At 46.1% G+C, this 144179-nt stretch overlaps 1 protein-coding gene and 1 pseudogene across 2 annotated transcripts; both read left to right on the top strand.

The window, feature by feature from the left end:
- Window positions 1-50062: 50062 nt before the first annotated feature.
- On the top strand, window positions 50063-114403 carry LOC140467492 (monocarboxylate transporter 1-like). 2 transcript variants are annotated; one of them, XM_072563908.1, is made up of 5 exons: window positions 50063-50176; window positions 89707-89958; window positions 100806-100949; window positions 107131-107961; window positions 110864-114403. In XM_072563908.1, the coding sequence occupies exons 2-5, from the start codon at window positions 89742-89744 to the stop codon at window positions 111112-111114; spliced, it is 1443 nt and encodes a 480-aa protein (XP_072420009.1). In that variant the 5' UTR covers window positions 50063-50176; window positions 89707-89741; the 3' UTR covers window positions 111115-114403. The 2 variants fall into 2 exon arrangements, with proteins under 2 accessions (XP_072420009.1, XP_072420008.1); XM_072563907.1 differs by lacking the exon at window positions 50063-50176 and adding an exon at window positions 74806-74968.
- A 16341-nt stretch (window positions 114404-130744) lies between these two features.
- LOC140467527 (U4 spliceosomal RNA) lies at window positions 130745-130868 on the top strand (annotated as a pseudogene).
- The last annotated feature ends 13311 nt before the right edge of the window (window positions 130869-144179 follow it).

The following is a 144179-nucleotide window of genomic DNA, read 5'->3' as shown; positions in this document are numbered from 1 at the left end:
TATTAGACAGGGTGGAGTGAGTGTGTTGTTGGAGTATTAGACAGGGTAGTGTCAGTGTGTTGGAGTATTAGACAGGGTGGTGTGAGTGTGTTGTTGGAGTATTAGACAGGGTGGAGTGAGTGTGTTGTTGGGATGTATGTTGTGGTCCAGCGAGTGTTCTTGGGACAGTGAGTGTTGTTGGGATGGTGTGCAGTGTGTATTAAGGTTAGGGTACAGTGTATTGTTGTTGGTGTACGGTCAGTGCTGTTGGGGTGGGGTACAGTGTATATGTCACGCTGTTGTGTCTTGCTTTGTTTCTGTGAAGATGTTTCTGGTGACATGCTGCACTTTCAATAAAACAGCCCAAGAGAATTCGGACGACCACCATGAGAAATAATTAGAAACTGAGCCGCTAAATGAGAAATGTGGAACTGTGAATGTAGTTGTTAATTTGTCTCTGAATGATGGTGAGCGAAGGCGGGAGGGAGGGAGGGAGGGTGGTTCGTGAGTGCTGGGGGTAAAATGTCCTTGTTAGAGTGAAGAGAGAGGGCAGGGCGAGAGCAGAGTGTTGGTGCTCTGGACCTGGAAACCATAGTGGGGGTAATGGGAGTGGTGCTGCGGGGGGGGGGGGGGGGGGGGGGGGGCTTACTGGAGGCTCCCTTTGTTTTTTTAATTGTGATTTGGTTTAAATTCTGGTAGATGCCCCACCCCTCCCCCACAACCTGCTCATTATTTTTGTGTCAGGAATATGGGAGGTGCAGAGTTCGAAGATAGTCTCTGAACTTGGCACTGTGATGCTGTTCCCTGATTACTGTCCTGCTTTCGACAAGTTTATGAGGGAGCTGGAAAGCCAAGCCTGTGCAGTTGAAACACAACGCAGATGCTGCCGTGTCATTATGGTGACATTAACTGTTTAATTGTCAATGCTGGGATTCAGTCTCTCGTCTTTCACGGATTTAATGCTAGAATCCCCAGGAGAGGGAGCTGTTAATGCAACAAACAGAACAATTTGGAAAGGCAAGAGTTTCTGCAGCCATTTCACATCGTCCTGAAATACTTTTCCATTAGTGAGGTACTTACAGGGTTGGTTAGCTCAGTTGGCTGGATGGCTGGTTTGCATTGCAGAGTAAAGTTAACAGTGTGGATTCAAATTGTGCACCAGCTGAGGTTATCATGAAAGACTCTCCTTCTCAACCTCTCCCACTCGCCTTTGCTTTGGTCACGCTCAGGTTAAACCATTTCTTTCTGTGGTCCAAAGTTAAAAATCACACACCAGGTTACAGTCCAACAGGTTAAATTGGAAGCACTAGCTTTCGGAGCGTCGCTCCTTCATCAGGGGGTTGTCATCAGGTGTTTGTGTGATTTTTAACTTTGTACACCCCAGTCCAACATCGGCACCTCCACATCCCCTCTGTGGTCCACTTTGACTCTGGTGACTATGTGTATTTACTGTTGTGCTGTAGGGAAAAAAAATGTCAGGCACTTTGCACACAGCAAGATCCCAGAGACAGTGATCAGATTAACAAAAACAGCAAATGCTGCAGAAACCCTGCAGACAGAGAAAACTGGGAGATAGTGAGGACTGCAGGTGCTGGAGATCAGAGTTGAAGAGTGTGGTATTGGAAAAGCACAGCTGGTCAGGCAGCATCTGAGAAACAGGAAAAGCGACATTTCGGGCCTAAGCTCCTCATCAGAAATGAAGGGCTTATGCCTGAAATGTTGACTCTCCTGCGCCTCAGATGCTGCCTGACCAGGTGCTTTTCCAACACCACACACTTCGAGAGAGAGAGGAAACAGCAGAGTTACTGTTTTGAATCCAGTGTTTCGGTGATGTTGAATGAGGATTGGATATTTGGTCCAGGCACCAGGGAGAATTCACCAACTCTCTCTGTCACAGTGCTACAGGCGGTCTACTGGGCATCTCTACTCACCCATCTCACAAATCTCAAAATAAAATCCATTTTCTCCCCAGTTTAAACCTGCCTGGGCAATGTCTCACTCATGAGGTAAGTGGCAGACACTGGAACCCTTCCAGGGCTCAGGAACAAAACAATAAAGACTGCACAGCTCTTCACTGGGTAACTCAATGTTGTTATCCTGCAGGGAAAGGGTACAGTTCCCTTATGATTGCAATCCTGACCCAGCCAGTCAACACATCTCGGGCTCAAAACCCAGGTAGAACTTGTGAACTACAACATTGGCAAGGAATAGACGCGGGGGAAAGGAAATCACAAGTTGTCAAGTCTCTGGTTACTCAGAGAGGAATCTCTCACCTGCTTTGGGACAACACTTCCTTATGGCCTCAGTGCTAACGATTTGTTCTTCATGCTGAGGGATGGCGGATAAATGCGTTCTCAGTTGGATTCCACAGCAATCAATTTGTGCACAGTATGATTCCATAAGCAGGCGTGAGAGAAATGGTGGGTTAATTGTGTTTGCTGTCAGATCGGATAAATGTTGTCCCAGGAACCCAGGGCAGATTACCTGCTCTTACAACAGTGCCATAGATTTTTATACATTCTGTCACAGGACATGGGCATTGTCAGCTCGGCCAGAATTTATTGAGCTTCCCCAGTTGCCCCTTGAGAAGATGGTAATGATCTGCCTTCTTGAACTGAGAAGTCTTGTATATTTACTTGATGTTTGGTTCAGCATCTCAAACGACGCAGTCCTCACTCTGTGACTGACAGACAATTACATGCTTAAATACAGGGCTCGAGGTTATGACCTTTGTTTGTATTTTGTACACACACAGCCCAGAAACAGACCATGCAGATTTACAAATATTGTGAGGATTAAATCAGCAAACTATTTTTAAAAATTAAATCAACTAAATTAAATAATTAACCAGCTGACAGTCCTTGCAGTGACACTGTCACAAAACAAAACCAGAGTAAACTTAACAGAATTGAATTAAAAAGATCTCCACCAGTCACAGAGAGCCTCAGGTCTTGCAGTAAGCACTGCACACTCACTGTCCTTCAATTCGGAAGGATGTTGTGAAACTTGAAAGGATTCAGAACAGATTTTCAAGGATCTTGCAGGGGTTGGAGGGTTTGAGCTATAGGGAGCCTTAATGTTCTGACTCACTTCATAGAATAGAATCCCTACATTGTGGAAACAGGCCATTTGGCCCAACAAGTCCACACCAACCCTCTGAAGAGTAACCCATCCAGACCCATTCCCCTTTTACTCTACATTTACCCCTGACTAATACACCTAACTTACACATCCCTGAACACTATGTGCAATTTAGCATGGCCAATTCACCTGACCTGCACGTCTTTGGACTGTGGGAGGTAACTGGAGCACCCGGAGGAAACCCACGCAGTCACGGGGAGAATGTACAAACTCTGCCCAGATAAGTTGCCTGAGGCTGGAATCAATCCTGGGTCCCTGGTGCAGTTAGACAGCAGTGCACACGCCATCCCAGCACATCAGGTGCTGACTTTAATGTTTCTTTTTACCCTATCTGTTGCCACCATGTTTTGTTGTGTGTTGGAATATTGTCAATATTATTAAACTAGAAGGCAGCTGATTGTTCTGGGAATGTGGGTTCAAATCTCATGAGGCAGCTGGTGGAATTTAAGTTCAGTTAATCATTCTGGTCCATAAAGCTAGTCTCAGTGATGGTAACCAAAACAATTATCATTGTTGTGAAAGTCAGATGGTTCATTCCTATCCTTCAGGAGAGGAAATCTGCCAACCTTAACCAGTGTGGCCTGCCTTTGATTCAGATTCTCAGTAAAGTTGTGGAGGCTGAACAGGCTGGGTTTTCCCTGGAGTATCAGAGGCTGAGGGGTGACCCTATCGAGGTTTATAAAATCATGAGGGGCATGGATAGGGTGAATAGACAAGTCTACATTAGAGTGGTGCTGGAAAAGCATAGCTGGTCAGGCAGCATCCGAGGAGCAGGAAAATCAACGTTTCGGGCAAAAGCCCTTCATCAGGGCAAGGTCTTTTTCCCAGGGTATGGGAGTCCAAAACTCGAGGGCATAGGTTTGGGGTGAGAGGGGAAAGATTTAAAAGGGATGTAAGGGGCGACTTATTCATGCAGAGGGTGGTGGGTGTATGGAATGAGCTGCCAGAGGAAGTGGTGGAGGCTGGTACAAAAAGCATCTGGATGGGTATATGAATAGGAAGGGTTTGGAGGGATATGGGCCGGGTGCTGGCAGGTGGGACTAGGCCAGAACAGGATGTCTGGTCAGAGCAGACAAGTTGAACTGAAGGGTCTGTTTCCGTGCTGTACAGTGTGACTCTATGACTCTGTGACTCGATGACACATGCATGTGGATGTAACTAGGGAAGAGAGTCAGACAGTCAGGTCTAAAGACTGTCAATCTGCTGAAACCAACCCTTCAGACGAAGGGTCATCGGATCCAAAGCATTAACTCTGTTCCTCTCTCCACAGACGCTGCCAGATCTGTCGAGATTTTCCAGCAATGAATGTGTTTGTTTCAGATCTCCAGCATCTGCAGTTTGTCGTTTCATTGCTCAGCCTGCTGCCTGGCCCCTGCTGGGGGAATGGAATGTCAAAGCTTCAGTTGTGTTTAAGAGGGGCTGATACTAATTAGGAAATGGTTCAGGCAAGTATGTGCAGGTCAGTTCCCCAGCTATGTACAGGTCTAGGCAGCGTGCTGTGGAGGGGGTTGTAGTTCCTATCTACTTGTCCCCTCTTCCACAGCTTCCTTTGTGCCCTGGTGGAACGTGGTGTCCAACAACACACTCAGTACCCTCCCCTTTAACTCCGTTCGAATTTAGCCCTCTCCGTCTCTTCCTCCCCTGTCCTTTTTTTCTTCTTGCAGTCTCTCTACTGCTCCCTGGGGCATCAGTGCTTGTAAATGGTTACCTGTTGAGAGATTTACTTGAGTGATTTAATGGTGGGCCGTCAAAATAAAAAATAACCAGTGCACTGCCATGCCCCCATCCCCTCGGCAGCCCCTTCCCCACTCCCCTCCCCAATTTACCCCTCCCCCCCCACGCCTGGCTGTGACTCATCAGGGGGGAGGGGAATAGAGCTGTGTGGAGTGTGATGTACAAATCCATGTGAAAAAAAGACAAGCTTCCCAGTCTTTGAAAGGAGAGTTCTAACAGGCTTGAAATGTTAACTCTGCTTCTCTGCTGCCAGACCTGCTGAGTTTCTCCAGCATTAAGTTGTTTTCATTACTACAGCAATCTGGTTGCCCTCTGAAGGAGCAAGCCTCTCAGTTGTAACAATTGCTCCAAAGTCTGAACAGCACATGGACTGCAGCGATTCAGGAAGGCAGCTCCTGCCATCAGCTCCAATCTGCACCCACCCCCCATGAGAGAATATACAAAGCAGTCAGCATTGATCTAGCCTCCCCCTACAACACTGCTACAACACTGGAAGAGAATTAGAAATTGACTTTCCTTCCTGATAGACCTTGTTATATCCAGCAAAGATTACAAATCAAATTATCAGGTAACTTGATTTTGATAATTATATTTCTGTATCACAGCTAATCATTAATCATTCTGTATCCTTTGGTGAAATGCAGTGAAAGGCAGAGTGGACTGCGTGCATGAGGGAAATTTCAATAAAATACTGAAAGACCGTTTAGAAGACAGATTTATGAAATAGGAGAAAGTGAGGACTGCAGATGCTGGAGATCAGAGCTGGAAAAGCGCTTGGTCAGGCAGCATCCAAGGAGCAGGAGAATCGACGTTTCGGGCATGAGCCCTTCTTCAAGAATGAGGAAGGTGTGTCAAGCAGGCTAAGATAAAAGGTAGGGAGGAGGGACTTGGGGGAGGGGCGTTGGAAATGCGATAGGTGGAAGGAGGTAAAGGTGAGGGTGATAGGCCGGAGTAGGGGTGGGGGCGGAGAGGTCAGGAAGGAGGTTGCAGGTTAGGAAGGTGGTGCTGAGTTTGAGGGTTGGGACTGAGACAAGGTGGGGGGAGGGGAAATGAGGAAACTGGAGAAATCTGAGTTCATCCCTTGTGGTTGGAGGGTTCCTAGGCGGAAGATGAGGCACTTTTCCTCCAGCCGTTGTGTTGCTATGGTCTGGCGATGAAGGAGTCCAAGGACCTGCATGTTCTTGGTGGAGTGGGAGGGGGAGTTGAAGTGTTGGGCCACGGGGTGGTTGGGTTGGTTGGTCGGCCATGGTGTGGTTGGGTTGGTTGGTCGGCCACGGGGTGGTTGGATTGGTTGGTCGGCCATGGGGTGGTTGGGTTGGTTGGTCAGCATCACTGGTTATAGAGTCTTAGAGATGTACAGCACAGAAAGAGCCCCTTTAGTCTAACTCTTCCATGCTGACCAGATATCCTAAATTAATCTAGTCCCAATTGTAAGTACTTTGCCCATATCCCTCCAAACCCTACCGATTCATATATCCTACCAGATGTCTTTTAAGTGTTGCAATTGTACCAGCCTCCACCACTTCTTCTGGCAGCTCATTCCATACACTCACTACCCTCTGTGTGAAAAAGTTGCCCTTTGGGTCCTTTTTAAATCTTTTCCCTCTCACCTCAAATGTATGCCTCTAGTTCTGGGCTCCCCTACCCTGGGGAAAAAGACCTCGACTATTCACCCTATCCATGTCCCTCATGAATTTATAAATTTCTATACGGGTCACCCCTCAGCCTCAAATGCTCCAGGGAAAATACCCCCACCTAATCAGGCTCTCCCTATAGCTCAAACTCTCCAACTCTGACAATATCCTTGTACATCTTTTCTGAACCCTTTCAAGTTTAACAACATCTTTCCTATGGGGAGAAAGTGAGGACTGCAGATGCTGGAGACCAGAGCTGAAAATGTGTTGCTGGAAAAGCGCAGCAGGTCAGGCAGCATCCAAGGAGCAGGAGAATCGACGTTTCGGGCATAAGCCCTTCTTCAGGAATGAGGGGGTGGCCCAAGGAGGCTGAAAGGTAAATGGGAGGGGCATGGGGCTGGGGGAAAGGTAGCTGAGAATATGATGGAGATAGATGGAGGTGGGGGGAGAAGGTGATAGGTCAGAGAGGAAGGTGGAGGGGATAGATGGGAAGGAAGACGGACAGGTAGGGACAGGTCATGAGGGCGGTGCCGAGTTGGAAGGTTGGATATGGGATAAGTTGGGTGGGAGGGGAAATAGGGAAACTGGTGAAATCCGCATTGATCCCGTATGGTTGGAGGGTTCCAAGGTGGAAGGTGAGGCGTTCTTCCTCCGTGTGTTGGGTGGTTAGAGTTTGGCGGTGGAGGAGGCCCAGGACTTGCATGTCCATGGCGGTTTGGGAGGGGGAGTTGAAGTGGTCAGCCACAGGGTGGTGGGGTTGTTAGTGCAGGTGTCCCAGAGATGTTCCCTGAAAGGTTCCACAAGTTAGCGTCCTGTCTCCCGACTGTAGAGGAGGTCACATCAAGAGCAATGGATACAGTAGATGAGGTGTGTGGAAGTACAGGTAAGTCTCTGTTGGATGTGAAATGCTCCTTTGGGGCCTTGGACGGAGGTGAGGGGTGGGGGGGGGGGGGAGGATGTTTGGGCGGAGAAATTACACCTGTTGCGGTGGCAGGGGAAGGTGCTGGGAGTGGAGGGTGGGGGGTGAGGACCTGACGAGGGAATCATGGAGGAAATGGTCTTTACGGAAAGCGGATGGGGTGGGGAGGGAAATATATCTCTGATGGTGGTGTCTGTTTGTAGGTGGTTGAAATAGCGGAGGATGATGCGATGTATCCGGAGGTTAGTCAGTGGAAGGTGAAGACTGGGGGGTGTTTTGTCCTTGTTGGAGGGGTGGGGTTCAAGGGCGGAGGTGCAGGATGAGATGCAGTGTAGGGCATCATCAATCATGTAGGAACGGAAATTGCGATCTCTAAAGAAGGAAGCCATCTGGTGTTTTCTGTGATGGAATTGGTCCTCCTGGGAGCAGTTGCGATCGAGGCGGAGGAATTGGGAATAAGGGATGGCATTTTTACAGGAGGCAGGGTAGAAGGAGGTGTAATCCAGGTAGCTGTAGGAGTCAGTGGGTTGTAGTAGATGTCTATGTTACGTTGGTCACTGGAAATGACGATGGAGAGGTCCAGGCAGGGGAGGGAGGTGTCTGAGATGGTCCTGGTGAACTTGAGGTCAGGGTGGAAGGTGTTTGTGAAATTGATGAACTGTTCAACCACCTTGTGGGACCTTGTGCTGATACAGCCATCAATGTAGCGGTGAAAAAGTGGGGAATGGTGTTGGTGTGACTGTGGAAGATGGACTGTTCCATGTACCCGAAGAAGAGGCAGGTGTAGATGGGCTGATGCAGGTGCCCATGGCTACCCCTTTGGTTTGGAGGAAGTGGGAGGATTCGAAGGAAAATCCACCCCCCTCCCATTTATGTCTCAGCCCCCTTGGGCCATCCCCTCATTCCTGATGAAGGGCTTATGCTCGAAACGCCGATCCTCCTGCTCCTCGGATGCTTCCTGACCAGCTGTGCTTTTCCAGCACCACACTCTTCAACTCTGTTAAACCAACTGTCCCAACTGGAGGGCTAAAGGTTCCATGACAACTCTTCAAAGGAGATCAAGAGTATTTGACCAGTATTTATTAATTAGCATCACAAAGTTACTGTGCAGTTCTAATGGGCACTTGTTATGCATGGTTTGGCTGCCTCATTGCCAAACTCACAGCACTTCCCAAACCCGTAATTGGCTGTAATGTGCTTTCTCAGTGTCTTGTGTGATTGAAAAGCACAATGTAAATTGAAGCCTTTCCTTTGATGTGTTGGTTCTCAACATGAGCTGATGTGAGTGAACACTGGACAGGGAGGGACTCATTAACTGGACAGGCTCATTAAACACAGTCTGATCTCAGCTGTCCAAGAAAGTCTTCATGTCAGAAGTGGATTTATTAAATTTACAATCAAGTAAATGTTGTAAATATCCCAGCTTGTTTTCCCTCTGTAGCTTCTTCCCAGTCAGGGAAAGCATCTGCTACAAACATCGCGCCAGCAGGAAACAAATATTTGAATGACGACACTGATGTGGATTGTCCCTGATCTATACAATGTTCCCCTGGAGTGCAATAAATTCCACAATATCAGACACTGCTGTCTCCTCAAGACCAACAATAAAAGCTCAGCTGTTCCTGTCCATCCACTGCTCACACTTCAGAATCTAACACTGATTCAACAAGCTGCTGATCGTGGCCAACACACTGTACAGTGCTCTGCATCTACTCAGTCAGTGTGTGGCAGTGGGGGTGGGGGGGAAATTTGGGGGTGGGGTGCGGGATTGGGATGGGTTGGGAAGAGGGGTGCAAGAGGGGAAAAAAGAATTGAGGTAGGAGGGGGGGATTGAGTGAGTAAACCTTGGGGATACTCAAGTAGCCAGAACTGGCCAAGCGTAGAGATCTGAGACGCGGGATCAGAGATTACAGATATAGGAAGGACAAGATGATGCAGGAAATGGAAAACAAGTACAAGCCGTTTCCAATCGAGGCTATTGCAGATCAGGAGTGGATGTAAGTCACTCAACTCAGGGATCAACTTAAGGCACAAGCTGCAGATCGGTGGATGAACTTAAGTCTAACCTCGAATAAAAGCAAATTACTGCAGATGCTGAAAATTTGAAACTAACAGAGAATGCTGGAGATACTCAGCAGGTCTGCCTTCATCTGTGGTGACAGACACAGCATTAATGTTTCACATCTAATAGTTCTGAGAAGAGTCATACAAGGCTGTTACTGTGATTACTACTGTTACTGTGATTACTGCTGTTACTTTGATTATTGCTGTTGCTGTGATTACTGATGTTACTGTGATTACTGCTGTTACTGTGATTACTGCTGTTACTTTGATTATTGCTGTTGCTGTGATTACTGATGTTACTGTGATTACTGCTGTTACTGTGATTACTGCTGTAACTGTGATTACTCCTGTTGCTGTGATTACTGATGTTACTGTGATTACTGCTGTTACTGTGATTACTGCTATTACTGTACTTACTGCTGTTGCTGTGATTACTGATGTTACTGTGATTACTGTAGTTCTGTGATTACTGCTATTACTATACTTACTGCTGATGCTGTGATTACTGTTGTTACTGTGATTACTGCTGTTACTGTGATTACTGTCGTTACTGTGATTACTGCTGTTACTGTGATTACTGATATTACTGTGATTACTGCTGTTGCTGTGATTACTGATGTTACTGTGATTACTGTGATTACTGCTATTACTGTGATTACTGCTGATACTGTGATTACTGATGTTACTGTGATTACTGCTGTTACTGTGATTACTGTTGTTACTGTGATTACTGATGTTGCTTGGATTACTGCCATTACTGTGATTACTACTGTTGCTGTGATTACTGATGTTACTGTGATTACTGCCGTTACTGTGATTACTGCTGTTACTGTTATTACTCCTGTTGCTGTGATTACTGATGTTACTGTGATTACTGCTGTTACTGTGATTACTGCTATTACTGTACTTACTGCTGTTGCTGTGATTACTGTTGTTACTGTGATTACTGCTGTTACTGTGATTACTGTCGTTACTGTGATTACTGCTGTTACTGTGATTACTGATGTTACTGTGATTACTGCTGTTGCTGTGATTACTGATGTTACTGTGATTACTGTGATTACTGCTATTACAGTGATTACTGCTGATACTGTGATTACTGTTGTTACTGTGATTACTGCTATTACTGTGATTACTGCTGATACTGTGATTACTGATGTTACTGTGATTACTGCTGTTACTGTGATTACTGTTGTTACTGTGATTACTGCTATTACTGTGATTACTGCTGATACTGTGATTACTGATGTTACTGTGATTACTGCTGTTACTGTGATTACTGTTGTTACTGTGATTACTGCTGTTGCTGTGATTACTGCCATTACTGTGATTACTACTGTTGCTGTGATTACTGATGTTACTGTGATTACTGCTGTTACTGTGATTACTGCTATTACTGTACTTACTGCTGTTGCTGTGATTAATGATGTTACTGTGATTACTGTTGTTACTGTGATTACTGCTATTACTGTACTTACTGCTGTTGCTGTGATTACTGTTGTTACTGTGATTACTGCTGTTACTGTGATTACTGTTGTTACTGTGATTACTGCTGTTACTGTGATTACTGATGTTACTGTGATTACTGCTGTTACTGAGATTACTGCTGTTGCTGTGATTACTGCTAAAACCGTGATTACTGCTGTTGCTGTCATTGCTGATGTTACTGTCATTACTGCTGTTACTGTGATTACTGCTATTACTGTACTTACTGCTGTTGCTGTGATTACTGATGTTACTGTGATTACTGCTGTTGCTGTGATTACTGCTATTACTGTACTTACTGCTGTTGCTGTGATTACTGATGTTACTGTGATTACTGCTGTTACTGTGATTACTGATGTTAGTGTGATTACTGCTGTTACTGTGATTACTGCTGTTGCTGTGATTACTGATGTTACTGTGATTACTGATGTTGCTGTGATTATTGCTATTACTGTACTTACTGCTGTTGCTGTGATTACTGTTGTTACTGTGATTACTGCTGTTGCTGTGATTACTGCCGTTACTGTGATTACTGCTGTTACTGTGATTACTGATGTTACTGTGATTACTGCTGTTACTGAGATAACTGCTGTTGCTGTGATTACTGCTAAAACTATGATTACTGCTGTTACTGCACTTACTGATGTTACTATGATTACTGCTGTTACTGTGATTACTGCCATTACTGTACTTACTGCTGTTGCTGTGATTACTGATGTTACTGTGATTACTGCTGTTACTGTGATTACTGTTGTTACTGTGATTACTGCTGATACTGTGATTACTGATGTTACTGTGATTACTGCTGTTACTGTGATTACTGCTGATACTGTGATTACTGATGTTACTGTGATTACTGCTGTTACTGTGATTACTGTTGTTACTGTGATTACTACTGTTACTGTGATTACTGCTGTTACTGTGATTACTGCTGATACTGTGATTACTGATGTTACTGTGATTACTGTTGTTACTGTGATTACTGATGTTACTGTGATTACTGCTATTACTGTTCTTACTGATGTTACTGTGATTGCTGCTGTTACTGAGAATACTGCTGTTGTGATCACTGCTGTTACTGTGATTACTGATGTTACTGCACTTACTGCTTTTACTGTGATTACTGCTAATAATGTGATTACTGATGTTACTGTGATTACTGATGTTACTGTGATTACTGCTGATACTGTGATTACTGATGTTACTGTGATTACTGCTGTTACTGTGATTACTGCTGATACTGCGATTACGGATGTTACTGTGATTACTGCTGATACTGTGATTACTGCTGATACTGTGATTACTGCTGTTACTGTGATTACTGGTGTTACTGTGATTACTGCTGTTACTGAGATAACTGCTGTTACTGTGATTACTGATGTTACTGTGATTACTGCTGTTACTGAGATAACTGCAGTTGCTGTGATTACTGCTAAAACTGTGATTACTGCTGTTACTGCACTTACTGATGTTACTGTGATTACTACTGTTACTGTGATTACTGCTATTACTGTACTTACTGCTGTTACCTTGATTACTGTTGTTACTGTGATTACTGTTGTTACTGTGATTACTGATGTTACTGTGATTATTGCTGTTACTGTGATTACTGCTGTTGCTGTGATTACTGCTATTACAGTACTTACTGCTGTTACTTTGATCACTGTTGTTACTGTGATTACTGATGTTACTGTGATTACTGATGTTACTGTGATTACTGCTGTTGTTGTGATTACTGCTGTTACTGTGATTACTGTTGTTACTGTGATTACTGCTGTTGCTGTGATTACTGATGTTACTGTGATTACTGCTGTTACTGTGATTACTGCTGTTGCTTTGATTACTGCTGTTACTGTGATTACTGATGTTACTGTGATTACTGCTGTTACTGTGATCACTGCTGTTACTGTGATTACTGCTGTTACTGTGATTACTGTTGTTAATGTGATTACTGCTGTTACTGTGATTATAGCTGATACTGTGATTACTGTTGTTGCTGTGATTACTGCTGATACTGCGATTACGGATGTTACTGTGATTACTGCTGATACTGTGATTACTGCTGTTGCTGTAATTACTGCTGTTACTGTGATTACTTATGTTACTGAGATAACTGCTGTTGCTGTGATTACTGCTAAAACTGTGATTACTTATGTTACTGAGATAACTGCTGTTACTGTGATTACTGCTGTTACTGCACTTACTGAAGTTACATTACTACTGTTACTGTGATTACTGCTATTACTGTACTTACTGCTGTTACCTTGATTACTGTTGTTACTGTGATTACTGCTGTTACTGTGATTACTGATGTTACTGTGATTACTGCTATTACTGTACTTACTGCTGTTACTGTGATTACTGCTGTTGCTGTGATTACTGATGTTACTGTGATTACTGCTGTTACTGTGATTACTGCTATTACAGTACTTACTGCTGTTACTTTGATTACTGTTGTTACTGTGATTACTGATGTTACTGTGATTACTGTTGTTACTGTGATTACTGATGTTACTGTGATTACTGCTGTTGTTGTGATTACTGCTGTTACTGTGATTACTGTTGTTACTGTGATTACTGCTGTTACTGTGATTACTGCTGTTGCTTTGATTACTGTTGTTACTGTGATTACTGTTGTTACTGAGATTACTGCTGTTGTGATTACTGCTGTTACTGTGATTATAGCTGATACTGTGATTACTGATGTTGCTGTGATTACTGCTGTTACTGTGATTACTGCTGTTGCTCTGATTACTGCTATTACTGTGATTACTGCTGTTGCTGTGATTACTGTTGTTAATGTGATTACTGCTGTTGCTGTGATTACTGCTATTACTGTACTTACTGCTATTACTGTACTTACTGATGTTACTGTGATTACTGCTGTTACTGAGATTACTGCTGTTGCTGTGATTACTGCTAAAACCGTGATTACTGCTGTTGCTGTGATTACTGTTGTTACTGTGATTACTGCTGTTACTGTGATTACTGTTGTTACTGTGATTACTGCTGTTACTGTGATTACTGCTGTTACTGTGATTACTGCTGTTACTTTGATTACTGTTGTTACTGTGATTACTGATGTTACTGTGATTACTGTTGTTACTGTGATTACTGATGTTACTGTGATTACTGCTGTTGTTGTGATTACTGCTGTTACTGTGATTACTGTTGTTACTGTGATTACTGCTGTTACTGTGATTACTGCTGTTGCTTTGATTACTGTTGTTACTGTGATTACTGTTGTTACTGAGATTACTGCTGTTGTGATTACTGCTGTTACTGTGATTATAGCTGATACTGTGATTACTGATGTTGCTGTGATTACTGCTGTTACTGTGATTACTGCTGTTGCTCTGATTACTGCTATTACTGTGATTACTGCTGTTGCTGTGATTACTGTTGTTAATGTGATTACTGCTGTTGCTGTGATTACTGCTATTACTGTACTTACTGCTATTACTGTACTTACTGATGTTACTGTGATTACTGCTGTTACTGAGATTACTGCTGTTGCTGTGATTACTGCTAAAACCGTGATTACTGCTGTGGCTGTGATTACTGTTGTTACTGTGATTACTGCTGTTACTGTGATTACTGTTGTTACTGTGATTACTGCTGTTACTGTGATTACTGATGTTACTGTGATTACTGCTGTTACTGTGATTGCTGTTGTTACTGTGATTACTGCTGTTACTGTGATTACTGATGTTACTGTGATTACTGCTGTTACTGTGATTACTGATGTTGCTGTGATTACTGCTGTTGCTGTGATTACTGTTGTTACTGTGAGTACTGCTGTTGCTGTGATTACTGTTGTTACTGTGATTACTGATGTTAGTGTGATTACTGCTGTTACTGTGATTACTGCTGTTGCTGTGATTACTGATGTTACTGTGATTACTGATGTTGCTGTGATTATTGCTATTACTGTACTTACTGCTGTTGCTGTGATTACTGTTGTTACTGTGATTACTGCTGTTGCTGTGATTACTGCCGTTACTGTGATTACTGCTGATACTGTGATTACTGATGTTACTGTGATTACTGCTGATACTGCGATTACTGATGTTACTGTGATTACTGCTGTTACTGTGATTACTGATGTTACTGTGATTACTGCTATTACTGTTCTTACTGATGTTACTGTGATTGCTGCTGTTACTGAGAATACTGCTGTTGTGATCACTGCTGTTACTGTGATTACTGATGTTACTGCACTTACTGCTTTTACTGTGATTACTGCTAATAATGTGATTACTGATGTTACTGTGATTACTGATGTTACTGTGATTACTGCTGATACTGTGATTACTGATGTTACTGTGATTACTGCTGTTACTGTGATTACTGCTGATACTGCGATTACGGATGTTACTGTGATTACTGCTGATACTGTGATTACTGCTGTTACTGTGATTACTGGTGTTACTGTGATTACTGCTGTTACTGTGATTACTGCTGTTACTGAGATAACTGCTGTTACTGTAATTACTGATGTTACTGTGATTACTGCTGATACTGCGATTACTGATGTTACTGTGATTACTGCTGTTACTGTGATTACTGATGTTACTGTGATTACTGCTATTACTGTTCTTACTGATGTTACTGTGATTGCTGCTGTTACTGAGAATACTGCTGTTGTGATCACTGCTGTTACTGTGATTACTGATGTTACTGCACTTACTGCTTTTACTGTGATTACTGCTAATAATGTGATTACTGATGTTACTGTGATTACTGCTGATACTGTGATTACTGATGTTACTGTGATTACTGCTGTTACTGTGATTACTGCTGATACTGCGATTACGGATGTTACTGTGATTACTGCTGATACTGTGATTACTGCTGTTACTGTGATTACTGCTGTTACTGTGATTACTGATGTTACTGTGATTACTGCTGTTACTGAGATAACTGCTGTTACTGTGATTACTGATGTTACTGTGATTACTGCTGTTACTGAGATAACTGCAGTTGCTGTGATTACTGCTAAAACTGTGATTACTGCTGTTACTGCACTTACTGATGTTACTGTGATTACTACTGTTACTGTGATTACTGCTATTACTGTACTTACTGCTGTTACCTTGATTACTGTTGTTACTGTGATTACTGTTGTTACTGTGATTACTGATGTTACTGTGATTATTGCTGTTACTGTGATTACTGCTGTTGCTGTGATTACTGCTATTACAGTACTTACTGCTGTTACTTTGATCACTGTTGTTACTGTGATTACTGATGTTACTGTGATTACTGATGTTACTGTGATTACTGCTGTTGTTGTGATTACTGCTGTTACTGTGATTACTGTTGTTACTGTGATTACTGCTGTTACTGTGATTACTGCTGTTGCTTTGATTACTGCTGTTACTGTGATTACTGTTGTTACTGTGATTACTGCTGTTGCTGTGATTACTGATGTTACTGTGATTACTGCTGTTACTGAGATTACTGCTGTTGTGATTACTGCTGTTACCGTGATTACTGCTGTTACCGTGATCACTGCTGTTACTGTGATTACTGCTGTTACTGTGATTACTGTTGTTAATGTGATTACTGCTGTTACTGTGATTATAGCTGATACTGTGATTACTGTTGTTGCTGTGATTACTGCTGATACTGCGATTATGGATGTTACTGTGATTACTGCTGATACTGTGATTACTGCTGTTGCTGTAATTACTGCTGTTACTGTGATTACTTATGTTACTGAGATAACTGCTGTTGCTGTGATTACTGCTAAAACTGTGATTACTGCTGTTACTGCACTTACTGAAGTTACATTACTACTGTTACTGTGATTACTGCTATTACTGTACTTACTGCTGTTACCTTGATTACTGTTGTTACTGTGATTACTGCTGTTACTGTGATTACTGATGTTACTGTGATTACTGCTATTACTGTACTTACTGCTGTTACTGTGATTACTGCTGTTGCTGTGATTACTGATGTTACTGTGATTACTGCTGTTACTGTGATTACTGCTATTACAGTACTTACTGCTGTTACTTTGATTACTGTTGTTACTGTGATTACTGATGTTACTGTGATTACTGTTGTTACTGTGATTACTGATGTTACTGTGATTACTGCTGTTGTTGTGATTACTGCTGTTACTGTGATTACTGTTGTTACTGTGATTACTGCTGTTACTGTGATTACTGCTGTTGCTTTGATTACTGTTGTTACTGTGATTACTGTTGTTACTGAGATTACTGCTGTTGTGATTACTGCTGTTACTGTGATTATAGCTGATACTGTGATTACTGTTGTTGCTGTGATTACTGCTGTTACTGTGTTTACTGTTGTTACTGTGATTACGGATGTTACTGTGATTACTGCTGATACTGTGATTACGGATGTTACTGTGATTACGGCTGTTACAGTGATTACTGTTGTTACTGTGATTACTACTGTTACTGTGATTACTGCTGTTACTGTGATTACTGCTGATACTGTGATTACTGATGTTACTGTGATTACTGCTGATACTGCGATTACTGATGTTACTGTGATTACTGCTGTTACTGTGATTACTGATGTTGCTGTAATTACTGCTATTACTGTTCTTACTGATGCTACTGTGATTGCTGCTGTTACTGAGATTACTGCTGTTGTGATTACTGCTGTTACTGTGATTACTGATGTTACTGCACTTACTGCTGTTACTGTGATTACTGCTGATACTGTGATTACTGATGTTACTGTGATTACTGCTGTTACTGTGATTACTACTGTTACTGTGATTACTGCTGTTACTGTGATTACTGTTGTTACTGTGATTACTGCTGTTACTGTGATTACTGCTGATACTGCGATTACTGATGTTACTGTGATTACTGCTGATACTGTGATTACTGCTGTTACTGTGATTACTGCTGTTGCTGTGATTACTGTTGATCCTGCGATTACTGATGTTACTGTGATTACTGCTGATACTGTGATTACTGCTGTTACTTTAATTACTGCTGTTACTGTGATTACTGCTGTTGCTGTGATTACTGTTGATCCTGCGTTTACTGATGTTACTGTGATTACTGCTGATACTGTGATTACTGCTGTTACTGTGATTACTGCTGTTGCTGTGATTACTGCTGATACTGTGATTACTGCTGATACTGTGATTACTGATGTTACTGTGATTACTGCTGATACTGTGATTACTGATGTTGCTGTGATTACTGCTATTACTGTTCTTACTGATGTTACTGTGATTGCTGCTGTTACTGTGATTACTGATGTTACTGCACTTACTGCTGATACTGTGATTACTGCTGTTACTGTGATTACTGTTGTTACTGCACTTACTGCTGTTTCTGTGATTACTGCTGTTATTGTGATTACTGTTGTTACTGCACTTACTGCTGTTTCTGTGATTACTGCTGTTGTTGTGATTACTGCTTTTACTGTGATTACTGATGTTACTGTTATTACTGTTGTTACTGTGATTACTGATGTCACTGTGATTACTGCTGTTGTTGTGATTACTGATGTTACTGCACTTACTGCTGTTACTGTGATTACTGCTGTTGCTGTGATTGCTGATGTTACTGTGATTACTGATGTTACTGTGATTACTGCTGTTGCTGTGATCACTGCTGTTACTGAGATTACTGCTGTTGTTGTGATTACTGATGTTACTGTGATTACTGGTGTTACTGTGATTACTGTTGTTGCTGTGATTACTGATGTTACTGTGATTACTGCTGCTACTGTGATTACTGCTGATACCGTGATTACTGATGTTACTGTGATTACTGCTGTTACTGTGATTACTGTTGTTACTGTGATTACTACTGTTACTGCGATTACTGCTGTTACTGAGATTACTACTGATACTGTGATTACTGATGTTACTGTGATTACTGCTGATACTGCGATTACTGCTGTTACTGTGATTACTGATGTTACTGTGATTGCTGCTGTTACTGAGATTACTGCTGTTGTGATTACTGCTGCTACTGTGATTACTGATGTTACTGCACTTACTGCTGTTACTGTGATTACTGCTGATACTGTGATTACTGCTGTTACTGTGATTACTGCTGTTGCTGTGATTACTGCTGATACTGTGATTACTGATGTTACTGTGATTACTGCTGATACTGTGATTACTGCTGTTGTTGTGATTACTGCTGTTACTGTGATTACTGTTGTTACTGTGATTACTGCTGATACTGTGATTACTGATGTTACTGTGATTACTGCTGATACTGTGATTACTGATGTTGCTGTGATTACTGCTATTACTGTTCTTACTGATGTTACTGTGATTGCTGCTGTTACTGTGATTACTGATGTTACTGCACTTACTGCTGATACTGTGATTACTGCTGTTACTGTGATTACTGTTGTTACTGCACTTACTGCTGTTTCTGTGATTACTGCTGTTATTGTGATTACTGTTGTTACTGCACTTACTGCTGTTTCTGTGATTACTGCTGTTGTTGTGATTACTGCTTTTACTGTGATTACTGATGTTACTGTCATTACTGCTGTTACTGAGGTTACTGCTGTTGTGATTACTGCTGTTACTGTGATTACTGATGTTACTGTGATTACTGCTGTTACTGTGATTACTGCTATTACTGTTCTTACTGATGTTACTGTGATTGCTGCTGTTACTGAGATTACTGCTGTTGTGATTACTGCTGCTACTGTGATTACTGATGTTACTGTGATTACTGTTGTTACTGTGATTACTGCTGATACTGTGATTACTGATGTTACTGCACTTACTGCTGTTACTGTGATTACTGCTGATACTGTGATTACTGATGTCACTGTGATTACTGCTGTTGTTGTGATTACTGATGTTACTGCACTTACTGCTGTTACTGTGATTACTGCTATACTGTGATTACTGCTGTTGTTGTGATTACTGCTGATACTGTGATTACTGATGTTACTGTGATTACTGTTGTTACTGTGATTACTGCTGTTACTGTGATTACTGCTGATACTGCGATTACGGATGTTACTGTGATTACTGCTGATACTGTGATTACTGCTGTTACTGTGATTACTGCTGTTGCTGTGATTACTGCTGATACTGTGATTACTGCTGTTACTGTGATTACTGCTGTTGCTGTGATTACTGCTGTTGCTGTGATTACTGATGTTACTGTGATTACTGCTGTTACTGTGATTACTGCTGTTGCTGTGATTACTGCTGTTGCTGTGATTACTGATGTTACTGTGATTACTGCTGATACTGTGATTACTGCTGTTACTGTGATTACTGCTGTTGCTGTGATTACTGCTGTTGCTGTGATTACTGATGTTACTGTGATTACTGATGTTACTGCACTTACTGCTGTTACTGTGATTACTGCTGATATTGTGATTACTGATGTTGCTGTGATTACTGCTATTACTGTTCTTACTGATGTTACTGTGATTGCTGCTGTTACTGAGATTACTGCTGTTACTGCACTTACTGCTGTTACTGTGATTACTGCTGATACTGTGATTACTGATATTACTGTGATTACTGCTGTTACTGTGATTACTGTTGTTACTGCACTTACTGCTGTTTCTGTGATTACTGCTGTTGTTGTGATTACTGATGTTACTGTGATTACTGGTGTTACTGTGATTACTGCTGTTGCTGTGATTACTGATGTTACTGGATTACTGCTGTTACTGTGATTACTGCTGTTGCTGTGATTACTGATATTACTGTGATTACTGCTGTTTCTGTGTAAGGTCTTATTTAATGTCAGGCGGATTGTGGAGGTCTCTGGCTGGTGCAGGTTTTATTGCCCATCCCTCGTTGCCCTTGAATAGGTGTTGAAGGTCTGCCTCCTTGAACCACTGCAGTCCATGTGGTTTGGGTAGATCCACAACGTTGTAAAGGAGGGAACTCTAGGATTTTGACCTAGCGATAGTTAAGGAACAGTGATTCATTTCCGAGTCAGACTGGTGTGTGGCTTGGAGAGGAACCTGCAGGGTGTGGTGTTCCCCTGTGTCTGCTGCCCTTGTCCTTCTAGATGGAAATGTTTGAGGGTTCGAAGATGCTATTTAAGGAGCTTTGCTCCCGTGCTTCTTGTAACATCCAGGATGTTGATAGTGGGATTTACAGAATGACAAAGGGAATATTTTTTATTGGAAGTGGTCATTGCTTCCTATTTGTGTGGCATGAATGTTACTTGCCATGTTTCAGCACTAGCCTGGAGATTGTCCATGTCTGGCTGTATAAGGACATGAATTGTTGCAGTAACTGAGAAGTGGGAAGTAGAGCTGAACATTGTTCCAATCTATCAAACATCTCTACATATGAGTTTATGGTGGAGGGGAGGCCATTGGTGAAGCAGCTGGAGATGGTTGGGCCTGGGACAGTAACTTATCTACTTGTCTAGATTTAATCTGTCCTTGGCGGCTGAAAGTCCCTTACAGATCCTAAGTGGAATTTAAAGCCTAATTAGGGAATTCTTGACTGGTGTTGGAGAGACTTTGAGATCAGGAATTCAGCTCCAATGCTGGGGACATCACTTGACCCAATGGTAGGATGGGATCATTCTGTGCATGGGAGGATGCTTGTGTGTTGAGTGCTGGAAAGCGTGGGCCTGGCAGTGGGGAGGGGCCAGCAACAAGGTAGGAGTGGGCATTCAGTCGACATCAGCTTAAAGCTTTCCTATGGGAGACTTTGTACATTAACTAAAATTCCAAATGGCAGAGTGCGTGAACTCCCTCACTCCCTGACAGGCAATTACGCACTCTCTGCTGGGCAATTACTCACCCCCTGCTGGACAATTACTCACTCCCTGTAGGGCAATTACTCACTCTCTGCTGGGCAATTACTCACTCTTTGCTGGGCAATTACTCACTCCTTGCTGGAATTACTCACTCTCTACTGGGCAATTACTCATTCCCTGCTGGACAATTACTCACTCTTTGCTGGATAATTACTCCCTCCCCGCTGGGCAATTACTCACTCCTCATTGGACAAATATTCACTCCCTCCCCGCTGGGCAATTACTCACTCCTCATTGGACAAATATTCACTCACTCCCTGCTGGGCAATTACTCGCCCCCTGCTGGGCAATTACTCCCTGCTAGTTAATTATTCACCCCCTGCTGGGCAATTATCCCTTCCCTGTTGAGCAATTACTCACTCCCTGCTGGTGAATTACTTCCTGCTGGACAATTACTCACTCTCTGCTGGTCAGGTCCTCACTCTCAGCTTCTCAGTTACTGACTTTCTGCTGGTCGGTTCCACAGTATCTGCTGGTCAGTTCCACACTCTCTGCTGGTCAGTTCCACACTCTCTACTGGTCAGTTCCACACTCGCTGGTGGTCAGTTCCACACTCGTTGCTGGTCAGTTCCACACTCGCTGCTGGTCAGTTCCACATTCCCTGCTGGTCAGTTCCACACTCCCTGCTGATCAATTACTCACTCTCTGTTGGCCAATTACTCACTCCTTCCTGGTCAGTTACTGACTCTCTGCTAGGACTCTGCATGAACTAACAGTTCAGTAACTGGACCATTTCCAACTGGGGCCATTTCAAAAACTGCACAGGTTCGAATTGTTAGAAAGGTTTCAGCATAATCTGCAGTTATTTGTATTGTAGGTGTAAAGCTGTCACCAGGTTAGATCAAGTGCAGCCTGTATACTGAGATCATGGGGATGGATACGGCTGTTGTGGGAATGGCGGTTGGCGGAGTATATGTTACAATCGGCTGTATGTTTCAGCCTCTTGTTTATTGCGGTCAGCAGAATATTATTCAGCTGTTCTTGAATATAAATTCACTTAGTTATTTATAAACTGGAACCATCTCCAAAGAGCATGTTTTGAATATGCAACTTAACCACTAACCTCGTTGACGCACTGAATACTGCACTAACTGAACACAGATGTACAGTATCAGTGGGACATTTATGTCACTGTATACTATTGGGGTGCAGTACTGATGGGGACAGGTCTGTCACTGTATAACACTGGGGTACAGTACTGGTGGGGACAGGTCTGTCACTGTATAACAGTGGGGTACAGTACTGGTGGGGACAGGTCTGTCACTGTATAACACTGGGGTACAGTACCAGTGGGTTCAGGTCTGTCTTTGTATAACACTGGGGTACAGTACTGGTGGGGACAGGTCTGTCCCTGTATAACACTGGGGTACAGTACTGGTGGGGACAGGTCTGTCCCTGTATAACACTGGGGGACAGTACTGGTGGGGACAGGTCTGTCACTGTATTACACTGGGGTACAGTACTGATGGGGACAGGTCTGTCACTGTATTACACTGGGGTACAGTACTGGTGGGGACAGGTCTGTTACTGTATTACACTGGGGTACAGTGCTGGTGGGGTCAGGTCTGTAGCTATATAACATTGGGGTAGAGTACTGATGGGGACAGGTCTGTCACTATATAACACTGGGGTACAGTACTGGTGGGGACAGGTCTGTCAGTGTATAACACTGGGGTACAGTACTAGTGGGGACAGGTCTGTCCCTGTATAACACTGGGGTACAGTACTGGTGGGGACAGGTCTGTCACTGTATAACACTGGGGTACAGTACTGGTGGGGACAGGTCTGTCACTGTATAATACTGGGGTACAGTACTGGTGGGGACAGGTCTGTCACCGTATTACACTGGGGTACAGTACTGGTGGGGACAGGTCTGTCATTGTATAACACTGGGGTACAGTACTGGTGCGGACAGGTCTGTCACTGTATTACACTGGGGTACAGTACTAGTGGGGACAGGTCTGTCACTGTATTACACTTGGGTACATACTGGTGGGGACAGGTCTGTCACTGTATAACATAGGGGTACAGTACTGAAGGGGACAGGTCTGTTACTGAATTAGACTGGGGTACAGTACTGATGGTGACAGGTCTGTCCCTGTATAACACTGGGGTACAGTACTGGTGGGGACAGGTCTGTCCCTGTATAACACTGGGGTACAGTACTGGTGGGGACAGGTCTGTCAATGTATAACCCTGGGGTACAGTACTGATGGGGACAGGTCAGTCAATGTATAACACTGGGGTACAGTACTGGTGGGGACAGGTCTGTTGGTGTATAACACTTGGGTACAGTACTGGTGGGGCCAGGTCTGTCACTGTATAACACTGGGGTACAGTACTGGTGGGGACAGGTCTGTCGGTGTATAACACTGGGGTACCGTACTGGTGGGGACAGGTCTGTCACTGTACAACATTTGGGTACAGTACTGATGGGGACAGGTCTGTCACTGTATAACACTGGGGTACAGTACTGGTGGGGTCAGGTCTGTAGCTATATAACATTGGGGTAGAGTACTGGTGGGGACAGGTCTGACCCTGTATAACACTGGGGTACAGTACTGGTGGGGACAGGTCTGTCACTGTATAACACTGGGGTACAGTACTAGTGGGGACAGGTCTGTCAGTGTATAACACTGGGGTACAGTACTGGTGGGGACAGGTCTGTCACTGGAAAACACTGTGGTACAGTACTGGTGGGGACAGGTCTGTCACTGTATTACACTGGGGTACAGTACTGGTGGGGACAGGTCTGTCAGTGTATAATACTGGGGTACAGTACTAGTGGGGACTGGTCTGTCACTGTATTACACTTGGGTACATACTGGTGGGGACAGGTCTGTCACTGTATAACATAGGGGTACTGTACTGGTGGGGACAGGTCTGTTACTGAATTACACTGGGGTACAGTACTGGTGGGGACAGGTCTGTCACTGTATAACACTGGGGAACACTACTGGTGGGCACAGGTCTGTCACTGTATTACACTGGGGTACAGTACTGGTGGGGACAGGTCTGTCACCGTATAACACTGGGGTACAGTACTGGTGGGGACAGGTCTGTCCCTGTATAACACTGGGGTACAGTACTGGTGGGGACTGGTCTGTCACTGTACAACACTTGGGTACAGTACTGGTGGGGCCAGGTCTGTCACTGTATAACACTTGGGTACAGGACTGGTGGGGCCAGGTCTGTCACTGTATAACACTTGGGTATAGTGCTGGTGGGGTCAGGTCTGTAGCTATATAACATTGGGGTAGAGTACTGATGGGGACTGGTCTGTCCCTGTATAACACTGGGGTACAGTACTGGTGGGGACAGGTCTGTCCCTGTATAACACTGGGGTACAGTACTGGTGGGGACAGGTCTGTCACTGTATAACACTTAGGTACAGGACTGGTGGGGCCAGGTCTGTCACTGTATAACACTGGGGTATAGTGCTGGTGGGGTCAGGTCTGTAGCTATATAACATTGGGGTAGAGTACTGATGGGGACTGGTCTGTCCCTGTATAACACTGGGGTACAGTACTGGTGGGGACTGGTCTGTCACTGTACAACACTTGGGTACAGTACTGGTGGGGCCAGGTCTGTCACTGTATAACACTTGGGTACAGGACTGGTGGGGCCAGGTCTGTCACTGTATAACACTGGGGTATAGTGCTGGTGGGGTCAGGTCTGTAGCTATATAACATTGGGGTAGAGTACTGATGGGGACTGGTCTGTCCCTGTATAACACTGGGGTACAGTACTGGTGGGGACAGGTCTGTCACTGTATAACACTGGGGTACAGTACTGGTGGGGACAGGTCTGTCAATGTATAACCCTGGGGTACAGTACTGGTGGGGACAGGTCTGTCAATGTATAACCCTGGGGTACAGTAGTGGTGGGGACAGCTCTGTCAATGTATAACACTGGGGTACAGTACTGATGGGGACAGGTCTGTCACTGTATAACACTGGGGTACAGTACTGGTGGGGCCAGGTCTGTCACTGAATAACACTTGGGTACAGGACTGGTGGGGCCAGGTCTGTCACTGTATAACACTGAGATACAGTACTGGTGGGGACTGGTCTGTCACTGTACAACACTTGGGTACAGTACTGGTGGGGCCAGGTCTGTCACTGTATAACACTTGGGTACAGGACTGGTGGGGCCAGGTCTGTCACTGTATAACACTTGGGTACAGTACTGGTGGGGACAGGTCTGTCACTGTATAACAATGGGGTACAGTACTGGTGGGGACTGGTCTGTCACTGTACAACACTTGGGTACAGTACTGGTGGGGCCAGGTCTGTCACTGTATAACACTTGGGTACAGGACTGGTGGGGACAGGTCTGTCACTGTATAACACTGAGATACAGTACTGGTGGGGACTGGTCTGTCACTGTACAACACTTGGGTACAGTACTGGTGGGGCCAGGTCTGTCACTGTATAACACTGGGGTACAGTAGTGGCGGGGACAGGTCAGTCAATGTATAACACTGGGGTACAGTACTGGTGGGGACAGGTCTGTCGGTGTATAACACTGGGGTACAGTACTGGTGGGGCCAGGTCTGTTACTGTATAACACTGGGGTACAGTGCTGGTGGGGACAGGTCTGTCGGTGTATAACACTGGGGTACAGTACTGGTGGGGACAGGTCAGTCATTTTATAACACTTGGGTACAGTACTGGTGGGGACAGGTCTGTCACTGTATAACACTTGGGTACAGGACTGGTGGGGCCAGGTCTGTCACTGTATAACACTGGGGTACAGTACTGGTGGGGACAGGTCTGTCACTGTATAACTCTGAGATACAGTACTGGTGGGGACTGGTCTGTCACTGTACAACACTTGGGTACAGTACTGGTGGGGCCAGGTCTGTCACTGTATAACACTGGGGTACAGTACTGGTGGGGCCAGGTCTGTCACTGTATAACACTTGGGTACAGGACTGGTGGGGACAGGTCTGTCACTGTATAACACTTGGGTACAGTACTGGTGGGGACAGATCTGTCACTGTATAACACTGGGGTACAGTACTGGTGGGGACTGGTCTGTCACTGTACAACACTTGGGTACAGTACTGGTGGGGACAGGTCTGTCACTGTATTACACTGGGGTACAGTACTGGTCGGGACAGGTCTATCACCGTATAACACTGGGGTACAGTACTGGTGGGGACAGGTCTGTCAGTGTATAACACTGGGGTACAGTACTGGTGGGGACAGGTCTGTCCCTGTATAACACTGGGGTACAGTAGTGGTGGGGACATGTCTGTCACTGTATTACACTGGGGTACAGTACTGGTCGGGACAGGTCTATCACCGTATAACACTGGGGTACAGTACTGGTGGGGCCAGGTCTGTCAGTGTATAACACTGGGGTACAGTACTGGTGGGGACAGGTCTGTCCCAGTATAACACTGGGGTACAGTACTGGTGGGGACAGGTCTGTCCCAGTATAACACTGGGGTACAGTACTGGTGGGGACAGGTCTGTCAGTGTATAACACTGGGGTACAGTACTGGTGGGGACAGGTCTGTCCCAGTATAACACTGGGGTACAGTACTGGTGGGGACAGGTCTGTCAGTGTATAACACTGGGGTACAGTACTGGTGGGGACAGGTCTGTCCCAGTATAACACTGGGGTACAGTACTGGTGGGGACAGATCTGTCACTGTATAACACTGGGGTATAGTGCTGGTGGGGTCAGGTCTGTAGCTATATAACATTGGGGTAGAGTACTGATGGGGACTGGTCTGTCCCTGTATAACACTGGGGTACAGTACTGGTGGGGACAGGTCTGTCCCTGTATAACACTGGGGTACAGTACTGGTGGGGACAGGTCTGTCAATGTATAACCCTGGGGTACAGTACTGGTGGGGACAGGTCTGTCCCTGTATAACACTGGGGTACAGTACTGGTGGGGACAGGTCTGTCAATGTATAACCCTGGGGTACAGTACTGGTGGGGACAGCTCTGTCAATGTATAACACTGGGGTACAGTACTGATGGGGACAGGTCAGTCAATGTATAACACTGGGGTACAGTACTGGTGGGGACAGGTCTGTCGGTGTATAACACTGGGGTACAGTACTGGTGGGGACAGGTCTGTTACTGTATAACACTGGGGTACAGTGCTGGTGGGGACAGGTCTGTCGGTGTATAACACTGGGGTACAGTACTGGTGGGGACAGGTCTGTCATTTTATCACACTGGGGTACAGTACTGGTGGGGACTGGTCTGTCACTGTACAACACTTGGGTACAGTACTGGTGGGGACAGGTCTGTCACTGTATAACACTGGGGTACAGTACTGGTGGGGCCAGGTCTGTCACTGTATAACACTGAGATACAGTGCTGGTGGGGACTGGTCTGTCACTGTACAACACTTGGGTACAGTACTGGTGGGGCCAGGTCTGTTACTGTATAACACTGGGGTACAGTACTGGTGGGGCCATGTCTGTCACTGTATAACACTTGGGTACAGGACTGGTGGGGCCAGGTCTGTCACTGTATAACACTTGGGTACAGTACTGGTGGGGACAGGTCTGTCAGTGTATAACACTGGGGTACAGTACTGGTGGGGACTGGTCTGTCACTGTACAACACTTGGGTACAGTACTGGTGGGGCCAGGTCTGTCACTGTATAACACTGGGGTACAGTAGTGGTGGGGACAGCTCTGTCAATGTATAACACTGGGGTACAGTACTGATGGGGACAGGTCAGTCAATGTATAACAGTGGGGTACAGTACTGGTGGGGACAGGTCTGTCGGTGTATAACACTGGGGTACAGTACTGGTGGGGACAGGTCTGTTACTGTATAACACTGGGGTACAGTGCTGGTGGGGACAGGTCTGTCGGTGTATAACACTGGGGTACAGTACTGGTGGGGACAGGTCTGTCATTTTATCACACTGGGGTACAGTACTGGTGGGGACTGGTCTGTCACTGTACAACACTTGGGTACAGTACTGGTGGGGACAGGTCTGTCACTGTATAACACTGGGGTACAGTACTGGTGGGGCCAGGTCTGTCACTGTATAACACTGAGATACAGTGCTGGTGGGGACTGGTCTGTCACTGTACAACACTTGGGTACAGTACTGGTGGGGCCAGGTCTGTTACTGTATAACACTGGGGTACAGTACTGGTGGGGCCATGTCTGTCACTGTATAACACTTGGGTACAGGACTGGTGGGGCCAGGTCTGTCACTGTATAACACTTGGGTACAGTACTGGTGGGGACAGGTCTGTCAGTGTATAACACTGGGGTACAGTACTGGTGGGGACTGGTCTGTCACTGTACAACACTTGGGTACAGTACTGGTGGGGCCAGGTCTGTCACTGTATAACACTGGGGTACAGTAGTGGTGGGGACAGCTCTGTCAATGTATAACACTGGGGTACAGTACTGATGGGGACAGGTCAGTCAATGTATAACAGTGGGGTACAGTACTGGTGGGGACAGGTCTGTCGGTGTATAACACTGGGGTACAGTACTGGTGGGGACAGGTCTGTTACTGTATAACACTGGGGTACAGTGCTGGTGGGGACAGGTCTGTCGGTGTATAACACTGGGGTACAGTACTGGTGGGGACAGGTCTGTCATTTTATAACACTGGGTACAGTACTGGTGGGGACTGGTCTGTCACTGTACAACACTTGGGTACAGTACTGGTGGGGACAGGTCTGTCACTGTATAACACTGGGGTACAGTACTGGTGGGGCCAGGTCTGTCACTGTATAACACTTGGGTACAGGACTGGTGGGGCCAGGTCTGTCACTGTATAACACTGGGGTACAGTACTGGTGGGGACAGGTCTGTCACTGTATAACACTGAGATACAGTACTGGTGGGGACTGGTCTGTCACTGTACAACACTTGGGTACAGTACTGGTGGGGCCAGGTCTGTCACTGTATAACACTGAGATACAGTACTGGTGGGGACTGGTCTGTCACTGTACAACACTTGGGTACAGGACTGGTGGGGCCAGGTCTGTCACTGTATAACACTGAGATACAGTACTGGTGGGGACTGGTCTGTCACTGTACAACACTTGGGTACAGTACTGGTGGGGCCAGGTCTGTCCCTGTATAACACTGGGGTACAGTAGTGGTGGGGACATGTCTGTCACTGTATAACACTGAGATACAGTACTGGTGGGGACTGGTCTGTCACTGTACAACACTTGGGTACAGGACTGGTGGGGCCAGGTCTGTCACTGTATAACACTGAGATACAGTACTGGTGGGGACTGGTCTGTCACTGTACAACACTTGGGTACAGTACTGGTGGGGCCAGGTCTGTCCCTGTATAACACTGGGGTACAGTACTGGTGGGGACTGGTCTGTCACTGTACAACACTTGGGTACAGGACTGGTGGGGACAGGTCTGTCACTGTATAACTGGTGGGGCCAGGTCTGTCACTGTATTACTCTTGGGTACAGGACTGGTGGGGACAGGTCTATCACTGTATAACACTGGGGTACAGTACTATTGGGGACAGGTCTGTCATTTTATAACACTGGGGTACAGTACTGGTGGGGCCAGGTCTGTCACTGTATTACTCTTGGGTACAGGACTGTTGGGGACAGGTCTGTCACTGTATAACACTGGGGTACAGTACTGGTGGGGACAGCTCTGTCAATGTATAACACTGGGGTACAGTACTGGTGGGGACAGGTCTGTCACTGTATAACACTGGGGTACAGTACTGGTGGGGACAGCTCTGTTAATGTATAACACTGGGGTACAGTACTGGTGGGGACAGGTCTCACATTCACTCACACAAACACACACTTGATCTCACATTCACTCACACTAACACACACTCGATCTCACATTCACTCACACAAACACACACTTGATCTCATATTCACTCACACTAACACACACTTGATCTCACATACATACACAAACACACACTTGATCTCGCATTCACTCCTACAAACACACACTTGATTTCACATTCACTCTCACAAACACACACTTGATCTCACACTCACTCACACAAATACACACCTGATCTCACATTCACTCACACAAACATGCTCTTGATCTCACACTCACTCACACTAACACACACTTGATCTCATATTCACTCTCACAAACACACACTTGATCTCACATTCACTCTCAAACACATGCTTGATCTCATATTCACTCTCACAAACACACACTTGATCTCACACTCACTCACAAACACACTTGATCTCACATTCACTCTCACAAACACACACTTGATCTCACACTCACTCACACAAACACACACTTGATCTCACATTCTCTCACACAAACACACACTTCATATCACATTCACTCTCACAAACACACGCTTGATCTCATATTCACTCCCACAAACACACACCTGATCTCACATTCACTCACACAAACACACACTTGATCTCATAATCACTCACCAAAAACACACTTGATTTCACATTCACTCTCACAAACACATACCTGATCTCACATTCACTCTCACAAACACCCACTTGATCTCACATTCACTCTCAAACACACGCTTGATCTCATATTCACTCTCACAAACACACACTTGATCTCACACTCACTCTCACAAACACACACTTGATCTCACATTCACTCACACAAACACACTCTTGATCTCACATTCACTCATACTAACACGCGCTTGATCTCACATTCACTCTCACAAACACCCACATGATCTCACACTCACTCACACAAACACACACTTGATCTCACATTCACTCACACTAACACACACTTGATCTCACATTCACTCATACTAACACTCGCTTGATCTCACATTCACTCACACAAACACACACCTGATCTCACATTAACTCACACTAACACGCGCTTGATATCACATTCACTCTCACAAACACACACTTGATCTCACATTCACTCTCACAAACACGCACTTGATCTCACATTCACTCACACAAACACACACTTGATCTCACATTAACTCACACTAACACGCGCTTGATCTCACATTCACTCACACTAACACACACTTGATCTCACACTCACTCACACAAACACACACTTGATCTCACACTCACTCACACAAACACACACTTGATCTTACATTCACTCACACAAACATGCACTTGATCTCACATTCACTCTCACACACACTTGATCTCACATTAACTCACACTAACACACGCTTGATCTCACATTCACTCACACTAACACATACTTATCTCACACTCTCTCACACAAACACACACTTGATCTCACATTCACTCACAAACACACACTTGATCTCACATTCACTCACACTAACACGCGCTTGATCTCACATTCACTCACACTAACACACACTTGATCTCACACTCACTCACAAACACACACTTGATCTTACATTCACTCACACAAACATGCACTTGATCTCACATTCACTCTCACACACACTTGATCTCACATTAACTCACACTAACACACGCTTGATCTCACATTCACTCACACTAACACATACTTATCTCACACTCTCTCACACAAACACACACTTGATCTCACATTCACTCACAAACACACACTTGATCTCACATTCACTCACACTAACACGCGCTTGATCTCACATTCACTCACACTAACACACACTTGATCTCACACTCACTCACAAACACACACTTGATCTTACATTCACTCACACAAACATGCACTTGATCTCACATTCACTCTCACACACACTTGATCTCACATTAACTCACACTAACACACGCTTGATCTCACATTCACTCACACTAACACATACTTATCTCACACTCTCTCACACAAACACACACTTGATCTCACATTCACTCACAAACACACACTTGATCTCACATTCACTCACACTAACACGCACTTGATCTCATATTCACTCACACAAACACACACTTGATCTCACACTCACTCACACAAACACACACCTGATCTCATATTCACTCACACTAACACGCACTTGATCTCACATTCACTCTCACAAACACACACTTGATCTCACACTCATTCTCACAAACACACACTTGATCTCACATTCACTCTCACTAGCACATACTTGATCTCACATTCACTCACATTCACTCACACAAACACACAATCGATCTCACATATGAGCCCTGACAGCAATCTAGCAATAGTACTGAAGACTTGTGCTCCTGAACTTGCCATGCCTCTAGCCAAGCTGTTCCAGTACAGTTACAACACTGACAGCTACCCGACAATGTGGAAAACTGCCCAGGTATCTCCTGTACATAAAAAGCAGGACAAATCCAACCCAGCCAAATACTGCCCCATCAGTCTAATCTCGATCATCAGTAAAGTGATGGACGGTGTCAGTAACAGAACTATCAAGCAGCACCTGTTCAGCAATAACCCACTCAATGACGCCCAGCTTGGGATCCCCCAGGGCCCCTCAGCTCCTGGCCTCATTACAGCCTTGGGTCAAACATGGACAAAAGAGCTGAATTCCAGAGAGGAGGGGAGAGGGACAGCCCTTAACATCAAAGCTGCATTCGACTGAGTGTGGCATCAAGGAGACCTAGAAAAAGGAATCAATGGGTATCGGGGACAAATTCTCTGATGGTTGGAGTCATACCTGACACATCGGAAAATGGTCATCGTTGATAGAGCCATCTCAGCTCCAGGCCATCTCTGCAGGAGTTCTTCAGGGTAGTGTCTGAGGTCCAACCATCTTCGGCTGTTTCATCGATGACCTTCTCTCCATTATAAGGTCAGAAGTGGGGATGATCACCAATAATTCCACAATGTTCACCATTCGTGTCTCCTCAGTTTCTGAAGTAGTCCATATTCAAATCAACACGATCTGGATAATATCCAGGCTTGGGCTGGCAGGTTGCAAGTAACATTCAGACCGCACAAATGCCAGGCTATGACCATCACCAGTAAGAGACAATCTAACCACCCCCCCTTGACATTCAATGGTGTTACCATCCCTGAATCCACCACCATCAACATCCTGGAGGTTACCATTCACCAGAAATTCGACTCACCACATAAACCCAGTGGCTACAAGAACAGTTCAGAGGTTAGAAATACTGTAGCAATTAACTCACGTCTTACTCCCCACAGCCTCCATCAACAAGGTACAAGTCAGGAGTGGGATGGAATACTCCCCACTTGCGCGGATCGGTGAAGCCCCAACAACTCTCTAGAAGCTCAATACGTTCCAAGACAAACAGCTGCTTGATTGGCACCACATCCACAAGCATCCACTCCCTCCACCAAGGACACTCAGTAGCAGCAGTGTGTACTACCTACAAGATGCTCTTGAGAAATTCACCAAAGATCCTCAGAGAGCACCTTCCAAACCCAGAACCACATCCATCTGGAAGGACAAGGGCAGTAAATACATGGGAACATCACCCCCTGCAAGTTCCCTCCAAGCCATCCAACACCTAATTGGAAATATATCACTGTTCCTTCACAGTTGCTGTGTCAAAATGTTGGAATTCCCTCAGGGCATCGTGGTCTACAGGTGGACAGCAACAGTTCAAGAAGGTAGCTCACCCCATCCTCTCAAGGGCAACTAGAGATGGACGATAAATCCCACAAATGATGTTTTTAAAGTGCAGCGCTGAGCGGGTGTGGCACTGTCAGACATGCGATCTTTCAAATGAAACGAAAGCTCGGTCTACTCTTTCAGATTCTATGACAGGATGTGAAATTGTTGACTTAGAGTCAGAGAGTCATAGAGATGTACAGCATGGAAACAGACCCTTTGGTCCAACCTGTCCATGGCGACCAGTTATCCCAACCTAATCTAGTCCCACCTGCCAGCACCCGGCCCATTTCCCTCCAAACCCTTCCTATTCATATACCCATCCAGATGCCTTTTAAATGTTGCAATTGTACCAGCCTCCACCACTTCCTCTGGCAGCTCATTCTAGGTCCCTTTTATATCTTTCCCCTCTCACCCTAAACCTATGCCCTCTAGTTTTTGACTCCCTGGTCCCAGGGAAAAGACTTTGTCTATTTATCCTATCCATGCCCCTCATGATTTTATAAACCTCTGTAAGGTCACCCCTCAGCCTCTGATGCTCCAGGGAAAATAGTCCCAGCCTGTTCAGCCTCTCCCTATAGCTCAAATTCTCCAACCCTGGCAACATCCTTGTAAATCTTTTCTGAACCCTTTCAAGTTTCAGAACATCTTTCTGATAAAAAGGAGACCAGAATTACATGCGATATTCCAACAGTGGCCTAACCAATGTCCTGTACAGCCGCAACATGACCTCCCAACTCCTGTACTCAATATTCTGACCAATAAAGGAAAGCATACCAAACGCCTTCTTCACTATCCTATTTAACTGCGACTCCACTTTCAAGGAGCTATGAACCTGCACTCCAAGGTCTCTTTGTTCAGCAACACTCCCCAGGACCTTACCATTAAGTGTATAAGTCCTGCTAAGATTTCCTTTCCCAAAATGCAGCACCTCACATTTATCTAAAGTAAACTCCATCTGCCACTTCTCAGCCCATTGGCCCATCTGATCAAGATCCCGATGTAATCTGAGGTAACCTTCTTCGCTGTCCACTACACCTCCAATTTTGGTGTCATCTGCAAACTTACTAACTATATCTCTTATGCTCACATCCAAATCATTTATATAAATGATGAAAAGTAGTGGACCCAGCACCGATCCTTGTGGCACTCCACTGGTCACAAGCCTCCAGTCTGAAAAGCAACCCTCCACCACCACCCTCTGTCTTCTACCTTTGAGCCAGTTTTGTATCCAAATGGCCAGTTCTCCCTGTATCCCATGAAATCTAACCTTGCTAATCAGTCTCCCATGGGGAACCTTGTCAAACGCCTTACTGAAGTCCATATAGATCACATCTACCACTCTGCCCTCATCACTCCTCTTTGTTACTTCTTCAAAAAACTCAATCAATTTTGTGAGACATGATTTTCCACGCACAAAGCCATGTTGACTATCCCTAATCAGTCCTTGCCTTTCCAAATACGTGTACATCCTGTCCCTCAGGATTCCCTCCAACAACTTGCCCACCGCTGAGGTCAGGCTCACTGGTCTATAGTTCCCTGGTTTGTCTTTACCACCTTTCCCAAACAGTGGCACCACATTATCCAACCTCCAGTCTTCCAGCACCTCACCTGTGATTATCGATGATACAAATATCTCAGCAAGAGGCCCAGCAATTATTTCCCTGGCTTCCCACAGAGTTCTAGGGTACACCTGATCAGGTCCTGGGGATTTATCCATCTTTACCTGTTTCAAGACATCCAGCACTTCCTCCTTTCTAATAAGGACATTTGCAAGATGTCACCATCTATTTCCCTACATTCCATATCGTCTATGTCCTTTCCCACAGTAAATATTGATGCAAAATACTCGTTTAGTATCTCCCCCATCTCATGCGGCTCCACACAAAGGCCATCTTGCTGATCTTGGGGGGGGCCTACTCTCTCCCTAGTTACCCTTTTGTCCTTAATGTATTTGTAAGAAACCTTTGGTTTCTCCTTAACTCTATTTGCCAAAGCTATCTCATGTTCCCTTTTTGCCCTCCTGATTTCTATCTTAAGTATACTCCTACTTCCTTCTAAGGACTCACTCGATCGATCCTGTCTATACCTGACAAATGCTTCTTTCTTTTTCTTAAGCAAACCCTCAATTTCTTTAGTCATTGATAGGAGGGAAAACATGAGTCATAAAATGTTGGCATGTGGGAAGAGCAAGAAATGAATAAGGCTAAGTGTTTGCAGTCTGTTATTACGAGGGGAATCGAACATAAAAATAAGGATATTATGCTTCACATTTACAGGGCATTGACAAGACTACATCGTGAATATTCTGCATAGTTTTTGTCTCCTTACTTAAGGAAGGATGTAGATGCATTGAAGGTGATTCAGAGGCAGTTTATTGGATTGATTGGAGCAAATTGCTGCAGATACTGAAGTCTGAGCTGAAAACAACAAATGCTGAGATCGCAGTGGGTCAGCCAGCATCCATGGAGAGGGAGAGCAAGCAAACATTTTGAGTCGAGATGACTTTTCATCAGCACTGAAGCGAAGTGTGGAGGGACAGTACTTATACAGTAGTGTGTGGGGGGTTGGGGGGAGGTTGGTGTGCTGGGGGAGCAAGGATGTTGGTAGTTACACCAGCAGTGAAATGAAAAGCAACAAAGATGCACACAGTGAAAGAGATAACTGTCAGAAGGAAGAACAAAACTTCTTCAGCGTGGGCATTCCTCAAAGAGATGGGGCAGTCGATTGAAAATGGATACCTGGAATGATTAGGCTATTGGAAGTGGACAGATTGGACAGATCGGGCTTGTTTCTATTGGAGTTCCAAAAAATGAGTTGTGACTTGTTTGAGTTATACATAACCCTGATTGGTCTCGACAAGGGGAATGCCTCCTCTTGTGGGTAACTCCAAACTTGAAGGGGAATGTCCCCCTTTTAGCACAGAGGTGGGGAGGAACGCTTTCAGCTCCTTGGATGCTGCCTGACCTGCTGTGCTTTTCCAGTAACACACTCTCAACATAGGAGAATAAATAGCTGGTAGGGGGTTGGTTGGGGAACTTTGAAACTTTTTAAGGCTGAAGGAGGTAAGTTCTTACTTAAAGAACAGTGGAAATCAAAATCGAAACCAGAAATCACTGGAAAACTCTCAGCACGTCAGAAAGCATCTGTGGAGAGAAATCAGAGTTAATGTTTCCAGCTCAGTGACCTTTCCTCAGAGTTGATTGTAGATAGGAAAATGTTAGATTTTATACGGAAGATCAGGTGGGGGTGGGAGGGGGATGAGGCGTTAATGATAGGTGGAGATAGGGCCGAAAGAAGAACAGTTTAACAGACAAAGGCATGGACAATGGTCAGGCGAGGAGAATAAATAGGAGACAGTGAGGTCTGCAGATGCTGGAGATCAGAGTTATAGATTTATAGAGATGTACAGCATGGAGATAGACCCTTCGGTCCGACTCATCCATGCCGACCAGTTATCCTAAATTAATCTACTCCCATTTGCTAGCATTTGGCCCATATCCCTCCAAACCCTTCCTATTCATATACCCATCCAGATGCCTTTTAAATGTTGTAATTGTACCAGCCTCCACTATTTCCTCTGGCAGCTCATTCCATACACGTCCTGCTGTCTGCATGAAAAACCCCTTAGGTCACTTTTATATCTCTCCCCTCTTACCCTCAACCAATGCCCTCTAGTTCTGGACTCCCTGGTGCAAGGGAAAAGACTTTGTCTATTTATCCTATCCATGCCCCTCATGATTTTATAAACATCTATAAGGTCACCCCGCAGCCTCCGACGCTCCAGGGAAAACAGCCCCAGCCTGTTCAGCCTTGAGAGTGGTGCTGGAAAAGCACAGCAGGTCAGGCAGCATCCAAGGAGCAGGAAAATCAATGTTTCGGGCATAAGCCCTTCATCAGGAATGATGAAGTTCTCCGGCCCAAAACATCGATTTTCCTGCTCCTTGGATGCTGCCTGACCTGCTGTGCTTTTCCAGTAACACACTCTCAACATAGGAGAATAAATAGCTGGTAATGTGAACTATTAGTGACTAACAATAGGCTGCGTGTAATAGCAGACCATGTGATAACAAGGCCTGTGTGTGGGGGTTGGGATAAGGACATAGGAGAAGGTGATTCAAGCCTTAAAATTGTTGAATTTGATGTTGACTCCAGGAGGTTGGAGAGTTCCCAAGTGGAAAATGAGGTGCTGTTCTTCCAGCTTGCGCTGAGCTTCACTGGAGCAATGCAGCAAGACCCAGACAGAGATGTTGGACAGGGAACAGGGTGGGGTGTCAAAGTGGTAGGCAACTGGATGTTCAGGGTCAATTTTACACACAGAATGTAAGTGTTCAGCAAAGCTGTCACCCAGTCTACTTTTTGTTACCTCAGTGAAGAGGAGAGCACATTGTGAGCAGCAGGTGCAGTAGGACAGGTTGTGAGAAGGGCAGGTAAGGTGTTGCTTCACCTGGATGGTGTGTTTGCACCCTTGGAGGGAGGAGGTAAATGGGCAAGTGTTTCATCTTCTACAGTTGCAGGGTTAAGTGCTGTGAGGGTGGTGAAGAATATTGGGAGTGAAGGAAGAATGAACCGGGTATCACAGAGGGAACGATCCCTGCGCAAGACTGACAAGGGAGGTGGGGGAATGGGGGGGAATATGTGTCTGGTAATGGCATCCTATTGGAGGTAGTGGAAATGGTTCCTAATGATTCTCTGGATGTGGATGCTGGTGAGATGGGAGGTGAGGATAAGGGGGACTTTATTGCTACTGAGGGAGGTGAGCAGGGGGGGCAAGGGCTGGAGTGCGGGAAATGGGTCAAACCCGGCTGATGGCCCTTTCAACCACAGTGCTGGGGAATCCTCAGTTGAGGAAGAGGGTGGACATTTTGACAGTTTCTTGTCAGACAATGGAATCAAAAGTTATTGGGGGAAGATGGAAATGTGGAATTCAAAACGTGTACAAGTCAGACATGATCCCATTGAAATAGCAGGACAGAGGCTGAATGGCCTACTCCAATTTCTCATTCACGTGTCAGCATTTCACTTGTTTATAGATGAGCTTGGGAGCTCCCCTCTGCCTCTTGGCCAATATTCATCACTTTATACCACAGTGGCACATTTTCTGACGATCATCACCCTTTCACAGAAGGGGGCAACGTTTTACAGTGAAAGTCAGGAAGTTTGGAGGGGATTTGATGAAAACCTTTATCACCCAGAGGGTGGGGGTCTGCAATGCCTGGCCTGGGAGGGGTCAGGAACCCCACCACCTTTAAAAAGTGCCTGGATAAACATGACATTGAGATGGATTGGATTGAAATGTCATAGCATTCAAGGTTTTGAGCCTAGTTCAGGAAAGAGGAACTGGGGGGTATTTTTGTCAGTACAGACTCAATGGGCTGAAGGGCCTCCTCTCTACTGTAATATTCTATAAATTATTCATGGGAGCTGCTGTGCACGTCGTTTCTTACTTCTCAACAAGTACAATGTTTGAAAAGGGTCTGTCTAGGCAGCAAGAAGAAATCATCTGATTATCCTGGGTCTGACTGCATACTCCCTGCTCCATGTCCCCATTTAAACTCTCTGCAGTAGATTAAGTTTCTTTCTTTGTGAGAGCTGTTGATGTTAAGGACTGTAGGCTCAATGCCAGTTCTCTAGGAACTCCTCTGCTGTTCCCCTCACCAGCTGGGAGAAGAATGCCCAATTCCCACCAGATAATGGCAGGTAAACAGCTTGACAACTTAATAGAGAGCCTTCCAGAGAGTGAAAGGAAGAAAGCAAAAAAAAGAACTTGCATTTAAATAGCACCTTCCATGATCTCAGAACAGCTCAATATATTTTCGAGCCAATTGAACATTGAAGTGTAGTCATTATTGTAGGAGTGAGTTAAGCACATACACTGCACAGAGATGGTAAAGCAGAGATTCTTTACCAATTCTTTCTGTTAGTGGCAATGATTGTTTTCAAACATTAATGGGAAAGAATATCTTAGAGGGACAACTGGTTTACATTGGATATCCTCAACCAATGTTCTGAATGAACGAGGCAGTCCCTAGGCTCTTCTCAGCTATGAAGCAGAGCAGGAATGATGGACCTCCATTTATTATTCATTCAAGGGGTGTGGGTGTCGCTGGCTGGGCCCTAATTGCCCCTTGAGACGGTGGGGGTGAGCTGCCTTCTTGAACCGCTGTGGTCCATATGCTGTGGATTGACCCACAATGTCCTTAGGGAGGGAATTCCAAGGTTTTGACCCAACGACAGTGAAGGAACGGTGATGTATTTCCAAGTCGGGATGATGAGTGTCTTGGAGGGGAACTTGCCGGGTGTGGCACTCTCATGTATTTGCTGCCCTTGTCCTTCTAGATGGAAGTGGTCATGGATTTGGAAGGTGCTGTCTGAGGATCTTTGGTGAATTTCTGAAGTATATCTTGTAGATAGTACACACTGCTGCTACTGAACATCAGTGGGGGAGGGAGGGGATGTTTCTGGATGTGGTGATAATCAAGTGGGCTGCTTTGTCGTGGATGGTGTCAAGCTTCTTCAGTGTTGTTGGAGCTACCCCCATCCAGGCAAGGGGGGAGTATTCCATCACACTCCTGACTTGTGCCTTTTGGATGCACAGCCTTTAACTCTCAGGAGGTGAGTTCCCTGGCACAATATTTCTCGTCTCTGACCTGCTTTTGTAGCCACTGTATTTATGTGGTGAGTCTAGTGAGTTTCTGGTGAATGGTAACCTCCAGGATGATGATAGTGAGAGATTCGGTGAAGGAAACACCATTGAATACCAAGGAATGATGGTTAGAATGTCTCCTTTCAGAGATAATGTGGGGTGACAATATTACCAAGCACTTGTCAGCCCAGCTAAAGACAGCAAAACCTGCACAATATCCCGTGGACATGTTGGGGCTCAATACCTCACTAAAGGCAGCACGGTGGCTCAGTGGTTAGCACTGCTACTTCACAGCACCAGGGTCCTGGGTTCAATTCCAGCCTCGGGTCTCTGTCTGTGTGGAGTTTGCACATTCTCCCAGTTTCTGCATGGGTTTCCTCCCACAATCCAAAGATGTGCATTGGCCATGGTAAATTGCCCATAGTGTTCAGGGATGTGAAGGTTAGGTCCATTAGTCAGGGGTAAATATAGGATAGGGGAATGGGTCTGGGTGGGTTACTCTTCGGAGGGTTGATGTGGACTTGTTGGGCTGAAGGGCCTGTTTCCACACTGTAGGAATTCTATTAATTTTAATTCTATAACTGAGGTCCAGGGTTCTGGGAATGGCAGGAAGTGACAGCGAGCACTGTGCCAGCATTTAAGGCAGGGCTACTGTTTCCAGTTCGGGGCCAGGAAGTTTCTCCTGGTCCCAGCTGATGGTGCAAGGTCAGTCAAGAGGTAGGGAATCCTGTGTGAGACGATCCAATACAGTGGGAGAGATTTGACATGATCGGTTATCCACCAGCTAATGATTTTGAAATGACAAAGATTTCAGAGCTGGATAGAGGAAGTGGGTGGCTGTTTTAGAAAGACTTGTCTTTAGTTACTGCCTGTGTATGAGCTGACAGAGAAATCTCAGTGTGACCAATCTAGACTCACTGACCTCGAGTAACCCCTCAACAGATAAGGCTCAACTTTCAGCACCAGCACAGGAAGGGTTTCCTAAACGGGAAACATTATTTCAGGCTAGAGAGTGTGAATTCTGAAAGCAAACCTATTATTACAGAGACAGCACAAAATCACAACCAGCTCATTGACATCACTTGGTGGACAGTAAGATGTAACTGTCGGTATTACAGTCACACGTAATGTCCTTGGACTGTGTCATCAACACCGAGAATTCACAAACCTGTCATTGCAAAACGGTATGGAGAGAGAACATTCAGCTGGTGGATACAGGTCTGTCATTGTATAACACTGGGTACAGTACTGGGGCGGATAAAGGTCTGTTGGTGTCTAACACTGGGGTACAGTACCAGTGGGGTCAGGTCTGTCGGTGTATAACACCGGGGTATAGTGCTGGTGGGGACAGGTCTGTCACTGTACAACACTGGGGTACAGTACTGGTGGAGACGGGTCTGTCACTGTGTAACACTGGGGTACAGTACTGGAGGGGACAGGTCTGTCATTGTATAACACTGGGGTACAGTACTGGTGGAGACGGATCTGTCACTGTGTAACACTGGGGTACAGTACTGGTGGGGACAGGTCTGTCATTGTGTAACACTGGGGTACAGTACTGGTGGGGACAGGTCTGTCACTGTGTAACACTGGGGTACAGTACTGGAGGGGACAGGTCTGTCATTGTATTACACTGGGGTACAGTACTGGTCGGGACAGGTCTGTCGGTGTATAACACTGGGGTACAGTACTGGTGGGGACAGGTCTGTCATTGTATAACACTGTGGTACAGTCCTCGTGGGGACAGATCTGTCACTGTATAACACTGGGGTACAGTACTGTTGGGGACAGGTCTGTCATTGTATAACACTGGGGTACAGTCCTCGTGGGGACAGGTCTGTCACTGTATAACACTGGGGTACAGTACTGGTTGGGGTCAGGTCTGTCATTGTATAACACTGGGGTATAGTACTGGTTGGGGTCAGGTCTGTCATTGTATAACACTGGGGTATAGTGCTGGTGTTGTAATGTTATATGGTTTTCTCATTAATTTTCCTCCATTCAGTGACTGCTACTGAAAGTAATGAGATCTACATATTTTAGCCTATTGCTGTTTCTGTATATTGTATAGTTTGGAGTTAAAAATCACACAACTCCAGGTTATAGTCCAACAGGTTTATTTGGAAGCACTAGCTTTCGGAGCGCTGCTCCTTCATCAGGTGGTTGTGGGTACTCTACAACCACCTGATGAAGGAGCAGTGCTCTGAAAGCTAGTGCTTCCAAATAAACCTGTTAGACTATAACCTGGTGCTGTGTGATTTTTTAATTTCGCACACCCCAGTCCTACTCTGGCATCTCCAAGTCATATTTTAGAGTGTTTGATTGTCTCATCCACATATTGTAACATGCAATCCAAGTTCCTGTAGCCTCCATTGTATCTCCCACACATCATGCTGTGTCTCCCTTCCTATTATAGAATCTCTCTTGCTTATTGATGACTGTCTTTCATAATCTGAGGAAGTCATATATCTAGATTAGATTCCCTACAGTGTGGAAACAGGCCATTTGGCCCATGGGCCGGGTGCTGGCAGGTGGGACTAGATTGGGTTGGGATATCTGGTCGGCATGGATGGGTTGGACCGAAGAGTCTGTTTCCATGTTGTACATCTCTATGACTCTAAGTCCACACCGACACTCTGAAGAGTAATCCACCCAGACCCGTTCCCCTACCCTATATTTCCCTCTGACTAATGCACCTAACACTTTGGGCAATTTAGTGTGACCAATTCACCTGATTTGCACATCTTTGGATTCTTGCAGCTAATTGAATTGAAGCATAGCCGGTGTTGTAAGAGAGAAATAGGAGCAGCTGATATCTACTCTGAAAGATCCCCAAAAAAGAATATGTTGACTACCACATAATCTGAGTTGGTGATACAACCGGGGGGGGGGGGGGGGGGAGAGGTAAATACTGATCCAGAACACAGAAGAGAACTTGCCTGCTCTTCAGAAATGATCCTTTTCATCTGAGGATGAGACAGCTGGTGGGACATCACACCAGAATCACACCCCCAGCAACCGTACAGCACTTCCTCAGTCCTGAACACATTGTCTCAGCTGAGTTTTTGTGCCTGAGTGTCAGGTATGGCATCTCAAAGATAAGACTTCCACTAAAAAGCTGAGAGTTACACACAACGGTCCCATTCTACCACCCTGCTCCCCACTGTCCACACCATTGTGAGAGCCAACTGAACTCATTAATCATTCTTGTCAATGTTAAGGGGAGATGATGGTCTGGTGGTATTATTATTAGTTTATTAAAGCTCTAGGAACTCAGGTTCAACTCCTGCCATGGGGCAGATGGTGGAATTTGAGTTCAATTTTTTAAAAATCTGGTATTAAGAGTCTAATGATGATAGTGAAACCATTGTTGATTATCCAAAACATCCATCTGGTTCACTAATAACCTTTCAGGAAGAAAACTGCTATCCTTATCTGACATCTGATTCCAGACCTATACCAACTTTCACTGGCTGTCTGATAACACTCTGTGGTAATAATTGCTAGAAACTCTTAACAAAGAAATAAAGCCAGACAAACCACTTGAAAAGACAACAGCAAACACAGCCCTATCAACCTAAAGGGTCCTCCTTACCAATAGATGAGAGCTTGTGCTAACATTGGGAGAGGTCTCTCACAGATCAGTCAAGCAACAGCCTAACAGAGTTATACTCATGGAATCATACGTTAGAGACAATATCCCAGACACCACTGTCACCATCCCGGGATATGTCGTGTCCCACTGGCAGGATTGAGATTGTTGCTGTACAGTGGGATACAGGCAGGAGAGAGCTGCCCGGGGTCTCCTCAATGTTAACACAGGAACCCATGAAGTCTCATGGCTTTCGTGTTAAACATGGGCAAAAAAACCTTCAGGTGATTGCCACGTACTGTCCTCCCGCTGTTGGTGCATCAGTACTCTTCCACATTGAACAACACGTGGAGGAAACACTGAGGGTCACAGAGATGCAGAATGTCCTCTTGAGTGGAAGATTTCAAAGCCTCACACCAAGAGTAGCTCGGCAGCAGTGTTACTGATCGAGCTGGTCAGGTCCTAAATGGGATAGCTGTGAGACTGGGTCTGCAGCAGGTAGTGGGGGAAATATACCTGACCTCATCCTCACCAATCTGCCATCTGCAGATGCATATGTCCTTGGAAGTATCAGTAAGAATGACCACCACATTGTCCCTGTGGAGACAAAGTCCCACCTTCACACCGAGAATAACCTCCACCATGTTGTGTGGCACTATACCGTACTAAATGGGACAGACTTCAAACAGATCTAGAAACTCAAGGCTGGGCATCCATGATACACTGTGGGCCATCAATAGCAGCAGAACTGTACTCCAGCACAATCTGTAACCTCATGGCCCGGCATATTCCCCCACTCAACCATTACCATCAAGCCAGGCGATCAACCCTGGTTCAATGCAGAGTGCAGGAGGACATACCAGTACCAGCACCTGGAATACCTGAAGATGAGGTGTCAACCAGGTGAAGCCACCACACAGGATTATTTGCAAACCAAGTGCAAGTGACAGGCAGAGCTAAGCAATCCCATAACCAACAGATCAGATCAAAGCTCTGCAGTCCTGCCACATCCAGTCATGAATGGTGGAGGATGATTAAATAACTCACTGGAGGAGGAGGCTCCACAGATATCCCATCCTCAATGACAGAAGAGCCCAGCACGTCAGTGCAAATATAAGGCCGAAGCTTTCACAGCAATCTTCAGACAGACGTGCTGAGTGGATGATCCCTCTCAGGCTCCTCCAGTGATCCCCCACATCACAGACACCAGTCTCCAGCCAATTCCATTCACGCCATGTGATATCAAGATACGGTGGGAGACATTGTACACTCCAAAGGCTATGGGCTCTCACAACAGTCCAGCAATATTACTGAAGACTTGTACTCCAGAACTTCCTGCTCCCCTAGCCAAGCTGTTCCAGTACAGTTACAACATTGGCAGCTACCCAACAATGTGGAAAATTGTCCAGGTCTGTCCTGTACACAAAAAACAGGACAAATCCAACCCAGCCAATTACTGTCCAATAAATCTACTCTCAATCATCAAATAAAGTGATGGAAGGGGTCATCAACAGTGCTATCAAGCAGCACCTGCTCAGCACTAGCCTGCTCAGTAACATCCAGTTTGGGTTCCACCAGGGCCACTCAGCTCCTGACTTCAATACAGCCTTGGTTCAAACATGGACAAAAGAGCTGAATTCCAGAGGGGAGGGGAGAGGGACAGACCTTAACATCAAAGCTGCATTTGGCCTTGCCCCAGCAAAATGGAATCAATGGGTATCAGGAACAGACTCTCTGGCTGATCGAGTCATACCTGGCACATAGGAAGATGGTTGTGGTTGTTGGAAATCAGTCATCTCAGCTCCAGGACATCTCTGCAGGAGTCCCTCAGGGTAGTGCTCTTGGCCAAACCATCTTCAGCTGCTTCATCAATGACCTTCCCAGGACCATAAGGTCCCAAGTGGGGATGTTCACTAATGATTGCACAATGTTCAGCACCATTCACAACTCCTCAGATACTGGAACAGTCCATCTCCAGACGCAGCAAGATCTGAACAATATCAAGGCTTGGGCTGACAGTGGCAAGAAACATTTCACGCCACACAAATGCCAGTTTATGATCATCTGTAATAAGAGACAATCTAACACATGCTCATGACATTCAATGTTGTTACCATCAGTATATTGCTCATTATCAACATCCTGGGAGTTACATTGTCCAGAAACTGAACTGCATTCGCCATATAAACCAAGAGCATGTCAGAAGCTAGGAATATTGCAGCAAGTAACTCACCTCCTGACTCCACAGAACCCCACCTCCACAAGGTCCAAGTCAGGAGCAGGATGGAATACTCCCCACTTGCCTGGAAGGGTGCAGCTCCAACAACACTCATGAAGCTCAACACCATCCAGGACAAAGCAGCCGGTTTAATTAGCATCACTTTCACAAATATCCACCCCCTCCCCCACCGACCCTCAGTAGCTGCAGTGTGTACTATCTACTAGATGCCCTGCGGAAACTCACCAAAGATCCTTAGATAGTGCCTTCCAAACCCACGAACATTTCCATCTAAAAGGTCAAGGGCAGCAGATACACTGAAATCTACAAAATTCCCTCCAAACCACTCACCAAATTGACTTGGAAATATATCGCCATTACTTCAGCGTTGCTGGGTCAAAATCCTGGAATTCCCTCCCTAATGGCTTTGTGAGTCTTTCTACAGCACATAGACTGTAGTGATTCAATTTGGCAGCTCACCGTCATCTTCTCAAAGGCAAATACAGACAGGAGATAAATGCCAGCCCATCCAGCAAAACCCACATCCCACAAAGCAGGTGGAGAAATCTTGATTTTAAGAGATTTGTCATAGAGTTATAGAAATGTACAGCATGGAGACAGACCCTTCGGTCCGACTCATCCATGCCGACCAGTTATCCCAAATTAATCTACTCCCATTTGCTAGCATTTGGCCCATATCCCTCCAAACCCTTCCTATTCATATACCCATCCAGATGTCTTTTAGATGTTGTAATTGTACCACCCTCCACTATTTCTTCTGGCAGCTCATTCCATACACACATCACCCTCTGTGTGAAAAAGTTGCCCATAGGTCTCTTTTATATCTTTCCCCTCTCACCCTAAACCCTATGCCCTCTCCTGTCTATTTATCCTATCCATGCCCCTCATGATTTTATAAACCTCTATAAGGTCATCCCTCAGCGTGCGCACTCCAGGGAAAACAGCCCCAGCCTCTCCCTATAGCTCAAATTGTGCAACCATGGCAACATCTTTGTAAATCTTTTCTGAACCGTTTCAACTTTCACAACATCCTTCCAACAGGAAGGAGACCAGATTTGCACGCAATATTCTAAAAGTGGCCTAATCAATGTCCTGTACAGCCGCAACATGACCTCCCAACTCCGGTACTCAATACTCTGACCGATAAAGGAAACCATATCAAACGCCTTCTTCACCATTTGTATGCCCCATGTATTTGTCATAATGCACCTACAGAAACCCAGAACATAGAACTCACTTTCATTTTGTGCACCCCCAGTCCAATACTGGCATCTCCAAACCATGCCTGTTAAACCTAGCAGAGTAATAAACTACTTTGAAACATGCCTCAGGCTTTCGCAGGTAAAATGAGTCATAGGTCTGTCGCCAAGATATCACTGCTCTGACTAGATGGGGGAGTATGAACTGGATCACCTCTGGATTGGCCAGATCAAAGATTTTTAATTGTTTTGGGCACACAGCTACAAGTTGCTTCAAAATTAACAAGTGAATTGCAAGAATGTGTTGAGTGAAAGAAAAGTGAATTTTGTTGCTTATTAATCCTGAAAAAGATAGTAAAATGCAATATTAAATACTCATAAATACAAGCGCAAAATTTGAAAAGGGACACTGCCCAGTACATTCAGGAAGAGAATGTTTGGGCTGTTAGAGTCCTTGAGGTGTTTGGTTTAACCTGAGACCATAATTATTTTATTGATGACTTGCATCTTCAGCAGTGTTAAAATTTGTCAATGTCCTTGATATCCTTGAGTCAATGGATGTTTCTCCAATTAGGAGAAAGTGAGGACTGCAGATACTGGGGATCAGAGCTGAAAAATGTGTTGCTGGAAAAGCGCAGCAGGTCAGGCAGCATCAAAGGAGAAGGAGAATCGACGTTTCGGGCATAAGCCCTTCTTCAGGAATGAGGAAGGTGTGCCAAGCAGGCTAAGATAAAAGGTAGGGAGGAGGGACTTGGGGGAGGGGCGTTGGAAATGCGATAGGTGGAAGGAGGTAAAGGTGGGGGTGATAGGCCGGAGAGGGGGTGGGGGGCAGAGAGGTCAGGAAGAAGTTTGCAGGTCAAGAAGGCGGTGCTGTTTCTCCAATTGCCAAACACTGCCATCTGAGAGGCTGAGGTGAAGTAGAGAGAGAGAGCGAGAGAGAAAATCTGATGGTCCTTGCTTTAACCAATCCATTTTTCTGTTTCACTCCCAGTTGCTCTGCAAAGCAGCTACTCAAATATGGCCCATCTGTGTATTCCCAAGTCAGGCTGCCTCGTCTTTCCAAGCTGGATGGTTAGAGGCAATCCATTCATATTCTGAATGTACAACTTACTACACAAATGTAAAACAGGGGATCTGAATGTCTTGATGCCTGACAGGTTTCAATGTCTTCAGCTAAAAGTTCTATCAGTTTAATCAGTTCTATTTATGCCACATCAGTTTCCTGAACTTGTCTCAGTCTATGATCAAATGATCACATCAGACATTTTAGACCAATGTCTCTTCCTTTTCTAAAAAAAACTGTTTTAGTCCATGGAACATCTTGTCTATTAAAATCAGAAGAGGAAGTTGAAAATTGCTGGTACATATTTTACTATTATTGTGCCATTGTGCTGTAAGAGAAAGTGAGGACTGCAGATGCTGGAGATCAGAGCTGAAAATGTGTTGCTGGAAAAGCACAGCAGGTCAGGCAGCATCCAAGGAGCAGGAGGATCGACGTTTCGGGCATAAACCCTTTATCAGGAATACCGGGCTGCCTGGTGAAGGGCTTTTGCCCGAAACGTCGGTTTCCCCGCCTTTATTACCTGTTTGCACTTCACACATAAGTGGGTAGGAGAGAATATTCCTAGACCTTGCCAAGTCGGACTAACTATATCTCAAATCACCAACACACCCCGTTCACCAAGGTAATTAGACTTGTCTGTTATTACACACACATGACCATATTCAGCTGGGGATCTGAAATAACGTGGGCTGTAGTGACTGGCCCTTTTATGATCTGTCTGGCAGAGCCTTGTTGCTGAGTGAGCAAACAGGCCTGTCATCCTATCAGAGTGCAGAGCCTGTGTTAAACTGCAACTCTTCGAGAGCTTGGGGGGGTGGATCTGTCGTGTGGGGAGTGAATCAGACCCATCCCGGAGTGCAATCCGTGTCTCCCAGTGCTGTTAATGCTGCCTGCGCAAACTTTGGCTACTCCGCAAGATTGCAACACATTTTTGATTTATTTTCCCCTGACTCTCGGGAATGGTGAACCACAGCAGACTCTCCGGGGCGGGGGGGATATGGGCTGCTGCCTTTGGGGGGTGGGATTTTACTGAGTGTCTGCAGTTTAAGCACAGGCTGATTGGTGGGCGGTGGGTTGGAATGAATCTGCGTTTTCTCAAGCAAATAGACTTTCTTGTAGAAAGTTGGATCAGGCTGGGGAAGGAAGTGAGTTGTTTTTAAAGGCAGTTCCAAGCCCGTTAGGAGGACGATAAGGAATCTGCGATTGCTGTACTCTGGAGGTAATTTGCACATTAATCCAACCCATAGCTTAGCCATCCTTATATCTATTGCAAATGAAGGAAAACTTGGAACATTTAAGTCTATTGTTTTGGGCACTGGTCAATTGAGTATCTCTAGGAGCTCAATTTCACAGGTACAGAGATGTGGGGTGTGAGAGTTTGGGTGAGTGGGGTGTGTGAGGTAATCAAACAAATGTCAGGAGATGGTGCAATCCAGACCTCTCCCTGGTTACAGTGATGACTTGAGGCTTAGTGCTGTTCTGCACCCCCTCTCGGGGTTTGTATGAATGAAATTATTGGGCCAGTTCCAGGTTCCAACACCTCCCCACGCTCCCCTGGGTAGGCTCAGAGCCATGGGAGGAGTTGGCAGACACAGTACCAAGAATTGTAAAACGCTGTGTATTGTCACAATATCTCGGTCCTGTTGGATTATAGATAACAGACAGGTCAATGGACGTTGTTGTAAGCAAGTGGTGGATGTAGGTACAGTTATGACATCTAAAATACATTTGAATAAGTACATGAATAGGAAAGGTTTGGAGGGATATGGGCCAAGCGTAGGCAGGTGGCACTAGATTAGTTTGGGATTATGGTCAGCATGGACTGGTTGGGCTGAAGGTTCTGTTTCCATGCTGTATGACTCTATGACTCTGAGTGGTGCCCTGGCTCCAAGTCAGAATCTCGTCAGAAGTGTGATTGAGATTTACAATCATAAAGAGAAATGAGAGGAACAATGTACATTTATGTAGCTCTTTTCGCAACTTCAGGGCACACCAAGACATTTTTAAAGAGAGATTTTCGGAGTGCAGTCACCATTGTAACGGAAGGAAGATGGAAGCCCATTTGTGCACAGCAAGCTCCTACAAAAAGCAATATGAGCATGGTCAGACTGTCTGGTAAAATAGCGATACTGATTGAGGAATAAGTATGTCAGAACACGAGAACTCTCCATTTCTACTCCAAAATAGTGATGGCATGGAATCCTTTATATCTACCTGAGGGGGCAGGTGGGCCTTGGCTTTAATATTTCAAGCAGCTCTCTTTATGTTCTGTGAGACAGTGTGACTGGGTTGGAGCTGCTCTGGGTTTGGATGTGTCTGTGATACGATGTGACTGGGTTGGAGCTGCTCTGGGTCTGGTTGTTGGTGTATTCTGCCAGATGGCCTACTGCTCATTATTAAACACAAAGTCAGCTGCCATGTAATAGGTTCAGAAATAAAGCCCATGCAGCCAGCAAGGAGCTAAGTTCTCCTGGGCTTCGGTTGCCAGTGAAACCATTAGCTTTCAAAATCCCCACCAGACATGACGTGTTGTCACAGAGTACAGAGACCTGCTCTGAAAGGATCTATTTATCTATGTTTGATTGGTATGCTGCTGTTTGCTGTGACTACACACAGGCATGTCTGTCTAGCAGAGTTTATCAACCAAGCCGGCTCAGATGAGAGAGCCTCCCTTTCGGGTGGAAGCTCTGTGCTTTCAGCACAGCGGTGAAGGGGAATTGCAGATAATAATGGTCATGCTAGTTCAGCCAACCACCAACACTCACTGACCTTCTGGTGGAAGTCATGATCCTGACAGCAGTCAGTCCTTTACTACACACCTTCTCACATCAGAAAATAATGCCCAGGAGCAGTTGCAGGCCATTCGGCCCCTCAAGCTTGCCTTGCCATTCATTACAATCATAGTGGATCTACTATCTTGACCATACAATCTCCATATCCAATACTCTCCTTGTTATCCAAAAGTCCTGAATATACATTCCACTGAGACACAGGAACAGGAGGAGGCCATTCAACCCTACGATCCTGTTCTGCCATTCAATTGACTGGCATATTTTTTAACACCATTTACCTGCCTTGGTTTTGTAGGACCTAATTCCCTTGCCCAAGAAAAAAACATCTAATCTCAGTTTGGAAATTTTAAATTGACCCCTGGCTTTGGCAGCTTATTGAGGGAGTGAGTTCCAGAATTCTGGAAGCGTTTTATAATGGAGAGTTTTCTGACACCAGCCTGGAGCAGTACAGCTGTACAGCTGTCATTAGTCCCATAAAATCCTTAGTTAGAATCACCCCTTATTCTCATGCAGCACAACTGACTGTAGATTTTAACAGGGTCTGTAGCAGCAGCCATAATCCGATTGGACCAAAGGGGTACTCACTCTACAGAGAGAGAACTGGTGGTTTAACCTGAGGGTCTCCATTACTCAGGTAAGGGGAAAGGTTGAGAAGGAGGGTCCTTCATAGTCACCTCAGCTGGTGTAGAAATTGAACCCATACTGTTGGCATCATTCTTCATTGCAAACCAGCCATCCAGCCAACTGAGCTCTGTATTAATGTCAATGAATGCTGGCCTAACCAGAGACACCCCCATTCTATGCTTAAATAAAAGAAAGTAATTGGTAGACTCTGTTTTAGGGAAATAACAAAATCTGTGCCAGGTTTTATAGTAGGATCTGTCGAAGGAGTACAAAAGGGAACATAAAACCCAAAGGGAAGTTTGAGTTTGCAATTTTTTCAGCAGGTCTTGACACGTGGTCATTGGAGATGATAGAGCAGGGAACAGTTGCAATAGGGATTGGCAGAATGAGCAAGATCTTTGGGAAATTGTTTTGCAACTCCCATCTTGTGAAATTTCAAATAACCTTGGAGGAGAAGTTTTTCCACTTTAGCATAGAAAGCAGACTGAGACAGACTTTCAAAAGTCAGATAAAAATTGTGAAAAGGCTGCAAACTGTGGCAGGTAATTATCAGTTTTTATGCCTTTTTTCTGTTTCGTTCTTTTTAAATTGAAACACCACTTGGTGACTGAATCTACAGTGAGTGGCCTAAAACTTTGGATCTGTGTCAAACCTTGTTTCATTACTTTCCTGTGAAGCACCTTGAATCATTTGTCTATTAAAGGTGCTATATAAATACAAGCTGTTGGTGTTGTTGTAAACTCCTACTCCATGGATCAGGTTGAGGTAAGGGGAGAGAGCTGTCACTTTATGTTTAACCAAATGTGAAAAGCCTGTAGGGCAGACTCCTAACCTCGGTCTGTTCTCCCTCCTCCTCATAGCCATTTCCCTGAACCTCCCGCTTTCCTCCTCCACTTACTTTCCGTACTACCCCACATTCTCAACCCTCCCTTCCTTATCCTCCTCCTATATACTCTCTCCATTCAGCACCATCAACTCTTTTATTGTTCTGGGTGAAAGTGAGGACTGCAGATGCTGGAGATTAGAGTCGAGAGTGTGGTGCTGGAAAACTTATTCTGACCCATTTACTGAGCTGTTCTACTGAATACTCACTTGTGAATGCATTCACCCACACAGAGACACATTCATACACACAGATGTACTGACACTACACACTTACACACACACAGATGTACAGATATTCACATACACAGACACACACTCACACAGACATATTGACAGAATTCTGCAGACAGACTTACACATATTCTCTCTCACTCTCTCTCTCTCTCTCTCTCTCTCTTTCTCTCCCCCTCTCACACACACACACACACACACCCCTCCGGCACACAGACACAACATAGAATGTTTCCAAGCAAGTGGGGGAGAAGCAGAGTTGATAAGGACTCTTTCAAATGAGAAACAGAGAGGAAGAGAGGGAGCCAACAAAGTCGGGAAGGAAAAGTTCAGAGTGTGAGAACGAAAAGAGTGGAAGAGAGAGTGAGATAAAGAGAAGAAATAAATCAGAGATAGCCCAACTCATTTTTGATGCACTGCCATGTATTGATCACAAAGCTGATTAATGATTTTCCATTCACATGTACAGGGCTGGGGAGGGAAACTGTCTTTCACACAAGCTTCCTGAGTCAACATAAATTACACTTTAATTTAAATTTTGTAAATGTAATTTGAACATTCAAATTTTATTGAAGTGCCCCTGAAAGGCTGTTACCTTTAATTTGAATCAATTTGGTTTAATTTGTTTCAAATGATTTTAAAAGTGTACAGTATGACAGGTTTGGCAGGCTGCTTGCAGGGTGTGTTGGCACTGTCCTGATCACGTGGAAAGTTAGGTTGCTACTGTATACAGTGAGAGTCAGCATCAGGTTTTGCTCTGTGACACTCTGAGATTATACTGGAAGTATTATAACCATCCGATTATTTCACAAATGGGTAAATCAGTGGGTGTTGGTCCATTGGATGAAGATCTGAGAACAACATTGAAAGTTTCCATTAATGTAATTCTGCTCCTTATACTTATCTCCCCTTAAATATCTTCCACACAACGCCTGGTTATAGTCCAACAGGTTTATTTGGATGCACAAGCTTTCGGAGCGCTGTTACCTGATGAAGCTAGTACTTCTAAATAAACCTGTTGGACTACAACCTGGCGTTGTGTGATTCGTAACTTTGTCCACCCCAGTCCAACGTCGGCACCTCCTCATCTGAAATATCTCTGTCATATCCATTGCACCCTATCCACACATGAAGTCATAACAAATAGTGGCAGGTTAGGCTATTCATCCCCTTGAACTTGTTGTGTTATTCATTAAGGTCATGTTATTCTGGTTCTGACCTCGACTCCACTTTCCTGTCTGCCTCCCGTAACCCTTGACTCACTTGCTGATCAAAAATCTATCTAACTCAGCGTTAAATAAATTCACTGACCCGCTCCCATTGCTCTCTGGTGAAAAGAATTCCAAAGGTTAATGATCCTTAGAGAGAGAGAGAGAGAGAGAGAGAGAGAGGAAGTTTCGCCTTCTCCCAGCTTCAGAATCACAGAAAAGGTTCAGCATAAGTGCGGCCAATCAGCCCATCGTGCCTGTGCTGGCTGAATAAACTAGCTGTCTATTCTTTCCAGCCCCTGCTCTGTAGCCTTGCAGGTTTCAGTGCCCAAGGGATAGATCCAGGTTCCTTTTCAATATAGAACATACAACAGTACAGCACAGAACAGGCCCTTCAGCCCGTGATGTTGTGCCGACCACTGATCCTCATGTATGCACCCTCAAATTTCTGTGACCATATGCATGTCCAGCAGTCTCTTAAATGTCCCCAATGACCTCGCTTCCACAACTGCTGCTGGCAATGCATTCCATGCTCTCACAACTCTGTGTAAAGAACCCACCTCTGACATCCCCTCTATACTTTCCTCCAACCAGCTTAAAACTATGACCCCTCATGAGGTAAGGATTCTGCTTCAACCCCCAAACCGGCCAGTGAATTCCATCATGTCCCAGTCCCTCTGTGTAAAATGTCTTTTCTCATGTTCTCTCTAACCTAGTCATTTTAAATGTGTGTCCTGGCAAAGGGGAAGCAGCTGTTCACTGTCCACACTGTCCAAGCTCCTTGTTATTGTGTTACACCTCCATTTTTCACGCCTTGGTCTCCCCGTCCTCAGGAACACAACCCTAGTCTATCCAATCTCTCCTTAAAGCTGCAATGTTCTAGCCCTGGCAATTTTCTTTTGAATCTGTACACTCTTGAGGACAATTACATCCTTCCTGAGATGTGGTGACCTAGCCTGCACACAAAAACCCGAGCTGTGGCCTAACCAGCATTACAGCCTGCAATTCAATACCTCGCCCAATGCAGGAAAGTATCCCACATGCCTTCTTTACCACCTGATCTACCCTTAAGTGTGACAGCGGAAGGGGGGGGGGTGGGAAGGAAGGTGTTGGCTGATGGCCTAGTGGTATTATCGCTGAACTGTTAATCCAGAGACCCAAGGAATGTTCTGAGGAACGAGTTCAAGTCCCACCATTGTAAATAATAGAATTTAAATTCAATACAATCTGGAATTAAGAGTCTAATCATACCATCCCAATAGTGTGGTTAAAGTCCACACCGAACCTCCAAAAAACATCCCACCTAGATCCAACCCCTACCATATTCCTTAACCCCACATTTGCCATGGCTAACTCACCTGGCCTACCCTGATCACTACCAACAATTCCAGCATAGCCAATCTACCTGACCGTGTGACTGTGGGAGGAAACCAGAGCACCTGGAGGAAACCCACACAGACAGTTGCCTGATGCTGGAATGGAACTTGGATTCCCAGTACTGTGAGACAGCAGTGCTAACCACTGAGCTTGCACACTCTCCCTGTGTCTGCATGTGTTTCCTCTGGGCGCTCCAGTTTCCTTTCAGAATCCAAAGATGTGCAGGTTAGGTGAATTGGCCATGCTATGTTGCCCAAAGGGTTCGGGTGCATTAGTCAGGGGTAAATATCGGATAATGAGGTAGGGGGATGGGACTGGCTGGGTTATTCTTCGGAGGGTCAGTGTGGACTTGTTGGGCCGAATGGCCTGTTTCCACACTGTAGGGATTCAATGTTTCTATCACTCTATGAAAATATCAATGATGGTCACAAATCTATTGCTGATTTGTGAAAACCCCATCTGGTTCAATAATGTCCTTTAGGGAAGAAAAGTTACCTGGTCTGGCCTACATGTGACTCCAGGCCCACATCAATGTGACTGACTCTTAACTGCCCCCTGGGTAATTAGGGATGGGCATTAAATGTTGGCCTTGCCAGTGATGCCCTCATCCTGTGAATGAATAAAGGACCTGCACTCCAAGGTTTTTCACCTTCTCTATCCCTCTCAGTACCTTCTTGTTTATTGTGTACTCCTTTGCTTTGCTTCCCTCCCCACAGTGTCACCTGGCATTTCTCCAGATTGCTTTCTCAACCATAGCATTGACATCTTCCTGCTGCCATCTTCTTCACTATCAATGACCTGCCTCATTTTGTATTCTTTACAAAATTCCCATTCATGCTTCCTATATTTAAGTTTAAATCACTATAGTATATGACAAACAGGAAGGAAGCTAAGTCCTGTGGAACACCATTGGAAACTGCATTCATTCACACAAACATCCATGAACCATAACCCCCTGTTTCCTGTCACTGAGTCAATTCTGAACCCAGCTCATTACATTCCTAAGTGTACCATTGGCTTTTTTTTTTCTCAGCAGTCTGCCATGTGGTACCTTGTTAAATAAGAACATCAGAACCAGGAACAAGAGGAGGCCATTCAGCCCCTCAAGTCTGACCTGCCATTCAAATGATCGTGGCTGATCTCATCTCAGCCTCAACTCCACACTCCTCCCTGCTTTCCATAACACGTTGACCCATTCCTACTTAAACATCTGACTATCTTGTCCTTAAACTTATTCAGGATCTCAGCATCCACCACACTCTGAGGTAGAGAATTCCACAAGTTCTCAACCTACTGAGAAATGTAATTCCTCCTCATATCGGTTTTAAATCTGTTACCCTTTATCCAAAACTCCTTGGAGCAGAGGAGGCTGAGGGGTGATCTGATTGAGGTTTACATAATTATGAGATGTACTGACAAAGTAACTCATGAGAAACTCTTTCCCCTGACAGCTATGTCAAAGACCAGAGGGCACAAGGTTAAGGTGAGGAGAAAGTGGTTTAGAGGATTTCGAGAAAGGATTTTTTCACCCAGAGGGTGGTAGAAGGTTGAAGCAGGTAATCTCGCAACATTTGAGAAACATCTGGATGAGCACTTAAAATGCCAGTAGGTTATGGTTCAAGTGCAGGTAAGTGGGTTTAATGTGGTTTGGTGTTTGTTGGCTGGCATCGACATGGTGGGCCGAAGGGCCTGTCTCAATTCTGAGAGACTGTATGATTCTCTTTGACTCTATAACTATGACCTCATGTTCTAGATTGCTCCATATAACAAAACATCCCCCATGTCTACATTGTCAATCCCCCTTTAACATCTCATATCCCTCAATTAGATCTCCTCTTTTTTTCTTTCTAAGTTCCAGCAAATAAAAGCCCAAACTGTTTGATCTCTCTTCATAAGACAAACCCCCATCTCTGGAATTAATCAAGTGAACCTTCTCTGAACTGTCTCCAATGCAATTACATCCATCCTCAAGAAAGGAACGAAATGTGGTCTCATTAGAACATTATACAGTTGCAAAAACACATCCTTTTATACTCTATTCTTTTAGCAATAAATGCCAACATTTCATTGGTCTTCCTTACTACCTGCTGTATCTGAACATTAAAGTGGCTCTTGGATAGGCACGTGGAAGTTAGTACAATGAAATCAATGTAGGTTAGTTTGATCTTAGAGTAGGATAAAAGGCCAGCACAACATTGGGGGCTGAAGGACCTGTACTGTGCTATGTTCCATTAGATTTCTGTGATTAATTCACCAGGACAATGGATCCTTCTGCACCGAAGCACTCTGAAGTTTCTCTTCATTTCGATAAGAAGTTGTCTTTCTATTCCAAAATGGATAACCTCACACTTATCACGTTAAATTCCATTTAAACAAATATTAAACTATGCAACTGACCTATCCAGATCCATTCATACGTTTCTTGTTTCTTCTTTGCAACTTACTTTTCTAATTATTTTAGTGTCATCTACAAACTTGGTTTTAGTACACTCCATCTCTGCATCCAAGTTGTCAATACAAAATGTAAATTTATCCTATTTGCCCCAAGAAACAATCTCTGATGTACGGTATGAACTCTCTCTTGAGGCTACTTTTGCCAATTTCATTAATCCTGTCTATATGCCAATTAAAGTCACCTGTCATTATTATTTATTTCTTACAAGCGCTAGTATTTCCTGGTTTATACACTGTCTCATTGTGGAACTACTGTAAGGGGGCCTATAGATTAGACACACACCACTTACCCTTGCTGTTTCTTAATACGACTCAGACTGATTCTACATCTTGATCTTGAGTACCAAAATCATTGTTCATGAGAGGACTGATCTCGGTCTTTAAAAACAAAGCTACACCACCCCATTCTTTTTGTCCATCTTTCCAAAACACTGTGTACCTTTGAATATTCAACTCTGAGACCTGCTCTCTCTGTAACCACATCTCCGTAATTATCAACAAATCATTCATATTTGTCTCTATTTTTCCTGTTAACTCAGTGACACTCTGTCCCTTCATTTCACCTCCTGGTAAAAACCTCTCACTACACTTTGATTTTTAAAATTTTCATGCAGCATTTTTCAGGTGGACCCTTTTGATGGAGCAGCTCCCTCTTTCCCAGTACTGATGGCAATGTCCAGAAATTTGAAACCATGTCTTGTGCACTAACCTTTGAAACACGCATTTGTCATTATTGATCCTGTGCCAATTAGCTCATGGCTCAGGTAGTAATCTGGAGAGTATTTCTTTTCTGACTCAGCTTCTTAATTTAGCTGCTCACATTCCTTCAGTAGAACCTCTTTTCTCATTCCACCGAGCTTTGTCCCTGCTAAAGTCCATTTGTCCAATGCATGATCCCCATAGATCTTATTGGTTACTTCCTCCGAGTTATAGAGCCATAGAACTGTTCAGCACAGAAACAGACTCGTCAGTTTAATGCTGCCAACCAGATGTCCTAGTCAAGAGTGTGGTGCTGGAAAAGCACAGCAGGTCAGGGTGGTACGTGTATGGAATGAGCTGCCAGAGGATGTGGTGGAGGCTGGTACAATTGCAACATTTAAGAGGCATTTGGATGGGTATATGAATAGGAAGGTAGGGAGGTAGGGAGCAGGGGAATTAGATACCCACATTCTTTCCAGGGCCATGTCCACTCTGTGCCTGTAGAATCCATTTTGAATGCCTCCTACTGATTTACCACAGACTTTCACTAAAGTCCATTTTTGTCAAATCACCCCTCAGTTTGGTAAAGCTTTCCTTGTCAAAAATGTGTGGTGCTGGAAAAGCACAGCTGGTCAGGCAGCATCCGAGGAGCATCCGAGAGTCGACATTTTCAGTGTAAGCTCTTCATTTAAAAATGAGGTTGTACAGTGCGGACTTGGGTCCTGGAAAGAAAGTGGATATCTAATTCCCCCGCTTCCCACCCCCAACTATCCAGAAAGCTTTCTTTGCCCTAGTTTAGAATGTTTGGTCCTGTTCTGCATTTGTCCCTTTCAAAAATGATGCTAGATCTAACCGTATTATGAGATGGAGGTGCTGGTATTGGACGAGGGTAGACAAAGTCAGAGGTAACATGAGACCAGGTTACAGTCCAACAGAGTCAAGATTAGAATGGTGCTGGAAACGCACAGCAGGTCAGGCAGCATCCGAGGAGCAGGAGAATCCATGTTTCAGGCAGGCGCCCTTCATCAGGGATGAGGCTGGGAACCTCGGGGGTGGAGAGATAAATGGGAGGGGGTTGGGGCTGGGGTAAGGTAGCTAAGAGTGCAATAGGTAGATGGAGGTGGGGATAAAGGTGATAGGTCAGAGAGAAGGGTGGAGCGGATAGGTGGAAAGGAAGATTGACAGGTGGGACAAGTTATGAGGACGGTGCTGAGCTGGAAGGTTGGAGCTCGGGTAAGGTGGGGGGAGGGGAAATGAGGAAACTGGTGAAGTCCACATTGATGCCCCGGGGTTGAATGGTTCCGAAGCGGAAGATGAGGTATTCTTCCTCCAGGCGTTGGGTGGTGAAGGAGTGGTGAAGGAGGAGGCCCAGGACCTGCATGTCCTCGGCAGAGTGGGAGGGGGGAGTTGAAATGTTGGGCCACGGGACGGTGGGGTTGACTTGTGCCGATAGTCCAACAGATGTTGAGTGACTTCTAACTTTATGATGATCCCTCTCACCAAAATGGTCACCAAATTGCTATTTCATCCATTTGCCCAATTTCATTTCTTAAGAAATGAATCTGGAAGTGAGCCCTCCCTCATTGGGCTCGTTATGTACAGAGTAAAAAAGCTCTCTTGAATGCAGTTCAAGATTTTGTGCCTGTTACACTGTCTGTATCCCAACTGACGTTAGGGTAGATGAAGTCCACAGCTATCATTGTGCTGTTGATTTTGTACTTGGAAATCTCCCAATCATTTTGCATGTGTAACTCTTCCCCCATGACATGGCTGCACCTATTTTGTTTCGGTGCTGTATTAACCAATAGGGCTACACATACACACTTTTTTGACCCTTTGTCTATCCTGCCTGAAAGTTCTACATTTAGAGATATTGCTGCCAGAAACACTGCCAGTTTTGTCTGCTACATATTTTAAACTCTGCCTCCTCTATCTTTCACAGTCATTTGTTAAATTTCCACTTCCCATTCCCTGCTCTGAGTTTCCCCTCGGGTTCCCATCCCCCACCTTCCACCGATCTAATCTAAACCCTCCCTAACAACCCTAAAGTGTCTACCTGCATGGATACATGTCCCAGTTCTGGCTCAGTGTAAACTGCTTGGCTTATACAGGTCCCACCTTCCCCAGAACTAGTCCCAATACCCCAGTAACCTAATGCCCACTCTACTCAACCAGCCTTCCCAGCAAGTTGTTGAGTAACGTTATTGTCTCGCTATATGCTCACTAGCAGGTGGGGCTGGGAGTAATTCTGAGGTTACTGCTTTCAAAGTCCTACCTTTCAATATCTTCCTCCCTTGCTGGAATCTACTGTCAGGACCTCACTGCTGTTCCTACCTGAGTCATTGGTACCAACGCAGACTATGAGTTTTGGCTGATCACCCTCTTCCAAAAGGATGTTCTAGAGCCACTCTGAGGCGTTGTGTAATCTGGCACCGGAAGGCAACATAGTGCTCTGGAGTCACGTGAGCTCGTACAGAAACAGTGCCTGATGCACTGACTGTGGAATCCTCCTATTAACACTGCTGTTCCATTCTTCTTCATCCCACCCTGTTCAGCTGAGCCACCCATGGTACTGCAGGCTTGGTTCTGGCTTCCTCCTCCTGAGGAACCATTACCCTCATCCATACCCAGAGAGAATACGGTTGACTCAAGAGACTCCTTCTCTGCTGGTCGGATGGTGACCCATTCCATTGCTGTCTGATTGCTTCTAACCTACTACCTTTTCTAAACATTATTCATTGAGTTTTCTGCCTCACAGATACACAATGGTGACTCAGACTGACACTCCACTTTCAAACCTGGTGACACTTGCTGCAGCTGTCTTCATCTGGACCACATGATATTTCCATGACTCCACGTATACAGTATGATGTATACTCCACTTGGCCAAGCTGACCTGCCATCGCGTAATTTTAAAAACTATGTATTGCAAATAGAATCGCTGAAAAAAATTACCATTACTCACCTTCTTCTGCTGTACTGAAGCAAGAGCTGACTACAGGAGGCACCTCCCCTCTCACATTGATCTCTAGCTCTTACACAGCTTCGCTGTCTAGGTGACACTGACTGCTTCCTTCAGGATCCTCACCTGTTCAAACTGTGCCCCTAGTTGTAGGTTCCTCCTTGAAGGAGAACATCTTCTCAGTGTCCATTGTGTCAAGTCCCCTCAGAATCCAAATATGGCAATGAGGTCACTTCTCATTCTTCTGAATTCCAAAGGGTATAAGCTCAACTTATAGGGTCATAGACCCATACAGCTAGGAAACTCATCCAACTCATCTGTGCTGACCAGATCTCCTCAACTGAAATTATCCCATTTCTTGCTTTTGGTCCATACCCCTCTAGACTTTTCCTATTCATATACGCATCCAGCAGCCTTTTAAATGTTACAATTGTACCAGCCTCCACCATGTCCTCTGGCAGCTCATTCCATACACACGCCATCCTCTGTGTGAAAACGTTGCTCCTGAGGTTCCTTTTAAATCTTTCCCCTCTTATCTTAAACTTGTGCCCTCCAGTTTAAGACTCCCTTGCCTTGGGAAACAGACCTTGTCTATTTATCCTATCCATGCCCTTTATTATTTTATAAACCTTGATAAGGTCACTCCTCAATCTCCTGTGCACCCGCAAAAAGGTCCCAGTCTCTTCAGCCTCTCCCTGCAGCTCAAACCCTCCAGAACTGGCAACAGCCTTGTAAATATTTTCTGTACCCTCTAGTTTAACAACATCCTTCCTGTAGTTGGGCGACCAGAATTGTATACAGTATTCTAAAAGTGGCCTCACCAATGTCCTGTATAGCCTCAGCTTGATGTCCTAACTCCTATACTCAATGCACTGACTAACGAAGATAAGTGTACCAAGTGCCTTCTTCACCACCCTGTCTACCTGCGACTCTACTTTCAAGGAACTTAATCTTCCTGAATAAAGCAGGAATTAGCTCATGAAGCTTCCCTGTTTCATTAAGGAGACCCTTCTCAATGTTATACTCTATATCCTTCCAATAATCATATATATTCTGTTTTCCTTCATTATTACTTGCTGTACTGCATGCTGACTTTTCCTAATTCACATACAAGGACACCCAGATTCCTCTGTATAGTCACTCAACAGTCTTCCCCCCATTTAAATATCATTTTGCTTTTCTGTTCTTCCCAGCAAAGTGGAAAGTCTTCAATTATTACACATTATACTCCTTTTACCAATTTTTACCACTCACTTACTCTTATCAGGTTTTCGGGCAAACTGTTTAATAGAGTTAGGTGCACTAAGGTCAGAAGAGGCTTATGTGGAACATAAAAAGCAGCATAAACCGATTGGATCAAACTATCTACTTCTGTGCTGGAGAGCTGATGCAACTTTATATTAAGTAACTTCTGTTAGTTCACTGTCAAATTTGCATTGATTTACATTCTTGTTATGTGCCCAGCAGCATATTTCCACATTAGATATCACTGTATCGGAAACAAGTTATTACTGTAATAATCACATGAGTCATAGAGTCATAGAGACATACAGTACGGAAACAGAACCTTCGGTCCAACCTGTCCATGCCGACCAGATATCCCAATTCAATCTAGTCCCACCTGCCAGCACCCAGCCCATATCCCTCCAAACCCTTCCTATTTATATACCCATCCAAATGCCTCTTAAATGTTGCAATTGTACCAGCCTCCACCACATCCTCTGGCAGCTCATTCCATACACAGACCACCCTCTGCGTGAAAAAGTTGCCCCTCAGGTCTCTTTTATATCTTTCCCCTCTCACCCTAAACCTATGCCCTCTAGTTCTGGACTCCCCCACCCCAGGGAAGAGACTTTGTCTATTTACCCTATCCATGCTCCTTATGATTTTATAAACCTCTATAAGGTCACCCCTCAGCCTCCGATGCTCCAGGGAAAACAGCCCCAGTTTGTTCAGCATCTCCCTATAGCTCAAATCCTCCAACCCTGGCAACATCCTTGTAAATCTTTTATGAACCCTTTGAAGTTTCACAACATCTTTCCAGGACTGCACGCAATATTCCAACAGTGGCCTAACCAATGACCTGTACAGCTGCAAAATGACCTCCTAACACCTGTACTCAATACTCTGACCAATAAAGGAAAGCATACCAAACACCTTCACTATCCTATCTACCTGCGACTCTACTTTCAAGGATCTAAGAACCTGCAATCCAAGATCTCTTTGTTCAGCAACACTCCCTAGGACCTTACCATTAAGTGTATAAGTCCTGCTAAGATTTGCTTTCCCAAAATGCAGCACCTCGGATTTATCTGAATTAAACTCCATCTGTCACTTCTCAGCCCATTGGCCCATCTGGTCCAGATCCTGTTGTAATCTGAGGTAACCCTCTTCGCTGTCCACTACACCTCCAATTTTGGTGTCATCTGCAAACTTACTAACTGTACCTCTTATGCTCACATCCAAATCATTTATGTAAATGATAAAATGTAGTGGATCAGCACCGATCCTTGTGGCACTCTACTGTTCACAGGCCTCCAGTCTGAAAAACAACCCTCCACCACCACCCTCTGTCTTCTATCTTTGAGCCAGTTCTGTATCCCAGTGGCTAGTTCTCCCTGTATTCAATGAGATCTAACTTTGCTAACCAGTCTCCCATGGGGAACCTTGTCGAACACCTTACTGAAGTCCATATAGATCACGTCTACCACTCTGCCCTCATCAACCTTCCTTGTTACTTTCTCAAAAAACTCAATCAAGTTTTGTAAGACATGATTTCCCACGCACAACCCATTGCCTTAATTTCTTCAACCAGAGTGTGGGGAATCTGTGGAACTCGTTGCTGCAGAGGGCTGTGGAGGCCAGGCCATTTCGTATTTAAGAAAGATTTAGATAGGTCCTTGATTGGTCAGGAAAATCAAGTGGTACAGGGAGGTGGGAGGAGAATGGAGTTGAGAAGAATATCACTGAATGGCAGAGCAGACTAGATGGCTTAAAGGACCTCATTCTGCTCCTGTTTCTTATGATCTAACTAGCTCTCCCCATTCAATGGCACCGATGCATTTCAAAGTACACAGGGGCTGAATAAGCGATCAGATATGCTGATCTAGCAAGATAAAAATGAACATGTCCATGTGGAGCAGAAACATCAGAATGGCCCAACGGGCTCCAACACCTGCTGCAAAGTTGGAGGTTTGATGTAAACCTGCTTTAGTCTGTATTTGAGAATTAAAGCTATAGTAAAAGGTAATGGTTCAGAAAGGGTTGTTGTTGGAAATTGTATTAGACTCCAACCAAAGATGTCACATGGTTTGGCCTGGAGTGCCCAGTAGTCTGTCATTAGGTCCCAGCGGAGACCGTTGTGATATTTCTGACTTCTGACAGGCTTTGTAATTAGTTAATGCAACTTGTCCCAATCTTGTATGAGACAAGTGGCCACTTCTCATTGAGACTCAAGTTGTGATTTATCCTGTACTCCTGTTAGTTAGATCCACCCTGAACTTCAAGGAGCCGGTGTTGGATTGAGGGGTACAAAGTTTAAAAAAAATCACACAACACCAGGTTATAGTCCAACAGGTTTATTTGGAAGCACTAGTTTTCGGAGCACTGATCCTTCAGGTGTTTGATAACCTGATGAAGGAGCAGCGCTTTGAAAGTTAGTGCTTCCAAATAAACTCTTAGCCTCAGCATAGAAATGGCAATTGCTCTGTGATTGGTGGGCACCATGGGGGCTGGTTTGTGCCATCATTCCTGCCCATACTTGGTTTAATTTTAAGTCTTTTCTTTACAATTGTGACATTTGTTATACTATGTTTCATCAGTTTTTATTTAAATGGGGTCCAGGGAAGGATTAGTCTATCTGTATCCCAACTCCAAGCTGCCAGCAGTTGGTAAAGAAACGTATGACACTCCCATAACCTAGGTTCCAGAGCTAGTAGCATTCAGCCCAGATATGGAGGGCCAGGCACTGAGGGAAACCTGCTACAGGAGGCAGTTTCAGGCAGTGAGTCTGTAAGCGCGCATACTTGCTACATCAGAGGCGAAAGTGTGTACTGCAGATGCTGGAGATCAGAGTCAAGGTTAGAGTGGTGCTGGAAAAGCACAGCAGGTCAGGCAGCATCCGAGGAGCAGGAAAATTGACGTTTCAGGCAAAGATCCTTCATTACCCTTCCTGATGAAGGGCTCCTGCCCGAAACATCGCTTTTCCTGCTCCTCAGATGCTGCCTGACCTGATGTGCTTTTCCAGCACCACACTAGCTACTTTGATAGAAAAGTTTGAAAATAAATTTTGAAGAATTGCTAATTTGTAGAAGTACAATGAGAGACTATGACGCAAACTGACAGTCCTCAAACCAATGTAAAACATTGTCTCTGTGTGTATGTGTATGCGGGGTGTTCATTTTTCTGGTGCAACAATCCTTTAAAGACAGTGTGGCATCTTTTCTTGAATTCATCTCTTTTCGATAGTAAAGAGAGACAAATGGGGAAAAATAGCAATCCAGCAACATATAAATCAGGCAATGCATTGATAATTCAATTCACTATTGCCACGTGTACCAAGGTACAGTGAAAATTCTCTCAGGTGCTTTATAAATACAAGTGTTTCAGGGGAACAGAAGAGTACAGGATACACATGTTACAGCCGCACAGAATATAAATTACCACAACTGTATTTTTTTCTTATTTATCACATTTTTGATGTGCAACAGCAGAAAAGAAACCATCTGTGCCAGTGAAGCGAGAGTTAAAATGTCTATTTTTGCCGTCACCAGTTTAATGCTGTTCCAATCTACACAGCACAGTCTTTACTGTGGACGGAAACCGCAGGGCATGCATTAACTGCTCCACTGTGCGCATTTGTGTCATTTTTGAGAGGGTGTGTAGCTGGGGAGCCAATAAAAAGACCTCTCCACTGGTCCAACCCACTAAGACATCAGTTGTATGGTTTTCAACTTCCTTTGTGCTGAAGGGATCTTGAAGCAGAAAGTTTTCACTCTTCTGAGTAGCTAGTCAAACAGGCCAGCTCATCAATGTCATTGTTTGTTTTCTGTTTTTAAACTCTTTGACAGGTCTCACTTGCAAACCCAAGTGATTATAATGTTTACTGCAGAGTAATTCAGAGAGGATTGCACTGCATCACATCATTGCCTTAAAGGGGCACCACACCCACACCCAGCTCCTCTGAGTCACATGGTTGCACTCCACACCAGAGACTGGAGTTGAAGCAAAAATCTGGGCTATCCTTCCCAGAGCAGCACCGAGAGTCAGCAACACTGTCAAAGGCACCTCCTTTCATGATCAGGCCCTTTATGCTCTCTCAGCTGGAAATAAAGCATCAATGGCCATTATTCTCAAAGAGTGTGGAGTTTGCCTGACCAATGTTAGGCTTGCAACCAAAATCAGAGTAATTAATCGTGCATCTCAAAATACAGTGCTGTTTGTGGGATCTCGCTGTGCACATATTGCTCACTTGTGAATCAGCGGAGGATGTCATACGGTCATAGAGATGTACAAACCCTTCAGTCCAACTCGTCCATGCCTACCAGATATCATAATCTAATCTAGTCCCATTTGCCAGCATTTTGCCCATATCCCTCTAAACCCCTCTGATTAAAGGCCCTTTCTAGAGGTCAGCCCTTTGCAGAATGGCAAAAACCAGGAGGTAGTCTTTATAGGAACAGGAGTAGACCATTCAGCCCCTTGGGTCTGCTCTGCCATTCAGTATGATGGCTGACCTGTCCCCTAACCCCACAGGCCTGCCTTGGGCTCCCAGTTAATACAAAGTTGACTCTCTCAAATGTAAGTTTAACAATGATAGAGTTATAGCATCATAGAGATGTATAGCACAGAAACAGACCCTTTGGTCCAACTCATCCTTGCCGACCAGAGATCCTAAATTAATCTAGTCCTATTTACCAGCATTTGGCCCATAATCCTCTAAATTCTGATTCATATACCATCCAGATGCCTTTTAGATGTTATAATTGTTCTAACCTCCACCACTTCTTCTGGCAGCTCATTCCATACACGCACCACCCTCTGCGTGAAAACGTTGCCCTTTAGGTCCCTTTCAAATCTTTCCCGTCTTACCCTCAACCTATGCCCTCTAGTTCTGGACTCCCTTCCGCCAGGGAAAGACCCTGTCTATTTACCCTTTCCATGACATTTCTGATGAAGGGCTTATGCCTAAAATGTTGATTCTCCTGCTCCTTGGATGCTGCCTGACCAGCTGTGCTTTTCCAGCACCATACTTTTCGACTATCCATGCTCCTCATGATTTTATAAACCTCTATAAGGTCACCCCCTCAGCCTCCGATGCTCCAGGGAAAACAGCCCCAGCCTATTCAGCCTTTCCCTATAGCTCAAACCTCCAACCCTGGCAACTTCCTTGTAAATCTTTTCTGAACTCTTCCAAGTCTCACAATATCATTCCAATAGGAGGGAGACCAGAATTGCACACAATATTTCAAAAGTGGCCTAACCAATGTCCTGTACAGCTGCAACATGACCTCCCAACTCCTATAATTAGGATTGCCCATCTTTTGAAGAAGACTATTTGAAACCTCCACTACTTTTCGAGTGTAGAAGTGCTTTCTAACATCTCACTTCAACCCCAAGGCACCAATATGGACTTCACCAGTTTTCTCATTTCACCTCCCTCCACTTTACTCCAGTTCCAACCTTCCAGCTCAGCACTGTCCTCATGACCTCTCGGACCTGTCAATCTTCCTTCCAACCTATCCACTCCACCCTCCTCTCTGACTTATCACCTTCACCCCCACCTCCATCCACCTATTATACTCCTGGTTACCTTCTCCCCAGCCCCACCCCCTCCAATTTATCTCTCCACCCTAGAGCCTCCCTGCCTCATTACTGATGAATGGCTTTTGCCCAAAATGTTGATTTAATCGACTCTAATCTCACCTGAATGGCCTGGTCCTAATTCTTAGACTATGTCCCCTGGTTCTGGAATCATCAACCAGTGGAAATCATTTATCTTTATCAATCCTGTCTTTCCCCGTTAATATCCTGAAGACCTCAATTAGATCAATCCTTAACCTTCTAAATTCTGGAGAATAATTTGTCTAATCTCACCTCATGACGAACCTCTCGCACGACATTTTTAACAAAATGGTTTTGTATTTTTAGTTGTAGATGAAATAAGAAAAGAAATGTTTTATAAACCAAGACTGGAAGGATTGTTGCACTTTTTAGTAGCAAATAACCTGACACTTATTGAAAGCGCTGTTTACAGAACTACTTACTCAAGCAGTAATGGAAACTTAGTTTGCAGATGAGCTATACCCAAGGGCTGTGTAGGAATGGAGCTTTGGATAGCAACGTGTAGCTGACTGGTCTGTGGCCTAGTGACCAGTTACTGATGGAAAAGGCATTCTGCCTGCCAGCAACAATGTGATTGGCTCCCATGTAGGGGGGAGGTAACACAGTGGAGAAGAGACCAATTGAGAGACTTCTTGGGTATGTCCTTTTTATCTGTTCATGGAATGTGGGTGCCACTGGCTGGACCATTGCCCATCCCTAATTGGAGAAGGTGGTGGTGAGTTGCCTCCTCAAACCGTTAAAGCATTTGGGATGTAGGGACATCGACATCATTGTGGGGGAGGGAGCTGCAGGATTTTGTCCCAGCGATAGTGAAAGATTGGTGATAAGGCTGGCACAGTGTCTCACTGGTTAGCACTGCTGCCTCACAGAGTCAGGGTCCCAGGTTCGATCTCACCCTCGGGTGACCATCTGTGTGGAGTTTGCACATTCTCCCCGTGTCTGTGTGGGTTTCCTCCGGGTGCTCCAGTTTTCTCCCACAGTCCAAAGATGTGCAGGTCAGGGTGGTTTGCCCGTGCCAAATTACCCATAGTGTCCAGGGCTATGTAGGTCGGGTGGATCTGCCTTGGGGAATGCATGGTTACAGGGATTGGGTAGGGGATTAGTTCTAGGTGGGATTCTCTTTGGAGGTTGTTGTGGACTCAGTGGGCCAAATAGCCTGCTTCCACACTGCAGGGATTCTATGGTATTTCCAAGGCAGGGATGGTGTGGGTCTCAGAGAGGAGTTTGTAAGTGGTGGTGTTCTCACGTATCTGCTGCCCTTGCCATTCTAGATGGGAGCGGTTGTGGATTTGGAAGGTGCTGTCAAAGGAGCCTTGATGAATTATGACAGTGCATCTTGTAGATAATATACACTGCTGCATTGGTCGTGAAGGGAGTGAATGTTAGTGCATATGATGCCAATCAAGTTGGAGGCTTTGTCTTATATTGTGTTGAACTTTCTGAGTGGAGCTGTATCCTTCTGGGCAAGTGGAGGGTATTTCATCACACTCCTGACTTGTGCTTCGTAGATGGTGGACAGACACTAGACGGAGTCACTCAGTCCCTCAACTGCACTCTCCAATACAATGAGATCTTGGCTGATTTGTACCTTAACTCCAGTCATTTGTCTTTGCCTGACTAAGATTTATTGATCTCAGGGTATCAGCAGGCAATGTGATTGCTAACTGATTGACTGTTGAAATCTGACCATTGAACATGCACGTACCCAGGAGGAGATGCTATTCTGTGGTTGTGTTGGTCTTCTTTCCTGTGCGGGAGATGATGATCTCACGTGAATGATTGATTCTGGTTATCCCGGGGATGAGGAGTCAGTTTACACTTGGTGCTTGTTCACCAATGGCTGTGAAAGACAGGCACTCCCATACACAAAGCTGCCAAATTGTGTATTGGACTTTTTCTGTGTTGGTTCCTGTTGCCAAGCTGCTGTAGCTATTGGTGCTCATAAAAACATAGAAAATAGAAGCAGGAGTTGGCCATTTGGCCCTTCAAGTCTGCTCCACCATTCAGTGTGATCATGGCTGATCACCCAACTCAGTACTCCTGCTGTCATCCATAACCTTTGATCTCTTTAGCCCTAGCAACTATATCTAACACCTTCTTGAAAACATTCAACGTTTTGGCCTCAAACGTTTTCTGTGACAGTGAATTCCACAGGCTCCCCTACCCTCTGAGTGAAGACATTTCTCCTCATCTTCAGAAGACCATACGAAGTAGGAACAGGAGTAGGTCATCTGGCTCCTCAAGCCCGCTTTGTTGTAGTCCTAGATGACCAACCCAGTAATGTTAGACTGTTACCTCTGGTTCTGGACTCCCCCAGTATTGGGAACATCCTTCCTGTACTTACCTGTCTAGTCCTGATAGGACTTTATAAGTTTCTATGAGAACCCCCTTCATTCTTCTAAACACCATTGGATATACTCCTAACCAATCCAGCCTGTCTTCATACATCAGTCCTGCCATCTGAGGAATCAGTCTGGTAAATCTTCATGGCAATCTCTCTCCTGTCAGAATATCCTTTCTCAGATAATAGGACCAAAACTACACAAATACACTCCAGGTGTGGTCCCACCAAGGTCTGGTACAATTACAGCAAGACGTCCCTGCTCCTGTACTTGAACCCTCTTGCTAATGTTCCATTTTGCCTGCTGCACCTGCAATGCTTCCTTTCAGTGACTGGTGTACAAGGATAACCAGAGCTCATTGTGCCTTCCTACTTCCCAGTTGATTATCATTTGGATAATAATCTGACTTCCTGTTTTTGCTACCAAAATGAATAACCTCTACATTACACTGTAGGTAACTCGCTTTTACCAACTCCCTCAGCCCGTCCGAATTACACTGAAACAGCTCCTCACCTTCCTTACTGCACCCATTCCCAACCAAGGTATTGCATTTGGTTCCCTGACCTAAACCATTTATGTATATTGTGAATAGTGTTTGTATCAGCCCCAGGAGGCATTGCCATCTTCATCTTTTACCAGCTGCAACAGCCAGTGTTTAGGCATCCATTTACAAGCATCCTCAAAGCGAAGAAGCTTTCTGCTGGTCACCTGGCTCGAGCTACCTCACAGGCCTGAAGATTGTTGGACATCATAAGATCCCTAACTGTGGAAGTAGGCCATTCAGCCAATCAAGTCCACACCAACCCTCCAAAGAGCATCCCACCCAGGTGCACTCCACTACCCTATCCCTGTAACCCTGCATTCCCCATGGCAAATCCAGAGTCAAAAAGTGTGCTGGAAAAGCACAGTTGGTCAGGGAGCGGGGAGTTGATGTTTTGAGAGTAAGCCCTTCATCAGACTCACCTGCTCCCTGACTGGCTGTGCTTTTCCAGCAACACACTTTTTGACTGATCTCAAGTCCTCACAATCACCCCCATGGCAAATCCACCCAACCAACATATCCCTGGACACTATGGGCGATTTAGAATGGCCAGACTCCACAAAGATAGTTGCCCGAGGGTGGGGTGGAACCTGGGTCCCTGGTGCTGTGAGACAGCAGTGCTAACCACTGAGCCACCCAAGCACATCGATGGCAGGAACGCTGCCTCTGTTTTTCCAAGTTAAAATCACACAGCACCAGGTTATAGTCCAACAGGTTTATTTGGAAGTACTCGCTTTTGGAGCGCTGCTCCTTCATCAGGTAACTGTGGAGTGGGATCATAAGATACAGAATTTACAGCAAAAGATTACAGTGTATTGCAACTTCCAAATAAACCTGTTGGACTATAACCTGGTGTTGTGTGATTTTTAACTTTGTCCACCCCAGTCCAACACCTGCATCTCCACATCTGTTTTTCCATTGGCAACAGACTGACTCTGAGAGGATTGCTACACTCTGATGATCTGGTCCTGCAGGATATAACTGTAATGTGTTCCAGTGCAGGGTATGAGTAGGTGAGATTCCTGGTAAGCTGCATGATGGACAGAAATTAGGGATCTCCACCATACTCTCCACAGGCTCCAGATGACAGCATGCATGTACAAATACATATTGTGATTCAGGGAGGGGGGTGGCAAATGGTCAGTTCAAAGTTTGGGAGAAGATTTGTAGCTCGGGTGCTCGTTGTTGTGGTTCTGTTCGCTGAGCTGGGAATTTGTCTTGCAAACGTTTCGTCCCCTGTCTAGGTGACATCCTCAGTGCTTGGGAGCCTCCTGTGAAGCGCTTCTGTGCTGTTTTCTCCGGTATTTATAGTGGCCTGTCTCTGCCGCTTCCTGTTGTCAGTTCGAGCTGTCCGCTGTAGTGGCCGGTATATTGGGTCCAGGTCGATGTGTTTGTTGATAGAGTCTGTGGATGAGTGCCATGCCTCTAGGAATTCCCTGGCTGTTCTCTGTTTGGCTTGCCCTATAATGGTAGTGTTGTCCCAGTCGAATTCATGTTGCTTGTCGTCTGTGTGTGTGGCTACTAAGGATAGCTGGTCGTGTCGTTTCGTGGCTAGTTGGTGTTCAACTAGAATGGTCAGTGTGGATCGGCTTGCTTCCAAAAACATTGGGTTCCATCCCCTTGAGGTCTACTTGGGACCTGGCTCCTTGCCCCAGCCTGGGTGAAGGTCAGGGTGGCATAGTTTGTCCTTGTGAACTCAAAAGGAAGAGCATTTTGCTGAACAAAAGTAGGTAAACCTGTTACATTTTAGTGGCAAGAACAGCAGCAAAATAGTTACAATTTCCAACAGGTCCCAATAATTCTTGTTAGACCTCAGCTGGAGTATTGTGTTTCGTTGTGAGCTTCAGATGATTGGAAGGATGGGAATACATTGGAGAGAGAGTGCAGAAATGGTTCCAGGGATGAGAAACTTTGGCAATGTGCATAGGTTGAAGATGCTGGAGAGAAGGGCACTGAGAGGAGAGAGGATAGAGGTTTTCAAACCCATGAGTAGGCTGAACAGACCAGGTAGAGAAAAGCTATTCCTACGTGTAAAAGGGACAAGAACAAGAGGGCATGGATTTAAGGTGATCTGCAAATGAAACGAGTGTCAAACGAGAAAAGCCATTTTCACCCAGTGATTAATGAAGGTCTGGGATAGACTGCCTGACAATGTAATGTGGGCATTTAAGAGAAGCATTGGATGGAAAGGGTGGTGAGGGTGTAGGAAAACCACAAAGAGATTCGCACTAGGTAATGATGTCTGTTTAATGAGCTACTGCAGACATGATGGGCCAAATGGCCTCATTCTGTACAGAGACACTTCTAATGATGCTGTGAATTTTGAAAAGGTGTTTGGGCTGAAGTGAGTGTGGGTGGGGGGAGGGGGGAAATCTGAGGGAAATCCTTGGATGAGAAAGACTCGGAGAGCCCAGTCCCTGGGACTTCAGAGACAGCCAGGGTGGGTATGGGACTGGAGTCACATAGCATTGGGGCTGGTGACGCCAGCGCTCCTCTTATTAAAGCACGCTAGCTTTCCGAGTGCCTATCCTTCATCAGGAGATTGTCCGGCAGCGCTCCGAAAGTTAGTGTGCTTCCAATTAAACCTGTTGGACTATAACCTGGTGTTGTGTGATTTTTAACTAAAGTGGACCAGCTGGTGTTTTCTGGGCACTACAACAACAACCTTTCCTGATGCGCAGCTACGTTTTATTTCTAGATTGTACCTTTTTTTTTAACAAAAACACGCAAGTGTCAGGCTGGGATTTGAACTGGCGGTTTCTGGGGTTGCTAGCAACATGAGCAGAGCTGAGACTCCCACCTTTGTCGGCTCAAGGAGGGCGGCAGTGTGTGTGTGTGTCAGATTGGAGGAGTTCCTGTGTATCAACTCTGAGTGACAAGGGGGTGGACTGTGTCAGGCAGCCAGCATCACTCCAGAAATCACTTTGAACACAGAGGGGGTGGAGTGGGGCTGGAACTGTGCGAGTTTCATGTCGTTTTTTGAACAATGCGTTATACACAGAATGGGGCCAGCTCAGCAATAGAACAACTCCCTGAACACAAGGCGAACTGAGGTTTGTCAACTCCCTCTTATCCTGAAAATGGGAACTGGCTTCCCGGCTCTCGGTCTGTGTCTCACTTTACATTTAAGTTTCTAAGTTCTCCCTGTCTGGTTTAATCTCTCTCTGGCCTGTCGTTTGTCCCTCTTACTGACACTGACTCTCAGTTTGCTGTTGGCAATGACTCAGCCTCAACAGCTTCCTCCCGCGACTCTGTTTCGGTGTGGTTTGACTCGAGAGTTTGGTGGTGGGTTTTGTTGGCTGTGGTGCTGAGCTGCTGTCCCAGACCCCGGGGTTACTCGGTGAGACCCCTTCTCCCCTCTCTGGGGCTATGACAGTCACAGTCTGAGCTGGACCCTCGCTTCTAGCGCGGCCACGTGTACTGGCAGATTCACTCCATCCTGGGGCCAATTCCTACAGGGATTGGGGGGGATTTTGGGATATTGGGAGCTGCAGTCAGCACTTGTTAGGGGGTGGGGTTGGGGGAAATTATGGGGGGGGGAGGTGTTGGATCGGAGGGAAGGATGAATCTTTCAGCGGGTCTGGTATACCAGGCTGTGGGGGCGCGTCATTGAAGAATGAGAGTTGAGTCTATGTGGTTTGAAAATTTGGACTAATTATAGTGGGGTGGGTGGAGAACTGTGAAAGGGAGATATTTTGAATGCTTGAGCGAAATTGTTTATGCGAATTTGAAAGAGAGATTGTGAATATTTGGGAGAATTGTTAATGCGGAGTGGAAAGGTGAATGTTTGGAGGTTGGGGCTAATTGTGGGGAATTGAAGGGGAGAGGGTGAATGTTTGGAGGTTGGGGCTAATTGTGGGGAATTGAAGGAGAGAGGGTGAATGTTGGGTAATTGTTTATGGGGAGTTGAAGATGAGATGGTGAAGTTTTGGGGTTGGTGCTAAGTGTTCATGGAGAATTGAAAATGGGCGGTGAATGTTTGAGGTTTTGGGGATAATTGTTTATAGAGAATTGAAGGGGAGAGGGTGAATTTTGGGGGGTTGGTGCTGATTGTTTACAAGGAACCGAAAGGGAGTGGGTGAATATTATGGGGGTAATTGATAATTGGGGGGGTTGAATGAAAGGGGGTGAATGTTTGTTCCAGTAAGGTTGGTGTGTTTTTATGGGATGTGCCTCAATGTCGTGGTGATCTTTGTTCAGATTGGGACTGGGCAAAGTGCAAAGTGCAGCAACAGTCATTACCCTTGGCATTCATTGAGCCAAACCCAGGAAAATTACTGTGTGGGCTGCTGGTCTCCATTACCCACCGAGTGGCTGCAAAGTGAATATCCAAGAACATTACGCTGTAAGAAATAAAGAACAGGAGGTGGCCATTCAGCCCATCAGAACATCCCTTACCCGTACCACTTCCCATCAATAATCAACGAATTACCGTCTTCGTGGAGTGAGTTTCTCTTTCCTTTCTGGTTGAGGTGCTTCTTGAATTGAATTGAAGTGAGTTTATTGTCCCGTGTACCGAGGCTCAGTGAAAAGCTTTTGTCTTGCGAGCAATACGGGCAGATCACGGAGTTAAGTAACATAGATAGTAAGTAATAGGTAAACAGTGGCAAAAACAGAAACATAGGTACAGGTGAATGTTAAGAGTTTGAGTCCATTCAGTATTCTAACAACAGTAAGGTAGAAACTGTTTCAAAACCGGCTGGTGCGTGTGTTCACGCTTCTGTACCTTCTCCCCGATGGTAGAGTTTGTAGAAAAACATTGCCAGGGTGGGATGGATCTTTGAAAATGCTGGCGGCCTTTCCTTGACAATGGGCCTGGTAGATGGATTCTGTAGATGGGAGGTTGGCCTTTGTGATTGTCTGGGCCGAGTTCACCACTCTCTGTAACTGTCGCAGATCTTGAATGGTATAGTTGCCATACCAGGTAGTGACACATCCAGACAGAATGCTCTCGATGGTGCACCTATAAATGTTGGCAAGGGTATTCACCGTCATGCCAAATTTCCTCAGCTGCCTGAGGAAGAAGAAACGTTGTTGAGCCTTTGTAACCAGTGTGTCCACATGAAGAGTCCAAGAAAGCTTGTTGTGGCTGACCACTCCTGGGAGCTTGACACTGTCCACTCGTTCCACCTCTGTGCTGTTCATGTGTAGGTGGGCATGAGTAGCATCCCGCTGAAAGTCAATAATGTGTTCCTTGATTTTGCCGTCATTGAGAGCTCGGTTGTTCTCAGTGCACCATTTTTCCAGATCTTCCACCTCCCGTCTGTGGTCTGTTTCATTGCCATCTGAGATTTGACCGACTATGGTGGTGTCACCGCGAACTCATAAATGGCATTAGTCTGGTATTTGGCGATGCAGTCGTGGGTATACAGTGAGTACATTAGGGGGCTGAGTACACATTCCTGGGGGACTCCTGTGTTGAGTATTAGTGAGGATGAAATATTGTCCCCAATCTTCACTGATAGTTTCCTGACCAACAGGCCACAGAGGATCCAGTTGCAGAGAGTGGGGCTTAATCTGAAATCACTAAGTTTAGTGATCAGTCTCAAGGGGGTAATAGTGTTGAAGGCTGAACTGTAGTCAATGAGTTGGATTCTTATGTAGCTGGTTTTGGTGTCAAGATGTTCTACGGAGGAGTGAAGGGCAAGTGATATGGCATCTGATGTGGATCTATTGGTCCGATATGCAAATTGGAGTAGGTCAAGAGTAGTGGGGAGGCTGGAGTTGATTAATGCCATGACCAGCCTTTCAAAGCACTTCATGACCACCGAAGTTAGGGCCACTGGGCGGTAATCATTGAGACATGCTGCATGAGCCTTCTTAGGCACAGGAATGATGTTGGCCCTCTTGAAACAGGCAGGGACAGTGGCTTGCTGCAGGGAGAGGTTGAAGATGTTCGAGAAGACCTCTGCCAGTTGATGTCCGCATGCCCTGAGTGCACGACCTGGTACTCCGTCTGGTCCCATCGCTTTCCTTGGATTCACACAAAGGAAAACTGATCTGACCTCTGATGCAGTGACTGTTGGGATAGGTTCGTCAGAACTTGTCAGAATCCATCATTCCACGTTCTTTAATAAAACAAAGAACTGCAGATGCTGGAAATCTGGACCAGAATCATAAATTGCTAGGGAATTTCAGCAGGTCTGGCAGCATCTGTAGAGAGAGAAACCGAGTTAATAACAGAGTGCAGTGACCCTTCTTTATGAGTAGCATCTCAGGGAAAAGTGGTATCTCAGGGAAAAGTGGCATCTCAGGGAAAAGTGGTATCTCAGGGAAAAGTGGTATTTATGTTGATGATGGGGGCTGGAGGGAGGGAGGTGTTTGTAGGACTGAGCAGATAGATGGAGAGAGAGCCGAGAGAGAGAGAATTAAGGGTAGGCAGATAGATGGGTTATTGATAGTCAGCTAGATCAATGGTAATGGGGACGATGATTGGGTGAAAATATGTTGACTGTGTTGAGAGAAGCTCTGATAAACCCTGGGGTGTTCAACTCAATGTTGTGTCCCAAGGGCTGTAAAGTTCCAAAGGTGCTATTCCTCCACTTTGCAGTGAGCTTCCTGCAGTGCACCCTGCAGATGGTACACACTGCTGTGACTGAGTGTTAGTGGTGGAGGGAGTGGGTGCTTGTGGATGTGGTGCCAATCAAGCAGGGATTGCTTTGTCCTGGATGGTGTCAAGGCTGAAAAACGTGTTGCTGGAAAAGTGCAGCAGGTCAGGCAGCATCCAAGGAGCAGGAGAATCGGCATTTTGGGCATAAGCCCTTCAGGAAATTTCCTGAAACGTCGATTCTCCTGTTCCTTGGATGATGCCTGACCTGCTGTGCTTTTCCAGCAACACATTTTTCAGCTCTGATCTCCAGCATCTGCAGTCCTCACTTTCTCCTGGATGGTGTCAAGCTTCTTGAGTGTTGTTGGAGCTGTTCCCATCCAGGAGTGCTCCATCACACTCTTGAGTTGTGCCTTGTCGATGATGGACAGGTTTTGGGGTGTCAGGTGGTGAGTTACACGCCACAGGATTCCCATCCTCTGACTGTGGCTGTTATTTACACCATGGAGGATAGCCACACTAGGGATTGTACTTTAGTTGAGGAATTGGAGGACAAAGAGTGTCTTTGAGAAGAAATGAAAGCTGAGGAAAGTCACGATCTGCGAATGATAAACATTCACTGTATCAATTAACTGTAAAGTGAAGCACTTCTGACCAAGAGCTACAGTAAGGGATCAGGCTGGAAAGCTCTTTATGGCTAGCATTAACATGATGGGCTGAATGGCTTTATCTTCCTCCAAAATCTTCCAATGTTTTTGGGCATCGTGTAGTGGTAATGTCACTACATCAGGAATCCACCGGCCCAGGTTATTGCTCGGGGAACGTGGGATTAAATCCCACTAATATACCTTGAATTTCACTCTAATCCTGATTGGGATTCTTGTAGCACAGTGGTAGTGCCTCTACCTCTGAACCAGAAGACCTGCATTCAAGTCCCACCTGTGGCAGAGGTGTACCATAACATGCCCGGACAGTTTGATTAAAAATAAAACTTCATGAATCCCAATTTGAAAACTAATCTCAATGACGGTAAATGTGAAACTATCGTCAATTGTCTTAGAAGGTGTTTTGGTTCAGTATTGTCCGTTAGGGATGGAAACTGCCTTCCTTACCCAGTGTGACTCCTGACCCACTGCATTGTGGTTGACACTACACTGCCCTCTGAAATGACTATTTGAGTGAGTGAGGGCTAGGTGCGGGGTCACAGAAGGTCAGAATTTACCATGAAAGAGGGGACTATTGTTTGATATTGATAAGAAGGTTGCTGAGGGGTTGGGATAGGCAATCAGCCACAATCTTATTGAACACATGTGAGACACTGTATAGCCAACTCCTGTTCCTATAATTCCTCTCGTTGTAAATATTACCAGCAAATTTAACAAAGTATGGCTTGAAAACACAGATCAAAGCACATATGCTTCAATGGGTAAATGTGGCTTTGACTCCTATGGTGTACTAGGGTCGGTACAAATAGAGAAACTCACTCTGATTCCTAGTGTTAGGAATCCCAGACCTTTAAACAAAACAAATGGACCATTTAGTACACAATGTGTAGAGACAACTGGCAAACACTTCATTAAATAAATGTTCCCAGTATGTGTGGGAATAATTTTCCAAAGTGTAAATTTGAAGATTTCTGAACGTCCCGGATTAACCCTTTAGACCAACCCTGATATAGTTATCCTCTCCATATGGATTCATTAAATTGTCAGTTTAAAGTGTCACGCAGACTGTCACTGTGAAAAGTAATCATTGTGGTCTTCTAATGAAAGTCCTGAATTTAAAATAATCACAGAGGGAGTGCTTTAAGAGAGTTTACTGAAAGATATGGAGTGTTTCACTACAGCAATGCATTGAAGAGTCCACTGCAGCTTTTTGGGACAAAACCAAACAAATATTCAAAGCCAAGTTAAAAACAATGCTACAGCGAGAGGGAGCACAGAGAATGCGGTTCATTTTGGATTGATCTAACACAAAGCCAGCATCATTGGAGTGGGCTGAATGGCCAGTTGGAATTTCCCAGTCTGCGGTGAAGGATACAGATACTGCCTGGGCTGGGAATTGGTTTAGTTCAGCTGGCTGGATCGTTGGTTTATAGAGCAGTCTGATGTCAACAGTCTGGGTTCAATTCCCACCAATGAGTTACTGTCCCTGTGGAAGGAGTCTCTCTTCCCTGGCCAAGGTGCTCCTTGATATCATTCCACATTCTTTAATAAAAGAAAGAACTGCAGGTGCTGGAAATCTGGACTAGAAACAGAAGTTGCGAGGGAATTTCAGCAGGTCTGGCAGCGTCTGTAGAGAGAGAGACGTTACTATGAAGGACTGTCCTTCTTAACCTCTTCCCTTGCCTGAGGTTTGGTTGCCCTCAGGTTAAATCACTACCAGTCGCTACTCTCTAATGAGAGAGCGCCCCTAGGGTCTGGTAAGACTATGGCGACACAACATCTACCTACGCTGGTTGTGCAGCTCAGGCCTGAGATTTATACACACACACACAGAGCTGGAATTAACCATCACCTTGCCAGTCACTGAGCAACAACCTCTCAGTTGCAGGTTGTTCAGGACTGCCAGGTATACCAATCTGTCCTGGGACTGGATTGTGGTCTTACAATGTGTGTAGGTGCGCTTGCCCTATGATGTGGGATTGGAATGGAAAATTTGGTGCTGTGCCATCAGAGGAGGCCAAGGTTAGACTACAATAAAAAACAATAACTGCAGATGCTGGAAACCAGATTCTGGATTAGTGGTGCCTGAAGGGTGGAGAGATAAATGAGAGGAGGGTGGGGGTGGGGAGAAAATAGCATAGAGTACAATAGATGAATGGGGGTGGGGATGAAGGTGACAGGTCAGGGAGGAAGATGGGGGAAGGTAGCAAAGAGTACAATGGGTGAATGGTATTGTACTCTATGCTACTTTCTCCCCACCCCCACCCTCCTCTCATTTATCTCTCCACCCTTCAGGCTCTCTGCCTGTATTCCTGATGAAGGGCTTTTGCCCGAAACATCGATTTTCCTGCTCCTCGGATGCTGCCTGAACTGCTGTGCTTTTCCAGCACCTCTAATCCAAAACAAGGTTAGACTGAGTACAGCTGCCCCTTACTGTGGCCATCGTGTGGCCTAGCAGGCTGTAGTGGAGCTGACTGTCTGGGAGAGTTTGGGAAAGCAATGACCTAGAGCTGCATTTGATCACCAGGCAGGGACTTGAGGTGAATTTAACACATTTTGTACGAATAACTGCTTTGTACATGATTAACCTTCCAGGATATTTAAATTACACCGTCTTTATGAGTCAGTGATTGGCACAGATCTCCCTCAACTCCCTTGACAAACTAGTGTTTAGTTTGCTATGACAATGTTCTAACAATGCCTTAGCTGAACATTCAGCTCCTGAGCTGTTTGGCCAGTGAGCCAGGGATTTAGAAGTGCTACAATTAATATGCATGTGTAACAGGATAGAGTTGGTCACAGCCTCTATCCCTGTTCCTTCTCCTTCCCCTGGCACCCTCATCCTCTTAGTAACAACAGACTGCTCAGGTGTCAATTCCTTTGTCTACCTGTTTCCCTGAATCTGCGTCACTGTTTCAGTGTCTTTGCTCAGTTTTACTTGCACTGAATATGGGTAATGCTCCGGTGGAAAGTTTTATTGTGTCAAAGGTGCTACAGAAATTCAGGTTTTTCTCACTGCCAATGCTGACTATCCTTAGCCATTATTTGTAGGAGGTCAGAGTCCCTTTGTGGACCCTCTGACTCTCGGATAACCGTGTGTGACAGTGGGGGAATCTGGGCAAAATCCAACACTTTTTGAAGTGAGGAGTGTGAGCTGTGTCCATTTCTGGAACTCAACCTTGTCCTGGTTACCAAGATACCGAGCTGAGGGGGTGAGGACTGGAGGGGGTGGGGGGAGGTTGCTGGCGGTGATATTCGCTGAGCTGGCCAAGAAGGGAGCTGCTGCTAGACGGACTATAAGACAAGAAGATGCATGGGGTGAAATGGGCAATGTTACTGTTGGACAGGAGTCTCTCCATCTGAATCTGAAAAATGTGTTAACCTCAACAAAATAGATGGTAGCCACAGCTGCAAGACCCCCCTGGGCCCACTAATCACGATGGCTCCATGAACCCTTGGGGGCAGCCCCAGGCCAGCCGTTAGCAAGGTGCCCCTGGACACACAGGAGGATGTTTTCCCACCAGTGTTCCCAATCGGTTTTAAAGTAGCCAGTTAATTATCCAGATCGGTCACCTGTTTCTCTTGGTGCTGCATTGAAAGATTGATGATTTCTTTACAAATGTAATTTTTGGCATTTGGATTTCAAAGGAGAAACATATGGGTGTTGGTTACTTTAGTAAAGGGGTTACAGTAAAATCAAGGTTAGAGAGTCCTTGTGAAACAGTGGACTTGGTCTTGCCTCTATCAGAAGCCAGTAGCTGCAGACCCCTGTGGTGTGTTTATGGAAACTTTGCTTACACTGTGGTGGTTTATGACAGATGGGTAGATGTCAAAGGTCATTAGCTTGTTCTTAGTTGGAAATAATCAAAGCTTGATTTTAGATTGGTAAACCGAGAGGTTGAAAGCTTTTAGGGCAGTTTGGAGGTGACCGACTGGTGTAAGGAACATGTTTAATTTTCTCTCCTTACTAAGCACAGTCACCTGAATAGAAATGTATAGTTTGTGGAGCTTCCCAACCAGGGATGTTTGGTTAAAAATCTGCAGGTTATTATATGTTTAAGTGTGCATTTTGTGCATTTGAAATACAAAAGCAGAATTCGGCCATTCAGCCCCTCGAGTCTACTTTGCCATTCGATCATGGCTGATATGTTTCTCAACCTCATTCTGCTGCGTTCTCCCCATAACCCTTGATCCATTTACCAATCAAGAGCCTATCTGTCTTGGTCTTAAATATACTCAACAACTTGGCCTCCACAGCCTTCTGGGGCAGTGAGTTGTATAGATTCACCACCCTCTGGTGAAAGAAGTTCCTTATCATCTCCGTTCTGAAAGGTCATCCTTCACTTTGAGGCTGTGCCCTCGGTCCTAGTCTCTCCTACTGGTGGAAACACCTTCCCATCAACCACTCTGTCCAGGCCTCTCAGTATTCTCTACGTTTCAAACAGATTTCCCTCATCCTTCTAAACTGCATCGAGTGCAGACCTGCTCCTCATTTGACAAGCACTTCATACCTGGGATCATTCTTGGAAACTTCCTCTGGACCCCTCCAACTCCAGCAAATCCTTCCTGAGATACAAGATCCAAAACTGCTCACAATATTCCAAATGCAATCTGAGCAGAGTGTTATACAGCCTCAGCAGTACATTCCAGCTCTTGTATTCCAACCACCCGCACCGACCAACCCCATCGCCCGACACCCTCAACAACCAGCCCCACCGCCCGACACCCACACCGACCAACCCCATCGCCCGACACCCTCAACAACCAGCCCCACCGCCCGACACCCACACCATCCAACCCCACCGCCCGACACCCACACCATCCAACCCCATCGCCCGACACCCTCAACAACCAGCCCCACCGCCCGACACCCACACCGACCAACCCCACCGCCCGACACCCACACCATCCAACCCCATCGCCCGACACCCTCAACAACCAGCCCCACCGCCCGACACCCACACCATCCTACCCCATCGCCCGACACCCTCAACAACCAGCCCCACCGCCCGACACCCACACCAACCAACCCCACCGCCTGACACTCGCACCGACCAACCCATCGCCCGACTCCCTCAACAACCAACCCCACCGCCCGCCACCCGCACTGACCAACCCCACCACCCGCCACCCGCACCAACCAACCGCACCGCCTGACACCCACACCAACCAACCCCACCGCCCGACTCCCGCACCGACCAACCCATCGCCCGACACCCTCAACAACCAACCCCACCGCCCGCCACCCGCACTGACCAACCCCACCACCCGCACCAACCAACCGCACCGCCCGACACCCACACCAACCAACCCCACCGCCCGACACCCGCACCAACCAAATCCACCCTGACACCCACGCCAACCAACCCGACCACCGACACCCTCAATAACCAACCCCCACCTCGACACCCGCACCATCCAGCCCCACCACCTGACACTCGCACCGACCAACCCCACCGCCCGACACCCGCACCAACCAACCCCATCGCCCGACACCCACAACAACCAACCCCATCGCCCGACACCCTCAACAACCAGCCTCACCGCCCGACACCCACACCATCCAACCCCACCGCCCGACACCCGCACCATCCAACCCCACCGCCCGACACCCGCACCATCCAACCCCACCGCCCGACACCCGCACCATCCAACCCCATCGCCCGACACCCACAACAACCAACCCCATCGCCCGACACCCGCACCAATCAACCCCACCGCCCGACACGGCACCAATCAACCCCACCGCCCGACACCCACAACAACCAACCCCACCGCCCGACACCCACAACAACCAACCCCATCACCGGCACCCACACCATCCAACCCCACCGCCCGACACCCGCACCAAACTATCCCACCTCGACACCCGCGCCAACCAACCCCATCGCCCGACACCCTCAACAACCAGCCTCACCGCCCGACACCCACACCGACCAACCCCACCGTCCGACACCCGCACTGACCAACCCCACCGCCCAACACCCACAACAACCAACCCCATCGCCCGACACCCACACCATCCAACCCCATCGCCCGACACCAGCACCATTCAACCCCACCGCCCGACACCCACACCATCCAACCCCACCGCCCGACACCCGCGCCATCCAACCCCACCACCCGACACCCGCACCAACCAACCCCACCGCCCGACACCCGCACCAACCAACCCCACCGCCCGACACCCGCACCAACCAACCCCATCGCCCGACACCCACAACAACCAACCCCATCGCCCGACACCCTCAACAACCAGCCTCACCGCCCGACACCCACACCATCCAACCCAACCGCCCGACACCCACAACAACCAACCCCATCGCCCGACACCCTCAACAACCAGCCTCACCACCCGACACCCACACCATCCAACCCCACCGCCCGACACCCACAACGACCAACCCCACCGCCCGACACCCACAACGACCAACCCCATCGCCCGACACCCGCACCATCCAACCCCACCGCCCGACACCCGCACCAAACTATCCCACCTCGACACCCGCGCCATCTAACCCCACCACCCGACACCCGCACCAACCAACCCCATCGCCCGACACCCTCAACAACCAGCCTCACCGCCCGACACCCACACCAACCAACTCCACCGCCCGACACCCACAACGACCAACCCCACCGCCCGACACCCACAACGACCAACCCCATCGCCCGACACCCACACCGACCACCCCCACTGCCCCACACCCGCACCAACCAACCCCACCACCCTGACACCCACACCGACCAACCCCACCCCCCGACACCCACACCGACCAACCCCACCCCCCGACACCCACACCGACCAACCCCACCGCTCGACACCCACACCGACCAACCCCACCGCCCGACACCCACATCAACCAACCCCACCCCCCGACACCTGCACCAAACAATTCCACCTCGACACCCGCACCATCCAACCCCACCGCCCCACACCCACACCATCCAACCCCACCGCCCGACACCCGCACCATCCAACCCCACCGCCCGACACCCGCACCAAACTATCCCACCTCGACACCCGCGCCATCTAACCCCACCGCCCGACACCCGCACCAACCAACCCCACCGCCCGACACCCACACCAACCAACTCCACCGCCCGACACCCACAATGACCAACCCCATCGCCCGACACCCGCACCGACCATCCCCACCCCCCTGACACCCGCACCGACCAACCCCACCCCCCTGACACCCACACCGACCAACCCCACCCCCCCGACACCCGCACCGACCAACCCCACCGCCCGACACCCGCACCAAACAATCCCACCGCCCGACACCCGCACCAAACAATCCCACCGCCCGACACCCGCACCAACCAACCCCACTGTCCGACACCTGCACCAACCAACCCCACCCTCCGACACCCGCACCAACCAACCCCCCCGACACCCGCACCAACCCCCCCGACATCCACACCGACCAACCCCACCCCCCGACACCCGCACCAACCCCACCCCCCGACACCCGCACCGACCAACCCCACTGTCCTGTGACCAAAAGCTTCAACTCCCCCCTCCCACTCTGTCAACAACACGCTGGTCCTGGGTGTCCTCCATCGCCACTCCCTCACCACTTGACCCCCGGAGGAAGAACACCTTATTTTCTGCCTCGGGACCCTCCAACCCCAGGGCATCAATGTGGACTTCACCAGTTTCCTCATTTTGCCCTCCTCCACCCCCCCCCCCCCCACTTTACCCCAGTTCCAACCTTCCAGCTCAGCACTGTCCTCATGACCTGTCCATCTTCCTTCCCCCACCTATCCACTCCACCCTCCCCTCTGACCTATCACGTTTACCCCCACCTCCATCCACCTATTGCACTCTCAGCTACCTTCCCCCCCAGCCCCATTTATGTCCTCCCCCCCCGAGGCTTCCTATTGAAGGGTTTTTGCCCGAAACGTTGATTCTCCTGCTCCTCGGATGATGCCTGAGCTGCTGTGCTTTTCCAGCACTACACTCTCGACTCTAATCTCCAGCATCTGTAGTCCTCACTTTCACTTACATCTCTATTCTTTCTATCAAGTGCATAACCTCATACTTTCCCACAATGTATTCCATCTTCCACTTGTTTGCCCACATTCCTAGCCTATCTGAGTCTTTCTGTAGCTTCTGCACTTCCTCAGCACCGTCTGTCCCTCCCCCTACCATCTGCAAACTTAGCAACAATACCCTCTGTTCCTTTATCCAGATGGTTAATGTTTAACATGAATAGTTTTAAATCCCTTTGTCCCCACTCTCTGCCTTCTGCCAGTCAGACAATCCTGTATCCATACCAGGACCTTGCCCCTAACACCACAGACTCTTGTCTTATTTAGCAACCTTCTGTGTGGCACCATGTCAAATGCCTTCTGGAAACCCACATAGATCACATCCACTGGTTCTCCTTTGTCTAACCTGCTCGTTACCTCCTCAGGCATGACCTCCCCTTGACAAAGCCATGCTGACTCAGCCCTATTTTACCAAGTACTCTGTAATCTCATCCTTAATAATGGGCTGTAAAATCTTACCAATGACTGAGGTCAGGCTAACCTGCCTTAATTTCCTGCCTTGTGCCTTCCTCTCTTCTTAAACAGGGCTGTTACATGAGCCATTTTCCTGTGCTTTGGCACCCTCCCTGACTCCAGTGATTCCTGAAAGATCACTACCCATGTCGCTACAATCTCCTCGGCTACCTCTTTCGGAACCCTGGGTGTAGTCCATCAGATCCGGGTGATTTATCCACCTTCAGACCTTTCACCTTCCCCTCAGTGATGGTCATTACACACACCTCTGCTCCCTGACTCTCTTGAATGTCTGGTATGTTTCCACCACAAAGACTGAGGCAAAATACCTGTACCTTTCCTCCGCCATTTCTAACTTCCCCATTACTACTTCTCCAGCCTCATTTTCCAGTGCTGCAATGACCACTCTTGCCTCCCTATGACCTTTAATATATCTTAAAAAAAACTCTTGTAATCTACTTTAATATTACTAGCTTACGCTCATATTTCTCCCCTCACCCTTCATTTAAGAAGACTACACAGTCCACAGGACTGTCGTTTTAAGATATTTTTAAAAGTGTCTTATGTATCTAGATGGCTTGCTTTACTGTCTTTGTGTTCATCCTTTTATGTATCCTTTTGGTTTGGTTGTTAGAGACCCTCTGGAACTTTGATGATGTTTTGGCGACTGACCACAATGTAAATGAATATATGCAAATAATCAATGGAGCTGGATTTCATTCTAGGGTCTGACTTATCCAGTAGCACCATCACAACAGAAAATGGGAAGGAGTTAGGACACTGAACGGTTCGGTCTGCTCGGAAAATTTCTCCTAGTTGTGTCTTGCAGCTTGTGATTTGAGGATCTGGGGAGGTTCTAACCTGTGTACCTGGTACATGGGAATGAAGGTGTTACTGTCAGGGTCTCTAATCTTAGTCTGAGTGGGAGGGCCTGTTCTGTCATTGACCATTGTTGTGAAACACAGTGGGCAGCTTGAGAGATAGGAGACCAGTTGAATACCTGGTCTCCTATTCAATCCCTTTAGCCTCCTCTACAGGTCTAGACCACCTACCTCATTAGAAACAAGAATTTCAGCAATCTCTAACCAGATAGAATCCAGTTTGTTTGTGTTTGGGGTTCATTGGAGTCAAAAAGGGGAATAAATATTTGTGAAGGGCTACACTTCAGCTTCTGAGAAAGGAGTCAATATTTGAGTTTGGTAATAACTTGGACAAATGTTGGATCGAGGCAACAGTGTGCAGGAAATGGAGATGCTAACAACCAGAACTCAGTGTGGCCTTCCTCGGAATCCCAGGCAGAGGCTGTTTGGAAAGAGTGGAATGTCTTCTGATGTTGATCAAGGAATATTACCCAGGACTGGCTTGTCAGTTTACATGGACAGGAAAGCTCTCTCTACACTGCTCCCCCATCAAACATACCCAGGACAGGAACAGCACGGGGTTAGATACCAAGTAACACTTCCTCTGTAAATGAGCATGGTCACCTCAGATTTAAGCCACTGGTTCTGGTAATGTTGAAACCTGGGTTAATGATGTCGAGACAAGTTGAAATCCCAGGACAGTGTTGAAATTTAAATTGGTTGATGAAGTAAACCTGGAATAAAACATTCTTCTCCATGATGATGACCATGAGCTACGGCATTGCTCTAAAACCCCACCTAGTTCACTCACGTCCTTTCAGGACAGAGATCTGCCATCCTCACGTGGTTATGAGAGTCCAGACTAACTCTTCATAGGCTGAGACAAATGTGTTCACGAAGGCAGCTCAACACCACCCCCTCAAAGGGCAGTTAGGGACAGGCAATAAATATGTGGCTGAGTCAACAATGCTCACTTCCTCTGAATGCATCAGAAGAACATTACTCCATTAACTGTTCCTGGATCAGGTGTGTCTCTTTAATGTTTGGGTGTTTTTGAGGGGATGAGGTGTCATTACACTTGGCATCACCATCACCCTCTCCCCGTGCTGATCCTGTTGGACTGTGTTGAATGTTCCTCCCTTTCTGGAGTTTGGTATCTTTGCTGCCTTTGAATTTCCTCAACCTTCCTTCCACTTTTGTTTTTGCAGTCACTCTCTGCTGTGGTGGTTTTTGAACAGAGACGATGCCTCCCACAGCCAGAGGGCCACAGGGTTACACGCCCCCGGATGGAGGGTGGGGTTGGGCCGTAGTGCTGGCCTCCTTCGTTTCCATCGGATTCTCCTACGCTTTTCCGAAAGCTATCACCGTCTTCTTTAAGGAAATCAAGGACATCTTTCAATCCACGGACAGCCAGGTCTCTTGGATCTCCTCCATAATGCTGGCAGTGATGTATGCTGGAGGTGAGTCAGCCTGAACATACACACACAACGTACACACAACGTACACACAACGTACGAACCAGGAGCAGGAGGAAGCTACTCATCTCCTGGAACCTGCTCTGAAATTTGATCAGGTCACAGCCAATCGGATTGGGGCTTCAACTCTCACCGAACTCCCTCACACACACCCCACCCCCCCACCCCCTCATACACACCCCATCCCCCCACCCCCTCACACACACCCCACCCCTTCACACACACCCCACCCCTTCACACACACCCCACCCCTTCACACACACCCCACCCCCTCACACACACCCCACCCCCTCACACACACCCCACCCCCTCACACACACCCCACCCCCTCACACACACCCCACCCCCTCACACACACCCCACCCCCTCACACACACCCCACCCCACATACACACCCCACCACCTCACACTTACATCCCCACCTCCTCACACACACCCCACCCCTTCACACACACCCCACCCCTTCACACACACCCCACCCCTTCACACACACCCCACCCCTCACACACACCCCACCCCTCACACACACCCCACCCCCTCACACACACCCCACCCCCTCACACACACCCCACCCCCTCACACACACCCCACCCCTCACACACACCCCACCCCTCACACACACCCCACCCCTCACACACACCCCACCCCCTCACACACACCCCACCCCCTCACACACACCCCACCCCCTCACACACACCCCACCCCCTCACACACACCCCACCCCCTCACACACACCCCACCCCCTCACACACACCCCACCCCCTCACACACACCCCACCCCCTCACACACACCCCACCCCCTCACACACACCCCACCCCCTCACACACACCCCACCCCTCACACACACCCCACCCCTCACACACACCCCACCCCACACACACACACCCCACCCCTCACACACACCCGACATTCACACACACCCCATCCCTCGCACACACCCCACCCCTCGCACACACCCCACCCCACACACACACACCCCACCCCTCACACACACCCCACTCACACACACACCACCCCATATGCACACCCTACCACCTCACACATACATCCCCACCTCCCTCATATGCACCCCAGCCCCCCCTCACACACACCCCACTCCACACTCACACACACACAGTCACACACCCCACATACAGACACACACACATTCCCCACACTCTCATATATTCCGATTCCCACATACACTCGAAACCCCACAAGCTCCACCAGAAATACTACCCTTCTTCACACACGTCCACACTACTATGCACACTCCCATACAAACACACGCACTCTCACACACACACATTCCTATACACACTCAACATTCCTACACACACAAACACATACAGACCTAAACACACACAAACCCATATCACCACACACTGCAATACACAACTATATCAAACCTTTCAGCACTGAGAGATATCCCAAACACTCCGTCAGTACTGACCCTCTGACAGTGTGGCACTCCCTCAGCACTGACCCTCTGACAGTGTGGCACTCCCTCAGCACTGACCCTCCGACAGTGCGGTGCTCCTTCAGCACTGGGTAATTGCAGTGGTATTTCAGCCCAGTTCCTGGGGTGGACCTCAGGGGAGAGGGAGTGCTACCTCAGTTGCCAGTTGTTACTGTTGGCAGTGGATAGACGCTGTGGATATGCTCAAACTGATTTGTGGGGGACGTCAGACTGGTGTATAGAAAAAAGAGATCGAGGTTTCGGTAACTAACCTTAACATCTGCTTTTTGCAACTGTTAGAAACACCCAGATTAATCCCTTGTTATCAAAGCAGGCCATTCAGCCCATTTACAGGCTGCCAGGTCTCTGAAAGAGCTCTGTAATTCGTTACTGCCCTTCACTAGGAATGTAACTCTAAAAAAATTCCTTTTCCAGGATGTCTTCACTTCCCTTTTGAAAGTTACTGTTGAATCTGCTTCTAATGTCCTTTTTGGCAATGTGTTCCAGATTAAAACAATTCTGTGTGAGGAATGTTCTTATTTTCACCTGTTTTAACTGTTACTAAAATTTGTGTCTGTCTGGTTCCTGACCCATTCCACTGGAAACAGTTGCTTTTTGTTGACTCTTTCAGAAGCATCTGTTAGTTTCAACATCACAACCAGATATGCTGCTCAGCTTCTTGTCGAACCAACGCTTCCCCTCTCGCTTCACAAACCTTAACTCTTTCATTCCTGGTATTATTTCAGAATTAGCTTGAATTTACCAGTCAGCTGATTATTATTTGCATCTGTGCTCCAATCAACCTTCTTTAGACAGGGCAGCACTCCCTCAGCACTGACCCTCTGACAGTGCGGCATTCCCTCAGCACTGCCCCTCTGACAGTGCGGCACTCCCTCAGTACTGTCCCTCTGACAGTGCGGCACTCCCTCAGTACTGACCCTCTGACAGTGCGGCACTATGTCAGCACTCACCATCCGACAGTGCGGCACTCCCTCAGCATTGACCCTCTGATAGTGCGGCACTCCCTCAGTACTGACCCTCCAACAGTGTGGCACTCCCTCGCACCGACTCTTCAACAGTGCGGCACTCCCTCAGCACTGACCCTCCGACAGTGTGGCACTCCCTCAGCACTGACCCTCCGACAATGCGGCACTCCCTCAGCACTGACCCTCCGACAATGCGGCACTCCCTCAGCACTGACCCTCTGACAGTGCGGCACTCCCTCAGCACTGACCCTCTGACAGTATGGCACTCCCTCGCACCGACTCTGTAGCAGTGCGGCACTCCCACAGCACTGACCCTCTGACAGTGCGGCACTCCCACAGCACTGACCCTCCGACAGTGCGGCACTCCCTCAGCACTGACCCTCCGACAGTGTGGCACTCCCTCAGCACTGACCCTCTGACAGTGTGGGTCTCCCTCAGCACTGACCCTCCAACAGTGCGGCACTCCCTCAGCATTGACCCTCCAACTGTGTGGGTCTCCCTCAGCACTGACCCTCCGACAGTGCGGCACTCCCTCAGCACTGACCCTCCGACTGTGGAGGTCTCCCTCAGCATTGACCCTCTGACTGTGTGGGCCTCCCTCAGCACTGATTACTGCATGTGAATCCCTTGACACAATATCATTCTGCTCTGTCCCATTTCAGTGTCTCAGCTTAGACCCAGCGCTGAATCTAAAGTCCAATCACTGTTTGCTGTTGCTAGTTTTAAAGGAATGTCCATTGCAGAAGAGCTGCCGATGTTAGCGATCTGAGCTTGACTTTGAGTGAGTGATGTGGGGGAGACCTGTGAACCTCTCGGACACTCGGGTTTGGATTCGGGTGGGTTGTGCTACCCCTGCACCACGGGCTGAGCCAGAGACTGAGTGAGTTGGCAGTTACCAGGCAACTTTCCAGCACTGAGAATGAGTGTGTACTCAAAACACTTTGAGTGCTCAGAATTATTTCAAACTGATTCTGAATCCTGTGAGCATTGGATCGAAGTGAAATCAGAGTCGCTCTGCTCTCACTGGAAGGTTAAAGTGTGGGGACTGCTTACTAACTGGCTCACACTCCACTTCCTAAACAACACATGTCTGATTACTGGGGCATTGAAAACAGTGTTCTGACTTTTTAAAAAATCTTTAATAAGTACTTTGCAAAATATCTCATTCTGTTTTGTTCTGGAAGTGGTGTTTTTCAATGACCCACAGATTCTGGTCGTTGTTGTGCTTGGCAACTGGCCATTTTCTATGTTAAAGTTCCACAGTTCAAATTCCTCAATGCAGTTAGACTTACCGAAATGTGGAATGGGTACATCACAGAATAAACTATTTGGCTCATTGAGGCTTGTTACAAGAGTTCAGTGTTACTCAGTGTACATCAACAGGACAACCTGTCAGCTAGGTAAAAACAAATGACTGCAGATGCTGGAAACCAGATTCTGGATTAGTGGTGCTGGAAGAGCACAGCAGTTCAGGCAGCATCCGAGGAGCAGGAAAATCGTCGTTTCGGGCAAAAGCCCTTCATCAGGAATAAAGGCAGAGAGGAGAAAGTGAGGACTGCAGATGCTGGAGATCAGAGCTGAAAATGTGTTGCTGGAAAAGTGCAGCAGGTCAGGCAGCATCCAAGGAGCAGAAGAATAAAGGCAGAGAGCCTGGAGTGTGGAGAGATAAGCTGGAGGAGGGTGGGGGGTGGGGAGAGAGTAGCATAGAGTACAATAGGTGAGTGGGGGAGGGGATGAAGGTGACAGTATGAGTATTCACAACTGTGCCAACTCAATGACTTGTTGACTCACTTAAAATTACTGCAAAGTAATTAAGCTTGGATCCTTCAGTCACTATGTAGCATGCCTGCACTCATTTATGCGTGTCTATCTGTGTGTGTGTGTGTGTATGTTTATTTGTGTTTGTATCTGTGTATGTGTGTATCTGCCTCTGAGTGTGTGTCTTTTGAACTTCTGTCTCTGTATTTATGTGCATCTCTGTCTGTGTGCATGTGTATGTGTGGGTTTCTCTGTAGGTATGATTGAGACTGTGTGTATGACTGTGTGTCTGTATTTGTGTGACTATATGAATGTGTGTGTGTGTATATATGTATGTCTAGGCTAGATTCCCTACAGTATGAAAAAGGCCCTCCGAAGAGTAACCCACCCAGACCCATTCCCCTATCCTATATTTACACCTGACTAATGCACCTAACATGATGGGCAATTGAGCATGGCCAATTCACCTAACCTGCACATCTTTGGATTGTGGGAGGAAATCAGAGCACCCAGAGGAAACCCGCACAGATACTGGGAGAATGTGTAAACTCCACACAGACAGTCACCCAAGGCTGGAATCGAATTTGTGACTCTGGTGCTGTGAGGCAGCAGTGCTAACCACTGAGCCACTGTGCCGCCCCCACCATGTCAGTGTTACTGTGTGTGTGTGTGTGCGCACGCGCACAAGAGTCAATGAAGCAGACTCCATTATCATTTAGCTTTCCCATCCTCCCACATTCCTTATCCTGCCCATGTCTTCCCCAACAACTGGACTGTCCTAGCATTCCTTATATTTGCTCCTGAATACCTCTTTCTGAATTCTGATATTCCACGAGTGTTAACAATCAAAGTACAATGATATGTGAGTAAACTAGGAAATAAATAATAGTGGTACAATGCATACATTAAACTTCTGATTGATGTGTTGATAAGGAAGTGATTGTTTGATAATTATCTTGTGGTTCCTTTCAAAGGCACCTGAGGCTACTGATTGAGTGATATAGTACATTGGACATTAATGGGCTTGTTTTGAAATTGTGCCTCTTACTCTGTCACTGTGCAGAATCACTCAATCTTTCAAAGATACTTTCAGATCCTTTCATGACTTTGAACCAAACTAGGTCAGTGCATTATCACTGGCAGTTCGGCATCAGTCAGTGTTAGTAAACATGATCTGAGTGACACTGAATCCTAACCCTATTGTCAATCAGTTAAACCAGAAGCCACAAGTGCAAATAGAACGGTCCTACATAGGAGGAGGCCATTCAGCCCCTTCTGTCCATACTGGGCAAGGTATGCCAGTTGCAATTCTTTTACACCTTTCCTGAAACTGTTTACAACCTGTAAGTCTGTGTGAAGTGTAGACATTGTTGTGTTTTTGGAAGGATGGCAGACAATTCATACACAACAAGATCCCACAAACAACAATATGGTAAAAATGAGATCATCTGTTTTTGTGATGTTGACTAGGAGACTAGGACAAATCTCCTTCTCCTTTGTGAAACCCTGCCATGGGATCATTTATACCAATGTAAGAGGAAGGTGAGACAGAGCCTCAGTGTAATGTCTCATCCAAAGAAAATGGCACCTCTGACACTGCAGCACTCGCTCAGTACTGCACTGCAGTGGTAACCTTAAGTGAAGCCAGAAAATATTAGACTCCGAGGTGAGGGTGCTTCTAATTAAGCCACAGCTCTCACACGTGCAGATGTATGCATATATATACATCCTCCCCCGCCCCCCCCCACCCCCCCCCCAACCCCCCCCCCCGACACACACACACACACACACACACAAATGCACATGTACACACTCATACATTCACACCAACAATCACTCATCCTCTGACTGACTCACTCACCATCTGTTTTCTCCACTTTGTTCAGGCCCTGAACTGGTGTTATCTTCCCTTTCCCACAAACAATCTGATTCAACAGCATAAACTAGAGCCGGTCATCACACTGCCTTATGATCCTATCACATGAAGCCAACGTGGCCACATTGAGTGCACAGGTTACAGGGGCCTGGAACTTTTCACACAGTTGGGTTCCTGCCCAACACAGCCTGAGGTTAAAAGCTTTTTTAAAGCCAAAAAAACAGAAGGTCAGATGAGAAAAGGTCCTGAGAGGGCAGGTACTGAAATATTGGTCTGGTTGTGTGATTGAATCACGAGCTGTCTTTGGGGGAAAAAATACCTGATTTGCCGAGGACAGCAGGAGCTGAACTGTGACCTGTCACGCTGCAGACATGGCGGAGGGGCAGTGGGTAAGGGCAGGGGCACTCTGCATATGGACTAATTCAAGCTTCCCATCATACAAGGCCCTTCAAAAGTATAGGGAGTGGAGGGGGTGCTGCCTATAAAAGGAGTGGAGGGGGTGCTGTCTATAAAGGGAGTGGAGGGGGTGCTGCTTATAAGGAAATTCAGGGGGTGAAGAGGGTCCAGGAAATACCTTTGACAGATGGGATCAGGGAAAACTCTTGACTTTTTATATAAATAAATTAAGAATAAGAGGATTGCCAGGGAAAGACTGGGGCCTGTAGAAACCAAAGGAGCAATCTGTACGTGGGATCAGGGAAAGTGGATGCGGCCTTAAATGAATATTTCCATTCTATTTTCAAGGACCTGCAGTGATGTATCCCAGGCTGCTATGGGGGAGGAGGTTGGGCTAGGGAGGAGATTGCTGGGCCTCCCTGGCCACAGGTGAAGTGCCAGATGACTGGAGGTTCCTTTTTCCCTCCGAAACAGAGAACGTGCATTTATACAGTCTCCAGGTCTCCCTAACCTGATTAACACCCAATAAGGTGGTTTGAAGAGTCGTCACTTTTGTAATCACAACCAGAACACTGCCCCTCAGGAAACACCGCAAACATTTGGGGAGGGGGGCAGGAGGGTGTTTACCAGGACAGTATCAAGCCAGTCGGTGTGGGGAGAAAAGATGTGACTGATCTCTGTGTTTCAATAAGGGGTCATGTCAGCAAGAGGCGATACCCCTGTAGTGTGGGACTTGAACCCCCAACCTTTGGAATCAATGATGTGAGCAGTACACACTGAATCAGAGTTGCCAGCTCTTGCAAAGCAGCAGTCACTATCTTTAACAGAGCTGTCCCGGGTGATGACTTGCCAACACACTACTGTTCAACTGGTTGGTGCTAAAAAAGGCACCGAATGCTGCTGATCAAAGATTTTAGTCGAGCCAAAATACCATCTTACACAAGACTCCAAGGAACTGTTTTGTTGCTATTTACAGATTCCCACAGTGCAGCTAGGATATCAAAATGGAAACATATGAGAATCTGCAATGTTTGAGCATTGACAATGGAATTCTAATGCCAGAAAAAGGGATATTTGCTGGGACTGGTTAAATGTTTGATGGGGACAGTGTAGAGGGAGCTGTACTCTGTATCCAACCCCATGCTGTCCCTGTCCTGGGAGTGTTTGATGGGGGGGGCAGTGTAGTGGGAGCTGTACCCTGTATCTAGCCCCATGCAGTCCCTGTCCTGGGAGTGTTTGATGGGGACATGTAGAGGGAGCTTTACTCTGCATCTGGAAGGAGCTTTCCTCATGACTAATTGACCACTGCACTGAATAGACAATAGGCTGTATATTATAGGAGGAGGTGGGGGTGGGGGGGGGGGGGGGGGGGGAGTTTGGCAGTCAATTTGTACAGCAGTTCCAACAGCTGCAATGTGCTAGTTTCCATATAGTTGATGATTTTGGCTGAGACAGAAATTTGGATAAGCTAGCACCATGACGTCTCTCACATTCACTCCACAGGGCAGAAGGAACTTCATCAGAGGGGTCACAGTGCAATGCTCTTATCATGGAGTCATAAAGCACAGAAAATGGCCCTTCTGCCCATCGAGCCTAAAACAACCCCCTGACTATTCCAATCTCATTTCCCAGCCTCAGGCCCAAATCTGTGTCTGCCTGGGCAGCACAAGTGAACATCTAAATCCTTCTTCAATGTGATTCGGGTTTCCACCTCTCCTACCCTTTACAGGCAGCGGGTTCCAGCCCTCCAAACCTCCGCCCCTTTACCTTGAACCTGTCTCCCCCCGCCTAACCCTGGTCAATGATCCCTCCATCAAAGGGAAGAGTTTCTTCCTGTCTCCCCTATTTATGCCTCTTGTAATTTTATCCATTTCAATCCTGTCCCCTCTTAATCTCCTCTGCTGTAAGGAAAGCAAACCCAGTCTGTCCAATCTCTCTTCCTTTCTCTCTCCAGCCCAGGCAACATCCTGGGAAATTTCCTTTGCCCCCTCTCCAGTGCAGTCACATCCCTTGAATAATGTGCATTCTGGAACTACGCACAATCCTCTCTCTGTGGCTGCACTCTGGGTTTATATAGCACCATCATCACCTTGAGTGCTGCACTGGGTGTGTCAGTTTGTTTATGCTTAACTTTCTCAAGTGGAATTTGAAGGCAGAATGTTCTCACTGTGAGCTCAGGATGTGACACTGGGTTCCTCGAACCCAGGCTGACAATGTGCTGCAGCATCTGAGATCCGACTGCTGTCTCTTGGCTAAAGCCCGAATAGAAGGAATGTGAGATGGCAAAGTGAGTCAGAGCTGTGTGAGCAGGCCCCTTTGTTTCTTGTTTATTTGGCAGACTGTGTCTCTGGGGAAGTTGGTTAACTACAGGTTTCAGCAGAGACTGTGTGTACGGAACAAAGAATGAGAATCATTCCCCTGGCATCTGCCAACTGCAGAAACATAGCAGAGAAAGTGACTTGTGTTCACCAGAGACTGTGAGCATCTGGAATGGGCTGAACTTACCCCCCACCCCCCTCTAGCTTATCTCTCCACGCTTCAGGCTCACTGCCTTTATTCCTGATGAAGGGCTTTAGCCCGAAACGTCGATTTCGCTGCTCGTTGGATGCTGCCTGAACTGCTGTGCTCTTCCAGCACCACAAATCCAGTATGAACTACCCTGGGGGCTGGGGGAGGGCAGTTCAGCACCGACACTGGGAGGGCTCGAACCTCAATGTGTGTGTATGAAATGTCAGGGAAGAATGAAGACTCAGCCCAACCATTCAGGCTTAGCCTCTCCACTTCCAACCTCACTATCCTGGAGGGGTTGGAGTGAGAACTCGTCAGAGAGTAACAGCATCAAAAAGTGCATTGCTGAAAAAGCACGGCTGGCCAGGCAGCATCTGAGGAGCAGGAGAATCAACGTTTCGGGCGTAAGCCCTTCAACAGGAATGTCCTGATGAAGGTCAGGCTGCGCTTTTCCAGCACCACACGTTTTGACTCTGATCTCCAGCATCTGCAGTCCTCACTTTCTCCATAGAGTAACAGCGCCATAGAGTCAGAGAGGTGAACAGGACAGAAAAGAGGCCCTTCAGCTCATAGAGTCTGTGCTCCAACCATTCTAAATCCCACTTTCTAACGCTTCGGAGGGTCAGCGTGGACTTGTTGGGCTGAAGGTAAAAACAATGACTGCAGATGCTGGAAACCAGATTCTGGATTAGTGGTGCTGGAAGAGCACAGCAGTTCAGGCAGCATCCAAGGAGCTTCGAAATCGATGTTTCGGGCAAAAGCCCGATCTTGAAACGTCGATTTTGAAGCTACTTGGATGCTGCCTGACTTGCTGGGCTGAAGGGCCTGTTTCCACACTGTAAGTTATCTCATCTAATCTAATCTAAACACTTGGGCCATAACCTTGTCTGCCTTGGACAAAGTTAAAAATCCCACAACACCAGGTGATCTTTAGCTTTGTCCACCCCAGTCCAACACCAGTCCCTCCACATCTTGTCTGCCTTGTCAGTGCAAGGTGTATTAAAATACTTCTTCAATGTTATGAGGGTTTCTGCCTTTACCACTCTCTCAGGAAGTGAGTTCCAGATCCCCACATCCCTCTGGGTGAAAAAGGTTTTTCTCACATCGCTCCTAAACCTCCTGCCCCTTACCATAAACCCCTGCGGCCCTGGTCATTGAGTCCTCCTTCAAGGGGGAGAAGTTCCTTCTTCTTGACCCTATCTATGTCCTCAGTTAGGGAGGGCTCAGGGAGACCTATACATCCAGCTAACTGCAGGGAGAGACTTGGGGCATGCTCTGCTGAGAGAGCACAAAGTTTCTTCACCCTGGTTAGAGCCCACATGGAGACCGAGAGCAGATCTGGGCACCACACCTTACCAAGGAGAGACTGGCCTTGGAGGGAGGACAATGTAGGCATAAAAGAATGACACCGGGACTTCAGGAGGAGAGATTATACAAATGAGGCCTGTTTTCTAGCATTTAGAAGGTTAAGAGGTGATCTCATCAAAGTCTTCGACTTATTAACAGGAAAAACAGAGTTGATCAACTATTCCCACTGGTTGGTGTTTCTAGAACTAGGGGCATAGTCTGAGAATTAGGGTCAGACTGTTCAGGAGGGATGTCGGGAAGTACTTTTACACACCAAGGGTAGGAGAGATTTGGAAGTCTCTTCCACAAATGGCAGTGGATGCTGCATCCGTTGTTAATTTTAAATCTGATTTGGATTATTTTTGTTAAGCAGTGGTACTAAGGGGTATGGGCCAAAGGCAGGTATGTGGAATTAGGCCATGACCTCATTGGATGGTAGAACAGACTCAAAGGGCTGAATGGCCTACTCCTGTTGCTGTGTTCCTCAGGTGACCATGTTAACTAATCTCCTGTACCCTGCAGGTCCCGTCAGCAGTATCCTGGTGAACAGGTATGGCAGCCGGCCTGTGGTGCTACTGGGTGGACTGCTGGCTAGCTCAGGAATGATCATTGCCTCATTCTGCAGGAGCATCGTGGAGCTTTATTTCTGTATAGGAGTCATCGGGGGTAAGTGTTCAGTCGATCTTTGATGCGTGATTCTTCACAATGTTTAATTGTATGGGGATGAATGCAACAATTAATGTATTAATGGTGTCTCTCGGTGGGATACTATAGTTTGTTACTAAGATTCTACAGCCACTACCTGAGTAATATTTAGCCATGCGGTTACTCATTTTAATCCTGTAAAGCATCCTATCCAAAGTCACTGACGATAAAGGGGGGTGCTGGTTGTGAAGTGGTCAATTTGTAACCCAGCTTCCAGGCAAATGTATTGGAGGTATTGGTTCAAATCCCACTAGGAAGGTAGAATCAGTGATGATGAAGTGGCTGTCACTTGTTAAAGGAGAAAGTGAGGACTGCAGATGCTGGAGATCAGAGCTGAAAATGTGTTGCTGGAAAAGCGCAGCAGGTCAGGCAGCATCCAAGGAGCAGAAGAATCGACATTTCGGGCATGAGCCCTTCTTCAGGAATGAGGAGGGTGTGCCAAGCAGGCTAAGATAAAAGGTAGGGAGGAGGGACTTGGGGGAGGGGCGTTGGAAATGCGATAGGTGGAAGGAGGTAAAGGTGAGGGTGATAGGCCGGAGAGGGGGTGGGGGCGGAGAGGTTGGGAAGAAGATTGCAGGTGGTGCTGAGTTTGAGAGTTGGGACTGAGACAAGGTGGGGGGAGGGGAAATGAGGAAACTGGAGAAATCTGCATTCATCCCTTGTGGTTGGAGTGTTCCTAAGCGGAAGATGAGGTGCTCTTCCTCCAGATGGGGTGTTGCCATGGTCTGGCGATGGAGGAGGCCAAGGACCTGCATGTCCTTGGTGGAGTGGGAGGGGGAGTTGAAGTGTTGAGCTACGGAGTGGTTGGATTGGTTGGTCCGGGTGTCCCAGAGGTGTTCTCTGAAACGTTCCGCAAGTAGGCGGCCTGTCTCCCCAATATAGAGGAGGCCACATCGGGTGCAGCGGATGCAGTAAATGATGTGCGTGGAAGTGCAGGTGAATTTGTGGCGGATATGGAAGGATCCCTTGGGGCCTTAGAGGGAAGTGAGGGGGGAGGTGTGGGCGGAAGTTTCACATTTCTTGCGGTTGCAGGGCAAGGTGCCGGGAGTGGAGGTTGGGTTGGTGGGGGGTGTGGACCTGACGAGGGAGTCACGGAGGGAGTGGTCTTTTCGGAATACTGATAGGGGAGGGGAAGGAAATATATCCCTGGTGGTGGGGTCCGTTTGGAGGCGGAAATGACAACGGATGATACAATGTATCTGGAGGTTGGTGGGGTGGTAGGTGAGGACCAGTGGGGTTCTGTCCTAGTGGCGATTGGAGGGGCGGGATTCAAGGGCGGAGGAGCAGGAAGTGGAGGAGATGCGGTGGAGGGCATTGTCAAGCACGTCTGAGGGGAAATTGCGGTCTTTGAAGAAGGAGGCCATCTGGGTTGTACGGTATTGGAACTTGTCCTCCTGGGAGCAGATGTGGCGGAGACGAAGGAGTTGGGAATATGGGATGGCATTCTTACAGGGGGTAGGGTGGGAGGAGGTGTAGTCTATGTAGCTGTGGGAGTCCCACTCCGGCCTATCACCCTCACCTTTACCTCCTTCCACCTATCGCATTCCCAACGCCCCTCCCCCAAGTCCCTCCTCCCTACCTTTTATCTTAGCCTGCTTGGCACACCTTCCTCATTCCTGAAGAAGGGCTCATGCCCGAAACGTCGATTCCCCTCCTCCTTGGATGCTGCCTGACCTGCTGCGCTTTTCCAGCAACACATTTTCAGCTTTGTCACTTGTTAAAGACACATCTGGACCCATCCACCTCCTATCCTTAACTGGTTACGTCCACAGCAACATGGCTCCATCTGACATGGTCTAGAGCCTAGGAATGGGTGACATTGTCCTTACAGTGATACCCACATCCCATGAGAGAATTAAAGAATGATCATGTGAAGGCCCCTTTCTGCTGTAGAACTGGAAACTCCCAATGAGGTGAGGCAGCCCTTGGTTAGCCCCATTAGCACTTGGTAATTTAGTCGAGAAAGTGGAAAGTTGATTGGAGCTTCCTGACATTCAGGGTCTGTTTCAGCCCCATGCACTCTCTCTTCTCTTCTCTCTCTCTCGCTTTCTGTCTGTCTGATTTTAAATCAGGATATCGTTCGCAGACTGATCATGGGTATGATGCTGACTGGCTTCTAACCCCAGCTACCTCCAGGAGCAGTTAGTGAAGATTATTGACACAGTGAGGTCAGATGAAGATCAGACTTCACAGCACCGTAACTCAGAACAGCAGCAGTGTGAATGTCAGCAACTTTTCACACAGTCACAGAATAGTTTCGGTACAGAAGGAGACATTGTACCTGCACTGACCCATCAAAGGCGAGTCATTACCTCATGCCAATCTCCTGCTTTCCCCCTACATCCTTACACATTCCTATTATCCAGTAACCTGTTAAATGTCTGGATTGAACCTGCCTCCCCCACATTCCACACCCTAATTACTCACTGAGTGAAAAAGCCTTTCCTCCCATCACTTTTGTTTCTTTTTCACGTCCGTTTAAACCTATCTCCTCTTGTTCCCTCCCTTTCATGAGCAGGAGCAGTTTCTCCCGAACTACTCTGTCCAGTCTACTCATGATTTTGAAAATCTATACCAAATTACTTCTGTACCACCTTCCCTCTAAAGAGAACAGCCTCAACTTAGAGTCATAGAGATGTACAGCATGGAAACACACCCTTCGGTCCAACCCCTCCAGGCCGACCAGACATCCCAACCTAATCTAGTCCCATTTGTCAGCATTTGGTCCATATCCCGCTAAACCCTTCCTATACATATAGCCATCCAGATGCCTTTTAAATGTTGTAATCATACCAGCCTCCACCACTTCCTCTGGCAGCTCATTCCACCCTTTGCCTGACATCGTTGACCCTTAGGTCTTTTTTAAATCTTTCCCCTCTCACCTTAAAACTATGCCCTCTGGTTTTGGACTCCCCTATGTTGGGAAAAAGACCTTGGCTATTCACCCTATTGAATTTTCTCATGATTTTATAAACTTCTATAAGGTTCCCCCACCAGTATAGTTTTGGAGCTCTGTATTGTGGGTAAAGGCCTTATTTGTTTATCCTATCCAGGCCCCTCATGATTTATAAGCCTTCATAACATCACCCCTCACCCTCCGATACTCCAGGGAAAATTACTATAGCCTATTCAGTTCTTCTCAGAGCTCAAATCCTCCAATCCTGGCAACATCCTTATAAATCTTTTCTGAGCCCTTTCAAGTTTAACAACATCCTTGGAGACCAGAATTGAATGCAAAATTCCAAAAGTGGCCGAACCAATGCCCTGTACAGCCGCAACAAGATCTTCTAACTTCCATCCACAGTGCAAGCATTCCAAACGCCTTCTTCACTATCTTAACTACCTGAGACTCCACTTTCAAGGAGCTATGAACCTGCACTCCAAGGTCTCTTTGTTCAGCAACATTCTCTTCTTCAATCTCTCCTCTTTACTAAATTTTCTCATCCTTGGAACCAATCTCAAAAATCATGTCTGCACTCTCTCTCTCCAAGTGTTCACATCCTTGCTCTAGTGTGGTGCCCCACAAGTGTACACAATACTCCAGCTGAGGTCTTATATCCAGGGTTGTCACGAAAATCGAAGCAGCATTATTGTAACATTAAATATTTACTGAATTTTGCTTTAGGGATGTGCTTGTTTTATTCATCTCATTCGCTGCTCCTTTTCTTCCTGTAACTTTTGGCTTTGTTATATCACCACCATTATTAACTGCTCTAACTGAGTTACTGAGGGATTTCACCACACTGCAACCTCTCTGTGCAGAACTGAACTTTCTTCAGTCAATTCCAAACCATTAGTGAGTTCTGTGCAGCATGTCTCAGGGCTCTTTGAGCACTGACAGAACATTATAAGTTATTAATCCAGTCTTAGGCGCAGCATCTGCACCACTGTCCTGATTATGTACAGAGCTAACACCTGATGTACATCAGAAATAGGAAAGGATCTGTATTTATATAGTGCCATCCTCAGTGCTGGAGGTTCCAAAATGACCACAGTTTTAGAAATGTGGTCACAGGTGTAAAAAAACAATGGCAGCTAGTAAAATTCCACAAACACCGATGGGATCATGATCAGAGAATCTCCTTTTAATGATGTTGCTTAAGGAATAAATATTGGCCAAGACATCAGTAAAACTCAGCTGTGTATCAGGGTTCCATAACTCAGAGATCTGGCTACTGCTTGCATTTTGCTAGCACCTTTGAATAATGAAACCCCAGAAGGCAGAATTTGAGCCACGTTGGAATGATAGGTGGCCAAAGGTGAGAGAGAGACACACAGAGAGTGAGAGCTGCACACAGAATGACAGATGACGAGACAAAGTTAGGGAGACCGAAAGGAAGAGAGGCAGAGACAGAGTGAGAGGAAGAGAGACAGAGAGCAAGAGAGAGCTATAAAGATAGGCAAAGTGAGAAAGAGACAGAGACAGAGTGATGTAAGGTGTGTGATTTGCCTTTATTTTAAAAATAGTGAGTTTAGAATTTGATTTGAGCTAGTAGTGTGAGAGTTTTGGTGACGAGATTTTTTGATTAACTTGTACATCTTTCTCTTGCCTTGGTGATTTTATTTTAGAAAGGGAAGTCTTGGAGAGATAACTCTTGGAGGCTAAGAGGAATCAATGACGTTGGGAGAGTTCACATGAGCAAATAATGTGACCAGCTGTGCATTTGGCGTTCAGTTTAAAAGGGCAGAGGTTGACTTTTTTTTTTGTTTTGGTCAGGGGAAACAGCCAGAGCTTGACAAAGCTTTTTGGTTTCAGGGTAGGTAAGTTCACAGAAGTCTTGGTTGAAGTGCGATTGTAAAATAGTTGCTCCAGAGAAAGGGAGGTAGCTTAGACTAGAACATAGAACAATACAGCATAGGAATGGGCCCGTTGTCCCACGATATTGTGCTGAACGTTACACCAAATGAAATTAATCCCTTCTGCCTGTACTTGGTCGATATCCCTCCATTCCTCACATATTCATATGCTTATCTAAAAGTCCTTTAAATGCCCCTTTTGTATCTGCGTCCTCCGCCATCACTGGCAGTATGTCCCAGACTCCTACCACTCTCTGGGCTCCTCACATCTCCTTTGAACTTTCTCCCTCTCACCTTAAATGCAAGCCACCTAGTATTAGACATTTCAACTCTGGGAAAAAGAATCTGACCACCAAAACTTTCTATATATCTCCTGATTTTATAGACTTCCATCAAGTCTCCCCTTAGCCTCCACTGCTCCAGAGAAAACAACTCAAGTTTTTCTCACCTCTCAATATAGCTCATACCCTCAGTTAAGAAATTGGTTCCCTTTGTATAAGGAGTTTAGTTTAAAAGTTCCAGAGCAAAAGTATTTGGTTAAAACCTTGAAGGGGTTAAATGAAGCTGAGAAAGTCTAAGCTCAGTTTTATAAGGACTCAAGAAAGTGGTGATCAAATTCTGAGAATGAGAAATTGAAGCAACTGTGAAACTAAATCCTAACTGTGATTAAAAAAAAAGGGAATTTTATCTCTGGTGTGAGAATTGTAGAGGAGTATGTTTTGGATTAAGGGGGGTGTATTTTACTGTGAGCTTTCAAATATTTAAATTTGTGATTTATGTGAAAAGGCTGGTTTATTCTATGGTATCTGCATTTCAATTGCAGAATAATATTCTGCTTGATTGATAAAACTGCATTTGTTTTTGTTTCTGTGAGAGACCACCATGTTAAAATCAAAAAAATATATAATCTATCAAGCCAATTTCAGTCTAGGATTTGGCTTCTTCTGCAATAGAATCACCCTGAATCCTAACAACAGGGAGAGGGAGAAGGAGAAATGAAGTGAGTAATAGAGTTCAATTGAGACAAGAGAAATAGATAGAGAAACAGTGACAGAGAGAGAGAGAGAGAAAGGTTGAGGGCAGAGACAGCTGATAACATGACCGCCAAAGTGAAGTCATTAGCTCTGAGAATGAGCATGAGGAGTGGACACTAAATGGAGAGAAATCAAAGTGTTAAAGAGCTAGTGGAGATGATAGAGTTGGGCTGAGATTGGGCCATGGAGGAATTTGAAAACATCAGTTTCATGTAATTAGGATGAACACACATCCCCTTAAAACATCAACTTGATTTTGCTTTATTTGGAATAACAGCAACTATTGTTTTTTCTAAAACATTTCTATCTAGGGCTGGGACTCGCCTTCAATCTGCAGCCAGCACTGACCATGATCGGGAAGTATTTCTACAAGAAGCGTCCATTGGCCAATGGGCTAGCAATGGCGGGAAGTCCCGTTATTCTCAGCACATTAGCCCCTCTTAACCAGTACCTCTTTGACCATTACTCATGGAGGGGGGGCTTCCTGATCCTGGGTGGCATCTTACTCAACTGCTGTGTGGCTGGAGCTCTCATGCGTCCCATAGGCCCTCAGTGGAGCAGTGAATCCAAACAGCAAATGGATGATCAGGGAGAGACTGACGTGAACTCTGACCTCAAGACTGGCAAACCCAAAGCAAAGCTCAGCATTTTCCAAATCATCAGCAAGTACTTGGACTTGTCACTCTTCAAACATAGAGGTTTCCTGATCTACCTGTTTGGCAATGTCATCATGTTCTTTGGCCTGTTTGCACCCCTGGTCTACTTGTCCACTTATGCCAAGCATATGGAAATCGATGAGTACAAAGCAGCCTTCCTCCTGTCCATCCTGGCCTTTGTGGACATGTTTGCTCGGCCATCCATGGGGCTTCTGGCCAACACCAAGTGGGTGAGGCCCAAGATCCAGTACTTTTTCTCCTTCTCCGTCCTCTACAATGGCATCTGCCACATCATGATGCCATTGGCAACTAATTATACCGGCCTGGTCATCTACACCATCTTCTTTGGGTTTGCCTTTGGCATGCTGAGCTCCGTTCTATTCGAAACCTTGATGGATATGGTCGGTGCACAGAGGTTCTCCAGCGCAGTGGGACTGGTCACCATAGTGGAGTGTTGTCCTGTATTGCTGGGACCTCCGCTGTTGGGTAAGCAGGGCTGTGTGTGCCATTGTGTTGGGATGTAGAGTCATAGAACACAGAAGGATGCCAGTCAGCCCATTGTGCCTCTGAAGGAGCAATGAACAAAGGCTCCAGTTCCAAGCATAGGAGCCGGAACAGGCCATTCAGCCCATTGAGTCTGCTACCCCATTCATTCTGATCATAGTCAATCTGATAATCTGCAAATTCACTTTCCTGCCTCCTTCCCATATCCCGCGATTTCCCTTACTGATTAAAAATCTATCTTAGCCTTTAACATACTTAATGGCCCAGCCTCGGCAGCCCTCTGTGGTAAAGAATTTCACAGATTCACTATCCTCTGAGAGAAGGAATTCTCCCACATCTGTAAAGAGAGAGGCCCTTATTCTGAGACTACACCCTCTAGTGCTAGACTCTGCCACAAGGATAAGCAGACTTTCCTACCAAGGCCTCTAAATGTTTTAATAATGTCACCCCTAAACTCCACTGGGTACAGATCCAACCTCTGCTCATAGAACAGTCCGTCCATACCCAGGATCAGCCAAATGGACCTTCGCTTTACTGTCCCACATCAGGGTGTATCTTTGCTGAGACTGGGGCCAAAACTGTTCACAGTATTGGAGGTGTGGGCTGACTCGTGCCTTGTATCGTTTTAGCAAGATTTCCTTACTTTTACATTCCAGTCCCTTTGAACATTCCATTTGTTTTCCCTATTACCTGCTGAAATAGTAGCTGGCTTTTTTTGATTCATGCATAAGGGATCCTGATTGCTCTATGCTGTAGTGTTCTGCAGTCTTTCTCCATTTAACTAATATTCAACCCCTCTATCTGCCAAAGTCCGGAGCATCACAATTTCCCACATTATATCTCGTCTGCCATTTGTTTTTGCCCATTTGCTGATCCTGTCTGTATCCTTCTGTAGACTCTTTGTGTCCATCTAACCATTTTTCCTCCTATTTTTGTGTCATCCACAAACTTGGCAACAGTACATTCACTTTTCTCATCTGAGTCATTATTAAATATTGTAAATAATTGTGCCCCCACACTGATCCCTGTGGCACTTCAATAGTTACAGATTGTCATCCTGAAGATGTCCCCCTGTCCATGCCCTGCTGTTTCCCTGTAGTTAGTAACAGAGTCATGCAGCACGGAAACAGACCCCACAGTCCAAACACTCCATGCCGATCATAATCCCAAACTAAACTAGTTCCACCTGCTTGCACCTGCCCAATCCCTCCAAACCTTTCCTATTCATGGATTTATCCAAATGTCTTTTAAACACTGTAATTGTACCTTCATCCACCACTTCCCCTGGAAATTCATTCCACACATGAACCACCCTCTGTGTAAAAGATTTGCCCCTCACTTTAAAAATGTGCCCCTTAGTCTTGAAATCCCCCACCCTAGGGAAAAAGCAATCACCATTAACTCTATCTATATCTCTCATTATGTTATAAACTTCTATAAGGTCGCCTCTCAACCTCCTACGCTCTAATGAAAAGAGTCTCAGTCTTTGTTAATAACTCAAAAGCTTCCATACCCGGCAACATCTCTTCTGAGCCCTCCTCAGCTCAGTAATATCCTTCCTGTAGGAGGGTGATCAGGACTGGGCACAGTATTCCAGAAGAGGCTTCATCAATGTCCTGTACACCTCAACATGACGTCCCCACATAGAAATTCAAAGGACTGAGCAATGAAGGCAAGCATACCAAACACCTTTTTAACCCCCCCCCCCCCCCCGTCTATATGTGAGGCAAATTTCAAAGAATTATGTACCTGCACCCCAAGGTCCCTCTGTTCTACAACAGGACCCAAGATTACGTTTGGAAATTCCTGCTGGATCTGCTTCCACTGCTTGCTCAGGCAATGCTGTCCAGCGATTCCAACAAAATGTTTCCTTATTTCTCTCTTGGATTTATTACCAAACAAATTTGGTTATTGATCTTCCTGCCATTGGAAACAATGTATATAGTTTCCATGTTTACTCAATCAAAACCTTCATCATTTTGAACCCCCCCCCCACCTCGTTGTGCCTTTGCTGAAGGTATGACAGCCCTCACTCCTCCACCTAACTACAGATTCTTTCTAAAATGGCAAAAGGAAGTAACCTTTTAGTGACTGAGACAGAAAGAGAGAACTGGAACCCTTTGTGTGGTCAATTTGCAATTGGGTTCAAACGTTACCATAGAGTCATTGTGGCATAGAAGGAGGTCATTCAGCCCATCAAGACTGTGCTCATTCTCTGTAGAGCAATCTGGTCAGTCCCATTCCCCCTGCTGTATCCCTGTCACTGCAAGTTCCTTCGCCCTATGGGGGTAGGGACCCAGGTTTTAATCCCACCACGGCAGATGGTGGAATTTGAATTCAGTACAAGCTTGGAATTAAGAGTCTAACAATGTCCCTGAATCCATTGTCGATTGTTGGGAAAGCCCATCTGGGTCACTAATGTCCTTTAGGGAAGGAAACTGCCATGCTTACCTGGTCTGGCTTACATGTGACTCCAGACCCACAGCAATGGGGTTGACTCTTAACTCTTAGGGATGGACAATAAACGCTGGCCGAGCCAGCAATGACATCATCATGTGAAGGAATAACAAAAGCTAATCCATTGTCTCTAGAGCTACCCCACTCCGAGGCACCATGTTCCAGGTTATGACTTCCCACTGTGTAAGACCCAGGTCTTCCTCAACCACCCCACACCTCCCAATACACCTGTTACTGTGTCATTACACCTGGGGCAGCCTGGGGACATGGCTGGGAAAATGGAGTGACTCAACAGTGGGAAAGGGGAGAGATTTGCTGGGGGTGGGGGGGGGGGGGGAGAAATTGGACCCAAACCTCTTCCCCTTTGATGTAGTGTTGAATTGTAGGAAAGGTGCATGATGATTGCAGATATGTCTTTTTGTTGCAGGTTTGCTGAAGGACGCGTACAATGATTTCCGCTATGTGTATTTTGCGTGTGGAGCGGTGTTGATCTTTGCGAGTATCTTCCTGTTCATCGGCAATGCAATCAATTATCATCTCCTGAGGAAGGAGAAGCAAGAAGAAGGAGACAAATCGAAACATGAGGCAACAATCGACTTGAACGAAGCCAAACATGATAATTCATCCACCGGGCAAAAATACCATGATGGGGCTGAGGAGCAGGACGTGGATGTTTAAGGCTGGGAGGGGCAATGGTTTGGTTCATTTTACGATTCTCACCGGTCTTCCATTTCACTCTATCACACAGATATATCTGGGGAGGTGCAGTGAGAGATCGATGGAGTGTTAATTCTGGGGAATATCTGACATGGGGCCATAATCAGTGTAGTCTTTGCCCCTCCCTCCAACTAACAACCTCCACTCAACCCTTATGTGCCTCCAATCCCATTGAGTGCAACCTCCATTTACCTGGAGTTGCCAATGGATCTCCATTGACCACTAGGAGCAGTCAAAAGAAAATATTTCACAGGGGCATTGAATAATTCTACATTTTTATTCTATACTTTGCACATTTTGGTTTTTATGAGTGCTTAAAAATATTGGAGATGAATGGATATATTTGAGTGCGCTGGACACAGTTGATCACATGAGCATGATTAATCTGAATTGGCAACACTAATTCATCACCATTTTGAGTGGGATGAGAGTAAGCTGGGAGTTCCTCTCATTGTAGGAGGCCTCACTGGGAGGACTTGAAAGATTCTGGTTAATCCAATGGTCCCATATCCTTGTGATATTTTAGGTAGCACAATGAGGAGACAATTCTTCACTCAAAGGGTCGTGAGGCTTTGTAGTTCTGTACCGCTGAGGTTTGTGGTTCCCCGGGTTTGATGAGACTGGGATGTTAAAGAGGTCACCTCCATGGGGAAGGGAAACGACTGTTACAACAGACGGGCAGATCTGCTCAGTGATTAGAATTCAAACCAATCATGGGAATTATTTCTAATTAATTGAGATCCTTGCTCTTATCAACTAGAACAAAAACAGAAATCGCTGGAGAAACTCCGAGGTCTGTCAGCATCTGTGGAGAGAAAACAGAGTTAACATTTCAAGTCCAGTGAATTTTCTTCAAAACCAGTATTTCGGAGCATGACAATCAATATTGATTTGTTTTTTGTTCTCCCAGTTCTGGGATTCAAAATGTTAACTCGGTTTCTCTCCCCACAGATGCTGCTGGACCTGCTGAGTTTCTCCAGCGGAGTCTGTTTTTGTCTAAGCTTGCCAGCGATTCTCTGCTTTATTTTAGTCCTTATCACTTAGGGTTAGGTTGAGTGTCACCGAGTCAGTGAAAGATGTGAATGAATTAATTGGGTTTCTTAAGTAGGATTTTCTTGATGCTCTCCTACAGATTATTAATTTCTGGAGTTCACTCTTCGTTGTAGCGGGACTTGTACTTAAAACCGTACAACTTTGAGGGCATCACTAGAACCATCAGGTGATGTGCAATTTACAGCATGGAAACAGGCCATTCAGCCCAACTAGTCTGTGCTGATGTTTCTATTGCACATGATCCTTCTCCCTCCCTTCATCTCACCCGACCAACATTTCTGCCCACATCGTTCTCCTTCACGTGTTTAACCAGCTTCCCATCAATTGCGTTTCTACTCCTTGCCCCCTACATTCTCCCCATTCTCTTCAGTAAAGATGTTTCTCCTGCATTTCTCGTTGGACTTATTAGTGGTTATTCAATTCATAGCTCCTGGTTTTGATCTCCTTTACAAATGGAACTATCTTCGATAACTTTTCTCTTATTGGGTCTTCTACAGATGGAAAGAGATATCTTTTACAAGATAAAAATGCCATCCATGTTCAGCCCTCCCTAAGGGGCAGGACAGTGGCTCAGTGGTTAGCACTGCTGCCTCACAGCACCAGGGATCTGAGTTCAATTCCTGCCTCAGGCGAGTGTCTGTGTGGAGTTTGCACATTCTCCCTGTGTCTGTGTAGGTTTCCTCTGGGTGCTCTGGTTTCCTCCCACAATCCAAAGATGTGCAGGTTAGGTGGGTTGACCATGCTAAATTGCCTTGTAGTGATCTGGGTGTGTAGGCTAGGTGGGTCAGCCTGATAAATTCAGGTTTAGAAATATGGGGCAGTAGGTCTGGGTGGATTGCTGTTCAGAGGGTCAGTGTGGACTTGATGGGTTGAATGGCCTGCTTCCATGCATTAGGGATTCTATGATTCATGATTAGAACATCAAGTTTTGACATCACCTTTTTTGTACCTTCTCCAGTACCCCATATCCCTTCTGTAATATGGAGATCAGAAATGTTCACAGTTCAAGTGTGACTTGACTGAGCTTTTGTACAAGTTTAACGTAACTTCCCTGCTCTTATATCAGAGTATAAACCCAATACCGTCCCTCCAGAAATGAACCCACTGCTTGATTTTTTTTATATTTTATTGCCTCATTATTGTATTCACTGGGCTGTTTAAAAATCTAGCTTTGGTCACAATCAATAATTGAGTAAAAGTGACTGTGAATCAGTCAGATTGTCATAAATAAGATTCCTTTAGGGAAGGATATCTGCCATCCCTACCAGGTCTGAGCCTGTACAGGACTCCAATCTTCCACGTGATTAACTCTTAACAACCTCTGAGATAAACCAACAATGACAATCAGTCGTATCTAAGGAAGGTTCATTAACACCTCATTAGGGCAACAACCAGTGGATAAGATATGTCATTGATGCACATTACAAGAGTAAAGATGTGCACCCAGGGCTGCAGGACACAATGGTCAGTGCAGGTTAAGGGAAACATCTCTGGTTTATATGACACGACAGAATGTTACAAGGAGGTTGGAGCACACTTCCCTTTCCATCATTCCACTTCCCATTTGTGGGATACAAGAAGCCTCATGGGATTAGGAGCTAGTTGTCTTATCCAACTCCTACTAAAACGATGGGTAACCTGCCTCACCTACTCAGGAGCTATCTGGAGCTTGCACATTATCTGGGATCTCCCCTTCCCACAGTCTGTCTGGGAAGGTGATGTGTGATTGGATGATAAACAGGACTCCTGTTTTCTTTTCAGGTATGGAAGCATGAATAAGGATATTGTTGCAGCCAGTATTTACCGCCCTGTCCCCAAGGAGCTGTCAGTATTTCATAGAATCCATTTAGAAAGCCATTCAGCCCATCCTGCTTGTAATGGCATTTACTCTCATTTCCAGAGTATAGCCCAGTCTGTCCATCAATACAAGGTGGTGCTGAGGGTGCTCCAAGCTGCCAGATGATTGGATACTCTACAGGGCTCTATACATTTATGAGGGATGTACATTTACTACCTCTTTCTCGGAATCCAAACCGTTCCTTTGAGGATGTGGATTTAATGGTAAACAAGTCATTTTGACAATCCATTGTACGATCTGTCCGATATTTCAGTATGACAATCAATGTAGATTTATTTTTTGTTCTCACCTTTTATAATGCAGAAATTGAAATATAAAAATGATGAAAGTGATGTTGAATTTGTGTGAGGTATTTGGTGATGTCATAATGTCAATACAGTGTATAATTCCAGATAGTTCATAATGGGAAGGCTGTGGATCCAGAAGTCAGTTGGAAACCCTGTCTATCTGTTGGAAATGGGCAGTGGTGAGGCCACATTCAGGCTGGTTTTGCTCCTTTACCCAAGGAACTACGAACCTACACCAAAAAGAGTTTAACAAAGACCCATCGGCCTGACCTTCACCTGATAGAATTCTGAAGAAGGCTCACTGGACCCAAAGCGTTAACTCTGATTCCTCTGCACAGATGCTGCCAGACCTGCTGAGCTTTTCCAGCAATTTCTGTTTTTGTTCCTTTGCATGATAGGATTGTCCAATGGTGAGAGATAGAGTGAACCCTTGGAGCTTAGAAAAAGGGGATCTCGCCTCGTTTTTATCCATTCCCGGGATGTGGGCCTTGACTGCTACATCAGCATTTATTGCCTGTTCCTTGTTGCTCCTTGGGAAGGTGGGGGTGAGCTGCCTCTGGATCTGCAGCAGTCCATGTGCTGTAGGTAGATCCACAATGCACTTAGGGAGGGAATTCCAGGATTCTGACCCAGTGACAGGGAAGGAATGGCTGATATATTTCCAATACTGGATTAGTGGTGCTGGAAGAGCACAGCAGTTCAGGCAGCATCCAACGAGCAGCGAAATCGCCGTTTCGGGCAAAAGCCCTTCATCAGGAATAAAGGCAGTGAGCCTGAAGCGTGGAGAGATAAGCTAGAGGAGGGTGGGGGTGGGGAGAGTCAGGATGGTGAGTGGCTTGGAGGGGAAGTTGCAGGGGTGGCGTTCCCATGTATCTGCTGTCCTTGTCCTTCTAGATGGAAGTGGTCTTGGGTTTGGAAGATAATATGTAGAAATATCAAGAAATTTCATGGAGAGTATACCAAGAAACAGTTTCTCCTCGTTTGAGAAACATAGAAGAATAAGGGTCAGCTGCTAAGGAAATGAGGGAAAAGTTCTTGATTTAAAAGGCTGGAACTCTCTATTCTAGAGGGTTATGGAAGCTCAGTCATTGAGTACGTTGCAGAGTTCAATAGATTTTTTGATGCAGTTGGGAATTAAGGATTACAGAGAGAATTACGGAATACAAAATGGAAACTTGGAATAGGAATAGGCCATTCGGCCCCTTGAACCTACTCTGTCATTCAACAAGGTCATGGTTGACCTGATTGTGACCTCAACTCCACTCCTTTGTACAGCTTTGAAACCCCTTGACTCCTTTGTCAGTCAAGAACTTAGCCTTAAAAATATTCAGCTGTCCAGCTCCCACCACCGTCTGGGCAAGAGAATTCCAAACACAGAAAAAGATTCTCCTCATCTCCTTTTTGAATGGGAGCCCTCTTATTTTGAAACTGTCTCCAGAACAAACAAAGACCAGGCTCAGAGAGGAAAACTGGGATTAAAGAGGAAAACCGGGATCAGAGAGGAAAACAGGGGAAAACAGGGAGCAGACAGGGGAATCTAATCTAATCTAAAACTGGTGGTATAGGGAGATATATCACACAGAGGTGAGAGTGAGGTATTTTACCTGTCATTATCTTGTTGAATGATGGAAACTGTGTGTTAATGCACCCAGCAACCCGTTTGGACCTTACACCGACTCCCCCCCGTGGGTTCCCGGCCCACCCCGCCCCCCCCCCCCCCCCCACCTCCCTCCCATGTATTCCTGGATAGCCTGTGTGTTTCTGCACATCCCCCTCTCTCCTCACCATGTGTTCCTTCCCCCCCCCCCCGGTTTGTTCCCGACCTTCCTGAGCGTGCCGAGTACTAGCTCCTTTCCTGGTCAATTCTGCTGCCTGTGCTGACACAAAGCCAATCTTTGTTCAGCACTCCGTGAATCTGGAAAATGTTAGAAACGCCTGTTACTATTTATATGTTCATTCTTTCCTTCAAATGCTTTCAATTTTGTTCCTGAAGACTGGATGGTCTGTGCCATAAAGCTCTGTGAGAGTGAAGAGCGAGGCTCAGAAAACTGTTGGCACCAGGCTGGTATCCCATTCTTTCTCAACGGGCTGGCATCTTCCTCAAACTCTGATGACCCCAACCATGAAAGAGTCTCTCAGTCCTCTGTTTTAGTGGAAAAATGAATTAACGAAGAAGAAAAAGCTTGCATTTATAGAGCACCCTTCACAACCTTTGGATGTCCCAAAGTGCATCTAGAAAGAAATCTGTAAACCTCTTGCTAATAATGGAAATGCAGCAACCAATTTGTACACAGCAAGTTCCACAAGCTGCAATGAGAGAGCTGATTGGATGGTCTAGTTTGATGATGTTGGTTTAAGGATGAGTCCTGTGTGTTCCTAGCAGCAATTCTGATGACCAGCAGAAAATGCTTGGCCTGTACGTGTTGATGGTCAGTGTAAGGATGACCAGTGTCCTAGAGATTGTTGAATGAAAACACATTTTGCAAGAGGTTTTCCCCTTGTACACATCAGGACAATTTGCAAGAATGTCAATTCAAGAGCAACTCAAAATTGATACTGCATGAGAGGAAAGAGGCTGAATGGATGGCAAACAGATCCTATTTGGAGTTACCATGGGGAATGAAGAAAGATCCTTAGACAGCATCTTCCAAACCCACACCACTTCCATCTAGAAGGACAAGGGCAGCTGATACATGGGAACACCACCCCCTGCAAGTTCCCCTCCAAAACAGTCGCCATCCTGACTTGGAAATATGTTGTTATTCCTTCAGTGTTGCTGGGTCAAAATCCTGGAACTCCCTCCCCCAGGGCATTGTATGTCAACCCAACATGGACTGCAGAGGATCAAGAACGCAGCTTCTCAAGGGGCAACTAGGGATGGGCAATAAATGCTGGCCCAGCCAGTGACACCCACATCCAACAGATGAATTTAAAAAATTGTGAACTCTGCCTTCTCTCCACAGATGCTGCAAGACCTGCTGAGTCTTTCCAGCAATATCAGTTTTTGTAACAGGTAACTATCCATCAATGAGTTTATCATTTGTCGCTCGGAGTGTTTTAGGATATATTAGAAAGCAGTGGAACAGCAGTGTGTTTAAAAATAAATAACAAAACCAAACAGCCTCAGCATGAAAGGGAAATCACGTCCAACTGGCCTTGGAGGGGGTCCAGAGAAGGTTTACAGGAATGATCCCACAGATGAAGGGCTTGACGTATGAGGAGTGGTTGAGTACTCTGCCTTCAATGAGGACTCAATGGAATTTAGAAGGATGACCAGGGAGTGGGGTGGGGATTGGGGAATCTGATTGAAACTTACAGGATACTGAGAGGCCCTGTAGAGTGAATGTGCAGAAAATGTCTCAACTAGTAGAAGAGACTAGGACCTGAAGGCACAGCCTCAGAGTGAAGGCCTTTATTCAGCCTGAGGGTGGTGAATGTGTGGAACTCTTTGCTGTAGAAGTCTGTGGAAGCTAAGACATTGAGTATATTTATGACAAAGATAGATTGGTGCTTGATTAGTAAGGGGAGCAAGGATTATGTGGGCAAGGCAGGAGAATGGAGTTAAGAAACATATCCATCATTTTCAAATGGTACAGCAGATGTGATGGGCTGAGTGGCCTACTTCCACTCCTGTATCTTGAAGTCTGAATAAGAGACAAGGCCACAATGTTGGCGGCAGTATATTAGCACAAAGAGAGGACTGACTGACTAATAGAAGACAGAGTTGGGATAAGGGGGGAGTTTTCAGGGATATGGGGATAAGGCAGGAGAGTGGAGCTGAGGATGATCAGATCAGCCATGATCCCATTGAATGGTGGAGCAGACTCGATGGGCTGAATGGCCTACTTGTGCTCCTATGTCTATATATAGTGTTCTTTTCCAACCAGTGTGTTTCTGGCTGTGTCAGTTTACAAACTAGAGTGTGCATCAGGAAGGAGAATGCTAGGATCCAATCCCTCAGACACACAGCAAGGCTATTTCCTTGTCACCATGTCAGCTGTTTGAGCAGTGATGTGAAGTTTCCTGTGCCTTTAACTTGGTTATGTAACACCAGAGATAATCACATATTTCTGTAAATCCATATCTGACATGTGCTGTGCCCATGGAGTGACGTGCCAACAGCTGCCATGATGTCCACGCATTGAGCTTGTGACATGAAGAGTATGAATTGTCTCAGAGCAGAAACAATTGGACGCCTGTACACAGATTGCTGTCAAGGTGAGGTCACCATAGTTCAATTGGACCATAGACCTGTTCCCTCATTAGAGAGAGAGATCAACTGGCGGTGGTTTATCCTGAGAGTCGTTACACCATGATTGATTGATTGTCACGTGTACCAAAGTACAGTAAAAAAGTTTTGTTTATGAGCAGTACAGGTGGATCATGATAAGCAAGATGTACAGATCAAAAAGGCTTAGACAGAGCCATCCAGGTTCCATTGCACAGGGCGAGTGCAACGCTAGCAAGGTCAGCGTTATTTGAGGCTAGAGAGAACATTCATTAGTCTAAATAATGGCCAGGAAGAAGCTGTTCCTGAACTGTGTGTGTGTAGGATTCTGTATCTTCCTGTCGGGGAGAGGTTGAGAAGTAGAATTCTTCATGCTTATCTCAGCTGGTGCAAGAATCAAGCCCACACTGTTGCTATTACTCTGCACTGCAAGCCAGCCAACTGAGCTACAGCGGGCAAACAGCTGGATAGCACATAGTTAATGGGGTGGTGACAATCGTGTCAATGGAGTTGGAATAAAAAGCTATTCTGTTGCAGTGCCATGATCCCACTTGGGAAAATGTTTTGTTGCCTAAGCCCCATGACGTAGAGTCATAGAGATGTACAGCATTGAAACAGACCCTTTGGTCCAACCCATCCATGCCAACCAGATATCCCAACCCAATCTAGTCCCACCTGCCAGCACCCGGCCCATATCCCTCCAAACTCTTCCTATTCATATACCCATCCAGATGCCTCTTAAATCTTGCAATTGTACCAGCCTCCACCACTTCCTCTGGCAGCTCATTCCATACCCGAACCACTCTGTGTGAAAAAGTTGCCCTGTAGGTCTCTTTTATATCGTTCCCCTCTCACCCTAAACCTATGCCCTCAAGTTCTGGACTCCCCCACCCAGGCAAGAGACTTCGTCTATTTACCCTATCCATGCCCCTCATAATTTTGTAAACATCTATAAGGTCACCCCTCAGCCTATGATGCTCCAGGGAAAACAGCCCCAGCCTGTTTAGCCTCTCCCTATAGCTCAAATCCTCCAACCCTGGCAATATCCTTGTAAATCTTTTCTGAACCATTTCAAGTTTCACAACATCCTTCCGATAGGAAGGAGACCAGAATTGCACGCAATAGTCCAACAGTAGCCTAACCAATGTCTTGTACAGCCACAACATGACCTCCCAACTCCTGTACTCAATACTCTGACCAATAAAGGAAAGCATACCAAACACCTTCTTCACTATCCTGTCTACCTGCAATTCCACTTTCAAGGAACTATGAACCTGTGCTCCAAGGTTTCTTTGTTCAGCAACACTCCCTAGGGCCTTACCTTTAAGTGTGTAAGTCCTGCTAAGATTTGCTTTCCCAAAATGCAGCACATCGCATTTATCTAAATTAGACTCCATCTGTCACTTCTCAGCCCACTGGCCCGTCTGGTCCAGTTCCTGTTGTAATTTGAGGTAACCCTCTTCGCTGTCCACTACACCTCCAATTTTGGCGGCATCTGCAAACTTACTAACTGTACCTCTTATGCTCACATCCAAATCATTTATATAAATGACAAAAAGTAGTGGACCCAACACCGATCCTTGTGGTACTCCACTGGTGACAGGCCTCCAGTCTGAAAAACAACCCTCCACCACCACCCTCTGCCTTCTACCTTTGAGCTTGTTCTATATCCAAATGGCTAGTTCTCCCTGTATTCCATGAGATCTAACCTTGCTAACCATTCCCCCATGGGGAACTTTATTGAAAGCCTTACCAAAGTCCACATTGATCACATCCACCACTCTGCCCTCATCAATCCTCTTTGTTACTTCTTCAAAAAACTCAAGTTTGTGAGACATGATTTCCCACACACAAAGCCATGTTGACTATCCCTAATCAGTCCTTGCCTTTCCAAATACATGTACATCCTGTCCCTCAGGATTCCCTCCAACAACTTGCCCACCATCAATGTCAGGCTCATTGGTCTATAGATCCCTGGCTTCTCCTTACCGCCCTTCTTAAACAGTGGCACCACGTTTGCCAACCTCCAGTCTTCCAGCACCTCACCTGTGACTATCGATGATACAAATATCTCAGCAAGAGGCCCAGCAATCACTTCCCTAGCTTCCCACAGAGGTCTAGGGTACACCTGATCAGGTCCTGGGGATTTATCCACCTTTAACCATTTCAAGATATCCAGCACTTCCTCCTCTTTCAATGTGTCACCATCTATTTCCTTACATCTATTTCCACCATCTATTTCTTCCATATCCTTTTCCACAGTAAACACTGATGCAAAATATTCATTTAGTATCTCCTCATCTTCTGCAGCTCCACACAAAGGCCACCTTGCTGATCTTTGAGGGGCCCTATTCTCTCCCTAGTTACCCTTTTTGCTCTTAATGAATTTGTAAAAATCCTTTGGATTCTCCTTAACTCAATTTTCCAAAGCTATCTCATGTTCCCGTTTTGCACTCCTGATTTCCCTCTTAAGTATACTCCTACTTCCTTTATACTCTTCTAAGGATTCACTCGATCTATCCTGTCTATATCTGACATATGCTTCCTTCTTTTTCTTAACCAAACCCTCAATTTCTTTAGTCATCCAGCATTCCCTATACCTACCAGCCTTCCCTTTCACCCTGACAGGAATATACTTTCGCTGGATTCTCGTTATCTCATTTCTGAAGCCTTCCCATTTTCCAGCCGTCTCTTTACCTGCGAACATCTGCCCCCAATTAGCTTTCGAAAGTTCTTGCCTAATACCGTCAAAATTGGCCTTTATCCAATTTAGAACTTCAACTTTTCGATCTGGTCTATCCTTTTCCATCACAATTTTAAAACTAATAGAATTATGGTCGCTGGCCCCAAAGTGCTCCCCCACTGACACCTCAGTCACCTCCCCTGCCTTATTTCTCAAGAGTAGGTCAAGGTTTGCACCTTCTCTAGTAGGTACACCCACATACTGAATCAGAAAATGTTCTTGGACATGCTTAACAAATTCATCCTGTTAAAGATTTAGTCAAATTGTGAAAAACTCCCAATCTTCCTGTCTGATTTCTGTATTTAACGTGCTCTACAATTTATTGCAAAGAAATTCGTTTTAACCACAGGCAAACAAAAATATGAATTACAGACATAACTTGCTGAAATTCTAGCCCCTTGCAAACCCCTCCACACCCACACAGTCTGAGAGGCTGGTGGGACAACAGCATCACCTTCCGCTGTCCTGGCATGTTGCAGGGTAGAGTGCTGTCCCCCTTCACCAACAGATTCCTGTTCGTTGCCCCACTTGAATGGCTACCTGTAACACCATGTTCCAGTCATTCACTGCAAACATTAGCCTGGTCAGACCCAGACAGCAAGCAACTCCGAAAGTCAAACAAACAACTGTGGATGCTGGAAATCTGAAATGAGAAGGGTGGCATGGTGGCTCAGTGGTTCGCACTGCTGCCTCACAACATCCAGGGTTCTGGTTCGATTCTTGCCTCAGGCGACTGTCTGTGTGGAGTTTGCACATTCTCCCCGTGTCTGCGTAGGTTTCATCCGGGTGCTCCGGTTCCCTCCCACAGTCCAAAGATGTGCAGGTTAGGTGAATTAGCCATGCTTAATTACCCATAGTGTGAGGTTCGTTAGTCAGGGGTAAATATAGGATAGGGGAATGGATCTGAGTGGGTCACTCTTCGGACAGTCGGTGTGGACTTGTTGGGCCGAAGGGCCTGTTTCCATTCTGTAGGGAATCTAATCTAAAGAGAAATTGTTGGAGAAACTCAGCAGGTCTGGCAGCATCTATGGAGAGAGAAGCTGGTCTTGAAACATTGGCTCTGTTTCTCTGTCCATAGATGGCTGCTAGGCCTGCTGAGTTTCTCCAGTACTTACTGTTTTTGTGAGAAACTCCTACCTGTTGATCGATGCTGTCTGTTTTCCATTTATAACCGAACCTTGACTGAAGCCTCAGCTGATCCCTGAATCAACACAGAACAAAAACAAAGCACAGTCTTACTGCAATGTTTGTTGCAGAAACTTGCTGTGTACAAATTAGATGTTGCACTTCCAAAATACAAAGAGAACTAATTGATTGAAAACACTCTGGGACATTGAATCCCCACAGTATTGAAGCAGCCCATTTGACCCATTGAGTCTATACCAACCCTCCAAAGAGCATCCCACTCAGACTCACCACCCTATCCTATCCCTGTAACCCTGCATTCCCCATGGGTAACCTACCTAGCCTGCACCTCCCTAGACACTATGAGCAAGTTATGGCTAATCCACCTAACCTGCACATCTTTGGACTATGGGAAGAAACTGGAGCACCCAGAGTAAACCCACATAGACATGGAGCACCCTGTGAGGTGCTATGAAAATGCAGGTCGCTCTTTCTTCCTCTACTTTTGCTTTCTGAGAGGGGTTGTAGGTGTGTCAAGGTCGTTAAAAAAAAGGCTTGATTGAATTCCAGGAGCTAGAGAGGGGATAACTTTCACCTGCAAACCCAAAACAGGTTGTTCCAGTTTTAAAACGACTGAAGCAGACAGCTTCAAACAAGTTCTGTAAATGAATATTTGCAACTGGGAAATGAACGAACTGTGAACTTGGCTGGCTGTCAATGAATAGACAGAATGTGTGTGCACATTGGAGACTGGTGCTGAACAGTGGTGTCCTGAGGTAAAAATGCAGGACAAGAATAAAACCGATGCGATGGTCTGAACAGCAGGAAGAAAAAAAGCAGCAGAGAGGCACTGCTGAGAGAAACGAAGCAAGCACCACCATGTAGCAAAGGCTGGAGACATGCTGCAGTGTGGAAACTCCATGAACCTGATGCCCTTTGTCCTTTGGGATGTTGGATGTCCTGGGTCTGACAGATCACGATAACACGTCAGAAACACAAGGACACACTCGCAAGATAAGCACGGAAAGCATCAAAGGGGAAAAGATAAGATAGTCGGTTTATTAAAAATTCATTGGGGCATCAAATTGTGATGATGGTGCAAATAAAGCAAGCAGTCATAATTGATAATAAAATGATGGACAATCATTACAATAAAAGGATAATATAATGAGAGGGATTGCACAATTATGAATGATAAAGTGCATTACCATATGTTGGCGAGGGGGTAAAGGGCAGGTGAGAGCGGTGAGGATAAATATGACCGAGATGGGGAATGCTGGATGACTGCCCAGCTCCCACCCGGCCTGATGTAACAGTCTGGAGGCCCTGGCTATCAATGGGGTGCTGCAGGCAACCTCCCGGAACCCCAGCTGACAGGCCCAAAATGACCACCCTCCTGCAGGATGTCTGCTGCGACCACTACCTGTAGCGGTGCATAGGCACAAAGGCGGCCACTTGGCCTTGTGAGGCTGTCTAACCATTCAAAGGCATCATGGATGATCTGTATTTGAACCCCATTGATGTGCCTTGGCCGTGTATCTAACAGTTGGGGTTGGCTGGAGCTGGGAGGTGTGGACGGCTCCATGATGGTGACACTTGACAAAACTTGTAGAGGGGTGTGAGGTCAGGGGCGTGGGGAGAGGTGAGTGGGAGCTGGGGAGGGATGTTGTTGAGCCATTGGGATGTTGGGGAGGGCAGTGGTGGCAGGTGACTGACAGCATCAAGGGGATGGTAGTGGTGGCTGGGAGGGGGCTGGGGGTGGGCTGGTTCCGGGAGTTACATTTAGGGTGCAGTTCATCATTGGTTTATTGGCTGCTCCTAGGTTTGGAGGGACTGTCTTTATCAGGACAGGGTGAGTAGGCTGGGCCTGTACTCATTGGAGTTCAGAAGAATGACGGGCGGCCTTATTGAAATGTCAAAGATTCTTAGTGAATTGACAGGGGAGATGTTAGAAACATTGTATCGTAAGGACAGACTGACGGGCAGAGGGGGTGGGGTGGCCATGTTGGTAAGGGATGATATTCAGTCCCTTGAGTGGGGGACGTAGGATCAGGGGATGTAGAGTTAGTGTGGAGAGAGCTGAGAAATATTAAGGGTAAAAAGACCCTCTTGGGAGTCATCTACAGGCCTCCAAACAGTAGTCTGGATGTCGGATGTAAGTTGAATCAGGAGCTGAAATTGGCCTGTCGCAAAGATGTTACTACAGTTGTTATGGGGGATTTCAACATGCAGGTAGACTGGGAGAATCAGGATGGTATTGGACCTCAAGAAAGAGACTTTGTGGAGTGCCTCAGAGTTGGATTCTTAGAACAGCTGGTGCTGGAGCCGACCAGGGAGAAGGCAATTCTGGATCTGGTATTGTGCAACGAACCAGAATTGGTCAGAGACCTCGAAGTGAAGGAGCCATTCGGAAGTAGTGACCATAACACAATAAGCTTCAATCTGCAATTTGAGAGGGAGAGGGTACAATTGGAAGTGACAATATTTCTGTTGAATAAAGGGAACTATGGAGCTATGAGGGAGGAGCTGGCCAAAGTTCAATGGTGCAATACCTTAGCAGGGATGACCGTGGAGGAACAATGACGAATGTTTCTGTGTATAATGCAGAAGTTGCAGGATCAGTTCATTCCAAAAAGGAAAAAAAGATCCTAGGACGAGGCATGGGTGGCTGTGGCTGACGAGAGAAGTTAAGAAACATATAAAGTTAAAAGAGAAAAAGTATAACATTAGCAAAGATAAGTGGGAAAACAGAGGACTGGGAAGCTTTTAAAGAACAACAGAGGATTACTAAGAAGGAAATATGCAGAGAAAAAATGAGGTACAAAGGGAAACTGTCCAATAATATAAAGGAGGATAGTAAAAGCTTTTTTAGGTATGTGAAAGGCAAAAAAATGGTTTAGACTAAAATTGGGCCCTTGAAGACAGAAACAGGGGAATATATTACGGGGAACAAAGAAATGGCAGAAGAATTGAATTGGTACTTCAGATCTGTGTTCACTGGGGAAGACACAAGCAATCTCCCTGAGGTAACAGTGGCTGAAGGACCTGAACTTAAGAGAATTTATATTTGCCAGGAATTGGTGTTGGAGAGACTGTTAGGTCTGAAGGTTGATAAGTCCCTGGGGCCTGATGGTCTACATCCCAGGCTGCTGAAGGAGGTGGCTCGGGAAATCGTGGATGCGTTGGTGATTATTTTCCAGGTTCGATAGATTTGGGATCAGTTCCTGCAGATTGGAGAGTGGCTAATGTACCACTTTTTAAGAAAGGTGGGGGAGAGAAAACAGGAAATTATAGACCAGTTAGTCTGACCTCAGTGGTGGGAAAGATGCTGGAGTCTATTATAAAGGATGGAATTACGACACATCTGGATAGTAGTAATAGGATAGGTCAGAGTCAGCATGGATGTATGAAGGGGAAATCATGCTTGACCAATCTTCTGGAATTTTTTGAGGATGTAACTCTGAAGATGGACGAGGGAGATGCAGTGGATGTAGTGTACCTGGACTTTCAGAAAGCTTTTGATAAAGTCCCACATAGGGGGTTAGTGAGTAAAATTAGGGTGCATGGTATTGGAGCAAAGTACTAACTTGGATTGAAAGTTGGTTGGCTGATAGGAAACAAAGAGTAGTGATAAACGGCTCCATTTCGGAATGGCAGACAGTGACCAGTGGGGTACCGCAGGGATCAGTGCTGGGACCGCAGCTTTTTACAATATATGTTAATGATATAGAAGATGGTATTAGCAATAACATTACATTAGCAAATTTGCTGATGATACAAAGCTGGGTGGCAGGGTGAAATGTGAGGAGGATGTTAGGAGATTACAGGGTGACTTGGACAGGTTAGGTGAGTGGTCAGATGCATGGTAGATGCAGTTTAATGCGGATAAATGTATGGTTATCGACTTTGGTGGCAAGAACAGGAAGGCAGATTACTACCTAAATGGAATCAATTTAGGTAAAGGGGTAGTACAGAGAGATCTGGGTGTTCTTGTACACCAGTCAATGAAGGTAAGCATGTAGGTACAGCAGGTAGTGAAGAAGGCTAATAACATGCTGGCCTTCATAACCAGAAGGATTGAGTATAGAAGCAAAGAGATTCTTCTGCAGCCGTACAGGGCCCTGGTGAGACCACACCTGGAGTATTGTGTGCAGTTCTGGTCTCCAAATTTGAGGAAAGACATTCTGGCTATTGAGCGAGTGCAGCGTAGGTTCACGAGGTCAATTCCTGGAATGGCGGGACTACTTTATGCTGAAAGACTGGAGCGACTGGGCTTGTATACCATTAAGTTTAGAAGACTGAGAGGGGATCTGATTGAGACATATAAGATTATTAAAGGATTGGATACTCTGGAGGCAGGAAACATGTTTCCGCTGATAGGTGAGTGCCGAACCAGAGGACACAGCTTAAAAATACGAGGTAGACCATTTAGGACGGAGATGAGGAGAAACTTCTTCACCCAGAGAGTAGTGTGTGTGCAGCCATGATCATATTGAATGGTGGTGCAGGCTCAAGGGGCAGAATGGCCTACTTCTGCACCTATTGTCTATTGTTTCCCCTTGTGGGAGAGACTAGGACCTGAGGGAATCATCTCAGAATTAGGGGTCTCACACTTAAAATGAAGATGAGGAGGAATTTCTTCTCAGAGAATGTAAATTTATTTTTTATAGAGGACTATTGAGGCTCAGTCACCAGTGATGTTTATGATGGGGAGGTGCTAGTGTTAGACTGGGGTGGACAAAGTCAGAAGTCACATGACACCAGGTTATAGTTCAACAGGTTTATTTGAAGTCACAAGCTTTCGGAGTGCCGCTCCTTCATCAGATGAGGTGACATAGGAGCAGTGCTCCGAAAACTTATGATTTCAAATGATATTCAAGGTGGAGCTAGAGAGTTTAAATCAGTATGGAAATCAAAAAGCAGGAAAATGCAGATAAGGATTATCAGATGAGCTATGATCTCATTGAATGGTGGAGCAGACTCAATGGGCTGAATGGCCTACTGCTGCTTCTACATGGATTGATGGTTGAACTGTGCAATAAAACCTGACTCTCAATCTCTGGCTCCTAGCCAGGCCCTAGACATGCACTGGCCAGTTAACGTGTCAGGTTGGAGACCAGAGCAGACGCAAAGGCATGCTCAGGAGAGGAGGTTTATGACAAAACCTACCCCGGGAAGACCAGAACTGACCTGGGACTGGAACATCCTCGCTTCAGATCTTACAGTGCAGGGAACATCACTGACAAAGCAGCTGAAGACGGTAAGGACTAGGAGACCACCTCTCATCTCTGTCTTCAAGAAGAGACCTCTTATTGTTAAACTGTGTCTTAGCTACATTATCAAAACTCTGAATGAACCTAATGCTCTTTCTGGGAGATTGTGTCTGACTTAATCCATCTTTTAGGAGGCAGTGAGGACTGCAGATGCTGGAGATCAGAGCTGAGAGTGTGTTGCTGGAAAAGCGCAGCAGGTCAGGCAGCATCCAAGGAGCAGGAGAATCGAGGTTTTGAGCTGGAGTCCTTTGGTGATGTCACTACTGACCCCATAACCACGCCCACTCAGGCCACTGTCTCCGCCCCCACCTTCAACCTCAGCCCCACTCCAGGTCCTAGACCCCATCCCACCTCAAACCTCAGCCCCACTCCAGGTCCTAGACCCCATCCCACCTCAAACTCCAGCCCCACTCCGGGTCCTAGACCCCATCCCACCTCAAACCTCAGCCCCACTCCGGGTCCTAGACCCCACCCCACCTCAAACTCCAGCCTCACTCCAGGTCCTAGACCCCACCCCACCTCAAACTCCAGCCCCACTCCGGCTCCTAGACCCCATCCCACCTCAAACCTCAGCCCCACTCCAGGTCCTAGACCCCATCCCACCTCAAACTCCAGCCCCACTCCGGGTCCTAGACCCCACCCCACCTCAAACTCCAGCCTCACTCCAGGTCCTAGACCCCATCCCACCTCAAACTCCAGCCCCACTCCGGCTCCTAGCCCCCAGCCTGCCGTGTCCCCCAGACCTTCCCCTCACTGAGAACGAATGCTTAGTCCCCAGTAAAGGCCTCACCTTTATCTCTCTACCCTCCCAGATTCATGAGTTTGACACACGCTGCAACCTTTAACGTTTCTTCCTCCGCCTCCGCCTCCGCCTCCGCCTCCGCCTCCGCCTCCGCCTCCGCCTCCGCCACCGCCTCCGCCTCCGCCTCCGCCTCCGCCTCCGCCACCGCCTCCGCCTCCGCCTCCGCCACCGCCACCGCCTCCGCCTCCGCCTCCGCCTCCGCCACCGCCTCCGCCTCCGCCTCCGCCTCCGCCTCCGCCTCCGCCACCGCCTCCGCCTCCGCCTCCGCCTCCGCCTCCGCCACCGCCTCCGCCTCCGCCTCCGCCTCCGCCACCGCCTCCGCCTCCGCCTCCGCCACCGCCTCCGCCTCCGCCTCCGCCTCCGCCTCCGCCACCGCCTCCGCCTCCGCCTCCGCCTCCGCCTCCGCCACCGCCTCCGCCTCCGCCTCCGCCTCCGCCTCCGCCTCCGCCTCCGCCACCACCTCCGCATCTACTTTTATAACCAAGACACCCACCCTCCCACTGAGGACCCCTTCTCCCACCTCCAACATATCCCATCCACCTGGACACCCCATGCTGGCCTGCTACCCGCCCTTGACCTCTTCATTTCAAACTGCCATTCCTGATGAAGGGTTCCGGCTCAAAATGTCGATTCTCCTGCTCCTCGGATGTTGCCTGACCTGCTGTGCTTTTCCAGCAACACACTCTCAACCTTAATGCATCTTTTACATTAGAAAGTATTTCTCCCGAGATTCTCTCTAACAAGTCTAACTCGAATTTTAAGGTCATACCACTATGTCTTAGACTGTCCTATTAGCGGGGAATATTTCTCAGGATGTATTCCTTCAGTTAATATCAAAATCCTAAAATTCTCAATCAAATCATCCCTTCATCTTTGACATTTCGGGGAACAAAAGGTGAATTGATGTTAGAGCAAAATACTGTGACTGCTGGAAACTGAGATTGAACTGAAATATGTTGGAACTACGCAGCAGGTCTGACAGCGACTGTGGGGAGAAAACCATTTCAGTTTGAGAGAATTGTTCATCGGAACTGAAGACAGATAAAAAGGTGTAATTAATGTAGATACCAACTCATGGGAGAGTGGGATTGGACAGGTAGAAATGGCAGAGGAAGAGGGAGAAGAACTCTCTTCAAGTGAACTACTGGAGGTTGACATGAGGCTGTGAAATCACCCCCTCGATAGTCAGCACCTGGAGGTGAGGATGGGAATAGATAACATATAGATAATAACTTCATTGTACTCAGCATTGCAGCAATGTCATTGGATGAGGAATCCAGATGCCCAGGCTAAATCTCAGGGGAGGAAAAAATCAACTAAGTAAAAACAAGGCTCCTTGGATGCTGCCTGACCTGCTGTGCTTTTCCAGCACCACACGTTTTAACTCTGATCTCCAGCATCTGCAGTCCTCACTTTCTCCTGATCCCACTGATGGGACGGTATCTTCAGTTAATACGGTAGATGTACATTTGCTCTTCTTTCATAGTACAACTAATAATAAAATAAACTGTTAATTCAGTTTTATTGGGACATGTTGTGAAACATCACCATGACAGATGGAAGGTGTACCTAGAACTTTGATTGTGTTTATCTCTGTGTAATTACATTATGACTGCATGTTCATTGTCCTATATTCTCTTCAAGGTAGCTCAGATTGGTGGGAGCTTATCAAATTGTCCCGTTCAGTATGAGACTTGATGAATAATGTGTTGGATTGTTTTTCTACCAGCAACTTAACCTACATCACTCAAACTGGAATTTCGAGGGCACGGAACTTATGACCACTAATTTACATGGTCAAAAGATCATCATCTCTCAAGTGCCTAATGTTCCGACAAATGTTCCCAGTCAACAAACACTTGAGCACAAAATCAGAAATTTAACTCTTTCACGACAAACAAACGATCACAAATATTTCAACACAGAGAAAGTCCATGTTACTGGTCAAATCTGGACAGTGTTCTTAGTCATGGTCCTGATTTCATCCAGTTTTTAAATAATTCATTCACAGGACATGGCCATCACTGGCTCGGCCAGCATTTATTTGTCCATCCCTAATTGCCCAGAGGGCAGTTAAGAGTCAACCACATTGCTGTGGGTCTGGAGTCACATGTAGGCCAGACCAGGTAAGGATGGCAGCTTCCTTCCCCAAAGATCATTAGTGACCCAGATGGGTTTTTCTGGCAATAAAACACAGTTGTATGGTCATCTCCACTTTGGTGTGACTTGTGCAGTGACAGGATCACAGCTGATGAGATTTAACTGAGGTGTGTTTATTGCTTATTGAAATATTTTGCCCAAATTGGAATAGATTTTAATTCCAAATTTTTTAACAATCCAAAGTTCACCATCTACCACAGAGGGAATCGAACATGCATCCGAGATTCTAGATTCGAGTGGTGCTGGAAAAGCACAGCAGGTCAGGCAGCATCAGAGAAGCAGGAGAGTTGATGTTTCGGGCATGAGCCCTTTATCAGGAATGCCAGGGATTAGACTGGCTAAGGGCTCATTGAAAAACAACTTGTCATCCACTCAACAAGGTGACAGAGAGGAATCCTGAAGTTGGGCTGAATCTTTGGAATGCAAACCCTTGTTAGACAAAGGGATTAAAGAGCAGCTCTGGAATGAGAGAGGTGAGGGCAGATGGAGCTAAGGTCCAGATCGGCCATGATTGAACTGGAGGTTCAAAGAGGCATGAGAGGTTGCAAGGTTGCAGAGTGGAAAGCATGACAGGCCCAGGACCATGTCCAGTTTCAAGCTGTTTCCAGTGAGCTGGAGTGTGTGACAGAGGGTGGGGAGGGGCTAGTGATCAGTGTCCTGCAGAAACATCACAGGGACATGTTGGAGAGGTCTTAAAGGAAACATGCCATATTGTACAGTAACCACCTACATTTGTAAAGCTCCTTTAATTCTGCAATGTGACACATCGGAGTGTAAATCTGAAACAGAGTTTGACATAACGAGACATTGAGTTTGGTCAAAGCATGAGAACTTTAAGGGTCTTGTGGAGACTTTGAAAGTCAAGGAGGTGGTTGGAGGTTTTAAGGAGTATTGTAAAGCACGTAAGGGAGACAGAGTTAGGGAGATGGAGAAACAGGAATCTAAATCCTGATAAGTCAAAACATTGGTGCCAAAGGTGGAGCGATGCAATTAGGGGATTGTGTGACAGGTTGGAAGAGGAAGGAGATGGTTGGGAGAGTCGGCAGGAACAGTGACTGCAAAATTGGGAATTCTACCCTCACAGACACATAAACCTTTCCAAAACCCTTCACACCTTCCAGACATATCAACTTCTGGACCATTTCTTCAGCTTAGATGCAGGCACAGCCATTGGTGAGATCAGTGGATTAACATCTGTGTCCCATGAAGCAAGTAAGTAATTGAATAGTTGTTTATCAACCTGTTCAGATAGATTCTTACACACCTCTGGAGCAGATGGGACTTAAACACGGGGGCACTACCACGAGAGCTCCTTTAAGCACTGGATGTTCAAACTTATTAGATTGCTGTTGTTAAAATGCCTGACTCAGTCATGTGAATCTGATTAGCACCTCCACCTGAATGTATTGCCTGAAGTCATTTGGATCTGTTAATTTCTAAAGGACATATGACTGTGTTCATTTTCCCGTATCGCAACAAACATTTGAAACTGCAATAAGGTTTAGTCTTGAAAGCAATCATTATTTCATTGTTGTTGAACCTGTTAAAAAAAGCCCAAAGTGAGACTCTGTAACCCATTCACTGCTGCAGCTAGCCCGGGTTCTCTTGTTAAGGACCAATCTGACCAAAGTTCGACTCAGATGGTTGGGACAAAATCTAATGGTGCTCCTGAAGTTCAGGAAGAGGTTTGCTGTTATAAGTGATGTGCCCAGTAATGCCGGGCTCAGCAAAAGGGAGCAGAGGCAATGGGAGTGGTTCGGGTCTTGGATTTCAACAACTCCACTTTCCCACCTTTTCCTCATAATCCTCGATTCCCTTCTCCTCTATCTCAGTCCTGAATATATTTAACAACCCAGCCTCAACTGCCCTCGGTGGTAAAGCCTTCCACAGATCCATGCCCTTCAGAGAGAAGGAATTCCTCCTCAGCTCTATGTTAAATGTCCAACCCCTTACTCTGAGACTCTGTCATCTGGTCTCAGACTCTCCCATAAAGGGCAAATGACCTTACTGCATCCTCACTGCCAAGACCCTCTCTGAACTTTGTAGATTTCAATAAGGTTCTGTTATTCTTCTCACCTGTGATGGGTACAAGCCCAACCTACTTATCCTACCCTCACAAAGCACACCTTGGATCAGCCATATCAACCTTCTCTGGAACTCCCCCCCCCCCCCGCCCCACCCAACCCAGTATAAATATGGCTTTCCTTAGGTGAGGGGTCCAAAGCTTTCACAGTTTTCCATCTGATGTCTAACTGGAGCCTCCCTGCTTTTAGACTCCATTTCCTTTGAAATAAAGGGCAACTTTCCAGTTGACTTCCAGATCATCTTGTTTATATTTATTCATCTGGGGGATGTGGATGCCACTGCCTGGGCCCAGCATTTATTGCCCATTCCTAATTGCCCCTTGAGAAGGTGGGGGTGAGTTGCCTTCTTGAACCATTTCAGTCCACCTGCTGTTTATTGACCCACAATGTCCTTAGGGAGAGGATTCCAGGATTCTGACCCAGCGACAGTGAAGGAACGATGATATATTTCCAAGTCAGGACGGTGAGGGGCTTGGAGGGGAACTTGCAGCGGCTGGTGTTCCCATGTAGCTGCTGCTCTTGTCTTTTGTAGGTGGAAGTGGTTGTGGGTTTGGAAGGTGCTGTCTGAGTGTCTTTGGTGAATTTCTGCAGCCCATCTTGTAGACGGTACACACTGATGCTACTGAGCATTGGTGGAAGAGGGAAAGGATGCTTGTGGATGTGGTGCCAATCAAACAGGAGCCACTGTGTCCTGGACGGTGTCAAGCTTCTTGAGAGTTGTTGGAGCTGCACTCATCCAGGCAGACTTATAGATGTACATGCTTATAAGTTAAATTTTCCAAATATAATTTATATATAATCTGTAAAATGATATAATTTCTACACTCTCTTTATACATAGACTAAGGTCTGACATTCAGAAGCATATAATTTCAAATACTACAAGATTTTAATACATTGAATCTTAAACCAAATGTAAGAAGTGTTCCGTATAAGTTAATTTTTCAAGTAAGTTGATACTGAAACTCTAATAAAAGCAGTTATATGAATGTGCAGCACAGAATAATGACAGGAAAAAAAAGGTTAAGCAGAAAAGAGTATTAAAAAGCTGCAGAATTACTCAAACAGTGCGACCATGTTTATGTTCTGGTATTGCACTAGAAAGTCTCATCATCATTACAGTTGTTTGTCCAGTTTCCAAGATCTTCAGCTGTCTCAGTTGTTAGCTTTGTATGATTGATGCACGAGGATTCCCAAATCCCTCTCTACTGCAGCTTTCCGCAGTCTTTCTCCATTTAAGTAATATTCTGCTCTTCTATTGTTTCTGCCCAAGTGCATGACCTCACATTATGCTCAATCTTCTGAGTTGTTGCCCACTTGCTTAACCTGTCTATATCTGAAATAACTCCACAGAGGCTGGTATCCAAGTCACCCTTTATTTTCACAAGCACAATCCCATGGGCTCTTACTGACCAATCAGCTCAGAGCCAGTCCCCAGAATGAGGAGACCCTAGTTTTTTTTTTTCCTTTTTTTTTCTTTTTTATTCTTTTTTTTATCTCTTTCTTTCTTTTTAACCCCCACACTACTGCCTAAGTGCAGTAGTGCTTATTTTTTCTCCAGCACCCATGGTGTGTGTGTGTAGATGTGAGACACAGTGAAAGACATAAAGTACACAAATCTTTATTCAATTGCCACCACCAGGAAGATAGGAAAAACACCCGAGTGGCCAGTGACAAGCACTGCCCAGAGACCCTAGTTTATTTTCTTTTTTTTTCACACTACCGCCTAACTGCGGTAGTGCTTATTTTTTCCCCAGCACCCATGGCGTGTGTGTGCAGGTGTGAGACACAGTGAAGGAAGACCCTAGTTTATGTCAGTCAGCCAGAGCTTCCTGGTTGGCCAAGGTTAACAGTCCTAATCAGGGATCTCATTCCTACCTGGGTAACCACATTCCAATCACTCCTCTCCACCTCCCGGAGATGTAGGCCTGTTCTCTTACATGTAGCTTCTCCTGGGAGTTTTTGCCCCAGGTCCAGTTCCTCTGACTCTGCCTCACATGTGTGCGGCATGTACCGAACTGTAGACCGTCTCTCTGGCCTGGAGTGCCTCGGGAGAGCTTCATCCTCTTCATCAGGCAGTAAACATATCAGAGTCGTGAGCGTGGTGCTGGAAAAGCACAGCAGGTCAGGCAACATCTGAGGAGCAGGAGAATCTTCATCAGTAATGGTATCAAGGTTACACCCATCTCGACTCGGAGGTTTTTTTGAGATTGGACAGAGGAGGAGTGCCCATGGTTCCTCACAGCCTTTCTGGATGTTCTGAGGGCCGGGTAGGTTTTGCTCCTGCCCCATTTGTGAGGTAGTAGCTTTCAGGTGGTCCACGTGTTTGTTCAGGACCCCCTCATCTACCCGAACTTGTATGTCACAGGACCTGACCTCACGTCAGACCCATACAGGGCCATTCCCGTGGTTCCAACACCAAACCTCATCCCCTGAATTAAATTGTCTCTCTCGGGGACTAGATTGGGTTGGGAAACTGGTCAGCATGGACGGGTTGGAGCGAAAGGTCTGATTCTGTGCTGTACATCTCTATGACTCTATGAATGAGAGGTGGCATGTGACTGGCATTGACGTTCCTGGTGCCATTTTGCTCCAAACTCCTCCCCCCCCCCCCCCCCCACCCCACCCCCACCCCCCTCCAGGTCCGGGACGATCAGATTTAATCTCCATCAGCAGCTGTTCTGGAGTTAACCCTGTCGTAGGGTGGTCCTATAATCGAACAGGAACCGGAACAGTTAGGTGTTGAGTATTACTGTAGTCTTGTTTCTTTAAGCCTGCCTTCAACATTTGGACAGTCTTTCCACCAAACCATTGGACGGTGGATGGTATGGAGCCGTCCTTAATACTGAGTGTCATTGGCCTCTTGGAAATGCTCGCATTCCCGTCTGGGAAATGAGGTCCTATTGTCTGTGAGCAATACTTCCAGGGGTCTGTGCATCACAAACGACACTTGCAGCTTCTCAATTGTCATCCTGGAGTTTAACGAATGAACTCTATGCATGTCCAACCACTTTGATTTGGGTTACACAATGACTAAGAACATTGAACATATGAAAGAACCAGTACAACCAGTATAACCAGTATAACCAGCATAACGACCGAGTTTACTCGGACATTCCCACTCTGGCCATTGCTCTACCAAAGTAGTTCTGTCTACATTCTCAATGCTGGCCACCAGACATAACGCCTCACCAACATCATCGGTTTGGAGACCTCTGGACGACCCTGGCGGACTTCGGCCAGTATCTGGCAGTGACCTTTGCTCAAGGCAATCACTCTTGCCCCCCCATTATAACACACCGTCCTCTGCAGTGATCTGGTGTATCCAGCTCCAAAAAGGTTTCCAATTCCAGTTGGGATGGCCCCTTTGTTTCCCCCACTATCACCAGCTGTTTTAGTTTTGCCAGCACTAGATCTTTTTGTGTCCACAGTCGGATATTGTCGGCGGTGACCAGAGGGTATCCTGAAAGTTTAAAACCAAAACGGACTGTTCCAGGGAGGACCATCTGCCAGTGGGAGGCAGCTCAATGTATCTGCATTAGTCATTTGCCTTCCCGGACAGTGTTCCAACTTGTAACAGTACACACGGAGAGTTTGGGCCATCACTGAATATGACCAGAAGCTATGGGTGGCATGGCCTTGTCTTCTGTAAGTAGCCTGAGCAGGGGATTGTGGTGTGTTACTAAAACTAATGTACATTTGTAAAGATATTGGTGGAACTTTCTCACACCAAAGCTGACCACCAATCCTTCCTTTGATATCTGGCTGTGTTTGTATTCGGCCAAGTTTCGGGAAGCATACGCTATTGGATGTTCCTCTCTGTTGTGCCACCAGTGAGCGAACACTCCCCCAACACCATAGAGGGAGGCATGACATGTCAGCCCCACATCTCACTCGGGGCTGTTGTGGACCAACACCTTAGATGACGATAGCTGCTTTTTGTCACATCACTACATCTTGACTATGTGGCCATTCCCAAGGTTGACCCTTTATCAATAGCAGGTGTCAGGGTGCCAAGTTGGAGGCCAGGTTATGTATGAACCTCTCATAATAATTCACCAACTCGAGGAAAGCCCTAAGCTCCAGTACAGACATGGGAGCCAGAATGCCTTTGATCTTCACATTATCTTTCGATAATATAAGACTGTGTAACCCAGTCTTATTGACTCTGTCACCCAAGTAGGTGACATGGGGTGCCTGGAACACAGATTTTTCCCATCTAAGGCATAAGTCAGCCTGGGGAAAACATTTAAACACTATGTGGAAGTTCTCCAAGTGTTCTTTATTGGTCTTCCCAGTTATAAGTACATCAGCTCGGTAAATGGCAACCTGGGGTAGCCCTTGTAAATGTTATCCATGGTCCACTAGGAAAGAGCACAGGTTAATGTTACCCCAAATGGTAGTCTCGTATATTGGTACAAACCCCTGTAGGTGTTAATTACCACATATTTCTTGGACTCCCACTCTCGTCAGCACTGCAATAACTGTACAGAGGCCAGTATCCCATCACCAAATCACTTACTTACAAACGCACAGTACATAGACTCTGACCAGCCAGCTCAGAGCCAGGCCCAACAGCGAGGAGACTCTCTGAGCCACCTGTTTAATTTTAATGTTTTCAAGTGACGTAGGAGAAACAGGAGCCAAGTTGTGCACAGTAAGCTCCCACAAACTGCAATGTGACAATCAGCAGCTTATCTGTTTTGCTGGTGATGTTTACTAAAGTCTAAACTTGTGGTTAAATCATTCATAGGTTCCTACTTCACACCCATTTGCATCTCCTTTTAATCTTGTGACCTCATTCTTTTTGTAATTTCCTGACTCTGTTGTTTCAGTTCAGTGTCTCCACTCGGCCCAGCTTTTGTTTTATAGGAATAAACCTTGAAATTCCTCAAATTCACTGACCTGAAACATTAACTCTTTTTCACTCTCTCCCTGTCTCTATTGCTCCCTCTCTTTCTCCCTCTGTCTCTACATATTTCTGTCTCCTTCTGTCTCTTCACTCTGTCTGTCTCATACTTTTTCTCTCTCTCTTTCTGTCTCTGTTTGTCTCTGACATAACTGCACCGTGGCCAATATCCTGTCACCAAGTCCCCCTTTATTGACATGTGCACAGTGTATGGGCTGTGACCAGCCAGCACAGAGCCAGTCCCTAGAGTGAGCAGACTCTCAGAGACTCCTGTTTTTATCTGTTAGCCAAGGTTCCCTAATTGAGGAAGTTTCTGTGGAAGTGTCACTCGACTCGAAACATTAACCCTGATTTCTCTCCACAGACGCTGCCGGACCTGCTGAGCTTTTCCAGCAATTTCTGTTTTTGTTTCTCCCTGATTGATCCAGGTTAATAGGGGTCACACACTCAATGGGACCCACTGAGCCTTTCCAATCACTACAAGGTTTTTCTTTGTGTAATCTGCAATCCTGGTGACAGTACATTCTCTATTACCACCCACGTGTCTGTTGTAAATTGTTACGGCCCTAGCATTGATCCCTGTGCTCCTTTGCTGACACCTCCTGGTGGGAGCAGTTTACTGCAGCCCCTTCACTCGGTCCGACAAAAGAAATACAACAACAATGTTTCTTTAGGTGGCTTTTTACAAGGTGTCACATTATTGGATGGTTGGGACCATGAGTGAATAATATTCTAATATTAAGGATCTGCGCATGGTCTTGATAATATAAAAATAATTTCAATATTTGCATATAGAGCTTGAGGTAAGTCAGTACTACTGCAGTACAGAGGGAATGTAATCAGACAGTGTCCTGGCTTAAAGTATAAATATCGTTATGATATCAAGGAATTAAGTTAATACTGTTAATACTAAATTAATATTGATTAATATATTAGGTAGCGAATGGTTTTTTTGATTTGATTTGATTTATTGTCGCCACATGCAGCTAAGTACAGTGAAAAGTTTTGTTTTGTGTGCAGTACAGGTGGATCATGGCAAGCAAGGACACACAGATCACAGGGTGTTTAGACAGAGTGAAGGATGAAGGAGCAGTGCTCCAGAAGTTTGGTGATTTCAAATGAACTTGTTGGACTATAGCCTGGTGTCATATGATGTTTGATCTTGTCCACCCCAGTCCAACACTGGCACCTCCAAATCTCAGCATTATTTGAAGTTAGAGAGGTCCATTCAGCAATCTAATAACAGTGGAGAGGAAGCTGTTCTTGAATTTGTTGGTATGTGTGTGTTCAAGCTTCTGTATCAGGTTTAATGGTGATAAGGCATCAAAGGATAAAGATATTGCACTATCTAACGGGCGATTAAGATAGCTGGGTATTTGTTAGTGTTTCTGGATGTTAAATAAGATTTGCACTTCTCAGAACCTCTGCAAGGTCCAAAACACTATACAGCAAATGAAGCACTTTTTGGAAATGTAGTTATTGCTGTAATGCAGGCAGGATGGCAGCAATGTTTTCAATAATATTTCCATCTGTATCCTTAGACTGTGATCCCTGGTTCTGGACTCCCCGGTCATTGGGAATATCATTCCTGTGTAGGGTTTTCTGCAGTTGTTTCAGTTGGTGGCTGGGACTGGATTCCTGTCTGAATGCTGACTCCCAGGGAATGCCCCTCCCCTCGGTGTTTGATTTGCTGAAAGACCATCATTAACGTTCCCTGTCTTCCCACCCCGCTGCACCATTTAAACAGTGGTTTGATGCTCACTTTGACGTGGACTACACAGCTCCCCTCATATCCCCAATCCCATTCCCACACCAACCAGATGTGCTCCAGTTACAGTCAACACCTGCCAAGTGCACCAGCTGGGAGTGGGTCAAGAGAATGGTGCTGGAAAAGCACAGCAGGTCAGGCAGCATCCGAGGAGCAGGAGAGTCGACGTTTTGGGCATAAGCCCTTCATCAGGAATGAAGCTTGTGGGCTGGGAGGGAGCTGAGTGATAAATGGGAGGGGGGATGGGGGCTGGAGGGGGAGGTAGCTGAGACAGAAATTTACCAATGCCTCCACCAATGTCAACTACTGTGTCCCTTGCACCTGATGTTGTCTCCTTGACATTGGGGAGGCAGGAGGCCAACTTATGGATCATTTCAGGGAAGACCTCTGGGACACCTGGACCAACCAACCCAACCACCCCGTGGCTGAACACTTCAACTCCCCCTCCCACTCTGTCAAGGTCAAGGGCCTCCTCCAACACCAAACCCTTACCACCTGAAGCCTGGAGGAAGAACACCTCATTTTCCGCCTTGAGACCCTGCAACCACATGGGATTAGTACGGATTTCACCAGTTTCCTCATTTTCCCTCCCCCAACATTAACCCAGTTCCAAACCTCCAACTCAGCACCACCCTCTTGACCTGCCCATTGTTTTTTCCAGCTATCCTCTCCAACCCATCACCTTCTCCCCTACATTCATCTACCTAACATATTCTCAGCTACCTGCCTCTCCCATCACCCCCCTCCCATTTATCTCTCAGCGCCCCCCCTCCCCCACCCCCAGCCCGTTAGCCTCATTCCTGATGGAGGATTTATGCCTGAAACATCGACTCTCCTGCTTCTCGGATGCTGCCTGACTAGCTGTGCTTTTCCAGCGCCATACTCTTTGACCCTGATCTTTAGCATCTGCAGTCCTCACTTTCTCCTAGCTGGGAGTGGGTCAATGACTGGTGAGAATTGAGTGCCGTCCTTTTATAGAATCATAGAATTTTACAGTACAGAAGTAGGCCATTCGTCCCATCATATCTGTACCGGCTCCTGAAAGAGCTACCCAGCTCATTCCACTCTCCAGCCCTGTCTCAGCACTCCAAATCCATCACTTTCAAATATATCTCCAGCTCTCTTTGAAACCTCCTATGGAATCCCCCTCCCCTACTCTCCCAGGCAGCGCATTCCAAATCCTAATAGCAATCTGAGTAAAGAAGGTTCTCCCCATCTCACTCTGAGCTCTCTTGTTGATAATCTTGAAATTGTGACCCACTAGTTACTGACATACCAGTGCAAACAGAATATCGTCCCTTACCCTGTCAACATTCTTCAAAGTTTTTGAACACGGTGGCTCAGTGGTTAGCACTGTAGCCTCACAGCACCAGGATCCCAGGTTCGATTCCAACCTCGGGTAACTGTCTGTGTGGAGTTTGCACATTCTCCCTGTGTCTGCGTGGGTTTCCTCCGGGTGCTCTGGTTTCCTCCCACAGTCCAAAGATGTGCAGGTCAGATGAATTGACCATGCTAAATTGCCCGTAGTGTTAGGTGCATTAGTGAGAGGGAAATGGGTCTGGGTGGGTTACTCTTCGGTGGGTCAGTGTGGACTTGTTGGGCTGAAGGGCCTGATTCCACACTGTAGGGAATCTAATCTAATCTAATCAAACCTCACAAAGTCACCTCTTAAATTTCTCTGATACAAGAAAAATAAACTCTACTCTTTCCTTGTGTCTATAACCCCTTATTCTTGGTACCATTCTGGTAAATCTCCTTTGAACTCTATCTCAAGCTCAATGAATTGTACAGGTGTAGCATCACTTCCGCTATCATTAAAGAAGAAATAGTGAGACATCTGAAAGGGTTCCATCAGGCAGACAGCATGGATTCAGGAAGGGAAGGTCCTGTTTGACAAACTTCCTGGAGTTGTTTGAGGATGTAATAAGTACAGTGGGTGGAGGGGAACAAGGATGTTGTATACTTGGATTTCCAGAAAGTGTTCAATAAGGTGCCACACAAAAGACTCATCCATAAGATAAGAATACTTGGAGTTGTGGGGAATGTGCTAGCATAGATTCAGGCCTGGTTAACTAATAGAAAGCAAAGAGTTGAGATAAATGGGCGTTTGTCAGGGTGGGAGCCAATGGTGAGTGGGGTGCCACAGGGAATGATGTTGGGCCCGTAACTGTTCGTGATATATATAAATGATTTGGAAGAGGAGACCAAGTGGAACATGTCCAAGTTTGCTGATGACTCTAGATTGAGTGGAAAAGCAAACTGTGCAGAGGATGTGGAGGGTTTGAGAGAAATTTTGATGGTGTAAGTAAGGGTTCGGCAGATGGAGAACAATGTTGGTAAATGTGAGGTTATCCACTTTGGAAGTAAAAATAGTAGGTCGGAGTATTATTTAAATATGCAGTGTGCCGTTTTGCAGAGGGGGTGCTTGTACATGAATTGCTAAACGTTGATTTGCAGGTGCAACAGGTAATCAGGAAGGCAAGTGGAATATTGGCTTTCATTGCGAGAGGGATTGAATTTAAGAGCAAGGAGGTTCTGCTGCGATTGTACAAGGTGTTGGTGAGGCCGCACCTGGAGTATTGTGCACAGTTCTGGTCTCCTTACTTGAGGAAGGCTTCGGAGCCGGTGCAGAGGAGGGTCACCAAGTTGGTTCCAGGCATGAGAGGGTTACCCTGTGAGGAGAGGTTGAACTGCCTGGGACTGTACTTGCTAGAATTTAGAAGATTGAGAGAGAATCTTATAGAAAGGGATAGATAAGATAGAGGCGGCTAAGTCATTTCTACTGTTGGGTGAGACTAGGATTGGAGGACATAGTCTCTATATTAGTGGGAGTAGATTTAGGACAGAGATGAGGAAGAACTGCTTTTCCCAGAGAGTAGTGAACCTATGGAATTCCCAGGGAAGCAGCACAGCTTCATTAAATATATCCGAGAGCCAGTTGGATGGGATTTTGCTTGGTGGGGGAATGAAGGGTTATGGGGATAATGCAGGGAGGAGGAGCTGAGATGATGGGTAGATCAGCCATGATCTTAATGAACAGCAGAGCAGACTTGACGGGCCAAATGGCCTACTCCTGCTTCAATTACTGTGGAACTATGATACTTGAGGCCTCTAATTATAAACTCAAGGATCCTATAAACCTTCCTACCAGCTGTTTCAGCTTTCCCGGCCACCTTGAGACAATCATGCACGTGAACTCCAAAGTCCCTCTGCTCCTGTAGTGCCCTCAGCGTTCTACCATCAGGCCTGTAATTTCTCTCCATGTTTTGTCTACCAAATTACCTCACATTTCTCTGCATTGAAATCCTTCTGCCAGATGTCTGCCCATTTCGCCAACTTGTCACTATCCCTCTGAAGTCACCCAGCATCATCCATACAATTCACTCTTCTCCCTAGTTTAGCACCTTCTGCAAATTCAGAGATTTTGCCCTTAACACCCATCTTCAAATTGTTTATATAAATCAGAAAAAAGCAAGGCTCCCAACATTGATCCCTGGGGAACATCACTTTCAACTTGTCTCTGATCTGAGAAATGTCTATCTATACTTTTCCTCTGTTTCCTGTCTTTTAACCAACTTCTAATCCATGCTGCCATGGACCCATTAATCCCAAACATTTCTAATTTACTAACCAACCTGCCATGTGCCACAGTGTCAAATGCTTTCTGAAAGTCCAAATATACAACATCCATAGCACTACCCTCATCCACTGCCTGGGTCACCTCACCAAAGGACTGAATTAAATTTGTCAGACATGACCTGCACTTGACAGTATTAACTTTTATTTCTCTAAGTGTACATTTAATCTATCCTGTATTATGGTCTCCATCAATTTTCCAACCGTTGATGTCAAACTGACAAGTCTGTAGTTTCCTGGGTTATCTTTTGCCACTTTCTTAAATAAAGGTGTCACACTGAGTGTAGAAGTTGGGAAATTATGTTGCAGTTATACAGAACGCTGGCGACTTGGAGTATTGTGTTCAATTTTGGAAAGAGTGCAGAAGAAATTTACAAGGATGTTGCCAGGACTCAATGGTCTGAGTTATAGGGAGAGGTTGGACAAGCTCGGACTGTTTTCTTTAGAGTGTAGGAGACTGAGGGGGGATCTTATAGAGGTGTATAAGATCATGAGAGGCATGGATAGGGTGAATGCACTCAGTCTTATTCCAGGGTTGGGGAATCGAGGACTAGAGGGCATCAGTTTAAGGTTAAAGGGGAAAGAATAAAAGGGAACCTGAGGGGCAACTGTTTTACACAGAGGGTGGTATTCATATAGATTGATCTGCAAGTGGAAGTGGTTGAGGCGGGTACATTAACAATATTTAAAAGGCACTTGGACAAATACATGGATAGGAAAGGATTAGAACAATGTGGGCCATGTGCAGGGAAATGGGGTTAGCGTGGATGGACATTCTGGTCGGCATGGACCAGTTTGGGCCAAAGAGCCTGTCTCCGTACTGTAGGACTCTATGACTCCATATGCAATCCTCCAGTCATAGAGAGTCATAGAATCATAGAGATGTACAGCATGGAAACAGACCCTTCGGTCCAACGTGTCCATGCCGACCAGATAACCCAACCAAATCTAGTCCAACCTGCCAGCACCCGGCCCATATCCCTCCAAACCCTTCCTCTTCATATACCCATTCAAATGCCTCTTCAATGTTGCAATTGTACCAGCCTCCACCACATCTTCTGGCAGCTCATTCCATACACGTACCACCCTCTGTGTTTAAAA

The sequence above is a fragment of the Chiloscyllium punctatum genome, chromosome 45 (assembly GCF_047496795.1).
Source record: "Chiloscyllium punctatum isolate Juve2018m chromosome 45, sChiPun1.3, whole genome shotgun sequence".
NCBI classification, from domain to species: Eukaryota; Metazoa; Chordata; class Chondrichthyes; order Orectolobiformes; family Hemiscylliidae; genus Chiloscyllium; species Chiloscyllium punctatum.
This window is presented reverse-complemented; position numbering and strand designations above follow the sequence as displayed.

Excerpts from the sequence above, each read along its gene's own strand:
- LOC140467492 (XM_072563908.1), top strand. The coding sequence starts at position 89,742 with ATGCCTCCCACAGCCAGAGGGCCACAGGGTTACACGCCCCCGGATGGA. Across the intron at positions 100,950-107,130 it reads CTGTATAGGAGTCATCGGGG|GGCTGGGACTCGCCTTCAAT; the intron begins GTAAGTGTTCAG and ends ATTTCTATCTAG. Across the intron at positions 107,962-110,863 it reads GCTGGGACCTCCGCTGTTGG|GTTTGCTGAAGGACGCGTAC; the intron begins GTAAGCAGGGCT and ends TTTTTGTTGCAG.